The sequence below is a fragment of the Panthera leo genome, chromosome B2 (assembly GCF_018350215.1).
Source record: "Panthera leo isolate Ple1 chromosome B2, P.leo_Ple1_pat1.1, whole genome shotgun sequence".
Taxonomy (NCBI): Eukaryota; Metazoa; Chordata; class Mammalia; order Carnivora; family Felidae; genus Panthera; species Panthera leo.
In genome coordinates, this window is record NC_056683.1 from 51,912,724 (window position 1) to 52,056,902 (window position 144,179).

The 144,179-nt window shown below is 37.3% G+C and overlaps 1 protein-coding gene, 1 non-coding gene and 1 pseudogene across 2 annotated transcripts; 1 reads left to right on the forward strand and 2 right to left on the reverse strand.

The window, feature by feature from the left end:
* The first annotated feature begins 22,409 nt into the window (after positions 1-22,409).
* FAM83B (family with sequence similarity 83 member B) lies at positions 22,410-90,423 on the forward strand. Its single transcript, XM_042937324.1, has 4 exons — positions 22,410-22,890; positions 79,039-79,203; positions 79,979-80,103; positions 87,004-90,423. Exons 1-4 carry the CDS (start codon positions 22,447-22,449, stop codon positions 89,303-89,305), a joined length of 3,036 nt encoding a protein of 1,011 aa, XP_042793258.1. The 5' UTR covers positions 22,410-22,446; the 3' UTR covers positions 89,306-90,423.
* On the reverse strand, positions 76,263-76,376 carry LOC122220868. The gene has a single exon (XR_006203034.1). It is a non-coding gene; the product is annotated as a small nucleolar RNA SNORA51 (small nucleolar RNA).
* A 668-nt stretch (positions 90,424-91,091) lies between the features above and the next one.
* On the reverse strand, positions 91,092-94,823 carry LOC122220694 (annotated as a pseudogene).
* Positions 94,824-144,179: the final 49,356 nt, after the last annotated feature.

Below are 144,179 nucleotides of genomic sequence, written 5' to 3' on the forward strand. Positions count from 1 at the left end.
TTTTTATCCTCTGCCTAGTGCCTGGCACAATGACTTTCCTACAGAAAACGCTCTATGTGTTGAACTAGTAAAACTCACATAATACCTTATGTAACAATTTACATGTGGCAGATATATGAAATGATTATAAAGTCAATAGTTTTCACAGCAGTCTTAACATGAAATGTCTTAAGACTATGAAACTAATGTGATGATTCAGCCAGTAGTAGGTTTTGCCAACACTATTAGTAATTTTACTTCCTAACTTCCCTCAAAGTACATGGGGGAAATGTGTTTCTTCTTAAATGTCTATTTATTTTTGAGAGAGAGAGAGAGCATGAGCAGGGGAGGGGCATAGAGACAGGGAGAAAGACGGGCTTTCTCTGGGCTGCCCTCACGGAGCCTGACGGAGGAGGAGCTTGAACTCACTAACCATGAGATCATGACCTGAGCCTGAGTCTGACACTCAGCCGACTGAGCCATCCAGGTGCCCAGGAAAAATGTTTTTGATAAACACATCTAGTTTATTACTCTGTGTGTGTTTTTTTGGAAGAGAGAGAGAGAGGCAGAGAGACAGAGAGAGACAGATAGAGGGAGAGAATCCCAAGCAGGCCTGCACTGTCAGTGCGGGGCTCAAACTCACACACGGTCATGGGGCTCACACGGGGCTTTCAAGGGCTTCAAACTCACAAACTGTGAGATCACGATCTGGGCCAAAATTGAGTCTGATGACTAACCTACTGAGCCACCCAGGTTCCCCTAGTTAGTTATTGTTATAGGTGACATTCTTTCTGTTAGGGGTGGCTTTATCTGCCTTGAAGCCTTGTCTTAAACTGCATTAAAATACATATATTTTAAAAGTCTTGAAGTGGGGCGCCTGGGTGTCTCAGTCGGTTAAGCGTCCAACTTCGGCTCAGGTCATGATCTCACAGTTTGTGAGCTCGAGCCCCACATCGGGCTCTGTGCTGACAGCTCAGAGCCTGAAGCCTGCTTCGGATTCTGTGTCTCCCTCTCTCTTTCTGCCCCCTCCCCACTCACGCTCTGTCTCTCTCTCTCTCTCTCAAAAAGAAATAAACATTAAAAAAAAAATTAAAAAAAATAAAAGTCTTGAAGGGACACAAGCTTAGTCTATTGATACTCGCTTTTGTCATTATTCAGTTCAAATTCCAACAATTCTGTGAAGCCATCAGCAATCCTTAATGATATAAGCAGTTTATCATTTCTTCCTCTTACCTGTTAAATAAAGACCTACGTGCTTTCCACTTCTAGTTCCTCACACTGGGTTGTGCTATTATCTCTCTTTCCCTGAGCTGGTGTCCCCTCTTCACCTGGCTTAGGCTCCTTAAGGGTCAGGTCAATTTTACATCTTCCATCCCTCTAAGGGCAGAAAGCCTTTAGCACAGTATCTTTCATAGATTCTCCCTCTCCACTTACAGTTTCCTCTCTTTCATTAGCTATTTAATAATTAACACTCTAGTAGATATCCTTCTTTGAGATTTCACTTGATTTATGTATGAATGAGTATCTTAACAAAATTAGATTTCCTATGGGCCCATTGTAACTTATGTGGTCTAAATATTCTTGCTATTTTTAAGTAAGTGTATATTTATGAATGCAGTCCCAAATGCTCATAAGAAACATTCAGAATTATTTTTGCACATTGAGAAAGCAAACCAGTAAGTGAAATACCACACAGATAACATGAATTGAATGAGTCGGATGATTGTGTATCAGAAGTGAAGACCAGGGTTGCAAAAATATTGGGGTGCTTGGGTGGCTGAGTCAGTTAAGCATCTGACTTCAGCTCAGGTCATGTTCTTGCAGTTTGTGAGTTGGGGCCCAGAGTCGGGCTCTGTGCTGACAGCTCAGAGCCTGGAGCCTGCTTCAGATTCTGTGTCTCCCTCTCTCTTCTCCTGCCCTGCTTGCACTCTCTCTCTCAAAAATAAATAAACATTATAAAAATTAAAAAATATATATTAAAAGGTTAGACATGTAAATTACAGGAACAGAAGACAAAAGTCACATATATAAAAACCAAGATAATTCTCTAGATACTGTGGAAAAAAACAAACTATAAATCACAGATAACACAATCTGGAAGCCTACTTTTGTTCTGTCTTGGAACTTGCTTTTACTTTCTGACTTAGTCCTTTGCTCGCTGCTGCTTCAGCATCTAGAATATGTAAATCTCATCCTCCAGTCTAAGTCTACTTACTCATCAATCAAGACCTAACTCAAATCCCAATAGTTTCACATTTTCCCCAAGTGTTTTATTCAGGGCAAAATATCCATAAAAGTCATTTTTAAGGTCAATTCCATTTTATGATAATTTACATATCATGCCAAAAGCTTAAAATGTGCTTATTATGACCCTAAGTTTCATTTTTCCCGTACTAGGCTGCATTTTTAACGTTTGCTGCAAGTGGCTATACTTTGAAGACTATATGGTTATACAATCATCAGAAACATTCCTAACAGATTTACGGAGCTGTAGACAAATTTTTAAAATAAATTTTATTTAAATTATTAATAATTGCTGTAATTATTTTGTGTTGAAACCAAATTATAATGCCTCTATTCCCCTAACCTTGCTCCTAGAGTGACCTGCTTTTCACGCAGGTATTCCTATTTTAAAGAATATCTTTTCATCTCAAGTCAGCAACCACAACAGTCCAGAGTGGATGCCCAATCTTTGATGATGTTTAAAACTGCTCTTTCACACAAAAAGGTACCTGCACAAGTACCGTTCTACCGCCTTTCCACCTCCTGGTCTTTTCCAAGCCTGGAAACACTCAGGCGGTTGGGTAGGGGCCCGCATTGCTGGGCTGATTGGAATTATCTACTGCAGGTCCCTTCCGCCCCGCTCTCCCGAGGGCGGTGCAACCCTCCCCTCCCCCCCCCCCCCCCCCCCCCCGCATTCCAGAGCCTAGGACGCAGGGTGGGGGGGGGGGGTGGTGAGAGCTCAACCCGCTCTCCCGAGGCCCACCCTTCCCAGGTAAGCGCGGGGGTCCTCTGGGGTCTCCAGGTGTCGGGACTCGCCATCTCCCGAGAGCCCGGAGGGCGGAGGGGAAGGAAGACTTTATACTTGGCGGGTGGAGGCTTGGGTTTCTGAGTTCAGACAGGTTCCGAGGCGCTTTCTGGCAGCGCGGGGTTTGGCGTGACACGACTCGGGACTTGTTGCAACTGGTCCGCCCGCCCGCCTGCGCTCACTTAGCTGTGCACCCAGGCCGGGGAGGCGCGGTCGGGGCCGGATCCCGCTTCCCTCCGCCGACCTGACGCGCGGCAGGTAACTCCCCTCCCCTCCCCTCCCTCCGCCTCGCCGCTTCCTGGGAGGCAAACGTTCGGCGGCGGGCACGGCTGCGCGCGGCTCGGGGGCGCTCCTGGCCGTAAGTGGGGCTCCGGGCTGCCCTCCGCGGCCCGGGCGGGCGGGGGCGGCGGGGTCCCGAGGCTGCACCCACCGCGGGCCCGCCCGGCAGGGGGAGGGGAAGGGAGGGGAGCTCCCCTGGGGAGCCCGCGCGGATCGGCATTTCGGTCTCCTCTGTTGGGTGTACTTTCTCTCATTCGCGTGTAGGTGAGAGTGCGTCGGGAAGTTTGAAAAGTTGTCTCCGGCGGGGTGTGGGCTCGGGTTCCCCCGGGGACAGGCGCCGCCCCCCGTGGACGCGGGATCTGTTTCCCCCGCTGCTGTCCGAGCTGGCGGCGGACCCTGGGGAGGAAGCGGTGGCGAGGGTCTGGGAAGCGCCTCGTGGGAGGAAGTAAAGGGGGGAACGTGGTCGGGCCGGGGGCAGGGGTGCGGTGGGGGGCGTAGGCTGAAGAAGGGCCAGAGTGTTCTTTCGATCTCCCCTGGGGTTTGCAACTGGAAGGGAAGGTTACTCTTGACCGAATCTCGTTTCTTGTTTGTATCCAATCCGCCTCCTCCCCCGAATTAGTCCAGACCTGTGCTTTCCAACCTCGAGTCGGCCGGCCTGAGTGTGGGTCTGGGTCCTTGGTTCGCTGGCTAGGTGATTTTGGTACATACCGGATTTTGAGAACCACTGCTCTAGAGGGAAAGGAGTTTGTTTCTGGAAAGGTACTTGGAAAGGTACTCTTCTCTGTGACACGTTGGGGGAATTATCACCTATAAAATAAGGTGTGTGAGGAGGCATAGTGCCTGTGTGTTCAAGCTTCTGCGTTCGTGTGTAAAGAGACAGTGGTGCTTTGTAGGGAGGAGGGTGTGGGGACACAGGATACCATGCTGATCATGCATGGAGTGATGAGGTTCTTGGTTCTAGGGTCTCGACCCAGAAGTGGAGATGAGAACTCAGGAGTCCAGAACACTGAGAAAAAGCCATGCTGGCGACAGGAAGTCAAAGCTGTAGACCAAGATGGCCAGCAACTCATTTCCAGATTCCCACACATTTTGCCAGGTCACTGGCAGACACCTCCCCTCTTTCCCTTTCTCATCCCCAACCAATGCAAGAGCCCCAGGGAAATCCATGACTGAGTCTGAATCAGTCCCGACAAGAGATAGGACAAGGCTACAGCGATGAAAGGGAGGGCCTTAGAAGAGAAAGTTACTTAAAATTTTTTTTTTTTAATTTCGTCTTTCAAAATAATTAAATAAGAATGCTGTGAAACAGGATGGAGTCAGGGTTGGGGGTCGGTCTTTTTTTGTTATGTTTGTTTTTTTCCCTGTCTTCCTGCAATTCCCAGAATGGTGACAGTCCCCACACCTTCCAGTTTCAAATTCCACCCCCTGGCTTTTGGGTTTAGGGCACACGTGGTGGACACGCCTATTAAGGCTGCTGGCTGCGCCCTGCACAGCTTGCCTGAGGGGCTGGGTGGATCCTACCTTTAAAGCTGGCACATTCTAGACCACAGATGCTCAGAATTTATTGTGGGAAGCTGTACCTATTGAATAGTTGCTGAAAGGGATTGCATAGGAGACAAACCACACCTCTGGTGCTGACTCAGTGATGTGTTTTGTCATTACTCTTCAGAGATTATTACTGTAACTATAACTGACTAAACTCTTTTGGGATGGGTTAATTAATTTTATTATTCCTTCTGTTGTATCTCCTCCTGCTACCATATCCCCTGTTTATACATTGAGTGTTTTCTTGACCATGACTTCTCCTGCACCTACTTTATTTCTTATTCCATTCCATTATACAATAATAAGTTTCCAAGATGTAACATTGTAGCTTAAGTCTTGAGAATCTGGTGGCGAAAGTATGATCCCAGCAAAGCAGTCCTCTTCTCCATAATCAGGTTGGAGGAGAGCTTTTGAAAAGGCCACACTTAATCTTAATTTAACTAATTATTTGTCAAATTACAAGTTGTCCTTGTTTAGCTAGTTAGGTAAGTTTGCATATCTGTCCCTCTGTAACTTGTAAAATATGAGTGCTACAAGGATGTTTCACAATTCAGAGTCTGTTCCACACAATGTTACTGCTAATTTTGCAATGCACTTTTGTTTATTTAATTATTTCTAATCTGGAAGTGGCATGTATTTTATAATTTTGTTGGTGAGTTTATCATTTGAGAGTCAGAATACGTTCTCCCCACCACCCCCCAAATAGCGTTCTAACTGTGGATTTCAAGATATTGTGGGTTAAATTTTATGCAAGTAGCATCTAAGCTCCATCACAAATTAAATCCACTGACATTTCTCTGAGAAAACATGCTGGAGCCTTCAGATGGAGCTTCCTTATTACTGAGGTAGGCCAGTGGGCATTAGCATTGTTTTGTGGTGTCTGTCTCAGCTCACAAGGGGCATGGGTGGAGGTGGAGTGGGAGAAAGTTGGCTCCAGGTTTGGGAAGAAGGGTTTATCAAGGAGCCAGGAGGCTAACATATATAGGAAGTAGGGGTAGGGTGATCAGGGAGGCAAAAGATGTTTTCAGCAGCTATGATGCTATGAGGAAGATGAGACTGGATTGGAGAGATGATCCAAATATAAGGGTTATTTACCCATTGGGCACATCTATGTTGGAAAGTGTTTGAATCATGTGATCATGTCTGATATGAGGAACCTTTTCCTCTGGGGACATCTAATTACTACCCAGTTTGTAATTTCGTTTTATTTTCATACTGTCCTTAGGAGTGAGGCTAGATGTCCCCTAAAGGCACATGACTTTTATCTTTTGAGCTGTGTATGAAGTAATTTGTAGACAGCACCCATCTCTGGGAAAGGTAAGTTAGGGACGGTCAGCCTGTTGAGAACTGGCATAGGGTCAGGTGTAATCTCCATGTTACTGGCAGTGGCCTATTCTAAAGAGTTTACACAAAAATTATGCAGTCCTGATACCTAAAGGTTACGACTCTGTGCTCTTATACTCAATCCGTTCATTAAACTTGCATGTATTGACTATTTTGTGCCTAGCAGTGAGTTCCACTCTGGGTAGGAAGGTAACAGGATACTGTTCCTGGATCTCAGGAAGCTGATATTTAAGGGACTTAATAATTATAGTCCATTCACTTAGTGTTTCATTCCTATTCTCTGAAAGTTCCAGCCGGCACTGTGTATGTTCATTAATCCTCTGTGAAACTGAACACTAGCAGACCACTTCGTCATGATTTTGGACAAAGTGCCTAAATTCTCTTGGTGTCTCAGGTTTTCCACTAGCCTGTCCCATCCTGCTCTGAAATTCTCTGTGCTTCTTATTGAGGGTACCATAAAATAATGTTACCTAACATCTCCCCATTGTATCACTGGGAAGCTCATTGTTTTCACTTCTTTTGTCAGATTATCATTTCAAAGGGTTTTAGTTCTCTATCATCAAGTTGCTTCTCTGATTGTATAAGCATTACTCATTTGGGGAAGAAGAGGCAGTTTTCAAAGCCCTAAAAAGTGGCCTCTTCCACCTCAATGGCTGTAGTAGAGTCCTCAGCGGCATGTTCTGCTGTCCTTTATTTCCTGCACAAGCAAGCGAAGGCTTCCGTTCTTCACAGGACTTGGCTCTACTTAGCCTCCTTTGGCTCGTTCAGCAGCTGTTTACAGATGTTTTAAAAGGATCATCTTTTTCGATAAATGTAACTTCTGAATTGTTATAGAAGGGTGAAATAAAGCTAAGCTGTTCTTAGATTAAGGAGCTGTTGACCGTGTTCCCCACCGATTCCTGGCTTCAGGTGAATTTCTTCCGTTCCTTTCTCATCTCTTGTTGTCCCTCCAATCTTCTGTCTGCTCTTATGGTTTCTGGCCTCTTTCTTCCTTCTTTGTGCTTCTCTTCCTTTACTTTCTTTTCCTCTGTCTTCTCTTCCCTTCTTTCCTCGTCCCTTCTCATCCTTTGGCTCCTCTTCTTTCTCTGCGCCACATTTCATCTTTTCTTTTTCCATCTCCCCCATTTCTTACTTCTATTTATTTGTCTAATTCTCCATCTGTTCATCCATTTATTTGTCTTTATTTCTTGCTGTCACCTTTCAATAGCAGCACAGTTTTTTATTTAGGTACATTGTTTCTTTTTTTTTTTTTTTTTTAATGTTTATTTTTGAGAGACAGAAAACAGAGCATGAGCAGGGGAGGGGCAGAGAGAGAGGGAGACTCTCTCCCCTCTGAGCTGTAAGCACAGAGCCCAACACGGGGCTGGAACTCACAAACCACGAGATCATGACCTGAGCTGAAGTCACATACTCAGCTGACTGAACCACCCATGCGCCCCAATTTTGGTACATTGTTTATTTCTAAAAGTCTGTAAAATTCAAATAGTATTTAAGTCAAATAACATATTATGGAGGTAATTCTGTTCTCTAATAGTTAAAGTATATTCTAAATAAAATTGCCAGTTCTATTTTAAATGTTTGATACCCTTTTCAACAGTCATTTCTGGCATTTTATACATTAAAAAATATTTTCCTTCACAATGGAACATGTGTACAATGATCATCTGATTAAAACTAAATATTGGCCTTATTTGCTATGTTCAATAATTTCCATCTTTGCCTTTGTTATACTCAATTTATTAGATAAGCATTTTACGAAAATCGAGACTCTCATTTTTCTGTTTTCCAAAAACTAAAAAAAAAAAACTGAAGTTGCAATAAAGTATTCAAGTAAGAGTACAAATCAGACAGTAAAAAAGAAGGATAATGATGTTATTGAAACTGGATGTTGATATGCCCATACCCTCATTGTGCAGTAAGTTGAAATATTTGTTAATTGACGGATTGAAAAGTGGATTTATCACAGGAAAGTTACTTTCAGAGTTATTGTCTAGTGTAGAATGGTTCAAAGATCAAAAGTACTAAGTAGAGGGCTACAATACATATAAATGAACTTTAAAAAAAATCTCAGTAGGAAAATAATACTAATGAAAATTAAAATTACAGCATATGTCTACAATTTGTGTCTACTAACGTCAGGCAAAAAACATCAGTCCATATACAATGAAAGTAACATAAAATGTGCTTCAATGCAAAAGTTTATTTGTGCAATACTAAGCTAATTCTTGTATACTCATACCTGAAGGTATTCTCTGATAAGTCATTCATATCTTGTGTATACTCAAAGCCTTGATTCAATACCCTGTTATTAAGATAGGGTCTTCCCAATATGTTAAATTCTGTGTTCTGTTTGTAGACTAGATTTACTTCCATTTATCAGGTTAAATCTTACATGCAGAGGAGTTAAAACATGAAATATTAAAAGAAAAGACCATAAAATCTCTCTAAGGTTTGGATCTAAAATATGAGTCCACAAAAGTTTGGACAGGAGCCCATGAACATCCTAAGTAGATGTGTGCATGTATCACAAATAGAAGTGATTGATAAAAACATTAATTATTGGAGTGAAAGAAACTAATTATTATTTTTGGTTTTAAGATCCTAACATAGTGGTACCATTATTTGGAGTCTCTTCTCCCTTCTCCCTCACAGTTGCACTGACCTGGGCCTGAAGGACAAGTGGGAATAAAACAGAAGAGCTCCCAGGTGCAGTTTCTGGTTCAGGTCTAGAGCTTTATAAACACCCACCTTCACTCAGTCATTACAGTCATCCAGGGTAGAAACACTGTCAGAGGAATCAAGCACAGTTGTGAGGAGAGATTGCAGGGAACGCTGTTCACAAGTAATCCACAGGACCTAGAAATCCATCTATACAAATCGAGCAGCGAGCAGCATTTCACACACTTAAAAAAAAAAAAGTATTTATTTATACTTTTTTTGCTTAACTTCCATGTGTGTGAATGAGAGAAGCCAATGAAGAAGACAGTAAAAGGTCTGAACTAGAGTGGGCTAGTTTTCCAATCTGATTTTTGGGGGGAATTTCTGAGGGAAAATAAAAAAGAAGTACTTCATTTCAACTGTGATATAGCTATCTAAGCAGGCTTAATGAAAAGGGAATCCTGAAGGAAAAGACTAATAAAGGATTGTTAGACGTTGGGATTGCTTTGCGTGTTTTATATATCTATAGGGCTCTTTATACAAATTAAACTAAAATCTTACCAAGCTAGATATATTATGACATTTATTGGGGGGGGGGGCATTTTAACTAAATAAACTTGTGTCTACTTGAGCAGTTTCCACAATATTATTTCTGTTTTAAACCTCTACTTTTTAACGGTCCAAGATTTTTGTTATTGCTGCTAAATACTTAGAACCCTGACTTTTGGTAGCCATTCCCAACATACATAAGGAAAATACATTTTCTTAAGACATTTTGTTTGCGAACTTTCACTTTAGCATAGATGAAGCACACTGTTTTTGTTACACGTAGTTGGAAAGCCACTTTCATAGTTCATATTGGAGCACATGTTTCTGATGATTTCCTACAGCACCTGCCCCTCTGTAATGTTAGCGTGCACCAAGATTGGCTTTCTTGTTGTCTCAAGTAGACTCAAAAGGTGGGACAAGAGTGCGTATGACACCCATTGAGTATTTCACTCCTTGGGGCCCTTGTAACCTGCATTGTGTGCATGCTCACCTAAATGTATCAAGTCTTTGTTACATATTCTATAGAGGTTCAGAACTGAGGTCAAAAGATCCGAACCCACTTCCTATGGTAATAGGATTTGTGGATAGGTGTAAAGTGGGGAGGGTTATTGAGGCAAATGATGGAGGGAATAGATAGATCCCTAGTAATTTCACCTTTGTGATTGATTACAAGTGAGGGAAGAATGGATCATAGATCCCAGCATACTTAGAATGTAAGACAATAGGCCTTATCTATGACAGCAGTGATACTCCAAATGAGGAATACCCAATATGACTCAGGCACAGATAAATTAGAATAAACAGCTTGGTGGCCTTCCAGGAACTTCCATTTTGGTGAGGGGGATATGGGCAATGGCAAGTAAACAAACACCTTGATTATTTTACATGATGGTAAGTGCTAAAAGTTAAATAAAACCAGGTAATAGAATTAAGCATAGCTGAAAGGTAGGTCTTGAAAAAAAAAATTTTAAGTGTATTTATTTTGAGAGAGAGACAGCACACAGGCACTCACACATGCACAGGGCAGAGAGAGAGAGAGAGAGAGAGAGAGAGAGAGAGAGAGAAGAGAGACTTCCAAGCAGGCTCCATGTACACCATCAGTGTGGAGCCCAGTGTGGGGCTTGAACTCAGGAAGTATGAGATCCTCACAAGAGCTGAAATCAAGAGTTGAATGCTCAACCAACTGAGCCAGCCAGGAGCCCTGGTTAGATCCTTTTTTTTTTTTTTTTTTAATTAAATTTTTTAATGTTCATTTTTGAGGGAGAGGGAGAGAGATGGAGCATGAGAGGGGTAGGGGCAGAGAGGGAGGGAGACACAGAACCTGAAGCAGGCTCTAGGTTCAAGCTGTCAGCACAGAGCCCATCGCTGGGCTCTCAGGAACTGTGAGATCATGACCTGAGCTGAAGTCAGACACTTAACTGACTGAGCCACCTAGCACCCCTCCCCTGCCCACCCCGGGTAGGTCCTTTTTAAAATGGGTAGTCTGGAATGCCTCTCTAAGGAGGTACCACATGAGTAAGACAGGAATGAAAAGAAAGAGAATTCTAGGCTGTTGGAATAACTAGTGCAAAGATCCTGAAATGGGAATTAACTTGGCATGTTTAATATAAAAAAGTGAGCCTATTAAATAGCGGGGAAAGTGTCCAGAAACCAGTGGAATATATGAGTCTGGAGCCTAGGAGAGCAGTCCTATCTGGAGATTTTCGAGAGTCATCAAAAATTGATATAGAATATTTCCTACTGTAAGACTGGATGACATTATCCTGGGGAGAATATTGACAGAGAACAGTGAAGGTACAGATAAGTAAAGTTCTGAAGTCTAAGCCCAGATAGTAGGAACACATTTGAAAGATACTCTTCGCCTCCTATCCTAGAACCCAACATTGAGGCTATCTCAGCAATGATTTTCAGATACCTTTGGCAGTGACAGTAGTCGGTATTAAAAACCATTTTCCCTGGTACTATAGCATTGTCAAGGGAGAAACAAACAAAACAAAAGAAAACTAAAACAACAGACACTTACCTGTTGTAAGTTTTGCCTACCTTTACAGTAGAGAGATGGATAGGCTTCTTGAAACGAGAATCTGGGTTTTCATGTGGATGATGTGTTGGATAAACTTAAGCATCACAGTGTTCTGTTTTACCATGTTGGAAAATACGGACTTTTAAACTTCTCAGCATTGCTCTGGAATGTATAGTTTAATTGCACCTTAATGATATACCAAACATCTATAATCATAACCTGTTTAAACACCCAGTGAATCCTTTCTTTCTGCTGAAATAAGTTCATATAATAACAGAACTGATATCAAAAACAGAGGAGAAATGAGTCCCACTTTATAACTAATTTGTATCATGTTGAAAAACAAGACTTAGAACTTTATTTCATGAAGATTAATTTAAATATGTAGAAACTATTTTCATAATGACTTAACATAATTAAACATCTCAAAATACAGTTCTTAGGGAGAATTCCCAATTGACACTTGATACCATTTCTATCCTTCTGACAAAGTGCTCATTTGAAATTAGTATTTATGTTTATTTTTAATAGAGATCTATGGATTTATCTATTTACTTTTACGGTGCTCATTAGGTTTCTAATTATTCTTTTAAAAGCCCATTTCAACAGGTAATATTTTGTATTATCAAAAAATTAACCTCCATTTAATTGAAACAAATATGTGCTTCAGTGTTAAAAAGTTCTGCATGGATATTATCATTTTTTTTTTTCTTTTTTACTCTCAAGTTAGTTAACCTATAAATGTAGTTTTGGCTTCAGTAGAATCCAGTGATACATTTCTTACATATGATGCCCAGTGTTCAACCCAACCAGTGCCCTCCTTAATGCCTGTCACCCATTTAACCCACTCCCTGACACTTACTGCCATCAACCTTCAGTTTGCTGTCTGTATTTAAGAGTCTTTTATGGTTTGCCTCCCTCTGTGTTTGTATCTTATTTTTTCTTCCCTTCCCCTATGTTTGTTAGTTTCTCAAATTCCACATGTGAGTGAACTCATATCTGTCTTTCTCTGACTGACTTATTTCACTTAGCATAATTCTCTCCATTTCTGTCCACATTGTTGCAGATGGCAAGATTTCATTCTTCTTCATCACCGAGTAGTATTCCATTGTGTGTATGTACGTATCCATACATACATGTGTATACATACATACACACACACCACATCATCTTTATCCATTCATCAGCTGATGGACATTTAGGCTTTTTCCATACTTCGGCTATTGTTGATAGTGCTGCTGTAAACATTGGGGTGCCTGTGTCCCATTCAAATCAGCATTTTTGTATCCCTTGGATAAATTCCTAGTAGTGCAATTGCTGGGTCATAGGGTAGTTCTATTTTTAATTTTTTGAGGAACCTCCACACTGTTTTCTCACAGTGGCCGAGCCAGTTTGCATTCCCACCAACAGAGCAATAAGGTTCCCCTTTCTCATAAAACAAATAATCCAGTGAAGAGATGGGCAGAAGACATGAATAGACACTTTTCCAAAGAAGACATCCAGATAGCAAACAGACACACGAAAAGATGCTCAACATCGCTCATTATCAGGGAAATACAAATCAAAACTATAGTGAGATACCACCTCACACCTGTCAGAATGGCTAAAATTAACAACTCAGGAAACAACAGATGTTGGCGAGGATGTGGGTATGATCATTGAAAAGAATTTATACTTCAGGATTTTTTTGCCGTATCCTGTTTAGTCAACTCCTTCTGTAATGCTGAGTTATTAAAGCAGTATATCATTAGCTTGCTATGTGGCACTTATGTAGTGAGCATTGATAATTGTGCTCACCACACATAATCTCAACCATCACAGAGCTTACAGTCTAGTGAAGAAGACAGAATAATGCATTTAAATAATGCATGGAAAGTGATAATATGTGCAGAAATTACTATGGGAGCTCCTTGCCGTAGCTCTGTTCCTAGCTGCTGGGAGCTGGGGACGACAGGGCACATCAGTGAGCTACTTACTCAGACCTCATTAAGTGTATGAGTTATTTTTATTTAAGTTTTTTCCTTTTTGATCCCTGAACCCATATGGCTTTAGTTTCTCATATTCTGTACTTGTTCATGTGTTGTGCTGTAAGACTTACTAAACTGTTTTATATGCAGGGTTTTGAATTACATCTGACAGTAAACTTAGAAAGTGAATGGAAACAGAGGAGGGTATTCTAAAGTAAAAAATAACTATTGGAGTAATTCCCTTAAAAAATTCCTTTTTTTTTCCTGTAGCAAAACTATAGATAGATAGATAGATAGATAGATAGATAAACATTTGATAGGAACAGAAAAGTATAAAGAAGTTTTTAAAAAATCACCCATAAAACCACCAAGGCAGCCATTATCATTTGTATGTATGTGTTTTTATTTTTGCTTTTGGATTAATTTTCTTAATTATAATTCTGTTCTTATATGGTTTGATAGCCTGCTTATCATCCATATAGCATCATAATATAAGCATTTTTGCTTGCTATCAAAACTGCTATGGCAGCTTTTGACTTTCTTGGCTTTTTGTTTGTTTGACATTTGAAAATGGATATGTACAATATTATTCATTTAACTTCGAAAAAATGAAGCTGAAATGTGAAGGCTGACTTAGGAGAAACTGAGGACAGCAGGCAGTTCCTTGTCACACTAGAGTAAGAAACTTTCTTTCTTTCTTTCTTTCTTTCTTTCTTTCTTTCTTTCTCTCTCTCTCTCCCTCTCTCTCTCTCACTCTTTCTTTTCTTTCTTTCTTTCTTTCTCTCTCTCTCCCTCTCTCTCTCTCACTCTTTCTTTTCTTTCTTTTTTTCTTTCTTCTTTCTTTCTTTCTTTCTTTCTTTCTTTCTTTCTTTCGTTCTTTCTTCTGTTTAGAGAGAGAGTGGAGAGAGAGAGGGAGAGCATGAGTGGGGGAGGGGCAGGGAGAGAGAGACTCCCAAGCAGGTCTGTGCTATCAGCGTAGAGACAGATGCAGGACTCCAACTCAATAATCAGCTGATGCCCAACAAACTGAGCCACCCAGGCACCTCAAGAAACACTTTCTTAACCACCTCCCTCTTCCAAACAACATTAGCAAGTTTGTGGGTATATCAGATCTTTTCAGCAGGCAAAGTAAGTTATCATCTTAGAATTTTGAAGCCAAAGGTGCCTGGAGCACAACTTGTTAAACATGATAGGACTCTTTAAAAAAAAAAAAAATGTCCTCTGCTTGATTACATACAGAAAGAGGATACTCACTAAGAAAGTAAGAGAAATATAGATCCTTATTATTAAGTACAATTCTCTCTTATATTGCTGTGACCAGGGTGTGGGGCTGCAAGATCACCTGTCTCGGGGTTCGCAAACAGACCAAATTCGGCCACTCGCCACTGACAATGTCCAGAGCAGAGGCCAACACTGGGAAGATAGAGGATTAGCCCGAAGACAGTGGACTGGGATCTTGAAGACTATCTCCAAAGGGCTAAAATTACTTCCTGGTTTATATAAAGCAAATGTGGGACAAAGGTTAGTGGATACTTGCTGGGAGGCATGAAAGTTCAGGCCCATCCTTGTCTTGGGGTCAGTCACGCGGGTCTTGCTGGCTCAGAGTAGGCCTTACTGTTTGAGAGCATAGTTTCATTTCCCCATCACAGGATGCTTTGCCTGCGGGGTCTTTTGCCTGAGTTAACAGATAAGCTGGAAAGAAGAATTTAGTCAATTAGAAAATGCACACTGAGGTCAAAATGGAAGTATTTGAAGTTGTGTTTCCTTACTATGTAACAATTTATTTTAGCGGATTTTAAGGCTGATACAGAATTGAGGGCCTCTATCTCATTAAACCCGACAGGAACCCTTTGCCGTCAGTACTGTTATTTTAACCATTTTTCTGATAAGGGACCTGAGGCTTAGAGCCCTGAAGTCACATGACCAGAATCTTAAACCTGTTTGTGGCAGAGCCAGAGACAAAACTTGGGCCATCTCACCCACTCTGAGTCACTGAGCCAACCAGTGATTTGTCACTCAGTCCTACTTTCCCACTTGACACAATTAAAGACTACTCTCTGTGTCTCTTTCAGTGTTCTCTGTAGATTAAACACTAATTTTTCAGCTGTTCTTCAAGATGTAATCTGTCTTAAAGTCTGCTCAATCCTGTAGTTGTATGGTACATTTTTCTTGTTTTTAAAGAGAGAACCCTAAGCAGGCTCCATGCCCGGTGTTGAACCTGATGTGGGGCTCGATCTCTAGACCATGAGATCATGACCTGAGTTGAAATCAAGAGTTGGACACTTAACTGAGCTACTCAGGTGCCCCGTCTGATTAATTTTTATTTTGTTCAATTTTTAAAAATTTTTTAATGTTTATTTTGAGAGAGAGTGAGAGAGAGCGAGTGGGGGAAAGACAGAGAGATGGAAAATTCCAAGTAGGTTCTGCACTGCCAGTGCAGGACCTGACGCAGGACTGGGGCCTTGAACCCATGAACCATGAGATTATGGCCTGAGCCGAAATCAAGAGGTAGATGCTTGACCAACTGAACCACCCAGGTGCCCCCTGTATAATTAATTTTTAATGTAAACTATTACTTTTACATTTGTTGTGTTGGATTTAATCTTGTTCATGTTGACTTATTATTTTACCACTTTAAGGTCATTTTGAATATTAATTGTGGCATCTGATGTTTATGCTATTTATTTCTGCAAAGTGTAGCAATGCTTTTCTATTTATTCATCTGAATGATTGATACATACATTGATCAGGATCAGGACAAGATGGAACACTTTACAGCACAAGATGCCACCCTATTAGGATTACCTTATCCTGTTCATTGGACCTTCTGGAGTACTAGTATCATAATATAATGCCATTTAGGAGTAGTTTAGGTGTTGGTAAAACAGTAATTTGTTTTAATTCCACTTGCATTTTAAGCCGTGCTTAGAGTATTCCTCTGCAGTTTGACTATCTAGTATATGATCTCTGAGAAAAGGTTTGTTTGTTTGTTTTTTTCCTCCTGTGGATTTCTCTGCAGGAATCACTCAGTGATTCTAAGTGTCAGTGAATGATGATGTTTTAATGTCATTAACATATTTGGGGACCTTTATAGTCTTATATCTGGACTAGAGTTTAAACTGGGGATTGAAAATATATTGAATAATGGGTATTTTTTTTTTTTTTTTTTTTTGGTCTTTATTTATTTTTGAGAGACAGAGACGGAGAGACAGAGCACAAGTGAGGGAGGGACAGAGAGAGAGGGAAACACAGAATCCAAAGCAGGCTCCGGGCTCCAGGCTCCAAGCTGTCAGCACAGAACCCCATGCGGGACTCCAACTCATGAACTGCAAGATCATGACCTGAGCTGAAATTGGACGCTTAACCGACTGAGCCACTCAGGCACCCCTTGAATAATGGGTGTTTTTTGAGTTAATCTGATAAAGCAATATTGTCAGACCATCACCCAGTGAAAAGAAATGAATAAATGTTTAGATATTGAGCAAATTGAATTTTTATTTGGGATTTATAAAGTGAATTAGAGATATTTAGTTTCCTTTTCATAAGTCTGATAACATAGGTGATTCTGTTTGTGATCTACACATGGAGATGTTTGCATCCAGACCCCTGTGACTGAGTGTGCTATATGTTTGTGTAGTCCTTGGCCTCCTGAAAAGCATACCCTGTGGAAGACTTAATCTGTACTAATGGACCATTTTGTTGTATGATTATAAAGCCAGCTGAGAAATTTTTAATAAGTTAGGATGCCACAATTTGATATCAAATTGCACTTGGCAGCTTGAATATTATAGTAAATTTTTAATTTAATAGTACCTTCTTTAATGTTTTAATTGTCATCTTAAATTTCTGGTAATCAAATTCAAAATCAAAGACAATCTTGACAGGTAAAAATTCAAAGGAAAAAGAGATCTATAATTTTCAACTATTGTGGACCATGGATTATGATTTTATAAGGCAGAGGTGTTCTGAAATACTCTTTAATGAAGCATTTTCTCATATTCTCTAGGTAGATATTTTGACATATAAAGTCAGTTATCCCCTCCCCAAAAAAAGGTTGATCGAGCTTTTTTGTCAATATTTGAAAGACTATCAAATGTTCTTTAATAAATTTGTTCAACCTTAAAGTGTGTCAGAGACCTAGTTTTATATCATAACATAAGCTAGAAAAAAAAGTGCTTGAAATCATTTCTGGATGGTAAATTATTTTTTAAAATTTCTTAAGTATCTCTATTTAAAATTTTTAAGGTTTAAAAATAAAGATGATTTTTATATGCATTTGTATTAGCTTCTTGGTGCCACTATAACAAAATATCACAAATTTTGGCTTAAAACAATGGAATTTATTTTCTCATCGTTCTGGAGGCTAGCAGTTCCAAATCAAGGTGTTACTAGGACAGTGTTCTCTCTAAAGGTTCTAGCGAAGAATCTGTTCCATGCCTTACTCTCAGCTCTAGTGTTGCCAGTAATCCTCAGCATTTCAGTCTCTGCTTCTGTAGTCACTTGGAATTCTCCCTGATTATTTGTTTGTGTCACTCTCCTTATAAGGACACCAGTCATATTGGGTTAGGCCCCACCCTAATTTAATATGATCTCATCTTAACTTGATTACATTTGCAAAGAAGACCCTATTTCCAAATTAGATCACATTCCACTGGGACCAAGGGCTTAGACTTCAACATACTTTGTTGGGGGACATATTTAACCCATAAAAGCATTCAGTAGTTGAATAGAAACAGCCTAAGACAGAAGTTGGAAAATGGACCTCAGAGACGACAGCAGCTGTGATCCTTTTTGTAGTTTTTTAAATTTGTTTATTTTGAGAGAGGGAGAGAGAGCACAGGAGCAAGAGAGGGGCAGAGAGAGAGGGAGAGGAAGAGGGAGAGGGAGAGAAAGAGAGAGAATCTCAAGCAGGCTATGCACTATCAGTGCGTAGCCCAACAGGAGGCATGCATCCACAAACCATGAGATCGAAACCTGAGCCAAAATCAAGAGTTGGGACACTTAACCAACTGAGCCCCTCAGGCACTCCCCTTTTTGTATGGGTTTCAAAGTCTTGACTTTGGGTCACCTGCTTGCACATTGCTAATCATAACCTTGGACTATTTGTGATCTAAGGAAGTTATAATTTCTCCTTGGAGCATTTTTCCATTGACCTGTTATTTCACAAGTCTTTCCCAATGAATCTTCTCAGATCAGAAACCATAAACAAGTATGCCATTTACATATTTAATTTTATAGTGAAACTACTGAAATGTTTTCCAGAGTAGCCCATGAATTGAAGTCTAGTGTTCACTATCTTGTTTTATGTCCTTTGTATTTACAGATTTAACATTGGGAATTTATACTTTCCATGAATGATACCAAAGATTCAGTATCAAATGAATTTGTAATGCTTTTGAGGCATGGTTTTGAATCCCATATTTTATAAGCCTGTTTTTTTTGGAATGAGTCACTTAACTAGCAGATGAGCCTACTGATCCGTTTAGCTTTTATATCATGGTGAAATTTTATTTTTCTCTACTCATTAACTCTATTACGTATGTTTATATAGTTTCTAGGAGTTTTAATGGTTATTAATAAAATAATACACCTTTGCCTGTTTAAAGGCATACCCAATTAATTTTGTCCTCAAATTAAACCCTTAAAATGTTCAGTGATTAAACTCCTGAGAGTGCCGTATTAAGTCTATAACTAAATACAAGTGCTATTTTATTGCAGTACCCATTTATGCAAGTGCCATTACCTTACTGTCTTCCCTTAAAATTTGTTTATAAATGGTTCCTCACAATTATCCCTTGTATACAGCTTTTGTGATAATTGTGTATCTCTAGACAGTGGTTAGAAAGCATAGCTTCTCTAGCAGGACAACATCAAGCATATTTTTATTTTATTTAAAAAAAAATTTCATGTTTATTTATTTTGAGAGAGAAAGAGAATGTGTGCCCATGTGCAAGCGGGAAAGGGGCAGAAAGAGAGAGAGGGAGAGAGAATCCTTAGCAGGCTCCACATTGTCAGCACAGAGCCAGACATGAGGCTCAATCTCACAAACTGTGAGGTTATGACCTGAGCTGAAATTTAAGAGTCAGACGCTTAACTGACTGAGCCACCCAGGTGCCCCAAGCATATTTATTTTTTTTATCTTAATTCTTTTACATAATAACTCAATTTCAGTGCTCATAGCTGTTGCATTTTTTCTATGATGTCTTTTTCTGCATTGTATCTGGCATTCCTATTTAATTAGTCCCACAATGTTTTCCCTTTTTTTTTAAATATTCATTTGTTTTTTTCCCCTCATAATTAACTTTTCATCTGTGTTTTATGGTTTTATTTTGCTTTCATGGTCCTTTTGATCTCTATGATTTCTCAGCTTACCCATAGCTGAAGAATGAATTTTTTACAGTTACAGAGTATATATTTATGTAGGTAAAGCTCAGAAATCAATACAGTGTTTTCAAGCATTGTCATGCGCTTTAACTTCCAAGTAGATAATTATAGTGTTTACCATCACATTACAGGAATTCAAAAGTTAAATTAAAAACTTTAGGAAATAAGTGCTAAGGAAATTTAAAATTGTCACAAACCAGTAGTTAACTACTATCTTAAACAATTACAAATAATAGATGTAATTTTCATGTGATCACTGGATGCCTGTCCCTTCATGGACTGGAATTGTCAAATGAAAACCACAACTCACTAAACCTTAGGGAAATACACTTTAATCAAATGGATTGATTCTATGAAGAAAATAAAAGCCTATTTTTTGTTAAAAATGAGTCTAGTATCATCTACAGAAAAGAACCTTAATGAACATCAGAAAGGTCATAAATTCGTAGTGTGATACCAGGCACATTAAGTGAGCAGCTTGATGAAGATTTCTCAACCTTGGCACCATTGACATTTTGGGCCACATAATCTTTTAATGCAGGTGGCCGTCCTGTGTATCCAAGAAGTATGTTTAACATTATCCCTGGCCTCTATGTACCACATGCCAATAGCGTAAACATGTTCTTTTTTTTTTTTTTCCTTGTATCAGATTTGACCTTTAGGTTTTCTATCCTTTTAGGCTTTGTTGGTAAAAATTTTGAGCCTAGGGGACAGGATTGTCTCCACTAAAAGAGCCAAGTGGACCCTATAATCTTCTTTCTTCTTTAGTTCTGCCTTTGTGTTGATTTTTTTCTGATCCCTCCACCCTTTAAGCAAAACTTGTGGCACTATTTTCCATTCCTTCACAACTGTCTCTCTGATTAGTGACTTGTTATATCTTTTGAGCTAAGGAGTTAATAAATGGTTATGGCTTTATGGGTTATCCTCCCAAATCAGATTTGAGTTTCGGTAGTCCTGAGTCTGAAAAGGCTGGGTTAAGTGGAGAATTTTAAATTAAGACAGGGCCCTTAACAAAGATGTTTTTGGTCAAATTAGCCCTTTAGTGCTTGTAGCACATCATAGAACTTTATTTTGTTTGAATCTGCACAATGGAGAGCATGGCTTCAAAAGATTGGAAAGGCCCTTATTTGAGATAAAGTCTAGTTAGGTATCTTATGCAGTGAATGAATGACAGTTTGTGAGCATTGAGAGGGCTGGGGTATGAGCTTGGTTAGGCAGATTTGGATTCCTAAGAGAAATCCCTGAATTATCTTTGATATCTTAAATTTCTTTATCACCTAAATGCTGTCAAAGCATCTAATCTCAGGAGTTCTTACTTTGAATCAGCTCAGAAATATTGTCACTTCTTCACTGGGTGTTTGAACACTGAAAGACCTAGATAGTTGTCTCTCAAGTCCCTAATACTGCCAGACTAATTGTTTTAAACACTGGTTTTATCGAATCGCAGAAATCTGTGTCCCTCCACCTGGCTGCATAGTGTCTATTCAAATTTATCTCCTACTTCTAGTGAAAGGAGCATACTTTCCAGCAGACCAACTTTTTTTTTTTTTTTTTTTTTTAACTAGCTCATGAATATACCAAGCTCATGCCTGTTCTGTGCTTTTGTTATGTTTTTCACTCTTGTGTGGGATTAAAATGCTCCTTCTTGCCGCCTGATCATATTCTTACTCATCACCCCAGGTTCACCTGAAGCCTGCGTCCTGCACAGGGCTATCCATAGCTTGTTTATTCCACATTGATATCTACTTGCTTTTATGTGAAAGCATTGACTACAAGCAGTACTCATTTTGGTCCTTAGCAATATATGGCTTTGTTCAAAGTGATAATAGATTTGTGTGTATGTTTCATTTTGCCTCTTCAGCTAATTCATACATTTCTGGAAGGCAAGTGTTTCATGCTTTTTATATTTTTAGTATGGGATTATATGCATAACAAGTACTTAGTAAAAGCTTCTGTTAATGGATAGACAGGTACTGATTGTATTCTATTAAAAAAAAAATTGTAAAACCAAAATCAAGAAAACTTATAGGAACAAACACCATATGTAGTCCCAGATTAAAGTTAAGAAGGGTGATCTTTCTGGATGTCATTGAAAAGGTGTATTTCCTTAGGTGAGAAATTGAAAGTAAAGGTACCTTGGAAAAGAGTAATCAACTAGTGGCCTATAAAAGGAAATCTGGGGACGCCTAGGTGGCCCAGTTGGTTAAGCGTCCAACTTCAGATCAGGTCATGATCTTGCAGTTCATGGGTTCGAGCCCTGCGTTGGGCTCTATGCTGACAGCTCAGAGCCTGGAGCCTGCTTCTGATTCTGTGTCTTCCACTCTTCTCTGCTTCTCCCCCACTCACACTCTGTCTCTCTCACTCTCAAAAATGAATAGATGTTAATAAATAAATAAATAAATAAATAAATAAATAAATAAATGGAAATCCGTTTAGCTCATTTGTAATACATCTGTGAATTATGGTGCAATTAATGCCACTTTGGTCGTGACATGTATGTCCTATTGAGCTACTGGTAGTGGAAATGAGTAAATGTAAAAATAGTGATTGATGTGGGTCAGAAAACATTTCGTTACAGAATTCTAACTGATCTTCATTTCTTTCTGTTTAAGCACCCAGATACCTCTCGTCACTGCACAAATGGACATTTGAAAGTGTTTGAAAGTGCTGGTTGTCAAACGCTCGCGAGCATGGAAACCTCGTCGATGTTGTCCTCACTGAATGATGAGTGTAAATCAGACAATTACATTGAGCCTCACTACAAGGAATGGTATCGAGTAGCCATCGATGCACTGATCGAACATGGGTTAGAAGCATACCAAGAATTTCTTGCCAAGGAACGAGTATCAGACTTTCTAGCTGAAGAAGAAATTAATTATATTTTGAAAAATGTCCAGAAAGTTGCACAAAGTACAGCATATGGTACTGATAACTCCTATGATGATACCTCATCTTCAGGGACTTACTGGCCCATTGAGTCTGATGTGGAAGCTCCAAATCTTGACTTAGGCTGGCCGTATGTGATGCCCGGACTCTTAGGCGGTACCCATATAGACCTCCTCTTTCATCCACCAAGAGCACACTTACTTACAATTAAGGAAACTATTCGGAAGATGATAAAAGAAGCAAGAAAGGTAATCTTTTCCGTTTCTAAATGAAATTGTTTTTCAGTGAAACTTTTTTAAATTGAAGTATAGTTGACATACAATGTTACATTGTTTCAGGTGTGCAACATAGTGATTCACCAAGTCTATACCTTATGTGGTGATCACCACTAGTGCAGTTACCGTCTGTCACCATACAACACTATTAAAATACCATTGACTGCTTTCCTATGTTGTACCTTTCATCCCTGTGACTTACTCATTCCACTCTAAATGAAAAATATGAAATGTGGAAAAGCATCAAAGTAGTATAACAAATATGTATGTTAAAGGAATCTCTATACGTGTGGACCATGCCTGTTATTCTCAGGAAATACACCTGTGAATACAAATACATGGGAGGATTGTACTTCCCATATCTTGTGTATATTTAACAGAGTGGTGTTAGGATCCTGTTCTAGGTGCAGATTTCCTTCTCTTCTTACTGTACATCCACCTTCTTCTGCCCGCGTGGACTGGGAATGGGATGGGACACATGGAGTTCAAGGCACTTCGATTTTCCTTAATGTGTTTTTGGTAAATCAGTTGAAATTTGTTTTGTACTCAAAAGGACTGAGCCCAATTCTTGCTGTAGATATAGTTTATACTCTTAAATAAACCATAGATGTACTTATTTATTTCCTCACTTTTGTGGAAACAGTATGAAGTCAGGCATGATAATGTAAAATTCTGAAGTTAGATCCTGAGGTGCTTTGCATTTTAGGGCTTCTGTGCTCTTTATTAAATATTTATATTGGCTTATAAATCTCAGAAATTCTATTTTAGAGCTTGAATTAAACTGTAGACATTCTCTTTTAATCAATCAAATAAAAGTTACTGAGTATTTTCTAGGTACTCAGTACAATCATAGACAATTTTGAGATTATAACAAAATTTCCTAAGCTGTTCATTAAACTCAGCCTAGAATTTTGAAATGAATGGATAAAGAATTAATATTTCTTGCTATAAAGTGTCTATTTCTTATTTACTGATACCATGTAACATAGAAATGTGACCTAAAAGGAACCCGAGGATCCACACATACATGACATGGCTTTATTTCATGTCAACAAGACCCAGAAATGCTTCAAAAGCTTGATTTTATGAAGTACAGAAATAGAAGACCCTTGAAATCCACAATGACATTGTAGTTTGCAAGACAGGCAACTAAAAGCCTTGCAATCATGTCAGGGAGACATGATGTTCTGAGGCTAATGTCAAATGTAGGCTTTGCAAAAGTAAGGGGATTTTTTCACCGCCACACCTTTTGAATTCAAACAATCTGACTTTTAGCCATGAACTTAGCAGTATTACATTAAAGAAAGTACTAATCTATCCCATTTGCTAAAAATTAGCTACAAAATCAGGTATGTGGTAGGGGTCCAAATTTATTGAATGAATTGGACTGTGAGTTCAATTTACTATGGGTGAGTATTTTTAAAACTGTACTATCCTATGCTCTGTGGACTCATTATACAATTGTGTTTTGTAAAACAGCAGAAGGAAAGTCAAGAATATAGAGGGGCGCCTGGGTGGCGCAGTCGGTTAAGCCTCTGACTTCAGCCAGGTCACGATCTCGCGGTCCGTGAGTTCGAGCCCCGCGTCGGGCTCTGGGCTGATGGCTCGGAGCCTGGAGCCTGTTTCCGATTCTGTGTCTCCCTCTCTCTCTGCCCCTCCCCCGTTCATGCTCTGTCTCTCTCTGTCCCAAAAATAAATAAAAAACATTGAAAAAAAAAATTTAAAAAAAAAAAAAAAAAAGAATATAGATGAATCCTTATAAATGTAAAATAACAAATATCTTGTACCATAGCATTTGCTAATTTCTGTTTAGGGAGACAGTGTATTTTTGAACTATAATAATAATTGAAAATTGATACATCAGTGAAGATTAATATTATTATGGTAAACTTAGTAGTTATGAATTCATCAGCCTACACCACAGCTGGTTTCCTTTGGAGCATTGCATTTCTGTGATGCAAAATGAGTCAGGAGATACCATGAGTTTTTGGGTTAGCATTCATTGGAAACTGAACGTAGTCATGACTGTTGTATTTTTCTTTCTAATGTGACAGCTATTTATTTAGTGAGCCTCTAAAAGTAATATCCTCTGCTTGCTCATTGTCTGCTGGGAATTCCCACTTGCAATGGCAAGATGAGGATCTTGAAGTCCATACTGTTAAATAGTGATCTAATGTTCTGCTTCTCTTCCACAAAGTCAAAATGTCATGATATAAGAAAGAATTGTGCCTGTATTTGATTTTGTGTATACATATCCAAGCTAAATTCAAAGAGAATTATTTAAACCTTGTAAATTGAGTATATAGCAATTGAATATAAATCATACCAGATAACTTAGAGTTTTGTTTTGTGTTATTTTGTTTTCCAAAAGCATTGGAGAACATTTTAATTTCAACTCAGATGCATTAAATATCGAGGTCAAGTGGTCTATGTATGTATGTAATGTATATTTCTCCAGTCTTTTGGAAATACCTTCATGTGCCACAATGTCTATTTAAGGATTTTTGAAGTACTCCAGAAAAGAGTTATTGACCCCATTTTTACAAAAGGTTACACTGTTTAGCCCATACCAGACAAGGTCTTGTGAAAAAATTGTTAAATAAGAACAAATATTATTTTAAAGTGAAAGCTTATCAGAACACATTGCTTTGTAGATTAATTGTGGTTTTTATGGCTTTTATGGCTATCATTTACTCAGCAGATATAAGTTAGTTTCTTATAATTTCAGAATGAATGGGAGCTCTTTAGATTTCAGGATCAACTTCCTGTTTTCAAACTATTTTCAGAAGATACATTCTCTTTATTAGATAACTCTCAATGAATTGTCATGGCATTATGAAGAGGATGTTTGTTTTTTTTTTTTTTTTCATTAAATGTTTGAGTAATGTATATTTTGATGAATAGAACAAATTTTCTTGCCTTCACATTTCTCAGGCAAATTCTTTAGGTAATCAACATTATACAACTGTTGAGATATGAGGCCAAACAAGTAGGGTTAGGAACCAGCAAAGCAGAACCGACGAAGTGATCTCAGAGAAGAATTTCAGTCCATTTTCATTGTTCTGTTTGCAGTTGACATAAGGTATTATGAAAATAAAGGTCATATTATGGGACAATCTGAAAATAATGTAAAGAATCCAAAAGCATTTTTCTTAGAGGTCCAGGCATTAGAAGTCTGACCACCAAATTAACTTTCTAGTCCCTTGAGAATGGAAATAAAAATGATACCATATCATATCCATCTTTACTGGCAATATCTTGGTTTTAAACTTCACTGATTTATGTGTTCTTGTTTCTATCTAAAGTAACATAGACTCTGAATCATTCTACTTTGATAAGCAGAATATACTCTTTATACTATTTTAAAAATCCATAGATTTGTTTTTATTCATTTTATTTTTGCCAGTTGTCAGAAGTTGTAAAGAGGTTTTTTTGTTTTGTTTTCTTGTTTTGTTTTTTTTTTTTCCTTTTGTTTGTTTTTTTCTTTGTATGTCTGCTTATTTTCTTATTAGAGAATCTTCCTCTGGGAAAATCTAGTTATAGGTAACTTCTTACTTGTGCCCTAAGGGGGCCATATTTTCATTTACTGGCTCTTTTCTCTAACTCCTTCTTAGTTTTCCCTGTGCGCTTGCCATAATTACATTTGGGTCGACTTTATAAAGTCTGATAGCGTCTAGCAAGACTTTTCCCAGGTAATTACTTGTCTCTCAAGAGGTGTTCCCAAGATGATATATGTATGTATTACTAATTACTGTGAACACCTCTTATGAAAGCATCCTCTCTAATTACTTTAAAAAGCTATCTTTCATAAAAGTCATTTTTCTTCTAGCCAACCCAGTGGTGGATATTCATAAAGTTATAATTCCTGATATGTGAATGCTTAACCAGAATGCTGTTTGCATCTGTTTTCTTATTCTAGGCTAGCTTCTTCTGTGACGTGTGAATCTTACTCTTGTGAAATAGGGACTCAGGAAGACACGTAAGCAAGAGTCTAGTGAGAATTGGGGCAGAGTAGTACCTGAGGTGTTCTGTACTGCCTCTCTTAAGTTTAAGTCTTGGTTCCTACATGACTCACTGTTGTTGGGTGTGGCTGTTATGGCCTGGGGAGCTATTAGTAATGCCTAGAAACTTTAACCACCAGTTGGCCCATGGCCACAAATGGAAAGGTGAACAGAGGATGGGGCTTTTCCTGGGATTTGCCTGGCATTATAAAAGCAGTACTAGACTAGAGGCTCTTTTATCAGGGGTAAGAGATTGAACAAGTCATTGCACCTCCTCAGGTAACTTCATTTATTTAGTGAAAGTCATGAAGCAAAGCCTTTTAGTGTTTTGTTGTTGTTTATTTAAATTCAAGTTAGTTAGCATACAGTGTAGTACTGGTTTCAGGAACAGAATTGCATGATTCATCACTTACATATAACATCCAGTGCTCATCCCAACAAGTGCCCTTGTTAATGCCCATCACCCATTTAGCCCATCCCCGTACCTCCCCTCCTGCAACCCTCCCTCTGTTCTCTGTATTCAACAGTCTCTTATGGTTTGCCACCCCTCTGTTTTTATCTTATTTTACTTTTCTTTAACTTCCCCTATGTTCATATGTTTTGTTTCTTAAATTCCACATATGAGTGAAATCACATATTTGTCTTTTTCTGACTTATTTCACTTAGCATAAAACACTAGTTCCATCCACAATTTTGTAAATGGCAAGATTTCATTCTAATATTCTTGTCCACATCTCTGATAGCGCTTACCAATTCAAGATTATTTCAATATGTTATACTCCTTGTTGAATTAGTTCATTATATGAATAATTTTAATTGTGTCATAGTGTGTCACTTCCATCTGTATGACTTTGTGATCATATCCTGCCCAGCTGAGTGATATGGATCTATTTATCAATGCCTTTATTAGGCTAGGATCATCACTCTCCTAATGTTCCCAATTTTTATTTAAGACTTTCCTCTTTGCCTTTCTTATTACAACTCTTACTGTGAATACTTTCATGCTTTGAATTTGAGTCAAAATTATTTCCAGGAAATGTGTTTTGCTTAGATTTAATGACATGTTTCGATCTTGTGACATTAATTTGAATACCTCTTCTCTAAATAAAATGCATTACATGTTTATATATGAATGATATATAATATATAATATAACAATATAACATTGTATGTGTATGTATATGTGTATGTATGTGTGGGAGAGAGAGATATCTTGTTAAAATTGCACAGACCTTGCTATACTAACCATTGCTATCTCTGAATAGGAATACTCTTTAAGCTCCTGGAGCTATACAGGAAGAAAAACTCCCCATTCTTCTCATTTCATTTACTCACTCCCTTCTCTTACTATTAGTAATAGCTCTGATGATATTAAGTATACAATTTTTAAGACGGTTACTTATTTTTTTTTAAGTTTTTTTTTATTTTTGAGAGAGAGAGAGCACAAGCAGGGGAGGGGCAGAGAGAGGGAGACACAGAATCTGAAGCAGGCTCCAGGCCTCATGAGCCATGAGGTCATGGCCTCAGCCCAAGTCAGATGCTTAATCTACTGAGTGACCCAGGCGCTCCTTAACACAGTTACTTAAGGGAGAGGAGAGAGGAAAGAAGACACTATATAGGGACTGTGACCTTATTGTAAGATCAAGTTTCGGGCTTCCTCAATTGACTTGAAAACTTTTATAGACATAGAGCTGCAGCTTCTCTCTCTCTCTCTCTCTCTGTCTCTCTCTGTTTCATTCCCCTCTTACTCTCTTTAAATTACCCAAATTCAAATAATTCTTTTTTTTAATTAAGTTAAACTAAGTTGATTTTAATAAAATTTATTGTCAAGTTGGCTAACATACAGTGTATACAGTGTGCTCTTGATTTTGAGGGTAGATTCCCATGTCTCATTGCTTACATACAACATGCAGTGCTCATCCCAACAGGTGCCCTCCTCAATGCCCATCACCCATTTTCCCCCCGCCCCCCCCCCCCAATCAACCCTCAGTTTGTTCTGTGTATTTAAGAGTCTCTTATGGTTTGCCTCCTTCCCTCTCTCTAATTTTTTTTTTCCCCTTCCCTTCCCCCATGGTCTTCTGTTAAGTTTCTCAAGTTCCACATATGAGTGAAAACATATGATGTCTTTCTCTGATTGACTTATTTCACTTAGCATAATACTCTCCAGTTCCATCCATGTTGCTAAAAATGGCAGGATTTCATTCTTTCACATTGTCAGGTAGTATTCCATTGTATTTATAAACCACATCTTCTTTATCCACTCATCAGATGGACATTTAGACTCTTTCCATAATTTGGCTGTTGTTGAAAATGCTGCTGTAAACAGTGGGGGTACATGTGCCCCTATATATCAGCACTCCTGTATCCTTCGGATAAATTCGTAGTAGTGCTATTTCTGGGTCATAGTGTAGTTCTATTTTTAATTTTTTGAGAAATCTCCACACTGTTTTCCAGAGCGGCTGCACTAGTTTGCATTCCCACCAACAGTGCAAGAGGATCCCCGTTTCTCCACATCCTCGCCAGCATCTGTTGTTTCCTGAGTTGTTAATTTTAGCCCTTCTGACGGGGGTGAGGTGGTGTCTCAGTATGGTTTTGATTTGTATTTCCCTGATGATGAGTGATGTTGAGCAATTTTTCTTGTGTCAGTTGGCCATCTTGATGTCTTCTTTGGAAAAGTGTCTATTCATGTCTTCTGCCCATTTCTTCACTGGATTATTTGATTTTGGATGTTGGGTTTGGTCAGTTCTTTATAGATTTTGGGTACTAACCCTTTATCTGATGTCACTTGCAAATATCTTCTCCCATTCCATCAGTTGCCTTTTAGTTTTATTGATTGTTTTCTTTAAATAATGCTCTTCTTTAAGAGGTTCATGGAATGGTATGAAGACTCTGAATCTTGGAGTCAGGGCTGGTTTGAATCTCAACTCAAACAGCTGTTTGTATTAGGTATTATACTATAACCTCTCTAAATTTTATTTTTCCCATCTGTGAAAGGGAGATGCTTATACTCCCTAGGATCCTTGTGAGGATGGAATGAAGTAGTTGACATGTCTAACATGACACATACCACACATGTAATACAGTATGTGTGCTGTTGATTCCTCCTCGTTTTCCATCACCTCCTCCTCCTCTTACTACATTATTCCAGGCCTTTATTTAAAAAAACTATATTTTATATACATATATAAAATATATATTATATATATTATATGTTATATATATTATATATATAACATATATATAATATATATTATATATGTAATATATATGTAATATATATTTTATGTATGATATATATTATATTTTATATATGTAATATATATTTTATATATTATATATAATATATTTACGCATATTTTATTTATATTTATTTATTTTATTTATATATTTATATATTATATATTATGCATATAATATATGCATAATATTTTTATAATTTTTAAATAATATACATATATTATATATTTATATATTATATGTATATATTTTATATATATATTATATGTATATAGTATATTTTATATATATATATTATATATATAATATATATAAATCAGTCTGTATTTTTGTATCATTGTGATTTGGCATTTGTTTTTTTTTTGGTTTTTTTTTTTTTTTTTTTTTTTTTTTTTTTTTTTTTTTTTTTTTTTTTTTTTTGGTTTTTTTTTTGGCATTTGTTCTTTAAAAGTGAGAGCAACATTTGACCAAGTTTGATATCCATTGAGATAGTGTGTTACTAGGAATGCCAGCTAGGATTATTAACTCTTCATGAAAAGGTTATTCCTAAAAAGACTTAAACCCATTTCTGAGGTATTAAAATGATTATAATGATTATAATGATTATGCATACCACATCAGCTGTAGAGCAATACAACATTTTCCCAATGTTTGCTTACTATTGATGAAGAGGTAATATTGACTCAATGTAAATATATTTGAAAATAAGACGTATATGAAGCCAGCTTCAGAATGTGCAAAGAAGGTATCCTTTTTTTATAGAAAGTTGTTGAAGAAAAAATTCTAAATTATCCTTTCTCACCTAAAATCTGAAACCTTGAAAAGAGCGCTCTGGTGAAAACCTAAGGAGGGGGAGTGAGAGGGGGACATATTACTATAGATCAAGGGGAAAAAAATCATTCCATTTTCATCTAGAATTTTAAAGTGATAATTTTATTAGATTTTTTTTTTTTTTTTAAGAGAGAGAGTGTGGGAGCGAGGGGGGAGGGGAAGAGAGAGAATCTTCAGCAGGCTCTACTCCCAACACCTAGCTGGGTGCAGGGCTCCACGCAAGGCTCAATCTCACGACCATTAGATTATGACCTGGCTGAAATTGAGTCAGATGCTTAGCTGACTGAGCCATTCAAGTACCCCAATTTTATTAGGTTTTTAAAGAAAGGCATTATACACTGGTTTAATATTTATGAACAAGAACAAGATTTTGTAACTTTTAAAGTGTATATTTATTATAGAACTGTCATTTGGTGTCAAAGTTGGTTTAAGTAACCGAGTTCATGAGATAGTATCACTTGTTGAATATTTCTGATATAATTCAAAATTGATAAGGAATATTATTTAAGGCTTACCATAATTAGTCTTTTTAGATGTTTTATCAGACACTGTGTTATCAGGTGAAATCTAAAGATCACCATGATTTTTTAACAGATTTTCATTTGAACATTGGCAACTTAAGAAAGAACTTAGCTTTTAATAAGAAAAATTAGAAAAACTTAACAGGGGGTAATAAATTTATCAGAAACTCTGTCTTGATATATTAACATATTATCTCCATTAATATTTGGAAGAGAACAATATAAAATTTGACTTATTTCAAAGTGCATTTGATTTCTCTGATTAGGGGAAAAAAATAAGTTTATTTATTTTGGAGAGAGAGAGTGAGAGTGAGGGTGAGCATGACCAGGGGAGGAGCAGAGAGAGAGAGGGAGATAGAGAATCCCAAGTAGGCTCTGCACTGTCACCATACAGCCCAATGAAGGGCTTGAACTCAGGAACCCTGAGATCGTGACCTGAGCTGAAACCAAGAGTCCGATGCTTAACCAACTGAGCCACCCAGGTGCCCCATGGGGAAGTATTTTTAAGACTGTTTTCTCTACTCAATTATTGCCCTTTGGTGCTCTGTTTTTGTTTGTTTGTTTGGGTTTTTTTTGTTTGTTTGTTTGCTGGTTGTTTTCCCCTTCAAAGTAATCCATGAGAAAGTTCCTGTATGGATTGCATGTGGTATGTACAATCTGTATTGAACTTTGAAGTACAATTATTAATATTTGGTTCTGTGTATTCTGGGATCTCTGAAGTAGATGCTTATTTTTTATGATGATTTCCGTTTAGTCATTTTCCTTCCTATCACAGGATTAAAATAAAAACCAAATACTTAGGTAGTTACTGAAACGTGTAATATTTTCCTGACAACACACTTTTAGTAGTTTGTTGGAGTGGCTAAGCTAATGGTCACCATAACATATTATGTCCCTAAGATACCAGTTTTCCTAATGTTTAAATAACACCTAAATTCCAAAAGGATAGAATTGTAGAATCTTACAAACTCAGATCCCTTTAGAACCAAGCTAGAAATGTAATGAGTGAAGTGTTGCTCATGGCTAAATGAGATAAACCTGGGACCTGAAGTGCACATTGAGGCATCTTATCAAAAGTTAACTTTCATAAGAATAAGAGGATATAACTGTCCTTTACTTATTTGTCCTTCTAATGAAATGTAAAATGTAATGGGGGTTTCCTGCAGGAGCCTTTGAGATGGTGAGGGCTGTAACACCAGATTAACATTTTGCACGTAAAGGATTCTGCCTGCTTTTTTATGGTTGCCACAGATTCATCATATAGTGTATACCTTTATATTAATTATTCTTTTTTTAAATTAGTTACTCTTCAAATTATCTCAAAAGAAATTGTTGGCTTTTATCATCAGGACTGAAACAAGGATCTGATTTTGAGTAATGGGTTTATGTTATGTAATCTAGTAACAGTAATAGCTATTATTTATTGAGCACTTACGTGTCAGGCACTGTGTTAAGCACTTTACATGCATTACCTTAAATTGATCTTCACAACCACCCTGTGAATTATGTACTTTTTATCGTCTATATTTTACTGATGGATAATCTGCTTTTTTGTGAGAGGTATCACTCTAGAGAGTGGTAATGATCCAAAGTGATCATAATTGGAAAGTAGTGGTGACAGGCCATTTCTAAATGGAGGTATCAGAAGATATGATTGAGAGGGTCTAGGATTAAGACCAATTGGTGGAGGTGTGGAAGCACTGGTTTCTAAATGAACCACATACAAAAGCCTTTCTGGGATTGCTACTAGAAGTCAAAATAACGTACCTGCCATTGACAGAAGGTTATGATAGCTTGATGAGATGTAGAATGCAGACTCCATCAGGAGGCACGAAAAAGAAATGGGTTCTCTTGAGTTCAAATGCAGGGGAAATGTGAAGAAGTGAGAGAAGGGCAGTGTGATAATGAAGTTCTCCTTTGGCCCCTTCAGGCTTCAACTATAAGGGGCCAGTCTTTGGCCAACCTTATAGGTAAAAAATATGGCAGGATGTTCATTCATTCATTCAAGCAAACATTTAATGCCTACTGCATGTCAGGTACTGTTCTAAATTCTATGGGTACATACATACGAGTGTAAAGTACATAAGAAATCCTGCCTTTGAATGGAGCTTACATACAAATGAGGTAGATAATAAGCATAAGAAATGAGTAGTGCTATGAAGAAAAAGAAAACAAAACACAAATATGGTTGGGTAAGAAGGATTTAGAGTGGTGGTGGCTGTTATTCTTCATTTTAAATAGGGTGTTCAGAGTAGGCCTCATCAAAAAGTGACTTTTGAGGAAAGAGGAAATGAGCCATCCATCTATTTAGGGCAGAGCAGGCTAGATACAGGGTAAGCTATAGGCCAGGAACATGGCTTCCTATTTGTTAGAGGATGCCAGTAAAGATGCCAACTGCTGGACCCAAGAAAACAAAGGGGAGATGAGTAGGTGAGTAGGTGAGTTTAGGGAAGTAACATGGAGGTACTCATGAGACATTATGAGGATCTTGGTTTATGCTTTATGTAAAATGGGGAACCACTGGAGAATTTTGAGCAAAAGAGACACAGTCGTTTTCAAAAATGCTCTATTTTAAAGAATACATCTGGCTGCATTAGTGAAAGTTGACTATAGGGCTTAAGAATAAGTATATCAGAGGCTTTTAAAATAATTCAACTGTGAGATGATACCTTAGTTGGTCAGATGGCAGCTGTGATGGTTAGATTTTTGGATATATTTTAAAGACAGGGGTGTGAAATAAGTTAAAGAATACAAAATTACTCCAAAGTTTTTGGCCTGAGCAATTAGAATGATGGCATCGTTATTTGAAGTTGGTGTAACTCATCAGAGAGTTGGAATCAGGAAGCACAGAGACCAAGTTACAGAGGCCTCCAAGTTACTGTTTTCACCACTTTCCCAGGATGGTTGACAAGTAACCTCACCACCAAGACCTACAGACATCTCTGAGTGGAGATTCCGGTTCACATTTGAATCTAAACACAGAGAGACTGGACTTGGAGATCAGTCCTGATCCAGAGGGCACAGTTGAGGGATGGAAAGTAACTTAGATAAGATTAGGATACAAAGAAGTAGATAAATAAGGAGCAAGAGATAAGCCTGGCTGGCTCCTGACCCTGACTTGGGAAAGCAGGAGCTTATATAACCTGCTGAGAAGTGGAACCTCCCAAAGGCAATGGTTTAGCCACTCTCTTATACTGGGTCAGGTGAGCGAAAGGGAGAGTTGCTGGGAAGATGTCCCTTGGGAAGTCACTTTTTTCATTGGTTGTTTAGGTGAATAAATTTGGCATTTTCAGACAGTAGGGAGTGTGGGGCCAGTAGAGTAGGTTTGAAAAAGGAAGTCAGGGGTTGGTGGGAGAGGTCCATTGACCTCAAATTGTGGAGATCTTTCAAACCAGTTCAGTGGATTTGCTGGTAGGAAGTCATGAAATGTTTTTGAGTGAGTCAGTGATGCCAGGAAACCTGGTTTCGGACATCATAACATTTAGTTGGTTAGTTAAAACAAAGGGGAAAATATAAAACAGCTTGTAATATATGTTGGGATAATGCTCACCAACAGGCTAACAATAACTTGAGGCAGACTAAAATTCAACATAAAACAAGATGTCTTTCTGAAGTGAAAATATATGTACTGTTCTCTTCTAGAATAGAAAAAAAGAACTACTTAATTCTGTATCTATAGGAAGGTGATTTTGAAATGTCTTTTTAAAAAAAATTTTTTTAATGTTTTATTTATTTTTGAGACCGAGAGAGACAGAGCATGAGCAGGGGAGGGGCAGAGAAAGAGGGAGGCACAAAATCCGAAGCAGGCTTCAGGCTCTGCGCTGTCAGCACAGAGCCTGACGCGGGGCTCGAACTCATGAATCGCGAGATCATGACCTGAGCCGAAGTCGGACGCTTAGCCGACTGAGCCACCCAGGTGCCCCAAAGTGTCTTAAAGCTACTATTTAAATGTCTTAATTACAGATTTTAAGTCAAAATGTATTTTTGACAAAAACTTTACCTGGGGGTGCCTGGGGGCTCAGACAGTTAAGTGTCAGACTTCAGCTCAGGTCATGATCTTGTGGTTTGTGGTTTGAGCCCCAAGTTCTATGCTGCCAGCTTGAAGCCTGGAGCCTGTTTTGGATTCTGTATGTCTCCCTCCCTCTCTGCCCCTCCCCCACTCACACTCTGTCTCTCTCTCTCAAAAATAAATAAAACGTTAAATTTTTTTTTAATTCAAAAAGTTTACTGTATATGCATAATTTAAATCTGTACGTACCTATTGAATCCCTGCTATATGTAAGACACTGTTATGTCATATAAATGGAAAAGGAAACACTTCAAGTGGTTTATAGTATTAATATTTGGAAGCTGTGCTAACAGATTCATAGAGATATATTGATAAAATGCTGTAGGTGTATGAACATTATGTGAGTGACCTATGTATTATAAAGGATCTGAATTTTTTCCCCCACCTTTTTACTTTTAGGTATTAGCAGATTATGGAGGCATTTCCTAAAGTTTCAAAGCAGAAAAATTTTGATATAAATAAAATACCTTCAAAATATTTATTGGCAAACACAGCTTACTAGATCAACAAATGTATTTAAAAATGGTATATTTTTTCTTATTATCAGAGTACAGGTATTCCTTATAGAAAACATAGAAGAATACAGGAAATCGTTAAGGAAATAAAATTTAGAAATTTTCTTCTCTGTAAGGTAAATAGATGGATAGAGAAATCCATGGGCACACAGGTGTGTGTGTGTGTGTGCGCGCGCGCGTGTGTGTGTGCATTTTAATGCTTATATATAATCTCTGAAATAGAATGTTCATAGGTAACATACTTGAAATCATGCTTGAAATTATGTATAAAAATTTGCCTCCTATTTTTTTTCACTTAGGATTTTTCCCATAATAAAATAATTGATTTCCTGTACTGATAAGCAATGGCTTAAGAAAACAGCAACAGTGGGAGTTGCCTGCCCTGGATGCAGGTAATAAGGAAGTTCATTATCTCCAGGGAATTTAAAAACAGGATTCACTGAAAGACAGTCTGCTTTTTATTACATGCTGGCAATTGTAAACAATGCCAGTGATAACATACTGCTCCTCATCAGAGCAGACCTTGCTGCAGGGAGACCAGATTCCCGCTACCCCCACCCACCCTCACCCCTTCTACCATTCCTTGATACACCAGTCCTGACATGATGAGAATCTCATGGTAATATTCCTTTAGGAAAGAACAAAGCTTCTTAACTGTTTCTGTCTAATCATTAGGCACTCAATAATTAGTTGATTCGTGAAGCTTTAAAAGCAGAAAACATCAGTAAGTATACATTTTCTTTCACAAACCAAAACTTTCCTTTGGTCTGTATTAATTTCTTACTAATAATCACCTTTCAATTTACCCCTTAAGAATTCAAACAACTATTTTAAACAAGTGAATAAATGTGAAAAGCAAATGTGATATTTAGCCATTTGGTTAAATACAATCCAGTAGGGGCTACCAGAAAATCCATAATCATGGGGAAAACAAAAGCATTGTCTGTGTCATAGTAGTCATATTGAAGCCTGCTGAAATTCTGGAACAGTTGGTGAAAAAAAAAAAGAGAACTGGGGTTTGTGGCTATGTACTCTTTTTGACAAATGGGCAGTTGGAAATTAAGAAAGTCTTAAAGTCCACAGTCACCCAACTGATTGGTAACTATTTGGGTAGATGGTATTCAGCTTCTAGATTTCCATTACCAGATTTTATTTTGTTGCTTCTCTGCTGGGGAGGAGAACTAAATTTCTTCACCACATTAATGACATCTAATGTTTATTGAGTGGTATATGCCAGGCAGTGTTGTAGGCTCTTTGTATGTATTAACATATTTCCAACAGCTCATTTCAGGGGTGAGGAACAAAGAGGTTAAATAATTTACACTAGGATTTAGAAGTAGGAAATGGCAATGCTGATATTTGAGCCCAGGCAGGGGGCCCAGGCAGGGCTCAAATTACCTCTAATAGACTCATCAGTATTACCTCTAGAAGACTATTTCATGTTGCTATCATGCAAACCAACTGAATATGCAACCACACTTGTGCAGGTACTGTTACAGTTGATTCCTGATGATCTACCGGATAGAGTCCAACTCAATAAGCATGGCATATATGAGACTTTTTATATATGAAAGAGGCTCTTCATGAATCCTTTGTGCTTTATGTCCTTCCTCCTTCCATTAGTCACGTTAAACTCTGGTGTTATTAAAAAAATATATATTTATTTTTATTTATGTTTTTACATTTTATTTATTTTTGATAGAGACACAGAGCACTAGTGGGGGAAGGGCAGAGAGAGACAACGGAGACAGAATCTGAAACAGGCTCCAGGCTCCAAGCTGTCAGCACAGAGCCCGATGCGGGGCTCGAACTCACAAACTGCAAGATCACGACCTGAGCTGAAGTCGGATGCTCAACCGACTGAGCCACCTGGGCATCCCTAAAAAAATTTTCTTTAATGTTTATTTATTTTGAGAGAGAGTGAGCAGGGAAGGGGCAGAGAAAGAGGGAGACATTATCCCAAGCAGTCTCTGCACCATCAAGCCCGATGAGGGGCTCGAACCCATGAACTGTGAGATCATGACCTGGGCTGAAATCAAGAGTTGGGCACTTAACTGACTGAACCACCCAGGTGCCACAAACTCTGGTGTTATTGAATTGCCATTTTCTGGTCTTTCCATGGTAGCTTATTCCTTCTTAATTTTGTAATTATTATTCCCCTAGTTGGAGCCCCCTTTTCTGTAGGTTTTTTTTTCTTTTTGCCTCCTATTCAATTTTTAAAAATCCATGTTAGATTTTACTTATTTGAGCCCTGATCATTTCTCTTGCCAGACTTTGATTAGTCACCTCCTATGATATTGTCACCTTTGTAATTGTCCTTTGATTTTAGATGAGATATAGTCTCCATTCTGTCATAGGGCTTGGGATTCTCATTCTTTTCTTTCTCCTTTTTTTAAACTAGTTTTCTTTTTAAGATTAGATTCACTTTTTAATTGAAATTTAATTAGCATACAGTGTTATTAGTTTCAAGTGTATAGCATATTGATTCAGTAGTTCTATGTTGCACAATACTCAGCATAAGTGTAGTCACCATCTGTCACAATACAGCATTACTTTTTTTAAATTGATTTGTAATAATTTTTTTTTTTCTTTTTTGGATATGAATTCTTGTTAGATACATGTATTGCAAATATCTTCTGTGGTTTACTTTTTTACCCTGGTAATGGTATTTTTTTGATAAACGAAAGTTCTTAATTTTAATGTAGCCTAATTTGTTAATCTTTTAAGATTAGCTATTTTGGTGTGTCTTGGGGGAAATATTTGCCTACCCTAAGATTTGTTGGCTGTTAGAAGTTTTATCTTTTATATTTGGGTGTACAGATCCTTCTAGTGTTGATTTATGTGTATGATATGAGGTTGGAGTCCAAGTTAATGTTTGTATGAAGATCTAGTTGACCCTGCAACTTTAATTGACAAATCATCCCTTCCATGTTTTACTGCAATGTCATTATTGCTATAAATCAAGTAACCACTTATACACTGGTATATTTCTGGGCTCTGCTCTGTTGATCTGTTTTCTCTCCTTGTGCCAAGACCACAGTATTTTAGTTATTACCGTACCTTTATAGCAAACACCTCTGTGTAGTAGTGTAAGTCCTCTGGTTTTGTTTTTCTTTATTATTGCCCTTGCTATTCTAAATCCTCTGTTCTTCTGTAGGAATTTAAAAACCATCTTGTCAATTAAAAAAAATCTATGATTTGCATTGACATTACATAGAACAGTTTGAACAGATTTGGGCTTTACAATATTGAATCTTCCTATCCATGAACAAGGTATGTTCTTCCATTTTTTACTTATTAGTTTCTCTCAGTGAGATTCTGTAGTTTTCTGTATATAACTCCCATGCATCATTTGTTTGTTTTTTTTTGTGGGTTATTTAGTATTTTTCATCCTATTGGAAATGATACCTTAAATTTTTTTGTTCTGGGGCACGTGGGTGACTCTGTTGGTTGAGTGTCTGACTCTTGTTTTTAGCTTAGGTCATGATCCCAGGGTTGTGGGATCGAGCCCCGCATCAGGCTCCACACTCAACATGGATTCTCTCTCTCTCTCTCTCTCTCTCTCTCTCTCTCCCTCCCTCTGCACCTTTCCCCCATTCATGCACTCATGCTCTGTTTCTCTCTCTAAAAATAATTGCTTTTGTTTTAATTTTTTATCTTCTTTGCTAATATATAGAAATACATTTTTTTTTTTGTATTTTGACTTGAGTCCATTTATTTGATAAATTCACATAGTCATCTAGTAGATTGGAAATTTTGTAGATATGCCATCATATCTGTAAATAATGTTAGTTTTATTTTCTCATATAATTTTCATAGTTTTTGATTACCTTATTTTATTTCTATGTCTTCCATTACAATGTTAAATATAACATGAAATATGAATAGTACTTACTGTGGATTTTTTTTTAAGTTTTATTTGAGGGAGGGAGAGAGAGAGAGAGGAGGGGCAGAAAGAGAGAGAGGGAGAGAGAGAATCTCAAGCATGCTCTGTACTGTCAGTGCAGAGCCCGTTGAGGGGCTCGATCTCATGAACCATGAGATCATGACATGAGCTGAAATCAAGAGTCTGGATGATTAACCAACTGAGGCACCCTAGGTTCCCCTTAACAGACTCATTTCAATTATAAAGTCAACTGACCTTTAATGTTATTTATTTAAAGATAATGTATTTTTTTCTGTGTCTGATTTTAAGATTTTCTTTTCCTCTCATTTTTAGTAGCTTTCATATGATGTAACTATATGAGTACTTATTTTTCAATTTTTTTCCCTCTTGGACATAGTAAAGCTTCTTTTTTTTTTTTTTTAATGCTTTTATTTATTTTTGAGAGAGAGAGAGAGAGAGAGAGAGAGAGAGAGTACAAGCAGGGGAGGCACAGAGAGAGAAGGGACAGAGGATCTGAAGCAGGGTCTATGCAGACACCCTATAGCAGAGAGCCCGATGCAGGGCTTGAACTCACAAACCATGAGATCATGACCTGAGCCAAAGTCAGACACTTAACTGACTGAGCCACCCAGGTGCCCCTGGACATATTAAAGCTTCTTAAGTCTTTATCTTAAAATATTCCTGCTCTTTTGGAAATATCTCAGCTAGCATCTCTTCAAATATTGCTTCTGTCTTACTCTATTTCTCCTCTTCTCTTAGGAATTCTAATTAGAAGTATAATATACATCTTTGTTCCTTTATTTAAAACATCCCATATAAATTTCATATTCATTTTTGTAATTTCTATAATTTTCTCTGCTTCATTCTGGATAATTTCTGTATAGCTAGCTTTAAGTCACTAATCCCACATTTAAGTATAATTTACTCTTAAACTTGTCTGTTGAGTTCTTAATTTTGGAATTGGTATTTTTCACTCATATGATTCTTGAATGCCTAAATAGGTTATTTTAAAGTATGTTTATGATAATACTAATATCTGGATCACCTGCAGGTCTACTTCTACATTTATTTTTCTCTTGGTGTTTGGTCATTTGGTTCTGTCCTCTCACATGCTTGGGAGTTTTTGATTGAATACTGGATATTTAGTATAAAAAATTGTAGAGATCATCTCCTTTAGAGAGGATTTAGTTTTCTTTGGATTGATAGCTAGAGCAAGGTTAGATTCCCTTCTTCCAGCTAGGGCTTGAAATATAATGAGGCTGAGATCTAGTCTTGTAGAATAGTGATCTATCTTTAGTTTTCACTTACCGCTAGGATAATACTTCTGGGAGCCTCTTTCCTAGAAGAATCCAAACTCCAATGTGATGTTCATAAAGTTTTTTTAAGACTTCTCCCCCTCTTATCAGTTTCTCTTTGGTTTCTCATCCTTTTATTCAGTGAAAAATTTAAGATGTGGCAAATGTCTTAAGGGCAGTACCATAAGGAATTTTGAGTTCAGTTTATTGTGATTCCCTTTGCTCCGTGATTAGAGGTTTGTCAAGTCCTTTTTACCTTTGTGATACTGGACTCCAGTTTTGTTTGTTTGTGTGTTTTCTCTGTCCCCATGAGATTGCTGAAAGGTCTTCACCATAAATTACTGTTTGGCATCAGTAGCTTGCTCTGAATTGGCAAATGTGAAAAAGTGTTAGATGAAAAACTGGAAGAAGAAATTTGTCTTACCTTGTTATTTCTCTTCCATCTATGATCTTGGCTCCACAAATCCTGGCTCCCTTATTATTTTTTCCCAGAGCTTATTATATCCAGTAGGAGAGTTGGTCCCATAAAACTACCATTGTCTTGTATTAAAGAAGTCCCTTTTATTATATTTTGAATGCATTAGTATGATTAAGTATCACAAAATCTGTATGTGAATATAAGAAAAAAATACACATAAAATATATTAAAGGAGCTTAAAATAAAAACAAATGATAAGCTATCACTATTTGAATGTTTAGAAAAAATATTTAAAATTTATATCTAGTACTAAACTACAGGTATTACTCATTCAGTTAAAGGCTAGTTTTATTTTATTCTTATTTTGAGCATTTCCAACATTTTTATAAAAGGAAACCATCCTGTATCTTATTTTTCCTTCTCATGCCTTACTTTTTCAACATTTTTCTGTGCAGTACAAGTCATGAAACTCATTATTTTAACCATTTTCCCAATGAAATTCTGTCTGTATAACCTACAAATGATAAATTATTTTGTTTAAAATATAACTCAAAAACAGGGTGCCTGAGTGGCTCAGTCAGTTAAGTGTTCGACTTCGGCTCAGGTCATGATCTTGTGGTTTGTGAATTTGAGCCCCACGTCCGGCTCTGTGCTGACAGCTCAGAGCCTGGAGCCTGCTTCGGATTCTGTCTCCCTCTCTCTCTGCCCCTGCCCCACTCCCACTCTCACTCTGTCTCTCAAAAAATGAATAAACGTTAGAAAAAATAAAAAAAATAAAATAAAATACTATTGAAAAATAATATACATGTGAGAATGTGTGCACATATATTCTATCTATGTAAGAATAGACATTCATGTGTACTTATGAAGGTATATGTACAGACTTCCAGTTTCCCATGTTTCAAATATTAGGGACCTGCAAGTCCTTGAAACACACACATGTTTAACTGTTGGGGAAGTTTCATAGGGTTTAAGTTCTCCTAGGTTTAAAGTCTTAAAAAAAATAACTCCATGTATCATAAATGTCATATACATATATAATTTAGTAATAAAGTTTATATATGTATAACTTTATATAAGTTTATATATAACTTTATATATATCATATACGTTTATATAAGTGTGTGTATATATATGTATATATACATATTTACGTGTTTTATATATATATATATATAACTTCTTTATTTTATATATATATATATATGTATATATATATTATAATATATTATATATATTATGTTCTTCCCAGTTGTATTCTAGGAAACATGAGTTTGGGAAAGTGCAATATTAATTTTTTTTCAAGTGTATGTTTATTTCCTCTTTTTTTTCAAAAACATTTGCCACATTCAAACAGTAAATGTATTCATTGAGCCAAGTATACTAACCTTTTCTCTTTGGAAGTTATATTCCAAATAGTTTATTTCAGTTAACAATCCAATTTAAAAAACCATGAGGCTCATTACTAAAATAAAAGATTGCCCTGTCAGCTGCCATTTCATGTTTTTGTACAAGTAGACCCATTCTGATTCAATCAGTGTAGCTTTTAGGATTTATTTACATAGTTTCACAGTAGCAAAATCCCTAGAGCTCAAAGTCACAGATTTGCCAGAACTTAGTTTCACATAAATGTGTACATCCACACTGTTTTATTTTTAAAGGTAAGATCAAAGAAATTGAGAGGCCAAACAATTATTTAAAAATAATATTTCGGGGCGCCTGGGTGGCGCAGTCGGTTAAGCGTCCGACTTCAGCCAGGTCACGATCTTGCGGTCCGTGAGTTCGAGCCCCGCGTCAGGCTCTGGGCTGATGGCTCGGAGCCTGGAGCCTGTTTCGGATTCTGTGTCTCCCTCTCTCTCTGCTCCTCCCCCGTTCATGCTGTCTCTCTCTGTCCCAAAAATAAATAAAAAACGTTGAAAAAAAAAAATTAAAAAAATAATATTTCAGGAAATGTGCCCCAAAGAATGCACTCATGTGTTACTCACGTGAAATTCTCCCAACTTCAGAAGTAAAAAAAGGTCCATTTTTCTCCTGGTTACTACTGAAGAAACTGCTACAGGTTGTTGTAATCTATGTAACAATATATTCAACTCATGTAGTCCTATTACTGAGAAGAAACTGTGATAGAACAACTTTTAAAAGCTACACGTTTATCCTGGGGCTTAACATTTAAAACTGGCCTGAACAACTTTGTTCTCCTCGAATGCCAAGGGCTGCTTTGATAAAATCCCCACAGCTTCCTTCCCAATTGGGCGTTTTCCAGGTGAATTCCTTTGCATTTTCAGTTTTTTTGCCTCAAATGCTACCCTCTCTTCTGATCTGTTTTCTTCAGAGGAAGAAGAAAAATCTGTGATCTTGACCCCCACCCCTGCAATTCTATTACTTTGATTTTTTGTTTGTTTGTTACTCTAGTTGATGTTAGATTAGTTTCAGGTGTACAACATGGTGATTCAACGACTTTATATGTTTTGCTATGCTCGCCCCAAGTGAGTTCCCATCTGACACCATACAACACTGTTGTGGTATCCTTGACTACATTCCCTATGCTGTGTGCCTTTTATTCCCGTGACTTATTCATTCCATAACCGGAAACTGTATCTCACACCCGTTATACCCATTTTGCCAATTCCCCACCCCAACCATCAGTTTGTTCTCTGTAGGTCTGATAGAAGTCTGATTCTGCTTTGTGTCTATTTGTTTTGTTGCTTAGATTCCACATAAAGGTAACTTCATATGGTATTTGTCTTTCTCTAATTTATTTCACTGGACATAATATCCTCTAGGTGCATCCATGTTGTCACAAATGGCAACATCTCAATTTTTTCTATGGGTCAGTAATTACCCCCCTTCTCTCTCTCTCTCTCTCTATATATATATATATAGATAGATATAGATATTATATATATATATAATATCTTTAATTATAGATATTATATACAATTATTATATAACATAATTTATATATTCTATATATTCTATATAATAATAGTATAGAATATATCTCTAATATATATAGAATAACATAGAATATATATAATATATATTTTATATATATAATTATTATACATATAATATATAATAATTATACATATATAATAATTATATAACATATATATATTATATCTCACATTTTCTTTATCCATTCACCTTATACATGGCTATTGTAAATAATGCTGCCAAAAATATAGGGGTGCATATATCTTTTCAAATTAGTGTTTCCATTTTCTTTGGATAAATACCCAGTATTGGAATGATTGGATCATATGGTATTTCTATTTTTATTTTTTTGAGGAACCTCCATACTGTTTTCCACAGTGATAATACCAATTTACATTTCCACCAAGAGTACACGAAGGTTCCTTTTTCTCCACATCCTTGCCAACACGTGTTATTTCTTGTCTTTTTGATTCTAGCCATTCTAACAGATGTGAGGTGATATCTCATTGTGGTTTTGGTTTGCATTTCCTTGATGGTGAGTGATATCGAACATCTTTTCATGTGTCACTTGGCTGTTTGCTTTTTGTTTTTTTTTTAAATTTTTTAAAATATTTGTATTTATTTTTGAGAAGAGAGAGACAGAGCATGAGTGGGAGAGGGGTAGAGAGAGAAGGAGACACAGAATCCTAAGCAGGCTCCAGGCTCTGAGCTGTCAGCACAGAGCCCAACGCGGGGCTCGAACTCTCAAGCCGTGAGATCATCACTTGAGCTGAAGTCTGATGCTCAACCGACTGAGCCACCTAGGCGCCCATTTTTTGGGTGGTTTTTTTTTTTCCAAAAAAAAAAACCCAAAAACAAAACAAAACTTGCCTCCATCCTGCTATCTTCTACCATTTTTTATCTCTTACTTTTTAAGCATTATACTTCCTTAAGAAATAGTTTCCATCAAGTGTATTTCCTTATTTTTCTTTCCTCCCATTTCTGCAGTCTGGATTTCTGTTTCATTCTTCTCCAAACCTGGTGCCTTATATGTCACTGTTGTCCCCTGAGACACACTGGCAACCTTTTAATAACCCTCAGTTTCTTCTGTTTTACTGTCAGTAGTGTCCACTTTTAATTCTCTTGCCATCAGTTTCTGAGATAATTCTTCATTCTTTTCCGGTACTTCTAACCATTGTTTCTTAATGTTTCCTGGAAGTGAATGTTGAAGAGGTTTTTGTGCTCGGGTCTGTCCTCTCTCTGCATTTTATTCCTTAGTGCTGCTTTCCACTTCCACACCTTCAGCCACCAGTGCTATTTACAAGTCTGATGTGGCCTGTCTTCTGAACGCTGGCCTTTCATTCTAGCTGACAGTTCAGCATCTTTACCTCCTTGGCCCACGGAACTTTCACACTCAATGTGTCCAAAATAGCAGCTAGAAGCTTCTGAGCGTCACTGTACTCTCCCTGCTATCTTCTCTCTGGGAAAGGTGTCATCGCGTTCTGACACCGAGGCCCAAATACTTTGGCATCGCATTTCATTCATCTCTCTCTCAGCTTACACCTCCAGTTCTGTGTAGACTGGACTTAGTGACTCCCTTGTGATGAAAAGAGCATAGCAGAAGTGATGGCTTGACCAGATTATAAGAGACATAATGCTTATTCCTTACTCTCTTTTAATTACTTTCTCTGGGGAAGCCAGCTTCTGTGACTTGAGGACACCATGGGGAAGCCCATGGGTGAGGAAATAAGACCTCATACCAACAGGCCTGTTTGTAAATAAAGCCTCTTGGGAGCAAGATACTACTTCCCAGTCAATTCCATACGACCACAACCTCGACTCTGAGTGAGAACTATCCAGTTACGCTTCTCTCAAATTTTTGTCTCACATAAAACTGTGCGATAATAAATGTTATTTTAAGCCACTGAATTTGGGGGGCAATTTGCTATGCAGGGATAGGTAACTAATACAGGAAGCCTGATCTCTACTGGTGAGATGAGATTACTCCTTAGAACTCTCTTCATTTATACCACTGACATGTTCCTTACCACTGTCTATTTGTATTGCAATTATTTGTCAATAAACTTTATACTTTGGTGTGTTAGGGCAAATTGCTTTACAAGTGTGAGCTGTCTAATAACTATGTGAATATAGGAGGCAAATTTCTTTATCACTTCAGTAACTTAACACTTTACGTCCTGGGAGATTCTAGATGTGAATGTTTACCATCACCTGGAAGTTCTTAAAAGATGGTCTCAGCATCTTAAGTTTTATATTTCCAGTTATGTTGTATGTCAACACCCATGAACCAATTAAAATGTTGTGATTCTAGTAAATCAAGTTACAAGTTACATAAAGAGCCAATTTCTAAATTAAATCTAAGATTGAATACTTGAACAAAGTGATATAGATGGGAAGTGATTCTTTTTTATAAAAAACCTTCAAAAGTTTAGCACCAAAAAGTCTCCTTTGATAACATTTATAAGCAGAGAAATGTAAAAAGGAATCTCAAAGAGTACTTTATAATGGACATTTTTATGTGTGACACCTCAATATTTTATGACTATAGTCTTCCTACTTCTCCATTTTAGAAGTGATTTGACAATCTAATCACTTGAAGTGTTACAAGTGCTGAAGTATAATTGGTTTTTTGTCATCTTATTTTAACCTGAATCAGTATGTTTTATGGTGGTCAGAGAACAGTACTCTTTAATTATTTCATGAAGAAAACTCTTCTTTTCAATTTGGACATTTATATTTGTAGAGGGTTAGTTTAAGGGTGAGGGAGAAGAGTTCTTTCTAGGCTCATATTTAACAGTGTGTCTTTTGCTCCCTAATCACATTAATTCTATAGTACATGCAGCCAGTGGCTTTCCATGACTGTGGTGTCCATTGCTTTAAATGGCTGTCCCGAACATTCCATATCTAAACTCAGGAAGCAATGGATCTACCAACAGCTTGCAAACTCCCAAGTCCTAGCACCATTTTTTTTTTTTTCCTCATAGAATAGTGGTCAGATGGTACACATAGTCTATTGGTTTCTGATGATTCTCTTGATTTTGTTTAGGATGACGGTCTCCTAGGTAAATTGGGGAAATACAAGCTACTTTGTGCAACTTAACATATGTGTGTGATGTCTGCCAATAAAAAACACATATCTCACGGAAATGGACAGATATAATCTGGTTTATGCAGGTGTCTTATATTTGAGAGAACATACTTGAAGTGCTTTTAATTAAGAATATGTGTCATCTTAGGGAACCTAACACACAGAACTCTACAGGGGTTTGTCCTCAACCATCTGTTATTAGAATTAACATTTTTGTTTTTGACTGGAATATAACACAAAGCTTCTTCCTGAAGTTTTAGTAGATGACATATTGGCAAGGATACAGCCCTTGGAATTTAGGATTCTAGTGGAGAGTGGCTTTGTTTGGCCAGAAAAGGCTTAGAAATCAGCAGGGACAAATCTGGTATTATACCTTTCAGAGAAAAGCTTCCAAATATACAAGTATATGTGGCAGCTCAAGGCAATGGTTTTGAGCATGGGCTCTGGATCCAGGCTGCCTGACTTTGAATCTGCCAACTTAACTTTTACTATGTGCTAGGTATGGTGCTGCGTGCCTAAAAGAGTATTTCATTTAATCCTTGAAAACACTGTAGGGGTGTTTTATGTTCCCATTTTTCAGAAAAAGAAACTGAGATTTCAGGAAGTTAAGTAATTTGACCAGGATTAATAGCTGATACACCTAGGAGATCGAAGACTGGAACCTGTCTCTGACGTATTGCCAGAGGGTTTACAAATACTGTATGGTTGTAGACTTTCTAACTCAGAAGGGATGTGGGAAAAACAGTAACGACAATAATATCCAGGTACTGGAGCAATGAGAATGAGCATTACAAGGAGCTATTGAAGAAAGGACCACTCTTGAGCTGGAGAGAACAAGTTTTGGTTTGACTGGAACAAGCGTATTATTGGGATGGTAAAGAGATGTCAAGGCCCCTTCAGTCCTTCTCATTTTAGCCTTGCATAAAATTCTATTATACGTCTTTGTACTTCTTTTAGACTTGCATGTTTCATTTTATATTTGTGTATCTTTTCTATCCTCAGGTACATCTGCCAGTTTGCGGTTCTGGCTTTTACTTTCACAAGCAGTATGTGTTCGAACATAGTTGTTTCACCCGAGAGTTTTAATACACACATACCAAGGCAACACATATTCTGAAAGTAAGCATGTAAGGTTCATGTTCACAGTTTTTACTTTGTGTGGGTTGTATGGATTGTGTATAATGGTTGTTTCTATTGAGAGACACTTTAACTAAATTAGGAAAACGTGTTTTTTGTTTTTTTTTTTAATGTTTCTTTATTTTGAGAGAGAGAGAGAGCCCCTGCATGAGCAGGGGAGGGGCAGAGAGAGAGGGAGAGAGAGAATCCCAAGCAGACTCCGTGTTGTCAGCGCAGAGCCTAACACAAGGGCGGAGTCTCATGAACTGTGAGATCGTGACCTGAGCTGAAATCAAGAGTTCGATACCTAACTGACTGAGGCACCCAGATGCCCCAGGAAAAATGGGTTTTAAAACCCATATAACCAATAATATAGCACAGATTTTTAAAAATCATTGTTTAAAACACTTTATTGATTGCCTAAACTGAAAGTATACACCTAATTGCTACCTTTCCAGACTTGGAAACAGACTGCCTGTTTATGCTAGAACGATGCAAGGAAGCAAGAAATCAGTGTCAGTCCTGAAACAGCCAATATAGGACAAAAAACAACGTTTTGGTGCAGCATGCCTCTGGGTCCTCCTCCAGACCTATTTACCTTTATTTTCCACACAAACTCCCTAATCTTTCCCAGCCTCTATCAGATTACAACTATTAAATTAGAATACAAGGAGCCATACTAATAAGAAAAGGAAAGGTTAGTTTGACACCTTGATAGCAAGAGAAAAACTGTTCAAAGCGTACAAAAGATGACCATGGGCATAGCAGTTAAGGCTCTAGAATACAGTGATTGGCACCATCAACAAGTTTTTAAACTGTCATTGTCTTAGGGTACCTTTAAATAATTCCGGATTTGAACCAATTTCAGTCTACTACGTTTGACAAGTCAGGGAAGATTATTCTATATATAAGAATGTTTTTCACTTAAAAACAACGAAATTCTTTTGGTACTTAGAGTCACATTTCTACAACTATCAGGAAAACGTACCTGGTTTGAGTGTATATATGTTAGCCAAAATCCTTAGAAGGAACTCCTTTGATAAAAATCAATCATATTTGTTAAAAATTAAACATAATGGAGTATTATGGTCAAACCTAGATTCTTAGAGGTCAGATGGAAAAAATAGGAATGCAAAATAATATAAAAATACATTTGACACCGTCCTAGTATTTAAGTAAAAGTTGTCTGTGGATTTTTTTCACGTGAGTCTTCTGTGTTGTTGTTAATACTTCATATATTTTTCTACTTAACACTGCATCCATTCCTTCCCATGTCCTCTCCCTGAGACCCTTTAGACTACTTCCTTCCTTCCAACAGACCTGGAACAGCCTTACCTGCTAATTCTCCTGCTGCACTGGTGTGGCAATAACCCACCATGAGGCCCAGCGGAAAACAACAATGACATCTGGAAAGTAGGGAAACCACAGATGGGATACAGCTCTGGGTACCATGGTTAATCTAAAATAATATTTATAATCTTGCTAATAGTGAAAGTCTTGATTATATCACTGTGTATTCTCAGTAGTTTAGATATTATAAATAGAAAGCTGCTTAAATAAAGTTAAAATTTTTGACATTTACTTACATAATATTGTATTCTCCCTGAATAGAATATAGGGGCAGAGGGTTAAGGAAATTTTCTTAGAACTTTTGGCAGAAATCCTAATAATTTCCATCTGAAATGTTCTGCAGATGTCTGGAAAAATGCAAAAGAACACAAAACCTAACTGCTAAGTTAGGTGTCAAATTCAGGTCAGAGTGTTTAAGCTTCTGTATGGTAGATTTATATTCTGGAACTTCTTAGCAACTCTTTTTTTCTGGACTAGGAAGATAATGTGAGAATAAAGACATGGAAGTAACATGAAGCTATCTAACAGAAGAATTGAACAGCTCCCTTCACAGTCAGCAATGCTTTTGGCCAGCAGATAGGGGTTAGGCATCTATAAAATAGAAATAATGCCTGTATTATTTTCCAAATCAGCCAACCTTAAAGTTTCAGGGATTTCAGTGTTACAGCACAGTCAAGTTAAACAATCAATTATTTGTACCAAAGAGAAGACCTGAATAAGAAAAAAATATCTGAATTACTATATATTTTTACCAAGTGTTGAGAGACATATCCAAAATCAGGGTATCACCTACATACTTTTCCTTATTCTACTCAGGTTGGCCTTTCTTAGAGTGGCTAAAGTTACCATCTTCCTACCCCTTTGGATGTTCAGCTACGTTTGTTTTTTTCTTAAGTAGCGTTTCCAAGGAACCAACATAACTTTCTCTGTATATCCCCTGGGAGTTAATGCCTGAGATGATCAAGAAGCTTCTGGAACATTCAAACTGGCCTCTTGGTGCCCTCAGTTGCTCTTCTCCTCCCACGATGCCTCTAGTTCAGAAAAGAATTCTCTGCCAACTCCCAAGACTGTGTGGGAATAATAGGAATCCTCTGGAGACTCATCACTAGCTGTGTTCAGGTGTGAAGCAGGTTTGGGTTCTCATTATACTTTGTGAAAACTCAGACATGGAGATGGCTGGCCTTGTAGGTCATTTGTTACTTGTTGAGAATTGGGACCAAAGCAGAAAGAACAAATTGCTGCCGATCACTAGTTCCCAATCACTGTCTTCTGGACATCTCCTGAGTGCCTCATGTACCCCAGACTTATTATTTCCTGAACTCTTTATCTTTACCCTTCTTTCAAATCAGATACTGTATTTATATGTTCTGAGTAGGGTAATGCTATCGCGATCTTACTGTGCATTCAAAATAGTAAACTTGCAATCAGTTTTTAACTCCTCCGTCTCCCTTATACCTTCCTTTCCTCCCATTTAAAATCTTTACCAAGACCTGTGGATTCTCTCACCAACACATGCCAAATTGGTTTTATCTGCTCTGTCCCCAGTGCCGTCTGCTCTACTTTGGGCTTGTGTGGTCTCTTGCCTACATCGTTTTGGGAACCTCTTATCTGTTCTCCTGCAGTGTTCCTTCCTGCTGATTTCTCCTTAACCTTCAAGTTTTAATTAAATGTCTCCTCTACTAAGCATTTCCTGAACTTCCCACCTTAGTCCAGTATTATCTTCCATGCTCCCATGCACGTCTTACTCATGCTGTGATTCACATCTTTGTTTATGCCTCTGTTTCTCCAACTCGACTTTGAAGTCCTTGAGAAAGGACCTTTGTCTTGTATACTTTAAAATTCCTAGCCCATGGTAAATACCTAGCATGTTTCTTAAATAAAGTTGATAGAAAAAGTTGTGATTTGTTATGAAATCCAAAATTAGTGGTATAAGTTGAGAAAGCAGCAGTTAGGAAGGCCTTATTATTAGATTTTAAGCAGACGTTATTATGTACAGCATTTATGTTAGTGGAAGAAGAAGTGGCAGGTTTTCCCTGACATCTCTCTTTTAGGTATTTTAAAAATCACAAGCAAAGAGGGGCACCTGGGTGGCACAGTAGGTTGAGTGTCCGACTTCAGCTCAGGTCATGATCTCACGGTTTGTGGGTTCAAACCCTGTGTCAGGCTCTGTCCTGACAGCTCAGAGCCTGCAGCCTACTTCAGATTCTGTGTCCCCCTCTCTCTCTGCCCCTCCCCTACTCATGCTCTGTCTCTCTCTCTCAAAAGTAAACATTAAAAAAAAAATCACAAGCAAAGATTATTTTACACTGTGATTTTAGGATATAGTAGTAAATGCAGCAACTCTGTGCCTGAATCAAAATACACATTTTGTCTTTTGTCATACCTAATACTTCAGCACTCTACTTTGTTCTGTCCGTGTCCACTTAGTTTCACAGCTAAGGGAAATTGTTCAACTGAATGCTTTTCAAGTGTTCATTCTCGGATATTGGTGACTGAAGATAAGTTGAGCTCCAGGGACCAAGTGACCCAGAGCACACTTTTTAATCCTAATAAAATGAAATCATTCAGGTAAAAAATAAGCAAAAATAAAACCTGTATATGAAACAGGTTTTTTTAATTTTATACCGTGATGTCATTTATTCCATGATAAATAGTTTACAGATGATTATACAATGCAGTTTCACATTTAAAATTGGCTAAAATTTTGTGAACAGTTACATTTATGTGCAAAATGTAATTATGTACATAAAGTTATTAATGCAATAATTATTACAGCATACTTCAGCTTAATGGGCTTTGCAGCTTTTAGTATCCTCATGCAAATTATTACAAGGCATGACTTGAAAGCAAGAGCATAGAATTTATCTTTTTTTTTAAGGTTTATTTGAGAGAGACTGAGAAAGCACAAGTGGGGGTGGGGGGCACAGAGGGGCGTAGAGAGGGAGAGAGAAAATCCCAATCCCAGGCAGACTCTGCATTGTCAGCACAGAGCCCATGAGAGGCTCAAACTCACACAACTGTGAGATCACGACCTGAGCCAAAACCAAGAGCTGGAAGGTCAACCTACTGAACCACCCAGGTGCCCCGAATTTCTCTGTCTTTAGATCATTGCCTTTCAGTGGGGTGGAGGGATTGGAAGACAGTGAGGCATTTCCAGCCTCATCCCACTGTGACAGCATATCAGAATCTGTGGGGGCCTCTTCAAACTGCTCATTCTTCCTGTACCCAGTAGGAATCGCCATGTGTGATGACAGCTTTTACTTGACAGAAGTGTAGTATTCAGAAAATAATTTCAGTGTCACAGATTCTTTTCTCTTACTCAAGTAAATGTTGGTGACTGAGGGGAGCAAAAGGGACATATCAGTGATATGTAACATATCACTCTAACATATACATAGCAAATAAATTGCTTGACAAATTAAGGCTTCCTCTGTGCTTGTAGCTAAATGGTGGCATGCCTCAAATATGTTCTTTAATAAGGAAGTGAAGGGGCACCTGGGTGGCTCAGTCAGTTAAGCTTCCAACTTAGGCTCAGGTCATGATCTCATAGTTCATGAGTTCAAGCCTCACGTCGGGCTGGCTGCTGTCAGCACAGAGCCCACTTCAGATACTCTGTCCCCCTCCCCTCTGCCCCTCCCTCACTCACACGTGCTCTCTCTTTCTCAAAAAGTAAATAAATAAATAAATACATAATAAGTAAAAATAAATATTAGTAAAGAAGTGAGAGATACCAAAACTGAAGGGCATGATAGACTACCCATTCTACTCAGTAGGAATGGCTGGGAAATGTGGGTGCAAGACCATAAGAACTCTGTCTACATGTGTAATTGCTAAGTAATGTCACGTACTGGTATACTCAACATTCAAAACAACATTAATTGTGTATGCAGACATTAAAGGGCAGTCATAGGTCAGAATATAAATTTTTTCAATAGAAGATGATTGTTCTGTGACACTAGTCAATTTTGCCAAGTTGCTGGCAACAAAAGCTATCATTGACACGTGTAGAAAAAACCAGGAATCTGTCTATATATCTAGCCAAACCAGGATTCTTGAATGGTCTGAAAACAAAAAGCCTGAAGGCTAAAGATGATAAATGTCTCAGAATATGATCTATATTGCTCCTGCTTTTATTTTGAGTCTATTATCCTTGAAATCTGTTGCCCTCCTCTCAGTACATTTACCCCATTTCCTAGATTGGAAACACCAACTGGGACTAGGGGATTTGGTAAACACCTAGCTGAATATAGTATGTCAATAAGCAAAATGTATCAGGTTTACAGGGTTGCTCACCTTTATGAGAAATTTTGTATTCTTCTCCTCTTGAAGCAAATGTGGTAAAAGCCTGTTATGATAAGGCAAAGAGGTGATGATCTTATTTCCTGAAACCATTATGTTAAAGAATTTCCTGTCCTATGAAGGAATATGTAACACATCACATACCCACTGAAAGAAGCTTTTAAAAATATTTTGGTGACGCAGCATTGCCATGATAAAGGTAGTTAATAAAATAACATGTAGGTTCTTATTAAAAATATAGCATTGCTTCCTTTATCGGTTCCTTCAGATTGAAACAGAGAAAAGGCAACATTTGCTGGCTGAAGTCATGCTGTTGAGGTAGTACCAAGTTCTACCTTGGAATGACTTTGAAGGGAAGTCAGTATTTTACATTCACATCATTTTTATTAACCAGTTTTATAAAGAAATAATTTGAGGTAATTAAGCACTTTGACAGGTCGATGTTGTTTAGTGACAGGTGTGCCATTTGTATGGCAAGTCGCTAATATGACAGACTGCATTTTCTTTCAGGAGTCCCTCTCCTGCTTCCTTTCCAAATCTGTAGAGGTCAGCTGTCTTCCCATCCTTGGGTCTTTCTTATTTAGGGAGGATAAGACTGACTTTATTTGCATTCAGAATATGTGAATGTTGCCACCATTTGCTTGAACCACTTTCAGGATAGTGGCTTATTTCATCTAATTTCATGGCAAAGGGATTGCCTTTTTGGGTCAAACATTGTTTCCCGTATCTCTCTGTTTTGTTTCTGACACTGAAATCAAACTGCATGTTTTGAGATAGCAGAGTAATTGTGTTTCATGATGTTGACTCCAAAATTGGAAGACAGTGTCCCCAAATGCCCCTAGGTATCTATTTCAGAGGCATATGCGAATCTAAAAATCCTGAATTCACTTTCAGTAATTTTGGACCATATTTCCATTGTTTTTGACTGTGCTGACTTCCAGAAGTAGAAATTTTATAAGTCTAATCCCCATATGGAATGTGTCTAAGGACACATTAGTAGTAATTGTCCAGGTCTCTCATGAGATTCTTTATAACCATGTTGTGATAATATCTTTCTGAGAATTCTAACCAGTTTGTCTTGGTTATTGGAGAGACTATACATGCCCTTCTTAATTATAGTTCTCTTGTTTTTGACAATTTCTAATACTTTCAGGTTTGTCCTAAGATAAAAGGACTGCAGAATTCCAGGCAGAACTCCCTTACTTTGTGTAAGAGTGAGATTGTTCTCTTCATTTTATTTCTACTACTCCACTAGTGATGTCCAAAATCTTTTATACATGTCACCCATGGTTCACTCAGGCAGAAATAAGTCTCATTAAGACAGATTTTTTCTAGGGCCCCTGGGTGCCTGAGTCAGTTGAGCATCTGACTCTTAATTTCGCTCAGGTCAGGATCTCACAGTCCATGGGATCTGGTCGAGCCCTGCATCAGGCTCTGTGCCTGCTTGGGATTTTCGCTTGCACTCTCTCTCTCTCTCTCTCTCTCTCTCTCTCTCTCTCTCTCTGCCCCTCCCCTGCTCATGCATGAGTGCCTCTCTCTCTCAAAATAAATAAAGATAAACTTAAAAAAATTTAAAAAAACAATTTTCAAGAGTGTTTTTTCAAACATTCAAGTACATAAATCTCTCCATCGGAGTTATGTGTCCCCTTAGGCTAAGCCCAGAGAGTTGGTCAGGTGTGATAAAAGGGTATAGTTTGTTCACCTACTAACTGTAAGGAATATTGTCAGATTGTCATCTAGGAAAATTGTTCCAGTTTGTACTCCTGCTGAGATTTCATTTGAGTACCAAACTTTTTTTCTCATTACCTGCCAACATTGAGTGTTGTCAATCATTTCAGTTTTTTGACATGATGATAGGTAAAACACGACAACTAGTTTAATTTGCACTCCTGTCTGTTGTTGAGGTCTTGTACATCTTCTCCTATGTTTATTGGCCATGTATATTGGCTTTAATTATTAGAAGTATTAGTCTTTGTTTTCTTATTTCCTAGCTCTATTAATGTAATACATCATTCTTTTTCAAGTGTTCTATAATCGTCTTTATCAAAAAGCACCTCGAATGGGTTTTTTACTCGTTCTTCTTTCCTGTATTTTTTCTCCATCCCTTTCTACTATTTTTATATTGTTAGTATCACACTGTTTAATTTTAACGAAATATTATATATCACAGTTACTCAGATTTCTGTGAATTTTTCTATATATTCAAGTCTTATTTTCTAGGCAAATATTAGAATCGTGATCCACATGTTTATAGATCATATACATATAGAGTAGGTTCTAACAGCACTACCCACTTCTTCCTCCCTAAGGAATTAGTGTCAACTCTTATTCACTAGGGGAAGACTTCTTTGTTATACTGAAAATTACCTCATGCACCCTAGATTGTTATTGTCCCACCCCATTTAGCCAAGATATTTGCTTTTTATTTTAAGGCTCCTGTGACTAATCACAAATAGCTTAAAGTCTTTGTTTACATATTGTTTGTTGAATGTTCAGTTATTAAGTAATGAGTCAATTTTTTTTTTTTAAGTTCAATTATTTTGAGAGAGAGGGACTGAGCACAAGCAGGGGAGGGGGAGGGAGAGAGGGAGAGACACTCTCAAGCAGGCTCTGCTCTGTCAGCGCAGAACCTGACATAACACTCTGTCTCACACACAGGGAGATCATGACCCTAGTGCAATTCAAGAGTCAGATGCTTAACTGACTGGGCCACCCAGGTGCCCCAAATGAGTCAATGTTTTTAAAAATTATAATTGAAAGACTCTTTTTCTTATAAAAGGCTCTAAAAAGTAGTTGTTCTTCTCAGATATTTAATCATGTTAAGGAGTAATGATCAGTAAATATGTTGATAGGAAGGCACATAACAACAACTTCACCGGAACAAACAAAATTTGTTCAAAAGCGGTGAGTAGCATTATCTTCCAAAAGTCCTAAGGCACCCCGTCAAGTGAATTTATAGATATTACCTTTCTATCTAGAAGTAGTATTGCCCCAAAATTAAGTATTGTTGTTATCTAGATTATTGCCTCCCCACTTTTAAGTAATTTAAGATAAACAGTCATCCACAGAACCCTGCCCACCTTCCTGCACCAATAATACCTCTCACAGTGTCTGACAGAGAATGAAAGCTCAGTACACAGTTTTTTCTTTTTTCTTTTAGAGAGCAAGAGAGAAAGAGAGAGAGTGTGTGTGTGAATGGGAGAGGGGGCAGAGGGAGGGAGAGAGAGAGAGAAAAAGGGAAGCAGGTGGAGAGAGAGAGAGAGAGAGAGAGAGAGAGAGAGAGAGAGAGAGAGAGAGAATCCCAACCAGACTCCATACCTAGTACAGAGCCCGACGTGGGGCTAGATTGTAGGACCCTGGGATCATGACCCCAGCCAAAATCAAGACCCAGATGCTCAACCGACTGGCTACCCAGACACCCCCACAAGTTTTTTTAAATAAAAAATAAACAGATGGACATAACCCCACCTCTGCCCATTAGTGTTTGTTTCATGGATGGGCTTAAGAGATTCTGACTGCTATGACATTAAGAGATTCAGAGACTGAACCTATAGACGACATTTGCACTAGAGCTGTGAAGCCATGAATACTAAGACTCCAAGTCTAGCTTGGGCTACATGAACCTGACACAAGCCAGAGTTGCCAAGTGGCAGTGGGAGGCAAAAACTAACTTTGTGGAGAAGCCAATGGGGTCAAGAGAAGCAAAGAAAAAAATATATCCCGAGGGACAGAGAAAAAGGGGAAAAGAGAAAATGAGAGAGGAGGAAGAGACAAGAGGAGAAGGGAGGGGACAGGAGGGAAGACTGACTCCTGTAAGGAAAAAGAAGGATGTTCTGGCAAGGCCTGGGGACGGTCCCCAGAGGTAGGAGCCAATGTGGAAGGCAGGGATAGAGTAGGTGGAAATCGGGAGGAGCTGCACCTGCCCATGTCTTGCTGCTTCCTCATTGTGAAGTCTCTTCTGTTTCCCCTGAGGGTAAGAGGGAGGGGGTAGGAAAGGACTCAGGGTAAGCAAAGATCGAAGGCTTTGGAGCAGTTTGAGGTCACTGTGGGCTTCAGCTATGCCTCTCAGAGCTGCTCTCATCATGACCACGTGCCAGGGATCAATCTACTCCTCAGGAAACAGGTCCCCCCATTGTTCCAATATGAAGCCATCCATGTATGTGTGATTGTGCTGACAGAACTCAAGGAAGAATCTGAATCTTGCTTCAACTAACCATCCTCTTCCATCACTACAGAGAATCTAAATTCCACTTAAGTGGAACTTTAAAAGGACCACAACTTACAGAATGTCTAGTTAAGTTTAGAAATAAACTAGGTCATTTATACTATTAACAGATAAAAGCACCAGAGCCTGTGACAATGATCCTATATAGGTAATACATGGGCCTAACTGAGCTGCCACTTTATCTGTTTTCTCTGATTATATCATCTAAATTTAAAGTTAAAAAATCAGTGTTTCCTACACTTAGAACTCAATCTAACTCTACTATAGACTGTATGGTCGAAACCAGTTATTAACTATTCTCACAGTTGCTATAGATTTTCTTTAATGGAAATTTGATATAACGTTGTTAAGAATTATCTTTAATTTTTGGTAAACTATTATGACTGAATAACAACGTGGTAAAATATCCATCCACAGGTACAGCAGGGATTATGCAATCTCTTTCATCCTATATATATTCATGAATGCTTTTGGTTAGATGTCCTTTTCTGGTTATATTAAAATTCATTCTGTTTTATGAAGTACCCATTTCCATTATATTTTATTATTGCTATGTATTTAGAGTAAACAATACCATCAAATATTAGCCTCATTACAGTTATATGGAAAAAGCCTACTTTTTAATATGTGCCTTGCATCCATTTTTAGCCTGTGCCTTTTCTTGAATGCTGGTTAAACATAAAAAACACAAGTGTTGGAAACATATTCCGGCCTTGTTTGTTTTTGTTTCTTTAGTGCTGTATAGTCATTATCTAAAGAAGTCATTATACTTTTAATTAGACTAAAGAAGATTATTCGTATCATTGTTTTATTCAGTGAAATAATATTTACGAATGTGTTATTTTTCTTAGTGTAATTGTATTTACTGATCTCAATTGTTTGGAAATGTTACCATGGAGAACAATCAAACTCCAAAGCATTGTTAAAATGTTGCTAAAATATAGAAGTAAAAAGTTTCATTCACTGTGGCTAACATTTTTGAGTAATGTCAGCCATTCTCATAAAGGAAATGCTGTATCTCTTCAGTTCCTTACTCTCTTTGCTCTCATTTGATCTTTATGTTCAGCTTCTGTACCTAACATCTCATTAGCTTGTAACATAAGGAGCCTACTGATAGCATGAGACCAAGGAAATAGAAGTCTTGGTGATCCTTTCATGGGGAATGTGTTTTATAAAGTTGTCTTTTGTTTTGTTTTGTTTGGGTTTGTGTGTGTGTGTGTGTGTGTGTGTGTGTGTGTGTGTGTGTGTGTTTAATAGAAGCATGGAGTCTCAGAGTTTGAAAGAATTTCAGAGGTCAGAATTGACCTAATTTATTCCTTTGATCAATGAATGAATTTCTTCTATTCTATGGAGGGCTCCAGTTAAACATTGTAGGGTGACCAAATTTCAGAGAATGTATTAAAATTTGAAGGACTCTCACCCGAAACCAAGTTTTACTATATATATTAACTAGCTAGAATTTAAATAAACACTTGAAATAAAAATTTTAAAGGAATCTCAATTTCTAAAGCTAACATTTCTGTATAATGACTTGGAAAGAGACCAAATATCATAAATATTATGATAATATATTTTATTTGAGTCACCATATGATTTTTTAGGCTTATTTATTTACTTTGAGAGAGACAGAGATAGCACGAGTGGGGGAGGGACAGAGAGAGTGAGAGACACACACACACAGTCCCAAGCAGGTTCCACACTACTGGTGCAGAGCCCACCTTGGGGGCCCAAACTCATGAAACCACAAGATCTCGACCTGAGCCAATGTCAAGAATTGGGCACTTTACTGACTGAGCCGCTCAGGCTCCCCAGAGTCACGTGTTTGTTTGTTTGTCAAAAGAATGGCATTAAACAGATATGATACTGAACCTATTATGAAAGAAAATCCACTACAGGACTTAAAAAAATTACCATTACTTATTTAAGGTTCTCCTTTACCAAAATTTAGAGGAAGAAAAAAAAAAAAATAAGTGGACTTGACACTTGCTACCTCGTTTGTTGACCAAATAGAGATCTTTGCCTTCTTGGGATTTCATGGAAAAAAAAAAAAAAATGCCTAGCAAATGCTGGCAAAGATGTTGGGAAAAGATATTCTACTAATAGAAGTTGTAGTCAGTGATTTCATTCACTTTCATATTCCTTATTCCCTCGTTCCGTTTTTCCCCCTCCATTTCTTTATTAGAAATGAAGCAGTTTCTTTCATGTGCCATTCTATTTATACTTTTGCAGTACTGACTCTTTAAATAGGTGAGGTTCTTCCATTTTTAGAAATATTTATAACTTATGGTCCTACCACCAAAGAGAAGAGGTCCTTTAAGCATTCCGAAACCTGTCTTACTAAAATAGCCTGTGAATGTTAGCATGGACCAGCATATCATTCATTCTGATTCCTTGACTTTTTTTTTTTTTTAATTTTTTTTTTACATTTATTTATTTTTGAGAAATAGAGTGAGACAAAGCGTGAGCGGGGGAGGGGCAAAGAGAGAAGGAGACACAGAATCTGAAGCAGGCTCCAGGCTCTGAGCAAGCAGTCAGCACAGAGCCTGATGCGGGGCTCGAACCCACGAACCGTGAGATCATGACCTGAGCCGAAGTCAGACGCTCAACTGACTGAGCCACCCAGGCACCCCCTGATTCCTTGACTTTTAATTTTTAAATTAATGAGATAGATTTTTCAAATATCCACTTTTCAAGCTATACTTTTTAAGAAAAAAAAAATCTAGCCATAATTTTCATATCTCATGTAACTTAGGCATATATGGGAAATCATTCATAATGGGTTTATATACATCTGGAATGGAGCCTCTCAGACTAGGCTTCTGCCCCATGGTGGCTTTAGATATGGCTCTACATAAACTGTAGAGATAAAGTAGAATTAAATAATAGTTAATTCTGTGATAATAACATGGAGATTGTCAGAAGTTTTTAAACAAAATTCAGAACATACAGTACAGTTTTATTCCAAGAATGCAACTCTGCATCAAATTATACTTTCCCTCTTATTATCAATGAAGCATTTAATCACACAATTGGGATCAAGTTGGATTCTACCAAAAGAGATGGCCGTGATGTCCTGGAGCCCCCTCAAGGATGCACACTTGCCCCTGATTCAGTCAGGACTGGGGTCATACGGCATAATATTAGAGTGCTGAACTAGAAGAAAATTAGTTCTTGTCATAACTTCATCACTGTGTGATATTAAGTAGATCTCTTAGTTTCTGTGGTCTTTACCTTTATGTCATGGGTGTCATTGGTGTGTGATACTGCTTGTCCAGTCCAACTCATAGGGTTGTTTTGAGAAATATGATTCTTATTAACACCTTCCACAGTGCAAATGTTATTATTCCCAATTTACTAAGACCCACATTTTTTTACATGCTTACCTGTGGCAATTACAATATACTTCAGGACATACTGTATTTGCAAAGCAGGCAGATAACCTTTAGAAAGCTTCTAGCTTTTTCATACAGGTGCACATACATAAAATATTGCCTACAAACCAAAGAGCAGTAAACATAGTAACAACAGCAGTCAACAGGCTCCACCCATATCCTTCCCAGAACTCCCTCAGTTTTAAATGAAAAGCACCATGAGTTGTTTCTGAGACAGTGCTTTATTTGGAAAATCACAAGAATTTTGAGGAGTTCAAAAGAAGAAACGTAAATATTCATTTAAAATATTTGCTTGTTTACTATTTCAGAATAACTAGATGCTTTGGAGAAATGGTAGAAATTTAATAAATTTTATTGAGTTCTATTGGTAAATTGATGGGGACACAAAAATTATTGAAGTTTACCTCCCACCCTCTGGTGGCTTATTACTTCCTTGAAAGTAATAAGTAATCGACAGGGCTGAATGAAATAAATGTTATGCTAAAAGTATAAATAGCTTGTAGATGGAATATATGGAATTAGGATGTGGTTAATTTAGGCTCAGGGAATTGGCCAAGGCTTTGTGAAAGGGGCCTGCAAGTAGACTAAAGTTTGAAAGATAGGATTTTCATAGAGAAAAGGGGAGATGGGGATTTTAGACAAGAGAAACTGTACAAGTGTAATATGAAAGATGGGGTGAGAAAATGGTCACAGAGGGGCACCTGGGTGGCTCAGTTGGTTAAGCATCTGACTTCGGCTCAGGTCCTGATCTCCTAGTTTGTAAGTTCAAGCCCCACGTTGGGCTCTGTGCTGACAGCTCAGAGTTTGGAACCTGCTTCGGTTTCTGTGTCTCCCTCTCTCTTCACCCCCCCCCCCCCCCCCACTTGTGCTCTGTCTCTCTCTGTCTCTCAAAAATGAATAAACATTAAAAAAAAAAGAGCATGGTCATCAGAGGGGGATGCATGGAATACGCAGTGACGTATGAAACTAAGAAGAAAGTTAGATGGTGAATGCCATTGTAAAGAATTCACATTTGATTCTGTAAGTTATTTTCAAATAGTCTGAAATGCAGAATGGAATTTATGAAACTGGAAGCTTTCTCCTGAATCCCAGACCCCAAAAACCAGTAGCCTATCAGGGTTTGCACCTACTGTGTCATATTGCTGAAACTCGACGGACCTGAAACCAAGCTCGTTCTTTTCCAGCCTCCCATCTGCCTGTGTCTGTCATTGACAATAACAACTACTCAGTCACCCAATCCAGAAATCTGGAAGTTTTCCACAAATATTGTCTCCTCATGTACCCTGCCATCCAGTTGACTGTCATATGTTGTTTTTGTCACCTACTTCCTTAATATCTCTGAAATCTGGCTTCTGTTCTACATCTGTGAGCCTGTTCGCCTCTTGCTCCATGCTTGTCAGATCTGTTTTCCACCTTTCTCTGCCCTTTGGTTTTCAAAGGCTGTTGGAGTAGGCCACATCACCTGGGTCCTTGCTGCCTGCCTTCCTCTTGGGGGTTGGGTGCCCACTGGGAGATGCCAGCAGGAGAGTAAACACAGGACAGAGAAAAGTTCATTTTCTGTTTTGTTTTGTTTTGTTTTGTTTTTTGCCTGGCGCACTCCCTGCTTAAGTGCCAGGCTTCCGTCTCCCTTCTTGGTACCCTTAATTATGCCCACATTTCTGTAGTCTTTTTATAAATTTTTCAACATTAAAACTCTGAAGGAAATCTGTTTTTCTGCCAGAACTCTGAAGATACAATCCTCTTTGCCAATTACTTTTCTGGACTTTTGCAGTGAAATTCTAACTGGTCCTTCTGTGTCCAGACTACATTCTTCACACTGCTTTGGAGAACTATCTTTTCTGAACATGTGATGTTATGACAGTTTGTATAATAGGAGAATATTCTATAATGACCAATATACAGCATATGGCATTATGTGAATAACACGATCTCAATTTTGTAAAAAATGTGCATATTCCAGTATGAAAGGGAAATGCCATTGTCCCTGGAATAATTGCGAAAATATTGTTATTTTTCTTTATTTATTCTGTTTTTGGTTCATTTTGTTTTGTTTTGTAATATTTTTACTCTGTGGATAGAATTAGACAAACTGTATTTGTATAATAGACAAATATTGTATAACTTTTTTGATATTATAAAAATGTCGCTAACTGCTGGTGGTATGTTTACTTTCTGATCCAGGTGCTAGAATTGAAAGAGATGCCCCTAAATTTTACTTAGAAGGCTTGAGTTCAATTAAAAAAGGGCAAATCTAACATTAAGTCTAAAAAAACTGCGAGATGATCTTTTAACTGGATATATGAAGTAAAGTTGGGAGTCTTTTCTAGATCCTCATGAATTGTACTTTAACTCAAAACTAAATATGTTACTTAAAATGAAGGGAAAACCAAAGGGAGAGATCTCGAGATTGGGAAGCAAACCATAAGATACTTTTAATGATGGAGAACAAACTGAGGGTTGCAGGAAGGTGGGTGGGGAGATAGGCTAAATGGGTGATGGGTATTAAGGAGGGCAGTTGTTGTGATGAGCACTGGGTGTATGTGATAATTCACTAAATTCTACTTCTGGAAACAATATTACACTATATATTTACTAAATAGAATTTAATTAAAGATTTGAAATTAAATAAATGAATAAATGAATGAATTAATGAATTAATTAAATGATGCATTCTTTCAGATATTTAAATCCCCAAGAGTATTTTGCATAACCCTTTTCTACACTCTTCTCAGAGGACAAAGTACTTTGGGTCCCTTATCAGTTGGCAGTCTTACTGCTGCATTTCATTAGCTTAACAATAAAAGCTTCAGGTTGGATTTCTTATTGAATTGCTCTACATTTTAATGATTTGGATAATTTTTTTCTTCTGCTCTGATTATCTGAATGTTTTAATGCCTATCTGGTGTAAGTTTCTTTTGCCGTTTGATCTATTTCCAACAGTGAAGCCTCTCAAGAAACCTAAATTACAGGCATATTTAAATTAAAAAAAAAAAAAATTATTTGCCCAAATTGAAACTCCAGTCTGATTTTTGTTAGAATGGAAGTACAAATTTGATGTATTATTCCAAGAGATATTTTGTATAGTTTCTCTGTTTTTTGTCCTTATCTCATTTTGTTCCTCTTTAATCATTGACTTTCCTTTTTCCTCTATTTACAGCTTGACTGACTGCTTGAGGATGTATTATATGGAACACATTTTATTTTTTAAATGACATTTATATAGGATATCAATCAAAGGTGATATATAAAGGCATGGAACTTTCTTAATTTTACAGATGAAAAACATTTGGGCTTAATGTAATGAAAATGGTTGGAATAAGTGTGATTATTTCTGCTTCTGATGGCAATCTCATTTTGATAAAACCTCAACTTTCAGATGCAAAATAATAAAACAGAAATGGATTTTATGTAGATATCTGACCAGTCTCTTCTAATGAACTACTTTAGGAAAACAAACAGATTATAATTTATAATTTTCTTAGCAGAGAAAGTGAAGATATTCACAATGGGATTTTAATAATGTTGAAAACTTAAAAATAAAATAGCTGCTAATAAAATACAAAATCTGTGTCTTCTTACTAGAGCCCAACTAAAAAACATTTGCTGTTTTGTGTCTCTGTATCATTTGTTTGTATAGAATGACTGTCATTAGGTGTTCAAAATGCTTAAGAAACGTGAAGTTTGTGGGAGAGGGATTACACAAGAAATGGTCCAAGTAATGTGGCTGAAGTTTTTCAAATTAGCTTGATGGTCTGCTGAAAATTATTGTCCATATCTGCTAGCTTTTAGAAACCCTGTTACCTATACCATAGGTATGCTATCTTGTAACTTTCAAGCTCAGTGAAAAATATTACACAACTCACAGAAGTCAGTATTGTGAAAATTACCCAATAGAGAAAAGAGGAGTAGTCGAATTAAATTATCAGGGGATGAAATATAATTTGACTGTAGGGTAGAGACACTGGAATGATGAATTGTATTAAATACAAAAGCCATCACAATTATTTCATGCCTTTAGTGGAACTCCTTGATATTTAAGTTCTTATTCAAATAGAAATTACTAGAATAAATAGGATTTGTGGTATTTTTGCCATGAAGTAGGTTTGATTTTTTGTGTCCTGTTAATTAGTTGTTTGTAGTTGACATTAAAGGGAAATAATTATTGCCCAAATTAAGAATGTAGCCTTTTAAAGCAGGAATAGAAAGTTTTGTGGTAGTTGTTTTAATTATTCAGGAATAATTTGGTTAAGGCCAATATTATTAATTAAGAGAACAATGAATTGAGAAATGTGAAACACTCTACTCATCTTCTTGTTAAATTAGGAACTATGAAGTTCTGCTCAAATACAATAAAAATGTCTATTCTTCAAGCTGTGTTATCACCAACATTTTTTCTTAATAATAGAACTATTTAATGATCCTTTGCCATGTGCGTATGATGCTTACCATCCTTTATCATGGGCCACTGACCAACAACTTGATATACATCATCTTAATTTCCCCAACAATCCCTACAGGATAGGAGTTATTTATTTGATTTGATAGATGAGAAATTTGAGGCTTACATTAACTTTTCTCTCTGGAGTTTACCCCACTAGAAAGTGGCTGATTCCAGATTCAAATAGATATGTAGGGACAGACATTTGTAGAAGAAAAGGAAAACTCTAAAAGTGACTTAGGAAGAATGAGTACAAAAGTAAATGGAAAATTTAGCATGGATGACATGAGCTAAGAAGATAAACATAGAAAACAAAAAAGAGAGAGAGAGAAAGAGGTGATAAGATGGATCCAGTCAAAGTCTAGATAGTTTCATGATTGCTTATCTTGTTAGGGCAGTTTTCAAACATACATGAAAGAGAAAACAATATAATGTAACTTCTTGTGCCCACCACTCTGTTTCAGTAATTACCAACTTGCTGTCAATTTTGCCTCTTCCATATTTGCCACTGCTGCTGAATTAAGTTAAAAATAAATTCACATACAATGTCTATAATTGTTTAGTTTCATTCTCTAAAACATAAGGGCTTTTTAAAAAACTACATTATCAAACCTAAAAAAATCATTAATTTTATTAAATTTCCATTGCGTATTGGGACGCCTGGGTGGCTCAGTTGGTTAAGCATCCGACTTCAGCTCATGTCATGATCTCACGGTCTGTGGGTTTGAGCCCCACATCAGGCTCTATGCTGATTGTGCAGAGCCTGGAACCTGCTTCGGATTCTGTGTCTCCCTCTCTGTCTCTGTCTCTGCCCCTCCCCCACTTTCTCTCCCTCTCTCTCTCTCAAAAAGTAAATAGACATTAAAAAGTTTTTTTTAAATATCCAGTCAATATTAAAATTTCCCTGTTCATTACATAAATGTCTTTGATAGTTGTTGAAAATTGCTGGGAAATTTCTCAACTTGGTAAAATGTCAATGAGAAGTGTATTTTTTTTTTTTTTTTTTTTTTTTTATCACAGTTGGTCTCTCACTTTACACTGCGGACTCTTTTCATGTCCCTTTAACTTCTTATGGGATTCCTGACACCAGCTCTTTTTCATTCCTGTGCAAGCCCATGGTCTAAGCTCTTCCTGGCCACACCTAAAGGAACACTTTATCTGCAACCGAGAAGTATTTGTTGTTTCTTTCAGTTACCACCCGTTTTCTGTTCCCTGTGGTCTTAGCACTTTCATATAACCTAATTCAAAGGCAGACTTTTCCTCCTGTGCTGACCTCATGCCATTCTAACACCACTGAGATCTTACACCATCAGCCAAGTAACCTCTTTCCTATTTTGTTCTTTTGGTGTCCACCCAGCTTTTCAAGTTGCCTAATGCTGAAGTTTCAATGGTTAAAAAAATAAATAAATAAAAAAAGAACAAAGCATGGATGAGTGGGTGGGTGGATGGAAGGATAGACGGACAGATTGGTGAATGGATCGATAGGTAGGTAGAAAAGTCAAAGAATACAACTTTTTAGCACATTGTCACACTGTATGGGCTTTCCTTACATACAAAAATGAAACACTACTTTTGAATTTTAAGTTTTCTTATAATGGTGCAATAATTATGCATTTAATTTAGGTCTCTTATCCCTAGTGATCCCTGGCTAGCTGCCCTGTGTTGTGTTTCTGAAGCCCTCAGCCACTGAGTCTTTTGAAAACATCCTTCGCAAATTTACCTCCACCCCTAATTTTTATTCCTGCTTCACCATCCACATTGGGATCCTATACGTTTATGCTGCATTAGGATTGAAACCCCCCTAACTCCTCTACCTGCAGGTGGGTGTTCCAGTTTCTAACTCGTCCCATATATACCAACATATTAATCTTCTCAAGTATTGTTTTGATCACATCATTCTTTGGCTATAAAGCTTTAACTGTTAACCCTTTGTGCCTTATGGAATCTGTGATTGGATGGGCTTTCAAGGACTTCCCCTGCATTCTGGCCCAAATTGGCCATTCTAGTCTTGCTAGCCTTATGGCTAACTCCTCAGCAGATTTCCGTGTCTCAGCAGAATTGGATCACTAGCTGTTCCCACTCTAGTGCTGCCTTGCCTCTGAGCCTCCCTTATGATTCAGCTCCCATTACCGAAACCCTTCCTCCTCTTGAGGCACAGTTCTTTAAAGTTCCTAACACACCTTGATTTTTACTGTTTCTTCCCTCTTTCTCTTTCTGACTGCAGTGCCCTTCACTCCTTTCTTCATAACAGACACCGCTTTATATTGCAGAAATTCACATACACACCATTTCAAGCACATGGATGATTCTGTTTCAGAACAAAAAAGACCTCTCAGGAGTCTCAGGAAAAAAGTTAACTTTAGTCAACTTAACAAGACCTAAATTCTGGACCTTAGACTTAAGAGCCTCATCCATTTCTTTAAAGTAACATTCTTTTGCGGGGGGGGGGGGGCTGGGTGGCTCAATTGGTTGAGCATCTGACTCTTGAGTTCTGCTCAGGTCATGATCTCGGGTTCATGGAATCAAGTCCCACACCAGGCTCCACACTGAGCATGGAGCCTGCTTAAGATTCTCTGTCCTTCTGCCCCTCTCCCCTGCTCATGCACTCTCTCCCTATAATAAAATGAAATAAATAAATTTATTTTAACCTAAGTTTTGAATAATGATGTCTGACATCAGATTGCCATTTTAACAATACCAGTTCTAAGGGCTCACTGTCCTAACAGATTTTAGTTATCTAGTTGTCTCATTTTCCCCCTGGGGCATTATGCATAGTAAGCCCTCATATACTTGAAGGTCACAAAATTGGAATAAGAGGAACTTGTCACATGATATTTAAAATGCATCTGGCTCAGATGCCATTATTAAACTAACTCTACTTGGCCAATAGTACAGAAAGGTCAAGTTCATGCCTTCGGTCATTCCCCTGTCCTTCTGGACAATACTTAAATGAACGTGGGCAGTATTTATCTCTGCGACTCTGATTCCACAATTTACCAACCAACTGCCATTTTCTTCTGTTGAAGCATCTACTCTTGTTTATGTTACTGTCATTTATCTAGATTCATTTTGCTGTAGTCATAGTGTTCAGACCTCAGTCTCTCTGCTAACAGATGCTGGAGTGGTGCTTTGATCCACTCTTTAATGACATTTAATTCTTAGAAGGTAGTCTCATTCCCTTATTTAACAAGATCTAAGGAGGCACCTCCCTCATCTAGGCTCCAGGTACTGATGACATACAATTCTTAGTTAGAAGGAATTTTTCCCTTATAGTAGTTTGCTCATAATTTTATTACGGCAGATAACACATTGATAGTTCTACAAATGAATCTCTTATAAAATGGTGCCCTTCTTGAGAGCAGATACCATGTAGCTACTTCATCCCCACAAAAATTAATTAAACACCTGATCTGTTTCAGTTATACCTACCTTGGGAGCTAGTTAACAAAGTAAATACACTCAAGTTTTTGGAGTTAGTTACAGAAAGACCTAGCTAACCCAATAATTATAGAATACTTAGAATAATTAAATATATTTTAGTCTAAATAGAGGTTTTAATTAAAATTACAGTTTTTATAAGACTATAAGTTAACTTTTTAAGAATTTTCCACTCCTGGGGCACCTGGGTGGCTCAGTCGGTTCGGCGTTTGACTCTTGGTTTCGGCTCCGGTCATGATCTCATGGCTTCGTGGGTTCGAGCCCTGCATTGGGCTCTGCGCTGACAGGGTGGAACCTGCTTGGGATTCTGTCTTCCTCTCTCTCTGTCTCCCTCTGTCTGTCTGTCTCTCTCTCTCTCTCTGCCCATACCTGACTCATTCTCTCTTTCTTTCTCTCTGTCAAGAGTAAACATTAAAAAAAATAAATAAATAAACATTAAAAAAAAAATCCTTTTGACAGATGGAGTTGGGTTTTGCACCAAGTCGGGGGGATTATAACTTGCTGGTTGAATGGAACCAGCTTTGGGGCTGTCTCCCCCTTGTCTCAGCTCCCAGTGTCATTACTGGGGGGAGCTTCTGCTTAGGCTTTGTCAAGCGGACTGTTATTGTGGTCATATAGGCTTGGAAGCCCTGGGCTCTTTTTTCCCCACCATCACCAACTCTCCAACACCTCAGCTGTGGGAGCTCATGCGAGGAGACCCTTGCCAGGCCAGATTTCAGGAAGAATCATTTTAGGGAAAGTACTAGGAAAATGAGAACATGTAAGAGGACTTAACTGAAATCAGAGAAAGGAGTATGGCTCTTCTTTGTACTTGCTTTCAGGCTGGTTAGGCCTGCTTCTAATTCTTTTTTTTCTTTCTGATTTCTTGAGGTATTAGGGTAAAAGCTATTTTAAAAAGCAAAGATGCCTATGGGGCGCCTGGGTGGCTCAGTCAGTTAAACATCCAACTTTGGCTCAGGTCATGATCTCACGGTTTGTGTGTTCGAGCCCCACATCGGGCATTGTGCTGACAGCTCAGAGCCTGGAGCCTGCTTTGGATTCTGTCTCCCCTCTCTCTGCCCCTCCCCCACTCATGCTCTGTCTCTCTCTGTCTCAAAAATAAATAAACGTTTAAAAAAAAAACAAAAACAAAGATGCCTACTTGCACAGAGCTGATAGAAGGCTTTGCTAAAATTATTCATTTCTGTAGCTGTCTCAGTGCATCCTGACTACATAAAAATACCCCAGACCGGGTAGGTTAAGTAGCAGATGTGTATTTCTCACAGTTCTGGAGTCCAAGATTGAAATGCTGGCCAATTCAGTGTCTGCTGGGGTCTCCCTTCTTGGTTTATAGCAACTGTCTTCCCACTGTCCTGACATGGTTGTAGGTACAAGGAGCTCTCTGGGGTCTTTGTGATAAAGTCACCCTACCCATTCACAAGGGCTCTGCCCTCGTGACCCAATTACCTCCCAATGTCTCTATCTCCAAATGCCATCACACAGGAAATTAGGATTTCAACAAACGAATTTTGGGAGAACACAGGCACATTCTTTAACGGTGTAGAAGTATTTTCAATCGTATAATACAACGTAAAAAATGTAGGAAATAATTTTTGCAATGTCTGTTTGGAGTTGTCACACATGTATACTAGTTCTATAAATTTATGTTGCAGCCACAATATGACCCAAACATTCCCCAGATGTTGAGTAATTGGGAGTAAATCAACAGTTGTTAAAATATAGAATTTTAGAACTTAGTAAAATGCAAGATCTTCTCTGGTGTATTTAATGTATGATAGACATCAGTGAGATTCAGAATCATTTCAGTGACTTCTCTAAGGTAATTTAAGATAGACCAAGCAAATGATATATTAATAACAGTTATTAGTATAGATACTTAAATACCTGCATTCATAATGTAGGCATTCATAATGTAAAGCTGTAACTTACTAAACAATAGTATACTGTGCACCATATATGAAATTTTACACAAAATGAACATTTTTACTTAGGCTGCAGAGGATAAGGGCCAAAAGCACTTATTCTTAATATCAGCCTCTCTTTCCTCTGAAATCCACTTAGCTCATTGCTTTTGATATTACAGACTCAAAAAATATATATTCCCTAAGTGATCATTACTCTTGATTTCTATTACTCAATTCAAAGTTTTCTAATTGTGTTGAATTTTATTAAAAATATAGCTATTATAGAACTCCATTAATTTATTTTTTTTTTAATTTGAACTCCTTATTAGCTTTTCTTCTGTTAGAAAAAAATAAATTCTCCTGTATCTATGCAGGCAATTACCAAGGAAGTCCGAACCCTTTCAAATGGTGCTTAGTATTTTGAAGCATGAAAGGCATGATATTCAGTTTTTCAATTTTGAGGATGATAATAACAGTTCTGTGACTACAGAACATTAACTCAAGGTATACTTACATTTCATGAAGTATCTAGGTCATATTAGAACATATTGCTAATAGCTTTCTTTCCTAATGGTTTACAATGAAAAAAATAAGATGGGGCTCAAAATTAACATTTAAAGATTGTGAAACACGTTTCTAGGGAAGTGCAAGTATTGAACATTAACATTGTGATAAACATTCTCTATCAAATCTGTCTAGAATTTTCAGTTCTTTTCATCCTATCGCTAAGTTCTGCCTTACCTTTATTTTTTGGCATTTTAGTGCATTTATAGATATGAGCATTACACTAAGAATAATGACTTCATAATCTCCAGTCAATATCACTCAGTAGAATTTAGATATTTTCAATATGAATATTGCTATCAGACTCATTTTCTCAAGACGGTATTTTGGCCAGATATTTAATTTTTCAGGATTTAAATTGCACTCCATATCAAATCTAAACAGTGTCAGATTTACAAGACCTTTCATAACCTATATAAATCCTAACTAAATTTATTCCATATCCATAAATAATGACCTTTGTGTTTAACTTTAGGCTAATTCAATAAACATTTAAAAAAATATTACTATCATTTTCATTCTAATCTTTGCCTCTTTGTCTTTGCAATGCTGGTTTTCCAGGTTGGATGGCTAAAAATAATCTTTACCTTTTTTTAATTGATTGATTGAGACTTGGGGAGGGGTTGAGGGACTGGGAGAGAGAATCTTAAGCAGGCTCCACACTCAGCAAAGACCCCAAGGCAGGCCTTGATCTCACGGTGGAACTGTGGGATTACTACCTGAGCTGAAATCGGGTCAGATGCTCAACCGACTAAGCCACCTAGGCACCCCTTTACTCATATGTAAGGCTTATCCATGAAGCTCTGTTAGTCTGTTTCCTTCTGCCCTGTACCCACCCCTAACAACCATGTACATATGGAGCATTTGTTTTTCTTCCTCTGAATTACTCTTACAGTGTATTACTTAATTGATTATATAATCTCCTGAGTGGCCTTAAATTGTGTCGTGATTATGAACTTATGAGAAATTTAGTGTCAGTGTTTATGTTAAGTTCATTCAGTGTGACCTCCAGTGTCTGGGTCACTTTGAGAGAATTTGCTACTGTGAGAAAGGTGAAGTGCAAACCAACATTCTTGAGTCAGGTTCTCAAGCTACTAAAAGATGTGAAGTTTCACTCATTTTTTTTTTTAACTTTTACTCATTTTTGAGAGACAGAGACAGAGTGCATGTGGGGGAGGGGCAGAGAAAGAGGGAGACACAGAATCTGAAGCAGGCTCCAGGCTCCAAACTGTCAGTACAGACCCGAATGCATGGTTCTAACCCATGAACTGCAATGCGAGATCATGACCTGAGCTGAATGAAGTCAGACGCTTAACCAGCTGAGCCACCCGGGTGCCCCCTTCACTCAAATCTTAACAATGACCCAGGATTTCTTTCTAAAAATGTTCTAAGTCTCATGTGGCTGATGAATGCATTTATTTGTTTACTTTTTCAGTAAGAATAAAACAGGAAATAGTGAAGAAGCAAAAGGAGAATTTAAATAGTATATAATATCACAGTGGTTTAATAAATACCATTAATGTGACTGACTGGTTTCTTTATTGACTTAAAAAGTCAATTGATGTACCTTTTGAAAAGCCTTATACTAATCGGGTATATAATATTTCTTTCATTGTATATAGTCATTTCTACAACATGATGTGATTTAGGTAACTAACTGGGAATTTAATACTTTCAGATCAGGTTTGGCATACTTCCTTTGTAATTATTATCCCTTTCCAGGAATATACCCACCATAAAAAAAAAAAAAAATGAGCTACATTTTATTTTGCCTTTCTTGGCACAGCTGAAATTTTCTGTAGACTTTTTATAATTTTCCATCTAGTGAGGGTGCAGGAAACCAGAAGTCCTGATAAGCTACCTGACTCAGTTGACATCAGATAAGCTTGTCAAAGATGTGTAATCTAGTTTCTTGGATCCTGATCCAGTGTAATATCTGTCACACAAGAGAGACTATAATTTGTTCTACATTTAGTATGCTAGAATCATCCATTGGCTGACTGACTTCAATTACTTTTTGCAAACAGAAACCTTTATTTATCGTGGTGATGTGTTTTGTTCATTTCCAAAGTCTTAATTAATTTGTTACATGAGACTCTATCAAATAAAAGATAAATTCTTTAGATGTGCTGATTAATTTCATAAACAATACCATGTTGCATAATAGTATTTCCTTATTTAAGAAAAATTCCTCTCTAAAAAAAGACTGTTCTATACATACGTTTTTAGAATTTATTATGTAAAATAAGTTTATAATATGGACATTTTATTTTCCTTATGTCAATGTTCTACATCATCATACCACTTGTTATTGCATAATAAATGCATTAATTAATTTGATGTGATTTAAAGGTTTTTCACATATTTAATTTTATAAAGAATATGCACAAGACATGAATGAGGTTGTTATCACTATCTGTTTCCTTCTTCTGGCACCTCCTACCATTCATAAATAAGAAAGGGGGTCATGTGAGGCTACTTAAATGATTGAAATTGTTCTTCCTAGAAAAATATCTGATTGAAGTATGTTTCACAGGTAGTTTGAAGAATATCACCAACTTGTGTTATTTGGGTGTGGTCCAGTATTTCGTTATAACACTGTATTAGAGTAAATAAAAAGTTTACATATTATCCGTGGCTTTCTTCATCTTCTAACATATTCACAATGGTCCATGACATTATTCCGACTCTTGTTGCCATGTGTGTCTTCCATTCCTTCTCATTTCTTGACATGTTTTGTTCCTTGGTCTCCATCACTCTTTTCAATACTGTTCCTGTGTCAACTGTATATTAAGAGATCCTTCTAAAGACCAGTTCCTTGCCTCCCATGATCTTGTCCTACCTATACGTCAGCCATTGACTTCCAGCCATATCCTTGATAATAGCATAGCCTTAATTGAAGCGCCTTTATAACCTAATTCAGGTATCCCCATCTGACTATCACTTCTATATATATTTCTGCCTTATTCCCTCTGGTACCTACTAGTATCTAATATTCCTTTATTTATTTCTTTTTCTAAACTGTATGCTGTGGAAGCTTCCAAAAATAGAAAGTTGTATATAGAACCCTCATGTACTAGCAGCCACTTTCAACAATTATCAATTCATTGCCAATTTTGTCTCATCTACTGTAATGTGAAGTAAATAAAGGTAACATTTCATGTTTATATTAATAACTATATTTTAGATAATACATGTTTATATTTTTTATTATATTACTATCAACATAAAAAAATTAACAATAATTTTTTAATAGTTAACTGGTCTTTTTTTAATTTAAAAAAAAATTTTACGTTTATTTATTATTCAGAGACGGAGTAAGACACAGCATGAGCATGGGAGGGGCAGAGAGAGGACGAGACACAGAATTTGAAGGAGGCTTCAGGCTCTGAGCTGTCAGCACAGAGCCTGACGCAGGTCTCGAACCCACCAACTGCAAGATCATGACCTGAGCTGAAGTCGGACATCCAACCGACTGAGCCACCCAGGCGCCCCAATAGTTTTTAACCCCAGCCAGACTTCATATTCATTGATCCCACCGCCATTTTACTGCCTGTCACATCCATGACATCCTTTTTCCTCTCTTTGTCTAGTTTATTTATTTTTTTATTTTTATTTTGAGAGAGAACAAGCAGGGACAGAGAGAGAGGGAGAGGGAGAGTCCCATTATAATCTAATCTCCTTATACTCTCATGGCCACAACTACATCCAAGGTTACATCAAACTTTTAGCCTGCTCCATGTTTGTATCCCTGCAGCTGACTAAAGTTGGAGAGTAACTGACAGCTACATTGACTATTCTCATTTTATTTACTTATTCTTCCATGCCCTCCCATTCGTAGTACAGACCAGGCAAAGGGCCTGTCTGATGGTTGGATTTACTCCTTTCTGTGCAGTCAGTATAAGAATACAGCCTGGGGTAAGCACCATGAGGTTGACTGTTCTCGTTTTAAATTTATGGTGAGTCCTTATTACTGCCCTGTAATTAAACTGTATTTCTATGGTCTACGCTCTTTCCTACCATCCTATTTAATACCCCTTTCTTGATCTTTTAACATGTCTTCCATAATCTAGGGTGTTCTTAGTTGCAGATCTTGCTTCCCAGTTCACGGGAAAAATTGAAGCATTCACAAGAGATCTTTCATAGCACCATTACCACACCTGCTTTTCCACCAGCATCTGCACCCTCATAGTTGGTTTTCTGTCTTGATGTTATGGATGATCTTTTACTGGTCTTTATTCTCTGTGCTCTGATTACTTTATGTTTACATTAGATTCTTTTATTACCTACTCAAAGACATTGTTCCAGCAATTCTTTCCGTCCCCACCCACCTCCCACCATCTCTTGCATCATGAATTTTCAGTCTTCACTGGAGCATTTCATTAGCATACAGACATGCTATTATTTCTCTCACCCTAAAACAAAACAAAAAATTACAACTCCTCTTGACCCAGCTTTACCCATGGCTACCTCTTCATTTCTATGCTTCTTATTACAGCCAAATTACTCAAAAAGAGTTGCCCATACCTGCTATTTTCAGTATCTGTCTTCCCATTCCCTCTTAAATCCCTTACAGTGAGGCTTTTGCTCTTACCATTCCACAAAAACTGAAGTGACCGTTGCTGTTTCCTTCCCTTGTCTTAGGACTCAGTCCTTGGTCTCCCTTTCTATTTATCCAGTCTCCCTTGGTGACTTGGATTTAACTGTCATCTCTACACAACTGACATCCCATTGACATGTCTGGCCTAGACTTCTCCAATTAGCATTCCACTTGGCTCCTCATACTTAGCTAAAATTTAGTATAGCTGGATTCTTCCTTCTCTCAGTTGATGACAACTTGGTCCTTTAGGTGGATGAGGCTAAACATTTTAGAGTCTCCCCTTTTCCCCCCTTTCCTCTCCCATTCTATGCTCAATCCATTCAGAAATCCTGTTGCTCAAAGGCCAGCATTAGGCCATTTGATGGTGATGTCACTGACGGTGACTAGGACAAGGACCATCCTTCTCCTAGCTAACATCACCCCTCACTTAAATTGCTCCTTTAGTTCTAACTGGTCTGCCTGTTTCCACCCTAGTTCCTACCCTTAGGATCAACACAGTAGCCAGAAGAATCCTTTCAAACATAAATCAGATATATTACTACCTCCACTTAAAAGCTTCTAATAGCTTACAGTCTTATTCAGGACAGAATGCTGAAGGCTTTATAATACCTTCAAGGCATTGTGATTACTCTCCATTTTTCACTCCATTTCTGCTGTCTACTTGCTGTTTCTTGAATATGCCAGGCAAGCTCCTGATGTTGGGCCTTTGCACTGCTGGTACCCTCTGTCTGGAACACTGTTTCTCAAGATATCCACGTTGATGACTAACTCAATTCCTTTTTATGTCTCTGCTCAAAAGACACTTTCTCAAAGAGACTTACCCAGAAAGGCACAAACCCAACCTTCTCAATTTCCAGGGGTTCATGATCTCCCTTATTCTGTTTTTTTCCCCAATAAACTTACCATATGATAGCATATTACCGAATTTATCTATTATATTTATTGCTCCTGATTTCTTCCCCCACCTAAAATGTAATCTTCACCAAGGGCAGGGATTTTGTGTTCTTCTGTAGTGCGTAGAAGGTGGTCAGTCGAATGATTCCCCTTTTTTTCGGCATTATTTCACTCCCACTGCTTCTCAGAGTCAATAATGTTTCTCTTGCCAATAGTTAACTTGGACTGTCTCCATTTTAGGGGCCTGTTTTTAAAGAAATTTCTCTCTTTGTTCATCTTCTTAATCATACTGCCTTTGTGACCTTTTTTTTTTTTTTTTTTTTTTCACTTATTCTGTCTGTTAAGCTTATTTTAGGCAAGTGTATTTAATTTTCTAGTCTTCAAATCCTATACCTTTTCTCAGCTTTGGCCCCTTCCTACCTAGTTTCCATTTCTGTAAGATTTTTTTTTTATGTTTATTTATTTATTTTGAGAGAGAGAGCAAGCAGACAAAGGGCAGAGAGAGAGGGAGAAAGAGAATCCTAAGTAAGCTCCGTGCTGTCAGTGCAAAGCCCAGTGCAGGATTTAATCACATGAACCATGAGATCATGACCTGAGCCAAAATCAAGTGTAGGATGCTCAACTAACTGACTGAACCACCCAGGACCCCCTGTAAGATTTTCTTTCTCTGTCCCAGTACTGCCAAGACATTTATTATTGACAGCTAGTTTCAGAGAGCTTGCTTTTCCCTAGAAATGCTTCCCACAAAAACTTGTAACACTTGTTTCCACCTTCCATCTACCTGTCCCATCCCGCTACCCTACTTGCACCCTTGCAATCTGTAATTTGGATTCACCCTTTGCTCAGCATCTTACTAAACTGCAGATTTCCTTTTATTTAAAGCCAGTATGAAATTATTTTGTGCTACAAATCTGTATGTAGTCACTTGTTTATTTTCAATATATTTTTGTATCTTCTATTTTAGGAAGCTGCATACACATTTGTGTATACATTTATAAGTAATATGTGTTTCATTATTTTCTGTTTTATTGCTGGAAGAAAGCAATTTATAAACCTTTCCCTATTGGGTATCTAAAATTGTTTTGCCTTTTTATCTTTAATAGGTCATTGCTTTAGTGATGGATATATTCACAGATGTGGACATTTTCAAAGAAATAGTGGAGGCATCAACTCGAGGGATATCTGTATATATTCTGCTTGATGAGTCCAACTTTAATCATTTCCTAAATATGACTGAAAAACAGGGCTGTCAAGTTCAACGACTCAGGGTAAGAATTCCATGTTTGTTTTTTCTTCAATTATTTTGTGTACCATTTTTATCTCAGTTGAATTTAAGGCAGGTTAAGCTATATTATTCCAAATATATCTGTATATAATATGTATCTATGTCTACATATATGTAACACACACAGAAATATATTTAAGGTGGCATAATGATTAATCGCAGAAGGGTATGCTTGTACTTTTTGAAATGTGACTGAAACCACACATTCTCATGATGGTCTATAAGATGCTTTTCTTGATGATGGAGCACTTAAGTTTCTGAGTTAACTTTGCTCAGTCATAATGAGTGCTTCAGTTTCTCCATGCATATAACCTTGAAACCACTGACTCAAGTGATTCTTTCATTCAGATGTTACTTATCACAATCATTAGGCACAGTGTTTTCAGTTACATGTGGCTTCTTTAAAAAAAGTGTGGATTTTCATTGTAGTTATTGTGGAATCATGCCACTATAACCTGAAAGGCTGTCTTACAATAGGATCCTAGGTGGTTTATAAAACCGTTCTGTATAAATGTAACATAATGCCTCCTGTTTATGTTATGCTAAGATACATCTATATTTTTTAGTGACTTTTTCTTAGGTGTTTTTTGGGGGGGTGATGTTTAAAAATTTGCTTTTACTATTTTTTGTTATGTGTTTTTTACAAAAAAGATTATTTCAAGTATACTTTTTTGGTACTAAGATTTTATATTGACATATATTTCACATTCAAAATATCTCCTTTCTAGTTATAACTTTATATTTACATGTAATTCTAGAATATTCGAGTGCGGACAGTAAAAGGCCAAGATTATCTTTCAAAAACAGGAGCAAAATTTCATGGAAAATTAGAACAGAAGTTTTTGTTAATTGACTGCCAGAAAGTTATGTATGGTTCTTACAGGTAAGATCATTGTGTTTACCTCCAGTATCATTAAACATTTATAGAATTTATTAGTTTCAAATATTAATGTAATCTGTTTAGATATTTCTTAGAAATAAAAAAGAACCTTTGCATGGAAGCTTGGAGACTTGGGTTTCAGTTCTGGCTGTACCTCTAAAGAACATTAAGACATTGGGGAAGTCATACAACTTCCTCGTGCTCCAAGTTCTTCATCCCCAAATTGAGATGGGTAACAAACATTTCAGGTTCCCTATAGTTCTCTAATGCCAAAAGTTTTTGTTCCTTATGAAAATCGTTGCAGTATGAGCTTAATAACATTTATTCATAAAAATAGAAGCTCTTTATTGCTTTGAAGAACCTGTCAGACAGATTATTTTTATTTTAGTATTATTAAGAATCTGATAGTCAGTCATGTAGTCACTATGTATAGTACTACCCAAAATGCATTTCAGAGTCTGGCTGTTAAAAATGTCATAATAGACACTAGACAAGGTTACACAGGTTACTATTATCGGCATCATTCAAGGTCCCCATTGGGAGAATACCTCCTCCATTCCTCTGTTCCGGCTAGTCTCTTCTACTTATGTCATCCCCAGTCTTTACCACTTATCTACAAAGCAGTTGTTTGCATCTACATTTATCAGTGATGAAACTGAAGTTCCAGAAGGTTAAGTGACTTGTCAAAACCCCACAGCTAAAGGCCAACAGCAGTCCAGGGCTGGCAGCCCAGTCCAAGCTCTGCTTGTTCCAGAGTAAAAGTGCTGCCCTAATACTCTCACAAATTCTGGGCATCAGTCCTGAATGGGATATACAGTCAGATTGTATCAACAGGCAGATTGAAATACCAACAAGCACATGTGAACTTCTAGGTCACCAGGGCAGCACAGACTCCCAAGGAGCCAGGAGAACTATGGGGGTAAACAGGGCAGTGCGAGGGGAAACTTTTGCTTCTTCCCTTAATAATTTAAAAAGTCCACAAGAAGGAGCCAGTATGTTGATGTGATTGGCCATGGGCAAGTTGTTTAACTTGGTTCCACTTAGGTTTGCTCCGCTGTAAAGGATAATCCTCGAGCCTATCTCACCTTCTTGTCATGAGAATTAAATGAGTTAATGCATCCGTAACCCCTAAAGTCAGCTATTATTTTAGGTATATTTTAGCCACTACTACCTGGTAACTTTCCCTTTAAGCTCAGAGACCTTTTTTTGAAAGTGCTGTTTGTAGTTCTAAAGGAAAACTTGTTAAGAGCAGAAATTACAACCAGTGCTTGAAATTAATGAGTCCCTTTAAAGACTCATTATATGTGTATGTATTTGTTCAGACCCACTTGGTTTTACAGGGTTTTTAATTGAAATTTTAATTAAAATTAGGAGTTCGCTTGACTTCTAGAATGGTATTTATTAATCTCACCATAATGAATGCTTTCTGTTTTTATTATTTAACTTGACTTTTAAGATTACCTTGAACCATAAATTCACCTTAACTTTGTTTTGCTACCACTAGGCATTAATAGGTGCTGTATATTGAGATGACAATGGCTAAACTACTTTCGAATTGATATTGGGAAAAGCAAACAAACCACAGGAACAAAAACCCTTTATCTTTCTATGTACATCATAAGCCAGAGGCAGAATTTAAGTTACTATTTATGGAAGTGAGGATCGAATGCCTAGTACTGCAGATGATAAAAATTCACCCAAACTCTTATCTAACAACTCTACTTTCCTTATTAGTCCATGTTAATTTTAAATACACTTCTTGAAAAAAATATGGTTGTCAGCCCTTTTTTTTTTTTTTTTTCTTTTCTTCTTTCTACTAATTATCTCGGACCTTTCCTGTTAACAGTATTCTAACAGGATCTGGTGGAATAATTATGAACCAGTCTTCATAGAAACTGGTTAAAAATTTAATTATTTTTGGTGAAAACCAGTCTTTGTCTCATATTCCAATATCACCATCATTTTCCTTATAGCCCAAATCAAAATGCCACTGTCTTTAGTTCAAAATTCTTTGCCCTAAAACGTCTTCCTATTCTAAACTGCAAGCATTTATTTCCAGAGAGGCCTGATGTCAGCACTAACCACAGTCACACATTGTGTGACGGTTCAGTCATTGTGATGACAGTTTTATCGCAAAAACAGGACAAGTGTTTTGGTCTCTCATGATACTAACATTGATGAGATAAAACACATATACTTTTTATCAATGTGTGCAAATTGAATTGTGAATTGGATGCCCTTGTTTGAAATTGTCGTATGAAATCTGGAACATATTTAGTAAAGTAATGTCTACAAATTTGACTGGGAGAGAATTTTATAAGCATTTTTTTAAATCTTGCTGTCTCTATAAAAGCTACTTTCACAAGACAAGTTTCACTGAAGTTGTTGGCTTCCAGGTGCCATCTCTGGTCAGACTTGAAGATTGTCACGTTGAGAGATCCATGCTACAGCCAGCAGCATGTCACTGCTTTCACTCCGTAGACTTCCCTGTGTGATCCCCAGCCAGGAACTCAGAGTTTTTGAGCCTCTTTTTAATAAGTAAATTCATAATCACATTCCCAACTGCAGGAGTGTGACAGTGGGTCTGGGGGGAATGGGAGTAGTAAGTTCACTTTATTTTTTATCTAGGTAAATATGTGCACACTTTTTTAAAAATCAAATATTACTAAAAGATATGTTATACAAAAGTTTTTGTTCTCCATGTCTCTCCATTGCTGGATCCTGATCTCCAGGTGCAATTATTTAATTCTTTGAGCTGGTTCTTCCCATACTTACTCCATTCTCTTACATAATGTGATTATACCGTGAATGCTCAATCTATCACTTTTAGGTATTATGTCTTGACTCTATCGTATGATGATTGAAGGGTTATATTTCTATTCACCCATATCCACTTTCCCTCCTGCTTGCCATTCACCCCGTACAGTTTTATCAAAATTGTTTGCTAAGTAAGAAGTCTCAATTTACATTACTAAAGTTGTGTCAGAATTGATCGCTGATGAGTCATAGAGTCATTTGTGATATGCTTCCTTTTTTATAACAAAGTTAATAATGACCATTTGGTTTTGGTTTTATTCATTGTCTTTGCTTTCTGTTTATCTATTGCTATGTTTTTTCCAGTTGATTCTGAAGATTTCTTAGCACATGAACAACTTTTCCAAATGCTCAGTTACTGCCAAGTTTGTCGTGTCCAATCTGGACTGGCAGATCTTTAACCTGAAACACTGCTAGGGTTCTGCAATTTCCCGTATTCCTGGGCAGTTTGAGCCACAATTTCTTGTATCCCATCTTAATCCTATTTTTCCTTCTTTTTTGTTTCTAAGTCATAGTTTTTTCTCTCATTTGCTCAAGAATACTTTCCGTCAGCATGGAATTTTTTTTTAAGTCCAGAAATTTATAATTTTAGGTGGTTAATGACTTAACTAGAGATGGAACTCTAAGCTGAATCATTTTTCCTTCATATTTGAAAGACATTGACTGACAATCAAACATGCTGTTGAGAAGTCTCAAACAGTTATTATTCTTTTTATGTAACTTTTTTTTTTCTCCTTTCTAGAAACATCTAAGGTTTCTCTTTATTCCCTGCTATTCTCAAATTTGTTATGTTTCTAGATCTAGGTCTTTTTTATTTATTGTTCTAAGCAATCCAAGTACTCATGTCTTTCAATTCTGAAACAATTTCTCATATATTCTTTGCTCATTTCTTCTCCTCAGTTGTCTCTATTGTCTCTCTCTCTGGAATTCTTATGAACTGGATATCTGCTCCCATTGTTTTTTTATTTTTTTCCCCTATGATTTTCTATCTGGGAGTGGATAGAATTGTAACGTCTGGGGAATTTTCTCAATTGTTCATTCTAACACATCTATTATAACTTAATTTTTTTTTTTTTTTTTTTTTTTTTTTTTTTTTTTTTTTTTTTTTTTTTGCTATAGGGGCACTTGGGTGGCTCAGTCGGTTAAGTGTCCGACTTCGGCTCAGGTCATGATCTCATGGTCTATGGGTTCCAGCCCTGAATCAGGCTCCATGCTGACAGCTCAGAGCCTGGAGCCTGGTTTGGATTCTGTGTCTCCTCTCTCGGCTCCTCCCCTGCTTGTGCTCTCTCTCTCTCTCTCTCTCTCTCAAAAATAAATAAACATTAAAAAAAAATTTGCTATCAAATATTTTGAATATCTGCAAATTTCACCATTTTCAAAGTATCCTTTGTGTGTGTTTTTTTTTTTTTATAGATGCATGATCTTCTCTATTGCTTTGAAGACACTGATTATAGTTTTTATGTGTCTGTGTTTTTATACATATTCTTATTTGTGCATTTTCTGTTTTCTCCATTTGTCTTTCTCCTGTTTGTTTTGGTCTCTGTTTTGCATCTAAGTTTTTAAGCTTTATAAGGAATCTTCTAAACTTTCATTAAATGTCTGCTGATCTTTTGCTACGTATTGATAAGGGACTCAAATGCTTATTGGAAATCGCATGGGAAATCCTTATCAACTGTTGGGTTTACAGGAGGGTGATTGGCTGAGGTTCTCACATTTTATAGGAAGTTCCCTGAAGGTCAGTAAAACAATTCTTTTATTTGGGGCTATTCAGTGTTTCCAGAGAATAATCTTCAAATTGAATATATACCCTTGAGTGTCTTCCTTTTACATATCACAATATTGTTTTCTGATTTACCAAACCTGGAAAACTTTTCCAGTTGTAACATATTCCCCAGTACCATTACCTTGTCAGTTTCCTAAGCTCAACACGTGGAGGTTATTTTTATTTCAGAAACTATACACATCCTTTAGGACATGCAGATATTCTGGTTCTCTCTTCTTGTTACTGGCTCAACATTTTTACTCTTTATTCCAATTTCTGTACTGGCTTAGGCTCTTATCACCTTATGTCAATTCTTTTACTCATCACAGTAAATGCAGTCCCTCATCCTTCACATCTGTGTTACAAAGAGCTACCGGGAAAAAAATCAGTCCTCAAACATCATTTTATTTTAATTGATCCGAATTTGGAAATAAATCCTGTACAAACTCTCTGCTTTCCAGATTTTCCCCCTTTGCTCATCAGTCTGTAATAAAACTTCTTTACTTCAGCTAAACAGAATTTGTTTTCTCTGTTCAACCAAAAGAGGGCCATTCTTGCTTCCTTTCTTTTCCTGTATGTTTCTTCTTCCACACAAACTGTTCCATGCCTTTCATGCTTGAACTTCGGGGTTATCTGGCTTCTTTCAGAATACAGCCAAAACCCTGCTTGTCTCTGGGGCTTTTCTCATAGGTGATAGCTGACTATTCAATTCCTTTACTTGCTCTTTCGCACAAATTTTATATTCATATCTGCAGTGGAGTTGAAAATTCCTTTAATCATTCACATTGTGTCACTTATTTTAAGTCAGCCTGGTGGCCCGCACATCTGCACAAAAAGACCACCCGGTAAATGATTCTTCTCATACCATGCTTTCAATAAGCATACTAGACAAAACTGAGTATATCAGAATAGTAAGATTCTTAAGTTGTACACTCCTTATGATATTTTGTATATTTTAAATTCTTACTCTACACATTCTCTTAGTATTTTCATCTGCCTTTGCTATTGTGTCCCCTCTATAAACAGTAAGCTCGTTCATTGTAGAGAATGTCTCTGTCTCCTTTTTCCTTTATTAACCCCTGTTATGTCATGTACAGTATTTGATATATAGCATACTAGAGATTCCTTTTTTAGCTCAGTGACTCTGTGTTACATTATCTAAATTTTTACATGTCAGATTTATATTTTTATATGAAATTCCAACTGTCATTTTTAAATTGTAGAAATTCCACAAAGTATTATAAAGTAGTTACAAACATTAACTTCCTAGAAATTGTATTTTATATTAAAAGATCTCACTTGGCATCCCAAAGCCCTGGCTTCCCAAAGTATACTTACTAAGTAGGCCACAGAGATAAAATGCATGTATTAGCAAAGGCCTATCTTGCATTTTAACATTCTAGAACTATAAGGAATGGTAGGATTATGCTAGCAATTTGGACATGAGGAAACTGAGGCCCAAGCTCATGTGGGTGGATAGCTCAGCAGAAGCCAGGTCTCTCAACTTTCCTACTGATACTGGCTTGCCTGCATTCTGCCAGGATGCTCTATATAAAATACAATGTTTTTTATTCCATAACATCTTAGTAGGCAATGTGCAAAATGTACACCAGGTTTTTCTTTGGACTTGTAGAAAGTAATGTCAAAAATTATGGGTAGTTTCAAAGCCAGGACTTGAATTGCTTTGTTATTTAAAATATGAATGGGGGCTGGCACCTGGGTGGCTCATTTCGCACCTGACTTTGGCTCAGGTCATGATCTTGCAGTTTATGAGTTCTAGCCCCACATCGGGCTCTGTGCTGACAGCTCAGAGCCTGGAGCCTGCTTCGGATTCTGTGTCTCCCTCTCTCTTTGCCCTTCCCCTGCTCACACTCTGTCTCACTCTCTCAAAAATATACATTAAAAAATGTTTAGGGGCACCTGGGTGGCTCAGTTGGTTAGGCGTCTAACTTTGGCTCAGGTCATGATCTCATGGTTTGTGAGTTCAGGCCCTGCGCTGGACTCTGTGCTGACAGAGCCTGCTTTGGCTTCTGTGTCTTCTTCTCTCTCTGCCCCTCCCCACTCATGCTCTGTATCTCTCTCCTTCAGATATAAATAAACATTAAGAACATTTTTTAAAAATGTTAATTATGAAATGGGGGAGTAGGGAGTTCCAGGGACTGCAAGCAAGTAACGATTGAAGATGTTCTAAATTGTCGTAGCTGAGGAAAACAAGCAAAAAATACTCTTGTTGACATTAAATGACAAATTTTGCTTAGTGGATTTATATATTGTCCTTAATCTTTTAACAGCAAAATTAAAATTTTCCCATTTTGATTCTTTTCCAGCTACATGTGGTCGTTTGAGAAAGCTCACCTCAGCATGGTTCAGATAATCACAGGACAACTTGTTGAGTCTTTTGATGAAGAATTTAGAACTCTTTATGCCAGATCCTGTGTCCCCAGTCCATTCGCCCAGGAAGAATCAGCAAGGGTGAAGCATGGCAAATCACTCTGGGAGAATGGCACCTACCAGCGTTCAGTTTCTTCACTAGCTTCTGTTTCCAGCCAAAGAAACCTTTTTGGCAGACAGGACAAAATTCACAAACTAGACTCTAGTTACTTCAAAAACAGAGGGATATACACTCTAAATGAACATGACAAATATAGCATAAGAAATCATGGCTACAAGCCTCATTTTATTCCAAATTTTAATGGTCCAAATACAGTCCGTCAGTATCAATCCAGTCAAATAAATGAAAATTGGAAGAGGCATAGTTATGCTGGAGAACAGCCAGAAACAACACCATACCTGCTGCTTAACAGGGCTCTGAATCGAAACATCAATCCTCCAGGTAATTGGAAAAAGCCTTCGGATAGTCTGAGTGTGGCGTCCTCATCACGAGGCGGCTATGCAGGTCACCGTAATACACCTGCCCAGAGTTTTGCTGATCGGCTTGCCCAGAGAAAAACAACAAATCTCGCAGAAAGGAACTCAAATGTGCGGCGGTCTTTTAACGGGACAGATAATCATATTCGATTTTTGCAACAACGAATGCCAACCCTTGAACATACCACAAAGTCGTTCTTGCGTAACTGGAGAATCGAATCCTACTTAAATGATCATTCAGAAGCTGCACCTGATTCAAATGGATCGGCTCTAGGTGACCGGTTTGAGGGCTATGAAAGTTCTGAAAATTTGAAAGCCAACGCCCTTTATACTCATTCTCGGCTTCGTTCCTCTTTTGTGTTTAAACCCACTTTACCTGAGCAGCAGGAAGTTAACAGTTGTACAACCGGCTCCTCAAATTCAACTGTCGTCGGTTCCCAGGGAAGCGACACACCTAAGGAGGTCCTGGACACCCCTACGAGTGTACAGCATGTGACAGACAAGCCCTTGCCGGAATCAACTCCGAAGCTCCCATTGCAGTCGGAGGCACCCAAAATGCACACCTTGCAGGTTCCCGAAAACCACTCAGCTGTCTTACATCAAACTACAAATGGCCATCCAGAGTCAAACAACTATTTATATACATCCTTGTGTGTAAATAAGCAGACAGAAAATCCAAAGAATCAACAAAATGAGAATCTGCTCAAAAGGCGAAGTTTTCCATTCTTTGACCACTCAAAAGCCAATTTAGATCACGGACACAGTAAGCATTATGTATATAGTACACTCACCAGGAGTCGAGTTAGACAACCAGAAAAACCCAAAGAGGATTTGCTGAAAAGTTCTAAGAGCATGCACAATGTGACTCAGAGCGCGGAAGAGGACAGGGAGGTCATCAAGAGAGACCCTCCGAGTGGCACTACCACCAAGTCAATTTCCATTGCTGCTTTGCTTGAAATGAATAAAGATGAACCTAGCAAAGAACTGACTTCAAAAAAGGAAGTTAAAGGTTCGCCAAGTTTTTTGAAAAAGGGGTCTCAGAAGTTAAGGTCATTACTTAGCCTTACCCCAGAAAAGAAAGAAAATCTATCCAAAAATAAAGCACCTGCCTTTTATAGAATGTGTAGCAGTTCTGACACGTTAGTTTCTGAGGCTGAAGAGAATCAAAAACCAAAGAAGTCAGAGCCAAAAATTGATTCATCTCCCAGAAGAAAGCGTTCTTCCTCATCAAACTCTCAAGGCAGTATTCACAAGAGTAAGGAAGATGTAACAGTTAGCCCATCCCAGGGGATCAGTTCTCCATCCGAGGAAGGTAGTAAAACAATACCTTCTTCAGGTCCAGTTGAGAACAAGTTCTTGGAAAGGGCAGGTGATGCTTCTGCCCCTAGATTTAACACCGAACAGATCCAATACCGAGATTCAAAGGAGATTAATACAGTTCTTGCTCCTGAAAGAAAACCAGCTTCTTCTCCAAGACCAAAGCCCAATGAGCTTCTAAGATCTCACTCAACTGACAGGCGCGTTTACAGTCGTTTTGAGCCATTTTATAAGATTGAAAGCTCTATTCAGCCTGCAAGCAACCTGCCAAATACTGGTGTGCATCGCCCAGAAATAAAATCCACAACTGTGGGCAATAGTTATGGCAGGTCCAGCCCACTGCTTAATTACAATACTGGTGTATATCACTCATACCAGCCAAATGAAAACAAGTTCCGAGGATTTATGCAGAAGTTTGGAAACTTCATACACAAAAATAAGTGAAATACTGTAACTTCAAATAGTTTTAAAAATACAAATGACTGTAACTATAAATATTTGTCCAAAGAACCCTGTGGATGGTTTTTGTAACATGCCAATAGATTTCTATAGGGACAGAGTTTGGGGGTATGATGTAAATGTTTACCAGTGTACTAATGTATACAGTAAAGTTCTGTGTGATAAAGTTAGTTGTACTTAATTGCAGTGTAGATGGAATGTCTCTATACACATGACTTTTAAATGGTAGTGGTAAAAAAAAATGTAATTGTTTTCTTCGGACTGAAGATCTACTTAGGTCTCAAAATAGAAACTTTAGTGGAGAGATGGTGTATGGATTTTAAGCATTCATTCTAAAGCCTTTCCCTTGAAAAAAGGATCATTATACTCTCAATGGCCCTTTATAATATATCTTTATGGGTTCTCATATCTTCACATTATGAGAAAATAGGACAAAGCCTTTTTGGGTTTTAATTATCTTTAAATTCTACAGGGTAACTTGTTATATTTTATTAGTGTTTTATTAATTTTCCTGTGGAACATATGCAACTGGTTGGGCAGCAGCAGTACAATTTAAGTTATATAGCTCAGCACATCTTTCATTTTAACTGAGGTGTTTGCAGACTCTCAGCCTCATATAGTACATGGTAGGAATTTCTTTTCCTAATTTTTTGAAAACCATCCAGGTTGTCTTTCTTTCCACTCTGGACCAAGGGAGCCTATATTCCACTCACCAGTCAGCTGCTGAACTTTTGTAACCATTCCTTCTTTGAAACTTAGAGCAAGCAATAGATATTTGGGAAACTTGAATTGTAAACTTCTGCCTAAATTTTTATCTTGGATTAGTATGGCAATGCTTAGTGTTTTGCTTACAAAAATCCATGATCTTTTTTACGCTGTGCCAAATACAATATGACTGTGTACTGTTTTCATAAAAGTTCTGTGATGAAACTGAGAATTGGTATCTGGCCCATTTCTTCCATGACAGTCAAGCCTGGTTGAAAGTTTTAAATCCTTCGATATCTTAATCTGATGATGATATTTACATCAGAAGATACCCTTTGCCTTTCTTAGAGTAATGAAATTAAAGGCCCACATCCATTAAAGAGATTTAACTTGACTTTACTTCATCCACAAAGTACAGAATTCAAGAAACAATGGATCATTTGAGAAGTGTGAAGTGTTTCTGTAAGACTTTAAATATATTATTTAACAGCTTCTGAGCTGCAGTGTGGCCACTATATTGTTTTAAAAATTCAAGACTAAGTTAAATAATGTCTATGTCATTAAATTAAAAGAACAGCCTTAAAATGTCAGCCATTAAAATAATTGTCCATAGTATTAAAATACCATGATAAGAACATGACAAGAGAAAACATGACAGTAGGGAAAATAAAACCTAACATTTATTGAGCACTTTTATAGAACCTATAGTTCCCACAACAATTATTTTGCGGTACCTTTGTCCTCATTATTTGTAGGTGATGATTGAGGTGATAAATGAGAGGTAAGGCCCCTAACTCACACAGTTAAAAGGTAATGGTGCTAAAGTGTCTAACATGCAGTCATATCCCTCCCAAATGTGTTCAATATTGGCCTCACCTGAACTATTGAGAATCAAATGAGAGAATGTTTATATTTTCTGATTCAACAGTAATCCGCTAAGAAAGGTTTACTTGAATTCCACTGGACAACAAGGACACGCAGGGGCTTAAAATAATCATAGTAGGTGAGATAGGGAATGAAATCGACATTAATTTCCGATTGTAACTTAGCCGGCCAGGTTTAATTGCTAGGCCACCATTTTGATCTTGTGCTGGTTAACCTGTGACAACAAAAAGAAGGAAAAGGAACTATAAGTGAATTTAACCTGTGTTTGTGCTAGGGAAAGCAGTCCATTGGGTTAGGAAGCTGGGCAGAGAATGGAACTCAATGTTAAATATATGATCCCCTTAACTCTTGACAATGGCCCTGTGAAGTACGTACATCCTTTTTTGCAAATGAGAAAACTAGTCCTCAGAGAAGTTACAAAATCTTCCAAGAGTTGCATGGCTCTGAATTGGTATAACTGGGTTTAAACACAAAAGCCTGTAGTTTTAATACCTTTTTTTTTTTCTTTTTGAGAGAAAGTGACCAGGGGAGGGATACAAGGGGGAGTTGGCCAGAGGCCCGAAGCTGGGTCTATGCTGACAGCGGCAAGCCCGATGTGGGGCTCGAACTCATGAACTGCAAGATCATGAACTGAGCCAAAGTCAGACGCTCAACCAACTGAGCCACCTAGGTGCCCCCTGTAGGTTTGGTACTATACCTTACCATACCTTGTTGGCTTCTACTCCACCATGATTGAGGAACCTTTCCTGAAAGTTGTCTCTCTCCTTTGCTCTATCTTTACAAATTGTAGAAATATACCAGTAACTGTACAGCAATACCATTTTAGAAACACAAATCCAGAATATAAACTCAGTTTAACATTATTCATAAAAGTGGGTTTTAAGACTCATAATCTTATTGTTATAAGAGTCCCATTGTTTTGGAAAGCTGTGTAATAGATTGGAAATTTAGCACAGTTCCTAATAAATTAATATCATAAAAATAAAATTGAGAAGGAAAGTTATTTTTCTTTCTTGAAAAATAATAACAGGAAAAGTAGCCAGTTGTATTTACAAAAATACTGTTGTATTTACAAAAATTTTGCATTTTTTAAATGACCTTTGGAATGTGCATTTCCTTATAATCAGATAAATTCAGTTGCAATGAAAAAAACCTAATTGCTAGTGGGTTAGTTTTCAGAATCCTCTGGCAATTGTATAATCTTCATATATTAGTATAAAATTATTAAAAATCATTAGAATTGGAGTCCAGTGAATGAAAGAGATTTTTCATTTTGCTCTTAGAAAGTCATTTTTGTAATTATGAACCATGGTCCTTTACCCACTCACCAAAGGCAGAACCCATAGCTAACCAAACCAAATTGACTTTAATATTACCCATTCTTTGTCTCTTAGATGGGGCAAGGGGATAAAGGGCTAAGGGGATAATGGGCTAATTGTCTTTAGGCAGCTCTGAAATTGGAGTCCCTAAAATGTAGAGCAAGATAACTTTGAAGCTGAAATTGCATAGACTAGTTTTAATCATGTTTAATTACAAGCAAAAGCTTGTTGCTTTTTTGTACAGCCACTGCCATCATTTCTGGAAGCATAGATAGCTTTTAAATAGTCCCTGAATCGCTCCTTTCCCTAGTGGAATTGAGAAGTGCAGGGTGCTTTATTTCATCTACCTGTGACAAGTAGCTTGGGCTTTTGCACAGATTTATATTCTTCTACCTTTTTTTCCCCTTTTATTTATTTTTTCCTCCAGAAACATCTGTATTTCAGAATCTATACTTTCCAAAGTTTCTGTGGCTGAGAAATTCCTCAGGGTTAAGACTGAGTAAGCACGTAATACTTCAGATAATTTACTCAAGAGTTTAAGTTTTAAACAGACACTATCCAACTTTATGGATATAATCATTTCAAGCAAAATACTTTTTCTCCCCATATCAATATTGGTGGAAAGATAATGGCACTTAGATGTACTTTCATATTACAGTTTGGTAAGGCAGTTTTTACTCTCTACATCGTACATTCGTTTGTACGCAGAAACTCAAAAAGATAGGTACAATTTCAAGGTAGTTTTGGGCAGATGTCTTCAGAATAGTTGAAGTGCCTACATCCTGAACATGCTGGTATCTCTCTACTATTATGATTGGGATTAGCCACATTTCTAATGTGGTGTGTTGAGTGATGGGTATATGTTGGCAGTCTACTTTTTATGGAAGCAAATGACCTTGTTTAACCAAGACGACATCTAGTGTGATCTAGATAAGCAAGGAAGAAGTTGAACTCTGGCTACATTCAACTTTAACTTTACTCCAGATTATCCAGTTATTCAACTCTTATTCCACAGATACTTGTCTTTCGTGAATATCTGTTAACTCAATGTGACTGGCCAAGGGGTGTAAAGAAGAGTCTTTGTTTCACATTAACTACATGTGATACTGTTTGAAAAAAAGTTTGTCTTAATAGTCAGTTTGGTTCTAGAATACTTAAAATTAAAAGGATGAAATTATAAACCAAAGAGTCAATTTTTGTATACATAAATGTTATCAAAGAAGTATTCTTCCAAATTAGCCTGGTTTTAGATCTAATAAATAAATATTAACTAATTTTGTACAAACATCAATATACTGTATGTTGTTTGTTTTTTATCTTCAGATATATATGCATTTCTCCATTTAAGCATACGTTTTCACTTAGCTTTATATCATGAATTTAAATTTATGCACATTTTAATGTTTATGAATTTTGAAATAATATCTTAAACACTTTAGGTTTTATTTTTGATTAGCAATTATATTTCATACAATAATTTATCCATATTTGATATCCAGTGACAATACTCTCCCTTAAGCACAATATCATATACATTCATTCTCTATTTCTATTTCTACTGGAATATATAGTTATTTTAAATAACTTGGCACTTTGAAAAATAGAGGAAATTTTGTTAAAAAATTGATAGCTGACCTTTGTATAATGTTACAGCATTTAGCTTGTGTAAAATATTCTTAAGGTGCATTTGTACTAGATCAATTAGTGACATTAAATAATCTAGAGTCTGAAAGTTATTTAAAACTCAAAATGCATTTTTTTTCTAGAAAAAAATGCCCTTTATATCACAGATTAAGATGCAAATACTGTGTATTGGGAATTAAGTAGTGTTGTTTTAAAGGCAAATGTAAGTAAGTATAATTTAAGTAGGTAAGTATAATTTTAAGGAAAAATCTTGAATTTTTCTCCATTTACCATAAATATAGATGTTTAACAAAAACCTAGTTCAATGGAATGATAAGGAAAATAGATAAGGTTTTACTTTTGTGACCATACTAAGACCAACCTGAGGTAATTGGACTAAAGATGAAAGGGGACTGAAAGGAGTAAACGTGTGCCCTGCCTGTGGGAAAGAATTACATGAGGTGAAATTACCTGAGCTGAAAGCATTGAGAGACTGAAGCAAGAGATATAGAGATGAAAACTCCTCTGAGTTAACAAAATGCAACATGCCAAATGAGACATTTCTCCCATAATAATCTATTTCAACAATCTGCCTTTTTTGTTTGTTTTTTGATGGTCACACATATGCCTTTATTCTGAACAGCAAATAGGACACTTCCAGCAGTAGTAAAAAAAAAAAAAATAATAATTTACAAAAGTGAGAATTTGGTGAAGTCTTCTGGTTGGAACCCTTGGGAGCTCGTATGTAGATGACAACCCAGAGCAGCAAGAAGCAGGACTCCAAAGCCCATGAAAAGCGAGGCAAACTCGGAGATGAGGAGATCTTTGCTGATACCCCGACTGTACTTGGTACCTCATAAACAAAGAACTAAGCACGAAGAAATGCAAATGGCCAACAGCACCACAGTCAGATGGGGGAAGACAGCCAGCTTCACTGGGCTGGTTTATCTACTCACAGCCTCAAGATCCATTTTGCTAGGCACAGGGTAATCCACTCCTCTGCCACTGGAATCCAATCTGGCTCATTTTAACACACATACTGGGAACCTACTTTGTTCCAAGTATTCAGGTTGTAGTAGAACATTGATGTAAGGGAAAAAAAGAGAATGTCTGGATAATCAGATGCTGCTGCAAATTTTCATGAGTGTTTTAAGAATAGCCCAAACTAACAGCAAAAATGTGTATCTTACCCGAAGTCTGTCCTAATTTGTGCCTTGATGTACTCCTAGTGTCTAGCAAGTGCACAGAAGAGTTGCCTGATAAGTAGTCTGTGTATGCATTCTATCATTTCCTTAACTGTAGTTAGATAAATCCGTACATTAAAATGTACATATTATAGGTATCTAAATAGCCATTTGTACTAAAAAATATGGATGGATAAATGCAGCAGGAGTCCTAGCTTAAATTTCAGCCACATTTACCCTACAATCTGGACATCTTTACAGGTCCAACAGATCCGTTTTCTGAGGATACATATATTGGAAGAAAAGGAAACCCCTGATGAAGAATTCATTCTGAAGGAAAATGGAGTAGAGCTGCTCAAATTCAGCTCAGAGAAACTTGGCGCACAAGGGAAGGAAGTGGTGACCATATGTAAAGTCATTCAGATTGTCTAGCAATGTCAGTCATCTATGTGGGACTGCAACAGAAGAGTGACTTCCCTAAAATCTCCACAGATGATACATGGAGAGTCCAGTGTCAGGGTCGCCGCCATGGGTGCCTTCACCATGACCCTCAGCACACAGCCTCCCATTTTCAACAGCAGCGTCTCTGCTAACGCTAAGTTATAGCTACAACTGCAGACTCCACGCTGAACAACAATGAGGTATATCTACCAGTTTTGGTGTGAGCAGCGATTGGCCACGTTACCACAGGGGGCCAGAGCAGAAAAGAATAGGTACCATGAGGAAGCCAAGATAGTAAAACCTTCTAGGGAGTCCTAGAACATATACAGTGGGGAATTAGGAGGGGTGGAAATTCCACCAGAACATATTTAGATGGGAACTTACCATTCCCTTATTACTGAACTAGAATGGCTTGGCCAATACAAGTCATGTCTGTCACATATCCACAACAAACAAAGTGTTTATGACAAAATTCACAAAATGAATTTGATAGAATGGTCTCCACTGTTTTAATTAGAAAGAGGTAAATGGGAGGGGGGAAGCCAATCCCACCCCCCAAACAAAATAAAAAGAACCTTTTATCAGGGACTTAATTTAGAGAACAACTTTCAGGGTACATCCTGATATCAACACATTTTACCTTTACACTTTTTTTCTAGCTGTAGGAATAAAAATTTTTAACAATCTTTATGTGTCTCGATTACCAGGGACACTCAACTAGATTTAATAGACCATTTTTTTTTTAATTTTTACTTTTATTTATTTGTTTTTTGAGAGAGAGCATGAGCATGTACTCCAGCTAGGGAGAGAGGCAGAGAGAGAGAGGGAGAAAGAGAATCCTAAGCAGGCTGCATACCCAACATGGAGCCCAGTGCAGGGCTTTACCTCATGAAGTGTGAGATCATGACCTGAGCCCAAATCAAGAGTCTGTCACTTAAGTGACTGAATCAGCCAGGCTCCCCTAGTAGACCACATTTTTTAAAGAAAGTTCTTTTGGTGTGTGTGTGTGTGTGTGTGTGTAGCTTTACAAACTATCAAAATTTTATTTTGGTTCACTACTAAGACTAAATAAATTAGATACTCATTACATTAAAATAAGTGTTTTAGTTAATAAGGGTCTACGATAAAGCTCAGAACTGGATGTGTTTTTATAAATGGGATGTCAACTGAAAGAAAGCCAACCTCAAAATAGGTTAGTAAATGCTTTATTTGTTGTCTTACTGAGAACCAAAGCCCAGAAAACAGTTTTTTTCAAATTGCTTTGAGGAACTTCTCCCAAGCTTGTTAGCTTCAGGGGATGATATTTACAAAAAGGGGAAAGGGGTGTACATGCTTGTAAGCAGTTCTCCAAGTATGCGTGTGTCACAAGGTATAACTGGTTACATTTACAAAAATTAGGGTTTTCTGATTTCCACACAGACAGGAAAGCAAGACCCTTAGGTCCTCTTAATACATTGTTTTTTTGTTTTTGTTTTTGTTTTTTTTTTTAATCGTATCTGATTGTCCAAAAGTACTGCCTGCTTACCTCTACTTAACTAGTTTTCTGGTTCTTCCCGTTTTTGATATCTCATTGAGGTCACTTGACACATTCACAGAAGTGGACATCAGTTACCTACGGCAGTTTTCGTGCACATTTCCCCTCTTAGTCAAAATGCAGCTTATGGCAGACAATGGTGACCAAGTATCTCTTTGTCCCAGGGCACTAGGAAGGTTCATGCCTAGTCAGATAAATGAGACAAATATGTCTTAAAAAGGATAACCATCTGCAAACTTCTAAATTTGCTAAAGTTTAGGAATTTTATAGCCTGAGGTATTTCATTGTGTCTAGGTATAAACTGCCAAACCTTATACAGAACGGTATATATTATTTATAGTATCCAGACGTTTGACCATCATTAGCTCAGTGCAAGTCTGAGTAGAGCCGTGCACACAACAAGAAGTTAATTTGTATAGTAAATATGTTAACAGTAAAAAGGCTAATGTCTTAGCTAGAAACATTAAAATAAGTTTAAATCAAGAATATCAGAACTAAACCAGTTAGCTAACATTTCCCCAAGACTGGGTGTTGGGTCACTTAAACCTGATATTTGGTATGATTAGCTTATTCTGGCATGGTGGAGCCCCCTGACTTAATCTACCCTCATGGGGAGTCAGCCACACAAATATGTCCCATATCTGGAATCAATTTTCACCAAAAGTCCTTGTGGTGTGGTTACAAATTAACATTCTCCCCCCTTTTGATGATTTTTTTTTCCTTAGAATAACATCACAGATCAACACTGTTCCCTCTTAGCTGGAGTTTAACTGTACTGTTCTGGACCTGGTAAGAAGTCTGTTTCATAGCTCATGAACCAGTCTTAGTCTTGGGAACAGGTCAGTTCAGTTAAACAGTTGTCTCATTTCAAGAGGTGGTCCTACAGATGGGTTCTCAAAGTTAGCCCACTGTGCAAGCAGTTAGATTTACTAAGAACAGAAAAGAAAGAAAAGAAAAGCACAGGTTAATGGGGCAAATTATAAATCCAATGTCTGAGTCCTGAGTGCTATCAGTGAGATGATTTCTATGTTGGCTCGAAGCATCTTCAGATGGAGTGAGGGTGGGCAGTGCAGTCTGATAGATTTTCCTGATTCAGTTTGAATGTCTCTGGTGATCTTTCTGTGTGGCCCATACAGCAACAGCCATGAAGATTATCTAAAAATGGCCATTGTGAAAACTAAAGTACTAAGCAATTGTGAACTGTTTGTCATACCAGTATTTCTTAGATGAACGAATTTATGAATACACTTAATACATTTTAGAAAGATGCCTTCTTGTAGCAAATTTATCAGCATGGTACAAAATATGTTTCTTAATAGACCCAAGTATCTTTAGTTTCTCTATATTAGGAAGTCAAAGGTAGATAACTAACCTATGTTAGTAATTAATGTTTTAGTATCTTGTCTTATTTGAAAATGATGTAGGTATTTAGTGGCTATCCTTCATATAATTTAACTTAGTAAACTCGAAAGTTTTAAATTACCAAAACAAACAAACAAAATCAGGGGACATACTTTAAGCAGACACAAATATTGCTGAAAAATTTATAAACTTTTCTATCTACTTGTTATTAATAAAAAAATTGAGATGTTTATCAGGTTCATCAGCTATCATTTTTTAAATTATCTTTCTTGCTGATAAATTCTGTAACAGAGGTAAGATGAGCTTATTTGAGTTTTAGTAAACCGAGGTAGAATACAAGTATTGTATTCAATGTTGACAACTAAAAAAAATCCTATTTTAATTAAACCAACAAACCTCAATTAGCGTTTTTTTAAGTTTTTTTTATTTATTAATTTTTTTTCTAATGTTTATTTTTGAGAGAGAGACAGCACAAAGCAGTGAAGGGGCAGAGAGAGAGGGAGACACAGAATCCAAGCAGGCTCCAGAAAGCTTGCAGGGGTGGGGGTGGGGTGGAGGTTGGGATCAAACTCACAAACCTGGAAATCATGACCTGAGCTGAATCAGCTACTTAACCAACCAAGCGACCCAGGCACCCGTTTTGTTTTGTTTTGTTTTTTTAAGAGAGAGAACCCGCCCACCCCTGTGAGAACAGGAGAGGGACAGAGAGAGAGAGGGAGAGAGAGAATCTCAAGCAGAGATGGTATTTGTGTCCCAGTTTTCTTTCCAGTTAGCCTGGTGAAATCTGAAGTGCTCCGAATGCTCAGCAAGCAACTCTCTCGTGCATTCCTCGGCAGAGCAGCTAAATTATCTGTATTATGAGCGGGAATCCCCACCAGACCACTGCAGGGCACACACTTAATGTCTGCACTCTCCAATGAGATGAGCTCCTGGCCCTTGAGCCTGGATTTCAGAATCTCATGTATGTCATTGTAGCATCGAGTATTCAAATTGACAAAATTATGAAGAATCTTTGATTTCTGGGATGAAGATTTGTCTCTCCCACAGAACTGCAACCTGTGCTCCACACACAACAGCGCCCCCTTCTGAATGATGCAGGAGGAACGAGACAACGTGTGGGTCCAGGAACCTGTGTTAGGAACAAAATGGCACTCTTTCCTGACTGTAGGAGAAAGAAAGAACCGTTAAGACCCGAAACCCGTGTCACACACGGAATGGCATCTTTTCTTGACTTTGCAGAAGAAAGAAAAGAAACAACAGTGAATAAGCTCTGGACCATCTACCAAGTTGGGAGGTCCAGATCCCAGGAAGAACTTAGTCTATTTATTATACTCCATCTAAGGAGACTGTTGGGCACAGGAGGCCATGCCAGTACCAAGGCTCCATTTCCTGGTGGAGTGCAGCTGAGAAAGTGGTTGTCTCTTCTGGGGTCTTTGTGGTTGCCAAATTGTCAACGGAAAGAAAGCCAAGCTCAAAATAGGTTAGTAAATGCTTTATTTATTGTCTTACTGAGGACCATAGCCCAGGAAACAGTCTTTGAGATTGCTTTGAGGAACTCTTCCAAAGCTTGTTAGCTACAGGAGTTATATATACAAATCCCTAGAGAGAGGATTCATGCTTGCAAGCAATTCTCCAAATACTTGTGTCACAGGTAAAACAGGTTACAGTTGTAAAACTTAAGGTTTTCTGGTTTCCACATAGACAGGAGAAAGACCTTTAGGTCCTCTTCATACATTATGTTTTTGTCATATCTGGTTATTCAAAAATATTGCCTGCATGCCTCCACTTAACTGGTTTTCTGGTTCTTCCTGTTTTTGATATCTTGTTGAGATCACTTGCGACATTCACAGAAGGCTGACATCAGTCACCTACTGCAGTTTTAGTCCACAGGGGAGTCCACACTTGGTTCGAGTTTTGTGTTCTCCCCCAAGCAGAATATAATACTGCTTTTTTAAAGACAAAAGAAAATTCCGTTGTTTGTTTTGCTAATTTAAGTCTAACATAATGTGCATTGAGCTTTGCAAAGCATTTCTTAAAATGTGTTTTATGTGAATCAGAGTTAAACAACCTTTGTTCTATCAAGTGTTTTCCCAGTGCTTGGCACAGGGAAGGGACTGACTGTAAGTGCTAATCTCATTTGATTTCCAGAGGAAAAACTGAGAATATTTTGAATTCTAATCATGATAAGATGAAAGGCCTTGATTTAAAATAAAATTAGATAATCATAAAAGGAAGAGCAGAGGGAAGGTGAAAACCTGAATGTACTTCTATCTTCTGGCAAAACACTTTTTGACACTGAACTTCTTTGTACTTGATTTCCTTTATAATACATGAAAATAATTATTTGATACTTTGTAGAAGTAGTTGAATATTAAAGATGTTTACTTTGTAATTTGGGTTCCCTCGAAAAAAGGGCACAAGGTAAATATTAACATAGTAGGACTAGCATTTTTAAAGTGAGTTTATGTAGTTATCTCCAGTAAACTCAAAGTTTGAGAAAGAGGTTGATTTCCAGATGTTGCAAATTAAAACTTGAAACATGTGAAGGTAAAATACATGTTTAAATATCATCTAGCTTAAAATGTTTTTGAGTGAGTTCCAAAAAATCAGAAACCAGACGTTTGGGGCACCTGGGTGGCTCAGCCAGTTAAGTGTCCAACTTCAGCTCAGGTCATGATCTCATGGTTCCTGAGTTCAAGCCTCACGTTGGGCTCTGTGCTGACAGCTCAAAGCCTGGAGCCTGCATTGGATTCTGTGTCTCCCACTCTCTCTGCCCCTCCTCCGCTGATGCTCTGTCTCTCTCTTTCTCAAAAGTATAAACATTTAGAAAAAGAAAAGAAAAAAGAAAACCAGAGATTACCAGTTGGCTAGAATGGAATGATGGCGCGGGGTGGGGGGTGTGCGGGGCAGGCCCATGGGCAGCAGGTGCTGCTCTAGCTCCTCTCGCTGCCAAGGTTCTGCTCGGGCTGTCACTTGCAGGGAGTTATAGCTCTTCCATTTGTAAAAAGGACAGCATCCCATTTCCTCTTATTGGACTCCTAAATGCAGTGGTTTTAGCGATTGTGAGATTTCTGAATGTATAATGAACATGAGAGGCCAGTTTTAAGTTATCTTTATCTCAAATCAGGGAATCCTAAAAACGTTTGGGATTCTGACTGACTACTACCATAGCAATACACCTCAGTTTGGCTAGTGGCAAAACATGTGTTTAAAGTGTGGCAACCAGGAGTGATCCTTATCCACAGTAAATTGTGGATTTTAGACTAGTTGCATACTTTTCTACATCTGGCTCCATATTGACTTCTCCAAATTCAAGTCAGTCTTTCTTTCTTTCTTTCTTTCTCCCTCTCTTTCTTTTTGTTTCTTCTTTCTGTCTCTCTCTCCCTTTCTTTCTCTCTCCCTTTCTTTCTTCTTTCTTTCTTTCTTTCTTTCTTTCTTTCTTTCTTTCTTTTTCAAATCATTTTAGTAACCTGGCAGTGGTTCAAAATGTGGAAAGAAGATTCAAACTGGTTCCCTTAAAGGGGATGCTACCATGATTGCCTCATACAAACATGATCAAAGGCAACAATGAAACTGGATTCCAAAGAACATAGGTGGTAAGAAGGCTTGGTTGCTGGGTCAAGAGCATCTTGAAATGTTTCTTGATGGTGATTTGGTGTTGAGAGTATTAGTCATTTGAAGATAACCAAACAGGATGAGCCGAACAGCTTTGTTGTCCCAAAGGGTCAAGCTTCTTCAGTGTTGAGGTAATCCTGGAGAAAAAGGATCACACCGAAGCCAGAGTTGTAATTTCACCTTCTCATGAAAAGTAACTTCTTTTTTTAATTAACTTTTTATTTTTTTATATTTATTTATTTATTTATTTATTTTGAGAGAGAGAGAGCAGAGGAGGGGCAGAGAAAGAGGGAGAAAGAGAATCCCAAGTAGGCTCCACACTGTCAGCATAGAGCCCAGTGCGGGGCTCGAACTCACAAACTGTGAGATCATGACTTGAGCTGAAATCAAGAGTTGGATGCTCAAACAAGTGAGTCACTGGGCACCCCTTGTCAGCAGCAACTTCTAACTCAAGTTTTCTTACTTTTTTCAGGTTTTTTTTTCTAAACATTAGTCAATATATAATCACCAAAAACCATTTGTAGGTGCATTTTTTAAAGTACTTAACAAATTATTTTTTCTGTGCCTGGAAGTTATTTGTCTTTATATCTTCCTATGTCAGAATACTAAAGAAATAAGATGAGTTGGCTTTTAATTCATTATGCATGGTATTAAATTACATCATCATACATCAAATACCATCTTTCACATTAGGGATAACAGGCCTCAAGGATTATGACATATATTTGTGGAAATTATGTGAACACGTAAGAACAATTATAGAAGGTGAGACGATAAGATAATGTGTAAGCTTATTTATTAATTTTTACCAAGGCTTATGGTTCTTAAATATAGTACTGTAGATGAATGCCTATTACGTCTTCCCCAAACTGTTACATTTGTCACTTTTTAGATAATCTATATGGTTTACTCTCAAGAACTTAGTTTTACTCAGCTGTTCATTATTTATTACATTTATTTGATCAGTTGAAATAGGTTTGAGGCTTGAAATAAAGTGTCACTATGTTGAGGAGACAGTAAAAAAGGTGGTTCAGTGGGACCACATAGTATTCAACTTTATCATCCTGTGGAATTCTGCCATGTAAAAAGTATGTATATTTTTGTAGATGGCACCATCCCAGGAAGCCTAGCTTGTGCCGTAGAAAATAAGATTGAAAATGACCTTGGTAAATGGAAAAGTATTTAAAACTACAGAATGACATTCAGTTTTTAAAAATCTGAAAAACAGGCCATCTAAACATAAGTCAGGGAACAACTTGGATGCCTGGAGAGTCTATGAATCTGGACATTTATTTATGGTTGTAGAGCTAAGGAATAATCAGAACATAAGGCTGGAAAAGCCAAGAAAACAAGGAGAGTGCAGATGCTGGCACGCAGGGTGGAATGTAGGGAAGGGTGGGTGTTCAGGACTCTCCTTTTACACCAGGGTCAAGTCTGAATAAAGGACAGTTTCTTCGCCTGGAACAACACTGTTTTGGTCCAAGTAATGTTTCTGTTCAAAGATATAGTCAGGGACATAATTTTAAGATGTCACATTTTTTTTTTTTTTAAGATGCCATATTTTGCCATGTGACAAAATTAGAGTGACATCAGGGAGATGAGGTACTTCAAAGTCTGGAGCCTTAGCAGAAGGTTGATATTTAATAAGAGAAAACTAAAGTGAGCACTGGAAGGAGGGAGATGAACACATGAAGAACTATTCCACTATACAAAACAGTGTTTTCCATTACCCATTAGCAAAAACAAATAAATTTAGTGGGTCAGTATTATGTATTTTTTAATTTTTCATGTTTATTTATTTTTGAGAGAGAGAGAGAGAATGCAAGCAGGGGAAGAGCAGAGAGAGAGGGAGACACAGAATCTGAATCTTTGTATCAGCACAGAACCCGACACAGGGCTTGAACCCACGAACTACGAGATCACGACCTGAGCCAAAGTCGGATACTTCACCAACTGAGCCACCTAGACTCCCCACATTATGTTTTTTTTTTAAATCATTATGTTTTTTTTAATAGAATAAGGGAGAATAAAAATAGAAAGTTCCAGAGTGCATCACAAGTAGCAATACCAAGTATTTAATGTCACTTTAATCGTTCACAATTGGGTAGGCATTGCTCATGATGGAAAATCATTTTTAAATACATTGAAAGAATTTCAAACACATACAAAAGTGGACAGATATTTTAATAAATGCTCATTATCCATCATCTGTCCTAAACATGCATCCACACCAGCTAAAGCTACCATAAGCACACTCTTAACTACCTCACCATTTCATATTATTTGGGAAGCAGTCTTTGTTGTCACACCTGTGTTTTCACTCTGTATCACTAAAATTTAAGGATTCTTTTCTAATGTAAACACAATACCATTATCAGTTATTTCTTAATATCATCAAAGACCTAAACATGTGTTTCTGTGTGGCATTCATGGTCACCATCTATCTCTCACTTAGGAGAAGTATGGGGCGCTTGGGTGGCTCAATCAGTTGAGCATCCAACATTAAAAAAAATTAAAAAAAAAAAGAAGTGTGCCTGACATTACTCATGGGAGATTGAGTAGGTGTTATATGTGGGAAATCTATGACATAATTTCTTTGATAGGAATGTGAAGTAGCATTCTCTGGGCTGCTTTCCATGTGGAATCAAGATTGTCCTCATTCTGCAAGGAAAAGAGGAGTAAAAATGGTATCTTTCCAGATTTTTCATCCTTTCTTAAATGTATGCATCTCTTGAACAATTTACTACTCACTGATTTATCAACTTTATTCTAAAATCACAAAAATCCTTATTTATAGATGTAATTACTACGCATTTGCCTTGGATTCATTTATGTAGTCAATGAAATTAAATGTCTATTGTTTGCTAGATGCCTATAGTTTACTTATATTCCCTTCCCTCCGGGAACACATTTTAGTGAGCAAAGAGTCACAAAAAACAGAATTGCATGTGAGAAGCCATTCTCACATTCAGAAAATACTGAATGTCAGTAAAATGAAGTAGAGGATATACTCTAGACACAAGAGAAAGCATATACCAAGAAACGTATACAAGGCATGCCATTTTTCTAAAACAATGAAGAGGTTTGTGTAGTTTGATCTGAATGTTTATGGGGGTGCAAGGAAGGAAGAGTAAATGTCAGAAAAGAAAGTTCAGAGCCAAATTATATATCCTGTGTGTAAACTAAAGCTTAGACTTCATCTTGGAAGCAGTGAGAAATCTTTGAAATCTCTGAAGTATGGGGGACCTGCCTTTACTATGGTTGTGACTGATTGGTGATGATGATGATTTTGCAAAAAAGAAGTCCAGGAAGTGATGCTGAGAATTGGTTGGGAGGAAGAGTGGAGACATGGGGTTCAACGAGGTGGCTATTGCAGTAAATCCAAGGAACTGTTAGTGGGGGAAGAATTAATGCAGAGGCACTCAAGGATGAATAAGAGGGAACCAAATGGCTAAATAATTTGGAAGCAGAAAAAAAAACATGGTAACCAAATATATGATTCATATTGAAAGAAAGGGTGAGTGTTGGATATGTCTGAGGTTTTAGCTTGGAAGACCTCATGGTCTTCTTACCTGAGATAAGGCATAAAGAAGGAGTAGCGGGCTTGGTGTATGTTGCACTTGGGGTGACAAGGATGAGTCATGTGCAGTTGTTTTATGTTTCAGATGTCCATGAGATGCTCAGCTGTATGTAGCCATTAATGGTGTGTATGTGGAGGTCAGGAGGGGACAATGAGACAGATATGAAAGTAATCCCCATTGTGGGTGCCTGGGTGGTTCAGTCGGTTGTGCATCCGACTTCGGCTGAGGGCGTGATCTCACGGTTTGTGAGTTTGAGCCCTGTGTTGGGCTCTGTGCTGACAGCTCAGAGCCTGGAGCTTGCTTGGGGTTCTGCATCTCCCTCTCTCTCTGCCCCTCCCCCACTCATGCGCGCGCGCGCGCGCGCGCGCTCTCTCTCTGTCTCAGAGATAAATAAACACTAAAAAAAATTAAAAAAAAAAAAAAAAAGAAAGTAATCTCCATTGAACTGGATAATTACACTGGGTACGATTGCCCAGGGAGAGAGGGAAAAGAAATAAAAAGAAAGAGAGAAGAGAAAATGCAGTTTTTAGCCTTATTTTTTTTTGTACTAGTGAACACAAAATAAATGACTCTCCCCTGCTGAAAATATATTTATTTTGCTATTTGCTGTATATTTTATTTTTTAAATTAACTTTTTAATTATTTATTTTTTGAAAGAGATAGAGGGACAGAGCGTGAGTGGGGGAGAGGCAGAGAGAGAGGGAGACACAGAATCCAAAGCCGGCTCCAGGCTCTGAGCTGTCAGCACAGAGCCCGACACCAGGCTCAAACTCATGGACCATGAAATCATGATCTGAGCTGAAGCTGGACGCTTAAATGACTGAGCTGGACAGGCACCCCTTTATTGTATATTTTAAATAGCCAATGAGACTTTTCCTGAGATCTTTCTTTGAATACCTCTGATTCAAATCCAAGATGCTATGTTTTCTTTTTTTCTTTTCTTTTCTTTTCTTTTCTTTTCTTTTCTTTTCTTTTCTTTTCTTTCTTCTTTCTTTCTTTCTTTCTTTCTTTCTTTCTTTTTTTAATATTTTATTTTTTGGGGCGCCTGGGTGGCTCATTCAGTTAAGTGTCCCACCGGCTCGGGGCATGATCTCACAGTTTATGGGTTCAAGCCCTGTGTTGGGCTCTGAGCTGACAGCTCAGACCCTGGGGCCTGCTTTGGATTCTGTATCTCCCTCTCTCTGCCCCTACCCCACTCACACTCTGTCTCCCTCTCTCAAAAATAAATAAATATTAAACACTTTTTTAAAAATTAAAAATAAAGATTTTTATTTTTTAAGTTATGTCCATACCCAACATGGGGCTCAAACTCACAACCCTGAGATCAAGACTTGTGTGCTCCATTGACTGAGCCAATCAGGTGCCCCACTGAGGGATGCTGGCTGTGTTTCTTAAATACTTCTTCACATTCATGATGTGGATAAAAATGTGTATAATACCTACCAAAATTTCTCAAGATGGTAGCAACTGCAAAACTGCATTAGGCTAAATGCAACAACCAAAGACACTTTTGATAAAGTCTTTAAGTGTTTTATCTCTTGAGCTCTTCTTATCCAGATGGCCTTTCATGATAGAAACACAAACTCAAGGATGAGGCATTCTCACAAAGTCATTTGCCAAAGTTACCGTATTTCAAAATAAGATCGGACATGGACCAAATAACTACAGCACAATTGTAAAGAGAGATCTAAGGCCTAGAGCTAGAACTATAATCACTTCTAATGACACATGGGGAGAGTTTGACTACTCTAGTTGGAAGGATGAGAGGAGTGAAAAACTTAGAACATTGGAATTATAACAAGAGACCACAGTAGATAGTCTAAAACATAATCCAACATTTGGAAGTACTAACAAGGAGTAAGATGTCCCAAAGGCAGGTAAGTAGAGCTTTTATACTGCTAATTCATCTGAGAGTGGTTGGCGTAGAAAGTTATGGTTGGCCACAGGGACCTGCTCATGACAGGGTTTCTAGCACATATTCTAGTTAATCTGGGTGTTTATCAGAGCAGAAGCAGTCCTTCAAGACTGGACATATTTGGTTATCCAGGATGAAATCTGGATTCAGAGAACAAAACAGGGACTAGATCTGCAAATTAGGGTTTCAGGGAGTGCAATTTAGTGTTTGAATTCTGTGCTTTATTCCTCTGCCTTCTCTGATAAGGAAGCACCTGATACCATGGCAGCCATTCCTCACCACATTCAGGGTTTGGCTGAAAAGTAGTGCTGAAGCTTAGATGTAAGTATCTGTTGGGTGCTTCCTGCAGTACCTCTGTTCCTCTCCACCCACCTTTCCTGCCCACCCCCATTATTCATCCTCTTACCAATACACACAGTATTTTTGCATGGTAGTGAAAAGTGGCCATTCAATGACTTCCTTTCTGATTAATCTTACTAATCAATCCATTCTCTCAGAGTAGCTAATAAGTTGAGTGGTCAGAGGCACATGCTTGGCTAGACATTCTATCCTCAGTGGGAAGGGGTGGGAATATGAAAAGAGGGGCATTTATGTTTTACTCTTTTCTAGAAATAGGAACTCAATTTGCTAACTACACAAAGTAGAACTAGCCTGTTTGGCGAGTCAGATTGTCAATGAGCGTCATGACACTGAACTTCAAATTACTGATCTAGAGTTTACTTGAATATCCTGGACTATGATCAAGATCCATCTTAAAGACCAAAATGAGGTTGGGCTTAAGGTTGTTAACACAGAGAAAGGAACAGGTATGGAGAAAGGAGCAGGCATTGTTCTCTAATTAGGCAAAGTAGTAAAATAGCTAGACAGGACCTGAAAGGATCTGGAAAAAGCATCAATGACATACACATCACTTAAATTAATGATTTGTGTTTGGTCCTATACTTTTTGGCAAGTCCTATACTTTTCCCAAGGAATTGGATGAGACCAGAGGTCCTCAAACTTTAGTGTTCATCTAAATCTCTTGGAGAGCTCATGAAAACACAGATTTCTGGATTTTACCCCTACAGTTTCTGAGTCAGTAGTTCTGGGGTGGGGCCTAAAAGCATGCATTTCTACTAAGTCCCCAGGTAATGTGCATGCTGCTGGCTTAGGGATCACATTTTGAGAACCACTGAATGCTAAATTTCTCAGTACTTCTAAGAAAATTCCTAAAGCTTAATAATTTCAGGAAAGATGACACTACCAAAATTTAATGTTGAAATCACAATGTATAACAATCATATATTATACCAAAATAAAATATTAAAATTTGTTTCTTTAGGAATGATTTACCTCCTTCATTATCTCCTACAAAACCTTCACCCACCCCCCACACACATCATGTACTTCCTAGGATCAGTATTTTCAAAATGACATATTTATTAGTGAGAAATCATGCTTCTTCCATCTCTAAGCTTAGAATAGTTTTGCACTAGAAGATTCCTTCTTCAACTTACGCAAAGGTAGTTAATTTACCTACCCAATCCAAACTTGTAGATTTGCTTACTCAGCTGTGAAAGCTGTGTGTATCAGAAGTGGAGAAGGGTTGCATGTATGCTAGTTTGCCATATTGGGACAAATGTTATTTGCCTCTAGGCTAATGTAGTTTATTTTTTAATAAATGATATCTGAGGGGCGCCTGGGTGGCTCAGTTGGTTAAGGTTCAGACTTTGGCTCAGGTCATGATCTCGTGGTCTGTGGGTTCGAGCCCCAAGTCAGGCTCTGTGCTGACAGCTCGGAGCCTGGAGTCTGCTTTGGATTCTTTGTCTCTCTCTCTCTCTCTCTCTCTCTGCCCTTCCCCAACTCATGCTCTATCTCTCTCTGTCTCAAAAATTAATAAACATTAAAAAAATTAGATAAATGATATTTGAAATTAGATACTCTATATCATTTATAGATCATAAAAAAAATTTAATTTGCCATCTGAGAATGGAATTTCTCTCTCTTTTTTTTCCTAAATGTTTTGCTATATTCACTGACAAGGGAGCTACTTCGCTTTTGCTCCTGAGTCTTGTGGTTGCAATCATTTTCATCTAGCTACCCGTGTGGCAGGAAAGACATTATTAAATAACCTGGACATCAAATGTGAATTCTGAACTTCTTTTTAGCTATTCCTAACATCAATGATAATTTTAATAAGCTTGAGTAGAAGCCAATAAGGTGCTCCTCACAGAAACCTCATTTTTAGAAATAATAGTAAGATTAACCATTTTAGTTGATTAAACTAGCCTACCCCTCACTTCTTCAATCAGTATCATATGTTCACAGTGAAGAGATTGTGAGTAACTCTGTTGACATACTTAGAAGACTTAACATTCCAGAACTACATTTTAAAAACACTCTTTTGGTTTATATATTGTATTCAGATTAAATACCTAATGAACTATAAGATATACTTGAACACATCATATTATTTATAGCTGACTTAAAAATGAAGATAAAGATGGAAAGATCATCAAGATTAGGGATTCTGTGATCTGTTAAGTATGGAGAGAGTTTGCTATATTGTCCTTGGTATGTCCTTGGTACCAAGGACTCACAGGCCTGGGACAGTTCTATTTATATAAAGGACTCACAGGCCTGGGACAGTTCTATTTATATAAAACATTCTGAATGGACAAATAACAGCTTATTAAAGTGCAGTTAATAAATTCAAATTGTATCAGCATTAACTATCCACTCAAAAATGTCTGCCCCAGAGGTCAAGGAATCCATAATAGGAACAATTGTAGAATAGATCAACACTAATTACACTAGTATTAATTGTATTTATTGAGTACAAATAATATGCAGGGTATTTTAAATGCATTATTTCCATTGATCCTCACAGAAATGTTATTGGCTAAGTTCTGCTAGTATCCCTGTGTACCCAACAAGGAAACTGAAGCTTATAGAACTTCCTTAATGATCTCAAAGTACAAGCAGCTAATAAATGGAAGAATCAGAATTTGAGCTAAGACAATTAGCTTTCAAAGCCTGTAAAAGAACAAAATATTATGTTTTACAATTGGCTCATCTTTCATTGGATTGCCTATAGTCCAAAACACATGGCATGGCCGCTAGTCTTAACCACCAAGTCTGTTCAGATCAGATTCATTATCATGAATTAGAATAAACAATCATTTATCTATCCATCTCAGCAAAATTAACTTAAGGTGCTTAGAATACAAAATATGATGGCTCCTAATACACAGTGTTCTGCATATACTAAATGTTTAATAAGTATTAGAGACAGGGTAAAAGAGAAGCATGCTTGGATGCTGTGACTGTACCTGGAAGGAAGATCATGCTGTAAACTATGTTCAGATTGGTTACTCCGATGCTTCCAATATGACATCTTGTGCATTTCTCACCTTGGGGATGGCAAGTTCTTTTCAGGTAATCTAACCTCTTTCTGAAGTTCCCCTCCCCTTTTCTACTTTCTCCTAAAAAAATAAATTCTGCTCTCTACTTCACATTTTTTCTAATTTTTCTCTTTGCAAAAGATCAAAGCAAATCAGACATTAAAAGTGGACAGGTGTCTATTAGTTTAATACAAGAAACTGTGGCACACAATAGTTTCCCTGTGTCTATCGAACAAAAGCACAGATCTTTTATCATAATGTGCATTTCCACAATTAAATGTTTCATCCAATTTAAGCCAATGATTTTTCATTAAACCCCTATAGGAGAAAATAAATATTACTTTTTTAAGCTTAAGTACCTGCCCTCAAAGAGTTAACAATAAATATATGGAGCTTGGGAGAATGAGTCAAGTAAATAAACAGCAATAATAAGAAACAAAAGCACAAGAAGAGTCATTCAGACAAAATCCTAAGAGGACCAGGAAGAAGGAAGAAACATAACCAGGCAAAGATTCCTAGCGCTTATTTACTATATGAAAGGAAATTAATTTTGAAGCAAGTTTCGTCCAGAAAATGAGCCAAAGACACTAAAGATAAGAAGACAGTTTAGGGATATCTTATTGGTTTTAACATTTCTTATTTAAAAACTTTAAGAGCAGTTGTAGGTTTAACAAGGTTGGGAGGTGAGTACAGAGTATAGAATAGTACAGAGATTTCTCATATGCTCCCTGTCCCCCCTCCCCTGCACATACTTATCCTCCCCTGTTAGCAACAACATTGATCAGGGAAGTGTGGTGAATCTACGTTGACACATCACAATCACCCAAAATCCACAGTTTACCTTAGGATTGACTCTCGGTGTCTTACACTCCATGAGTTTAGACAAAAGTCTAATGATGTATATCGATCCTTATAATAGCAGATGGAGTATTTCCTCACCTTAAGTATCCTCTGTGCCTTGCCTATTCATCTCTACTCTCCTACCCTCACCCTCTATAACCACTGATCTTTTTATTGTCTCCATAGTTTTGCCTTTTCCAAAATGCCATATAGTTGGAATTGTACAGTATGCAGGATTTTTCAGACTGGCTTCTTTCACTTAATAATATGCAGTTAAGTTTCCTCTGTGTCTTTCAATGGCTTGATAGCTCATTTGTTTTTAGTGCTAAATAATATTCCGTTGTCTGGATGTACCACAGCTTATTTATCCACTCACCTCCTGAAGGACATCTTGGTTGCCTCCAAGTTTTGGCAGTTAAGAATAAAGCTACTATAAACATTCATGTGCAAGTTTTTGTATGAACATAACTTTTCAGCTCCTTTTGGTAAATACCAAGAAGTGCAAAGGGTAGATTGTATGGAAATAACGTGTTTAGTTTTGTAAGAAATGTAAACTGTCTTCCAAGTGACTACCGTTTTTGCATTCTGGTCAATGAGGAATGAGAGTTCCTGTTGTCCGACATCTTCACCTGTATTTGGTTTATCCATTGTTCTTGATTTTGGCCATTTTAATAGAGTGTAGTGGTATTTCATTGCTCTTTTACTATGCTTATCAATTTACTGATCTTTTCAAAAAAAACAGCTCTTGCTTTTATTGAGTTTCTCTGTTGATTTCCTATTTTCACTTTCATTAATTTCTGCTCTAATCCTCATTATTTCTTGTCTTCTGCTTACTTGGAGTTTATTTTTTCTTCTTTTTCTAGTTTTCTAAAGTAGAAAATTAGATGATTAATTTTGGATCTTTTTTCTTTTCTAATATATACATTTCAATGCTCTAACCTTCCTTCTAAGCACTGCTTTTATTGAATCTTAGGAATTTTGGTAAGTTGTGATTTCATTTTCATTTAGTTCAAAATATTTGTAAGTTTCTCTTGAGATTTCCTCTCTGACCCATGTGTTACTTAGAAGTGTCCTTTTTAATGTTGAAATATTGGAATTTTCCAGTTATCTTTCTGTTAATGACTTCTAGTTTAGTTCCATTGTGGTCTGGGAGAGTAGACATTGTATAATTTCTATTCCTTAAATTTGTAAATGTGTGTATTATGGACCAGAATGTGGTTTCTATTGGTGAATGTTCCATGTGGGCTTCAGAAAAAAAAAATGCATATTGTTGCTGGATTAAATGATCTATAGATGTTCATTACATCCAGTCGATAGATAATGTTGTTGAGTTTATTTATATCCTTACTGATTTTCTGCTTTCTGGATCTATCCATTTCTGAGAGAGGGATTGTAAAGTCTCAAACTATGGTAGTGGATTCATCTATTTTTCCTTGAAATTCCATCAGGTTTTGCCTCACGGAACACGATGCTCTCTTGTCAGGCACATTAAGACAATGTATTTTTGGACAATTAATCCCTTTATCATTTTGTACTGTCCTTCTTTCTCTCTGATGACTTTCCTTAATTGACATCTGTTCTGTCTGAAATTAATTTGGCTACTCCTGCTATCTTTGGATGAATGCTAGCATGGTATTTTTTTCCCCATACATTTATGTTTAAGCTATATGTGTCTTTTTATTTAAAGGAGATTTCCTGTAGGTAACACATAATGGTGTCACGTTTTTTGGTTCACTCTGATAATGTTTTTAATTGGTTCATTTAGACCATTAACATTCCTAGGGGTTATTGATATAATTGGATTAATGTCTACTATGTTACTATTTTCTGCTTGTTCCCCTTATTCTTTGTTTCTGTTTTGGTCTTTCACTCCTTTTCTCACTTTTGTGGTTTTAAATTAGCATTTTATATGATTTTATATGCTTCCATTTTCCTCTCATTTCTTATCAGTTATACTTTTTGTGGTTGTCCTAGAGTTTGTAAAATACATTTACAAGTAGTCCAAATCCACTTTCAAATAACACCATACCACTGCATGTGTAGTGTGAACACCTTTTAATAAAATAATTCTAATACCTCTCCCATTCTTTGTATCATTGCTATAATTCATTTAACTTATATATTGAAATATATATACATATGTATTAAATACATAATTTTTATTATTTTGAACAAACTGTTATCTGTTAGAACAATTGAGAAAACAAACAAAAATGTTTATTGTATCCTTACGCTTCTTTGCTGATCTTCCTTTATTGATATAAATTTGAGTTTTTGACTATAATATTTTCTTTCTCTCTAAAGAATTTCTTTTAACATTTGTTTAAAGACAGAGAATAGGTCTGCTGGCAACAATTTCACTATTAGCAACTATTTCCCTCCAGTTTTCTTTGTCTGATAAAGTCTTTATTTCTCCTTCATTTTTGAGGGATAATTTCATAGGGTACAGAATTCTGGGTTTGTGGGGGGTTTTCTCTCAACACTAAATATTTCCCTCCATTCTCTTCCTATTTGCATGATTTCTGAGTTGAAGTCAGATATAATTCTTATCTCTGTTCCTCTGTAGATAAGGTCTGTTTTTCTTTACTGTACTTTTTTTTTTTTTCCTCCTGGCTCTTCCCCCTGCCCCCCAGGATTTTTTTTTTTACCTGATTTTCTCTAATTTGAAACTGTTATTTTGTGGTATAGTTTTATTGATGTTTATCCTGCTTGGTGTTTTTCTGAGCTTCCCACTGATTATTGTTTCAGATCTTTTTTCTCTTCTTTCTCTCATTCTTCTTCTGGTATTCCCGTTATGCATATTTTAAACGTTTGTAATTGTCCCACAGTCTTTGGATATTCTGTTCTGGTAATTTTCTGTCTTGTGTGTGTGTGTGTGTGTGTGTGCGTGTGTGTATGTGTGTGTGTGTATTCTTTACAGTTTTTTTTAGGATTCTATTGATATACCTTCTAGCGCACCAATTCCTGCCTCAGGTGTATCTAGTCTCCTAATAAGCCCATCCACCAAAGGTATTCTTCATTTCTGTTACAGTGGTTTGTACCACAGCATTTCTTTTTGGTTCTTTCTTAGGATTTCCATCTCCTGTTTATATCACCCATCTGTTCTTGTATGCTGCATACTTTATTCATTAAAGCCCTTAGCATATTAATCCTAGTTGTTTTAAAGACTCACTGATAATTCCATCACCCCTGCTATGTCTGGTTATGAGGTTTGCTCAATCTTTTCAAACTGTGTTCTTTGCCATTTGGTGTACCTTGCAAATTTTTCTTGATAGAGGGAGTGATGTGCTGGGTAAAACAAACTGCTCTCAATAGGTTTTTTAGCAAGGTGGTACTGAAGTGGGGGGGCACAAAGCATTCTTTGTCCTATGATGAGGTGTCAGTCTTTTAGTGAGCCTACATCTCTGGACTGTGAACTACACAAGTATGTGTTGGTTTTTTCCTCCCCTCTCAGGTTGGACAGGAAGGCTAGAATGAGCTAAATTTGGTAGTTTCTCTTACCAAAGTTTTTTAGGTTCCAGTTAATTAGTTTTACATGAGGGCAGGTTAGGCTCCAGTTAATTAGTTTCACATGAGGGCAGGTTAGGCTGGAGTTAACTCGTTTCACATGAGGGCAGGTTAGGCTGCAGTTAAATCGTTTCACATGAGGGCAGGCCCTGTTAAGAACAGAGTGTTGTGGAGTATTTCAAAATGGGTCCTTTCCCACTCACCCCCTAAGAATCTGACCGACCTCCTCTAGGTAAATCTCCTGATTCTATGGGGGCCCTCCCATTCCTGTGCCCCCCTGGAGTTTTCAACTCTCAGAGATGTTCACACTGAAACTCCAGCAATTCTTCACTTTCTGTTCAGGCTTCCGCACTCTGGCCCTGGATCCCATGGTGATTTCTGCTCGTGAGTCTCTGCTCTGGTGAGTCATGACCTGTGTGTCTTTTCGGTCTTTGGGGGCAGCCATTTTCCCAGTGCCTTTCACTCTCTTATGGATTCAAAAGAGTTGCTATTTTCTATCTGTATGCCTTTTTACGTGTTGTTAGGATTCAATGGCAACTTCTAAGCACCTTACAAATGGACCTGGAAATACTAAGTGCAGCTTTAATTTTTAGCAAGTTACTTTACCCTTTATAATATTCTGATACGTATGTTCTTTCTTCTTACCTAGAAGTTGTTTTTTTTTTTTTGTTTTTAATTAAAAAACACAAAAGCTTTATCTCTTTTACTTCTTTACTAGTGTAACAAAAGCAGGGCTCATCTGAGATGTGCCATTTTCCTTTACTACCAAGTCACAAAGGCAAATATCCTGAGATCCAACATAGCAATGGTTGAAGGATGAAGCTTTTCAGAATGGGCAGCCATGACACAAAATAAGTAGATTGTTTTTCAGTCCACAGGTCTTAATACCATTGGCAGTGAGGATAGCATGTGATACCAATTGCAAATTGGTTAATTGTAAGTCAGTGTATCACCACGATGCTAATTATTAGTTTGTCACTGTGCTCCGGTCTATGCAGGGATGCAGTCTACAGTTGTCCCTTAATCCTTCATGCCCCTCATTTTATGCTCTAACGTGTGCAAATAGAATTCTTGAAAATCAGCACTATGTGCCACTGTGGTGAAAAAGAACAAAAACACACCGTACAATTATTTTCAATCATTGTCTCTAAAACTTAACAGCTGTTAAGGTGCAAATAAAATAATATAATAAATGTATTTAAAAGTTAATCTTAAAATGAATATTGGATATTAAAATGTCACTCTGAGATAATGACTATGATGATGTAATTTTTTTCCAGTTATTTAATGGATTGAATCCTTTGCCGCTATTTCTGGCTCCTGAAATGAGGAAGGGATTACATTTTTTCTCTTTACTGGCAATTAGCTGAATGTATAATTTTGAATAATCATTTGTAATTATTTCTTGGGAATGGTCCCATACCTTTCATCCAATTCCAAAAGCCTAACATATGTGCTGAGCTTTTGAAGTTAGCTTAGAAGTGGAAGGGTTATAATATGGGGGTTGGCAATCATTTTACTTGAAGTAGGACCAAAACTGCACTGTGCCATGCAGATGTCAGCAAAGCAAAATGCTGTCCTTAATAAATTCAGCACACCATTTTACAGAAGTGGTAGTGGTCCCCTTGTGCCAAACTTACCTGCTATGGTCAGGATAGAAAATATGACCACAGAGTAATTCACTGTGATTGACATTTTGTGGGTGAGATTCACTGAATTTCATAACAACCAGAACTACAGTAAGAGTGTCCAGTTGTTAAGGGATGATCTTATCGATTGATCAGACCCAGATTTTATTTTTTGGGGGGTGGCCTTTGGTAAGATACTGAATTCTCTGATCTTTAGTGTCATTGTCTGTAAATGGGGCCAGCAAAGGTGTCTACAAGGGACCAGGTAGATGTGTTATGCCTTGCCAGCTATAGGGTTTTGTTGCAACTATTCTGCTCTCCCTGGTAGAGCAAAAGCACCCATAGACAAGGGTAAACAAATGGATGGGACTGTCTTGTATTCTGATAGAACTTTATTTATATAGAATTTGAAGTTCAAATAATTTTCACATGTCACAAAATATTCTTCCTTTGATTATGTTTCAACCACTTAAAAATTTAAAAATCATCCTTAGTTCATTGGGTCACACAAAAACAGCGGACCAGACCCCAAGGCCGTACATATTTTGCCAAATTCCGATCTATAAAATGGGCATAATTTTAGTAGCTCCCTTAAAGAGTTCTGATGAAGAGTAAGAGAGATAACGAAGGCAAAGTTCTTAGGATTATTTTGGCCTTCACAATTTTTATTCAAGTAAGTGTGGTTTTTATAGACTAGTCATCCTAGGAGTTAATATATATTTTTCAACCATGTTATTTGGAATGGTTTTGTGTACCTCTTTGGGAAGTGGCTTAAAAGACTGCATTAGACCATCCTACTTGCTGAGTACTTGGAGGCATAAGCCAGCAGGGAAGAGAAGCATGAATGCACCAGATGAAATAAAATGAAAGCTTTGTAGCCAGCTCCTCAGTGCCACAGGGCTTGAATAATTCCAAGTTCTAGCCAGGCCAGCAATGATGCTGAAGGCAATGCAGTTTAGCGGGTTGAACAAGGTAGCGGGGGTCACTCATATCACGAAGTGTTGAAAGTCCATAAACCAGTAAGCCATTTATGCAAAGGATCCTCATTAAGAATGCATTCAGAATTCGTTCAGTGAGCAGAGATTTCCGGCAAGGTTGGGGACATGGCATGTTAAACTCACAAATGTGGTAGTAGACAAAAAGTGCAGAGATGGACATCAACTGTGACTTGATGCATATTTGAGTTTCCAATGTGCAGCAAGGTTCCATGCCTGCCAAGTTTACAGCAGTAAAACTTCTATCACTGGTGGAGCATATTGGTCTTGATGGGTTCAGGGGAGATGGTTGGGATTTAACAGTAAACACATATAAGCCAAGCAGGGCACTCTCCTTTGTATATATAATATCTCATTTAATCTCTACCCAACAGTCCATAGTATGTATTGCTTTCATTTAATAGAAATACTAAGTGGTAGAACCAGACATAATCTATCTGGATCCAAAGCCCATTATCTTTTATAGCCTTGAGGAGAGTTTACTTTTTCTCCTAAATGCTCCTGTTGGCTCTCTCTCTCTCTCTTAAAGTTTTGATAAAGAATGTTGGCTAGCAGGACAGAGCTTGCTTAATGGAAGAACCCAAGTCCTCTAGGCTAAAGACAGTGCTAATATTCAGACTCACCTGGATTTTCTTTTTCTAAAGAGTGCTTTCCCTAGTTAGGAAACTTCCACTGTTGCATAATCCACGGGGTGTTATTTGCCGCCTCCTACTTCTCTATAAATATGTAAAATATTGTAATCAGATAGAGCTTTATCAATAAGCTAATAAAGCATCTATGGGGGATGTGCAGAGGTGCTGGGAATGGTATGCTGCCCAGCTTGGGTACCACCCTCTATCCCATGATGGTGGTTTCCCAAAGAGGTACACATTTATCCCATGATGGTGGCTTGGGGCTTAGGACAAACCAATAGACTACAACTTTTACCTTGAATAGTTAGATCTGTGCCTGGTAGATTATCTAGATTATCTATCTGGATCCCATCTTTGACTTAAAAAAGATTTCATTCAGAAAATGCTCCACTGCTTCCTACACAGAGGTTACCATGACCAGGCTTCACGGCTGCATCACACACTGTTCATCAATGGCCTGGTAAAGGCTGGCATGGGAAGAGGTGATGGTACAGGGAGGACGTAGCCGAATTGGACTGGCAGCTTTCATTGCAGCCCTCTGATGACGTGCCTCCACACAGGGAGCCCTTTCTGAGCAGACATGGCATTATCAGTAAAGAAATGTGACACAAAGAAACTTTTGAGTCAACGGTTTTTAAAAATGCAGCCAGCTTTCCATCAGTCATGCCAGAGGAGCAACGGAATATTACCATTCTATTTTCTTTTTAGAAAATTGCACCATAAAATTATTGTCACGTGGAGAGGCAAAGAATATGCACTGAAAATTGTTGGAAGTAAAGTATTAGACAGTGTATCAGTTTGTTAATAGTTCCGATATGTTCTTTTCCTGCCTTGTGTGATATTTGTGGCGCTTGGTGGTTTTCTTTATTTTTATTTGTCGGGATTTCTTATTCCCAATAAATATACACCTTCATCCCTTAGTTTTATTCATACTTTTATAATCTTTTCTTAAAGAGAGGGTCATACAATTGAGTATGTTTCAGGCACTGCAAAATCTGAATCAGCCCAAGTCCACGGGTAAAGTCTCTCTTTTGGCATGCAATGGTACCAGTTCAAGACTGCGTCTCGGGTAGAGATCTTGTCTCCTCTGTTGCAGATTCTTTACACCACAAATCCTTCTTTCTCACTTTGTGTATTGTGAGTAGTGTGTTTGTCAGTTGCCTGGTATTCTTTGCCTTGGTCATAAATGACTTGGAAATGGACAATGTTGAACTTGCATATGGGAAGGGTTTTACTAGCTATAGCCTTAGCCAACTTATGTGATCTCTCAATATCTCATTAAAAAAATCATTTATATGAGTTGTGTTCAGCGTTAAATGAAATGATGCAGATAGAGGGCCGAGAATAGTTTCTGGCTCTCAGGAAATTTTCAGTCAGTGTTGGCTAATAGTATGTTTATCAACATCATTTTTATTGTACATATCTATGAAAGACAAGGACTAGTTGTGTCATTCTTTGGATATTTACACTGGTTACAAAATCTTCATTGTGGGGGGGTAATTTGGTAGATACAAACAGTAAGAAAAATAATATAAATTGGAGCTGCGTTTGGTGAAAATGAATGTGTTCATACAGTAATGTGGGGCACAAAAGTGATCCACCAACTGGCTCTGGAGGCAACACCACCCTTTACCCAGAGAGTACTAAATATATTTGATACAGTAGCAAATTCGTGGAATGTTTATCCTTCTGCTGTGACTACTCTGATAGGGTTCCCACAAACAATCCCATATATAGATGTATGAGGTCTCATGTCTAAAAGTAAATCAGACTCACAGCCCATATAGATCTGCTTAGTTCTGCTCAACTCCCTTGATTAGAAGGTAGGAGGAGTTGGTATTTGTTCTGCCAGAGATATCTTAGCACATACTAGAACACAATAAAGACTGGCAAACTGACAAGCGTCTTGTAAGAATAATGCAAGTAATTTTGAGTTCCTGGGAAGAAAACTATTTTATAAATTCAAGGCAGCCTTATATCTAGCTTCCTTCCTGATGCTTTGTTAAAATTGAGCTTGAAATATAAAAGAAGAAGGCCAGCCCTTACTATATACAGAGGAAGTCCTATTCAATTATGTGTTCTCTTAATTACAGGTCTCAAGTCATAGTTAATGAAAAAAAAAAAGTCTTTTTCAAATTGTTGAATTAAACTCCCACATTTGTATTTATACAAAACAAACAAATATCTTAGTATTAGTGATGATGTACATACCATTGTTCCAATGCTTTTTTCTGCAGTGGATAACTAGTTGTTAAAAATATACTTCAGGAGATCAAATTAATGTATCCATCTCTTTTAGAAACTACATATCTTCTAGCAGTTAAACATTTTGCCACATATTTTCTCCAGTAAATTAAGAAATGTATACAGAAATGGTTTTCATATTTTTAATAATATTTCAGTATTCCATTACTGATGAACACTAAAAATATTTGACTCATTGGATATTTTCACACTTTTTTTAATATTTTTTTAATTTTTTTTTTTTTAATTTTTGAGAGAGAATGTGACTGGGGGAGGGGAAAAGAGAGAAGGGGCAGAGCATTGGAAGCTGGCTCCGCGCTGACAACAGACAGCCCAATGCAGGGCTAGAACTAAGGAATCAGGAGATCTTGACCTGAGCTAAAGCCGGATGCTTAACTGATGAACCATCCAAGAGCCTCTCACATTCATTAAAAAAAAAAAAAAAATAATAAGTCAGTTTGCAGACAGAGATCATTGTTTCTTTGAAATATGGAATAATTAAAATTATAATACATCATTTAAAATAATCTTTATACTTTTTTTCTGCCTGTACATAGTTTACATTTAACATTCATAATTAGGTCTCTAAGAATCAATCAGGGAAACTATTCACTTAAGGTAATTTTAATAACGCTGTGATTCACAAACTGTAGGATGACTCAAAAGGGAGAGATCTCTAGGTGATTCTCCCACAAACATTTGTTCTGAACTATGGTAACTGCCAGATTTGAGCAGCTCCTCACCATGATTTCTTCTTTTCTCACTTTTGTTTTCAACTTTATTGAGGTATAATTGGCAAATGAAATTGTAAGATGAAGTATACAGCATAATGACTTCATACACATACATGTTGTAAGGATTCCTCCCATTGAGTTAATTCACACACCCAGCACTTCAGATATTTACCGTTGTGTGGGTGTGCACTTGTGTGTGTGTGTGTGAGAGAGAGAACACATTTAAGTTTTGTTGTCTTAGCAAATTTCAGCCATACAATATGGTGTTATCAACTATAGTCACCATGTTATACATTAGATCCTCAGACATTACTTATTTTATACCTGGATGTTTGTACCCTTTTACTAACTTCTTATTGTCTCTCTCACCCGTCAGCCCCTGGAAGCCACTTTTCTATTCGTTTCTATTCTCTGTTTCTTTGAGTTTGACTTTTTTTTTTTTTTTTTCCAGATTCCACATATAAGTTAACCATGTGGTATTTGACTTTTTTCTGTCTGGCTTATTTCATTTAGCATAATGTTCTCCAGTTTGATTCATGCTGTTGAAAATGACAAGAGCTCCTTTTTTTCTTTTTTAATGCTGAATAACAGTTCATCATTCATACATATATATGTATATGTACATAAATCATTCATACATATATATGTACATATACATATATATGTATATATATGTGTACATGTATATGTACATATATATGATGAACTGTTATTCAGCATTAAAAAAGGAATATATATATGTATATGTATACACACATATACATATACATAGGGCACATTTTCCTTATCCATTCATCTGTAGGACAATTAGATTGTTTCCATACCTTTGGCTATTATGAATAAGGCTGCTAAGAACATGGGAATACGGATACCTCTTCAAGATATTGATTTAATTTCTTTTGATATACTTTGAAGTGGTATTGCTAGATCATATAGTAGTCCTACTTACAATTTTTTGAGAAGCCTTCATACTGTTTTCCATAATAGCTATACCACTTTACATTCCTACCAAGAGTATATAGGTGTTCCCTTTTCTCCATATCCTCACTAGCATTTTCTCTTACCTTCTTTGTAATAGTTATCCTAACAGATGTGAGTTGATATTTCAGTGTGGTTTTGATTTGCATTTTCCTGATGATTAGTGATCTTGGGCACCTTTTCATATATGCATTGGCCATTTGATTGCTTTCTTTGGAAGCCTATCTCTTAGGATCCTTTGCCCCTTTTTATTGACTTATTTATGTTTTTGATATTGAATGATATGAGTTCTTTGTATATTTTGGATATTAATACTTCATCTGGTATGTGGGGGTTTGCACATATTTTTCTTCCATACTGTCTGACTTTTCGTTTTGTCGATTGCTTCCTTTGCTGTGCAGAAGCTTTTTAGTTTGATGTAGCCCCACCTATTTACTTCTGTTTTTGTTGCCTTTGCTTTTGGTATAAAATCCCAAAACTAATTCCTTAGACCAATATCAAGGAGCTTATCCTTATGTTTTCTTCTAGCAGCTTAAGGCTTCAGGTCTCACCTTGAAGTCTTTAATCTGTTTTGAGTTAATTTTTGTTAGTGGTATAATAGAGGGATCCAGTTTGACCCTTTTGTCTGTGTATATCCAGTCTTGCCAACACCATTTCTTAAGAGATTTTTCTTCTCTCATTGTGTGTTCTTGACACCCTTGTCAAGTTCACCTTATGTTGTGTGGATTTATCTGTGGGCTCCTCATTCTGTCTCCTTTATCTACATTTCTGCTTTTATGTCAGTACCATACTAGATTGATTAGTATAGCTTTATAGTACGGTCTGAAATCAGGAAGTGTAATGCCTTTAGCCTTTTTTTTCCTTTCTCAATATTGTTTTGGCTATTTTGGGTCTTTAGTTGTTTTATACCAATATTAGGGTTTTTTTTTTCTATTTTTGTGAAAAATACCCTTAGAATTTTGTTAGGAATTGCATTAAATCTGTAGATTGCTTGGGTGGTATGGACATTTTAGCAATATTAATTCCTTCAATACTTGAACACAAAATACCTTTCCATTGAATTGTGTCTTTAATTTTTTTCATAAATGCCCTATAGATTTCAGTGTACGGATCTTTAACTTTCTTGGTCAAATTTATTCCAAAAAAATAATGAAATTTTAAAAAGTAAAAAACAAACAAAATTATTCCAAAGTATTTAATTATTTCTGATGCCACTGTAAATGAATTTTCTTCCTTTCTTGGACAGTTTGTTGTTGCTGTATAGAAACACAACTGATAGTTAACTATTGATTGCAGATTAGAAATTGGATTGTCAGGCAGCACCTTGGAAAGAAAGCATGTGGTAAGTCCCTTCCACAGACAAAGCAGGAGCTTGGTGTTTTTGACTATTCCTCTGTTCTGGGCCCAGGTGTATGGGGTGAATGGGTGGATGTATGGGCAGGAAGTCTGGAGTCCCATCTTTCAGGTGGCAGCCACAAAAGATGGGGTGCCAGATGTGTGGACAAGTTTCTTCCAGGGAGGTACTGGTGACTTAGTTTTATTATTAGAGCAGGCTGGAGGGACAAGGTAGGAGAGGTGTCTTTTCTTTAGTTCCTGGGGAGGCTGGTGGCCAGCACCTTGATGGCTGCTAAATTAGAAACATGGCCCTCAGGCAGCAGATTTTAAAGTCTGCAGATAAACCCGTTTCAGGGAAAGACTGGAAGGTGGGCATTTTAACTTGCTCCCTGTGCGATGAGCCATAGGAGGTTGGCTGTGGAGAGCTTTCTGTGTACCTGGTAAGTACTCCTTTGTGTGCTATAGTCGTGGGATTTAAGAATAAAGCCCTGCTGGCTGACAGCCAGGTGATCTGGGGACCTGTCCTTCAGGCCAAAAAAGCTGGAGTCAAGTTTATGTGTATAAGTTCCTTTCAGGGAGATGTTGGGAGCTTGCTGGAAGGAGAGAAACTGGGAGAGGTATCTACTGGCTTCTCAGGTCTCTGAGCGGGGGATCACAGCCAGCCCCATATGCCTGCTAAATAAGAAGCCTGGGCTCAGGAGCTGTTTATTTTAAATATGTAGATAAAACTCTTTCCAGAGAGAACTGGCAGGTTGATGAATTTGCCTGTTCCCTGAGTTCTGACCCCCAAAGAGGTAGCTGTTGCAAATGCTTGTGTACCCATTAAGAATGACTTCTTGGGGCGCCTGGGTGGCTTGGTCGGTTAAGTGTCCTACTTCAGCTCAGGTCATGATCTCACAGTCTGTGAGTTCGAGCCCCGCATCGGGCTCTGTGCTGACAGCTCAGAGCCAGGAGCCTGTTTCAGATTCTGTGTCTCCCTCTCTCTCTGCTCCTCCCCTGTTCATGCTCTGTCTCTCTCTGTCTCAAAAATAAATAAACGTTAAAAAAAAATTATATAAAAAAAAAAAAGAATGACTTCTTTACTGGGGCACCTGGATGGCTCAGTAAGTTGAGCATGTGACTCCAGCTCAGGTCATGATCTCAAGGCTCATGAGTTCGAGCCCTGTTTCAGGAATGCTACTGTCAGCACAGAGCCTGCTTCGGATCTTCTGTCTCCTCCTCTCTGCCCCTTCCCTGCTTGTGCTCTCTATCAAAAATACATTTAAAAAAATTACTTCTTTATTATTGTAGTCTTATGGGCCTCGTGGACACAAGCCTCACTGGCTTTCAAAGCTAAGTGTTTGGGGAGCCCTCCCCTCCAGTGTGAGTCCTGAAAGTCGGGGCATTAGACGTGGAATCCAAACCCTTTGCTCTTCAGGGAGAATCTGGGAGTTGGAGGTTCCCTGTCAACTGTGCGGTGTTGGAGGGCGGGGCAGGGAGCAGTTATGGTAGGAGAATGCTCAGCGTTTCCTACCCATTTCAATATGGGTATTTTCTCATTTGTCTCATGTGTAGGAATTGTTTGGCTAATTTCTGGATTTCTTTCAGAGGGAATTGTTCTGTGTGTAGCTCTACATTCAGTGTGTCCATGGGAGAAGGGGAGCTCAGGAACCTTCTCTGTCACCTTCCTGGTTCACTCCCTTCTCTCATATTTTATTTGATAATAAAGTATATCTACTTTTCCCATGTAGAGTAACATCCACATTGCCATCACTTATTTTATTGGCGTTGTTCCAACAGTGCTGGAAACGAATTACAAAGTAGACACAATCTTCTAAGAAACAGATACATGAAAGTTATTTCAACAAATATGCTAAAAGCTCTTTCACATAAAATGTGTTCCATGACACCTGGCAATTTCTCATATTGGATCTGTTGACTGTCAACTGCTCTCTTTGAAACCATACTTATGAACGAATAAGAAATCAAAGTGATTTTGGTGAGGGTAGTTATATACAGGCACGGGTAGGAGATGTTGTACTGAGCAACATGAACTAGGTAAGCGTAATGTTTGTTTGAACCGATTCTGCTCCCATAGGTAAGAGTGAAGATCCTGTCAAAACAGTCATGCCAAGGTTAGGTCTGTGAGGGTTGCATTCTATGGTCAGCTCAGAAAAGCATATATTCTCTCCATGTTGCTAACATGCTGCACTCAGAGCATTCAGACTGACCTCTGGAACCCAAGGTAGGATACCCAACCCTGAACCTGGCTAGCGGGAGGCACGGGACTAGCGGGAGATAAGGCGAACTGTGCTGAACTGGTCTTGGGGACGGGGTCTTTAGTGTAACCTGATTTGGTGTGCTGAGCTCATGAAACTGCAGACGTGTCCTACTCTACCTTGCCAGGCTTTCCCAGTTTCTGTGACTCCCTTTTAATCTCAATTTCTACTTCACAACCTGTTTGCCTGTTAGGCTCAGCCTAACTGACCCTTAATGCTGCCCAAACACCATGGCCTGTCTCCTACATAAAAACAACAACAAAACAGATCAACTAGATGCCCAGTGACGTCATGTGCGTAGACTGAAGTAATTTTCTGCATTGGGGTTTGACTTGCTAGGCTGTAGTTGCCAATCAGGCCCCTGGAGAGCAGTCCCCCTTGCCCTATGCATACTGCAACTGTATTCTTAAGCCCCGGCTAAGCCAGAATCAGCTGCCGGCCTTATATTAGAGCTGGTAAAGCTCTTGGGCTTTGCTTTGTACTGATTCTAGCAAGCCTGAACCAGAGCCACCTGAGTTAAACACGTGGCCCACACTGACCAAAAGATTATCAGTGATTATGGCTAATACCTGGCCCTCCCACAGATTGATCTGAAAACTCTTGGGGAGCCTGATAGAGCCTTAGAGTTCTTCTTAACTACCACCAATACATCAGAAGAGGAAAAAATCTTAAATCTCAATCTATTTTCCACGTGAAGAACATTTTTATCCAAAGAACTCTTTAAGGAGCCTTCTTTTCTGGTCTTCAAAAATGCCATAGGAATTAGAGAAGATGGGCAAAGACAGAGACACATACTTCTAATAAAGGTGATGTAATGTAAGTCAATTCAGTGCTTAAAAGGCCCTCAGTATGAACCAGAATATTAATTCTCTTTTAAGATCTGCCAAAATTAAGGGTGATTCCATTCTCTGAACCTGAGCTTTATCTAATTGTTTTAAGAGCTCAATGAAGGAGAAATGTCTGGAAAATCAGAGGTTGGGCAAAAGGGGTAGACTTCCCTTTTAAGTTCCTATTAAAGGTGGTGCTAAGCAATATGATTCTATCGTAGCATTGCTTTCACCTTTAGCTTGACTTTGGACTTGTTATCTATTCAGTTATTTCTGAACCGGAGGCTCATGGCACTCCTGCAGTACAATAATTGGGGACAGAAACACCAGGACCTTGCAGCTGTTGCCAGGTGTGACCTGTGGGGCCAGGGGATTTCTTTCTCAAGTGTGAATTCATCCTAACTACTTCCATTACCTTCACCTGGCAGATTTTGTGGATCCTTGGTGATTTTTCTATCATAACTCCCTTGATTTGTATCACCGGAGAGCAAGTTACTGTCTGTTTTCTAAAGATATAATAAGCCAAGCAAACACAGTGTATTTTTAAAAACAGATACTGTGAGAGTAAAACCGTAGACTTACATAATTCTTTTCCTGGTTATATATGCTACCTGTGATCTGAAAGGGATCTTAAGTGGCTTTTTATTTGTTTAAAAGCAAAATTCAGGGGCGCCTGGGTGTCTCAATCGGTTAAGCATCCGACTTCAGCTCAGGTCACGATCTCGCAGTCAGTGAGTTCGAGCCCCGCGTCGGGCTCTGGGCTGATGGCTGGGAGCCTGGAGCCTGCTTCCTATTCTGTGTCTCCCTCTCTCTCTGCCCCTCCCCCGTTCATGCTCTGTCTCTCTCTGTCTCAAAAATAAACGTTTTTTTATCACATCATGTTTTTTAGCACATCATGAACCATAAAGTCACACAAAAGTATTATTTAATAAAAAGAATCGTGTTACTGTACACATAAATTATTACAGTTAATGATACTATCATAAAACACAAAAACATACAGAAGATATGGTGCTTATTCTCAGGGAGATACTAACCCATTTGAAGAATTATACTACTATGTGGATGGCATCTACAAATATGCAAAAAATGTTGTTTCTAGTACAGTTAGTGTGCTTTATTTATCCACCCAGGTAGAAAACAAATGATAACTCATTTTAATGTTGAAGCTTTTGTCATTTGAATAAGAAACACTTCTGGCTTCAGGCCTAGGCTCAGTTCATATACAGCAATGCTTTTATTTCTTTCGGTGGCCTCTTATGCTAAGACCCATCCAATCATGCTGTGTAACTGGTTTGGAAGGAGGGACCCCAGTATCCGGCATGCAGTGGAGAGCTAGGCCCCCTTAATGGTATGCGTCAGATCCCCCATCTTAAAATAACTTCCTTTAGGTCTCCTTTCGTGGGAGCTACCTCTAGTCCATCCAACTTGTTTCTGAGATCCAGACTTCAGGGAGAAGGAGTGTATGTTCTCCTCCTGATCCTTTCTGATTTCTCCTTTATCCCTAAGCAAATGTCTGGATGCAAAGATGTACAGTGTGGAAGACACTGCATTAATAATCTACCATCACCCCACACCCACTCCTAAGCCAAAGATGTTTACAAAGACGAGACATGCATTATGATTTACTTTATTTTGAGGTGATAACTGGGGAGTGCATTGTGGCAACATTTTTAAAGTTTAGGATTTGGTATCTGTACAAGAAAGAAACTGCCAGCGACTTTAAAGTAGTTCTCTTATATAAAAATAAAATGAAATTCTGCATTCTAATTTTTTAAGTTTGTCTATTTATTTTGAGAGAGAGAGAGCAAGAGAGAGAAAAAGAATGAACAAGCAGGGGTGGGGGAGAAAACGAGGGGGGTTGAGAGAATCCCAAGTAGGCTCCACGCTGTCAGCACAGAGCCCAGCAAAGGGCTCGAACTCCCAAAGTGTGAGATCGTGACCTGAGCCAAAGTCAAGAGTCAGACACCTAACCAACTGAGCCACCCGGGTGCCCTGAAATTCTGCATTCTGATTTATCCCAATAAGGGCCAAGTACTGAACAAATTCAAGATAGGAATATACACCAGAAAAATAGTTTGAGAGGAAGTTGGGCCTATAGACCTAGCTGCTTTGCTAAGAAACAATTTAGGCATAATGAGGAAGTCATGCATGAGAATCCAGTGTTTGGAAGCTTACAGCATTTCCCTGAATTCAGTATCATAAAGACTAAAGCATATATGGAAAAGAAAGTAAAAAAAAAAAATCTTTTGAGAGTCATGCAGCCCTGATGTTTGCCTGATAGCTTTAATGATTGCCTGCTTGGGAATTTCAGAGACCATCTATTTGAAATGCCAGTTTTACCTGAATTGTACTTGAACCTAAGATTTTTTTTTTGTTAAATCTTCATTTGACTCAGAATAACAACAACAAAAAATGACATTCTAATACAATCCTGGCTTGAATATAACAATAGTAGTTAAATGTGTATGTAGAAGATTTCAAATGCAGGTGTTCTATTCGGATGATCCTGTTTTTACAGATACAGGATGGACACAAATCTGTAATTTAGGCTCGGCCTCAAATAATCATCACTAGGTCAAAGCCACTCATTCTGCTATAGTGAGCCTGCATGGACAGGGCCAGAGAAATCATTGTCCTGACCAGAAATGGCATTTCTCCCAGTGTGATGCCACGAAGCCCTGCTGAGGTAATAGTTTAGGACTGATTCTGCCAGAGAGTTGCCTCTGGAAGTAATTCCTATAAGTCGGTGTGTAGATGCAACACCACGCAGCAAATACATTTTAAATGCAGGAATGAACTAGAATAAATTGCCATGTAATTTAGTATATAGATCTAAATAGTATATACTGACCCTGAATCCAAAGTACCTTTAAAATTAAAAAAAAAAAAAACCCTCCCATTTATAGTTTGTTCATAATTTGTCCCAGAAAGCTATTCGTTATATGGTCTGCCAAAGGAATAGGGGTTGGCAGAGGGGGAGGATGAAAAAATATTAATAGTTCATTGTTCCCACATTTGCCATTTACTGTCTTCAAAATTAAAGATTTACTCTGGGGATTAAATCTGTAACCCATTCAGTGAGTAAGTAATGCCTAGTATCTCCTGAATACTTAATTCTTTTTTGAATGTTTTTTTACTGTGAATTACCAAGACTACCTAAATTACCACACTTCTTATGTATTTCCCCTTCTTATATTTTGAGTGCAGACTTAAAGAGAAAGCAAGGAAACCGGCCCTAGGTTCATGCTATTATTTTCTCCTTTGAAACTGTTACCTGTTTCCAAGAGAGGTATCTCTAAGCAAAATAGCACCTTATTAAGCAGTTCAAGGGTAGCTCAACATATTATCCAACATGACATTTCTGCCCCTGCTCAATGATCCTCAATCTTGTCCTCCTTAGTTGTCTCCAGCGAACCAGGGTCCTGACAGCTGCTTCATTCTGCTTCTCCTGAATTAGGTGAAGCACTTTGTCACTCTTCTTATGTGATAGGATTGGAGAGGTGGTGAAAAATATCTTCCAGTCCATCCCTAGTGCCTGACCCCAAGAGCCATTAATGAGCATTACCCCTGCCCTTAACCACGCCCTTTCCGATGAGTAAATATTCAACTGAGAAGCCTCTAAGCCATGGCATAGACTCAGTACATGTTGACAAGAGTTGAGAGAGATGTTCAGCATTAAGAGATAATCTCTTTGAAGATAGAAGTTGGTAGGGCATCATAACTTTGCAAGCAGAAATTTATGAGTTGAAATTGTCTCCCTCACCTTCCCCGCAAAAAACATGTTGAAATACCACAGAATGTGACCTTGTTTAGAAGCAGAGTCTTTATGGACATGATCAAGTTAAAATGAAGTAATTACAGTGAGCCCTAATCCAATATGACCGGTGTCCTCATAAAAAGGAGAAATTTAAGCACAGAGGCAGACATGCACAGGAGGAAAATGATATGAGAGCAAGCAGAAACAGCATGTGATGATAGATGAGAAGGTTGGCATAGTATTATCATCAGCTGAGGAACACCAAAGACTGACCAGAGCCCATCAACTGCTACAAAGAGAGCAGGAGAGAATTCTCCCCTGCAGGCTTGGGAGGGTGCATGAACTTGCTGACACCTTGATTTGGACGTCTAGCCTCCAGAACTGTGATAAGATACATTGCTGTTATTTTAAACCATCCGTGATGGGCACCTTGTTACAACAACCATAGCACACTCATACAAAAGGAAGAAATTAAAAGGAAGGATGCTGAGAAAGAAGGTATTTTTAGGTGATTAATTTTTTAAAATAGTTTCTCTTCCTATTAGACTATTATTTCGTGCTACAGAAGCTGTAGAAAATACAGTGAAAATACTCAAAAAATAAGTTCATCAACTATATGAAAGCTTTTTTGACATTTTCATGAATTTCCCCTTAGTTTCTGGTTTATTCACATGGATTATCATTTCTTTTAAGTCAAAAGCAAACTATATACATAATTAGGCTGCGTTTTTAAAACTTCTTATAAGCTTGTCCCCATAAAATAAGTTATCATAAACATCAATTTTAATGCTTACGTAATAATCTATAATATGTTTGAACTATAATGCAGTTAAATATCCTCCTAGTATTAGACATTTATTTTTCCTTCCATTATAAATTTTGTATAAAACATCCCCATTTAAATATATTTTATTTAAAAATTTTTCTTTTAACATTTATTTATTTTTGAGACAGAGAGCATGAACAGGGGAGGGTCAGATAAAGAGGGAGACACAGAATCCGAAACAGGCTCCAGGCTCTGAGCTGTCAGCACAGAGCCCCACGCGGGGCTTCAACTCACGAACCGCGAGATCATGACCTGAGCCGAAGTCGGCCGCTTAACCGACTGAGTCACCCAGGCGCCCCTAAATATATTTTATGTATTAATTTTATATATATATATACATATATATACATATATATATATATGCACATATATATGTATATATATGTATATATATTTTATATATATGTATATATATGTATAGATATATTTTAAAGATCTAGTCACAAATTCAGATCGAATGAGTAAAAGTTTGAAATGTATTGGCAAATAGTTCAATTTCAATAATCAGTACAGGATATAAAAGTGTTTATTTTAGGGGCACCTGGAGGGCTCAGCCGGTTAAGTGCCTGACTCTTGGTTTCAGCTCAGGTCATGATCTCAGAGTTCGTGGGTTTGAGTCCCTCATAGGGCTCTGTGCTGGCAGTGCAGAGCCTACTTGGGACCCTCTCTCTTTCCTTCTCTCTGCCACTCCCTGCCCATGCTCGCTCGTGCGCGCTCTCTCTCTCTCTCTCAAAAGAAAACATTAGGGGCACCTGGGTGGCTCAGTTGGTTAAGCGTCAGACTTCACCTCAGGTCATGATCTTGCAGTCTGTGGATTCGAGCCCTGCTTTGGGCTCTAAGCTGACAGCTCAGAGCCTGAAGCCTGCTTTGGTTCTCTATCTCCCTCTCTCTCTGCCCTTCCCCTGCTCATGTTCTGTCACTGGCTTGCGCTCTCCTCTCTCTCTCAAAAATAAATAAAAAAACACTTCAAAAAAATAAATAAAAATAAAAAAAGTTGAAGATACTGTTTATTTCACAACATACTTGCTAGCATTAACCATTCTCATTTAAATTCACTTTTCTATGAATTTAGCAAATGTAAAATAGTTTGTTTTTAAATTCATGTTTTATTTACTATTGAAGTTGTGTTTTTATGTTTCTTCATGTTTATTTTGATCATTTAAGTTCTCAGGTGTTTTTTTTTTTTTCTATTTATACCTTAGCCCCTTTCTTATAGATTAGTATGATTCTTTTTGTCATCTTTATTTCAAATGTCTCCCTTCTATTTCTTTGTTTAATTTTATTCAGGTATTTATTTTTTTATGTAGAGCAGATTTATGTTTTTCCCCCCTGGTTAAAATTCTTTTTTTGGGAGGGGAGGGATTTTTACTTATTTTTTAAATTTACATCCAAATTAGTTAGCATATAGTGCAACAATGATTTCAGGAGTGGATTCCTTACTGCCCCTTACCAGGTTAGCCCATCCCTCCTCCCACAACCCCTCCAGTAACCCTCAACCCTCTGTTTGTTCTCCATATTTAAGAGTCTCTTATGTTTTGTCCCTCCCTGTTTTTATATTATTTTTGCTTCCCTTCCCTTATGTTCATCTGTTTTGTATCTTAAAGTCCTCATATGAATGAAGTCATACGATATATGTCTTTCTCTGACTAATTTCGTTTAGCATAATGCCCTCCAGTTCCATCTACATAGTTGCAAATATCAAGATTTCCTTCTTTTTGATTGCTGAGTAATACTCCATTGTATATATATACCACATTTTCTTTATCCATTCATCCATCGATGGACATTTGGGCTCTTTCCATACTTTGGCTATTGTGGATAGTGCTGCTGTAAACATTGGGGTGCATGTGTCCCTTTGAAACAGCATACCTGTGTCCCTTGGATAAATACCTAGTAGTGCAATTGCTGGGTCATAGGGTAGTTCTATTTTTAATTTTTTTGAGGAACCTCCATACTGTTTTCCAGAGCAGCTGCATCAGTTTGCATTCCCACCAGCAGTGCAAAAGAGATCGTCTTTCTCTGCATCCTTGCCAACATGTGTTGTTGCCTGAGTTGTTAATGTTAGCCATTCTGACAGGTGTGAGGTGGTATCTCATTGAGGTTTTGATTTATATTTCCCTGATGATGAATGATGTTGAGCATTTTTTCATGTGTCGGTTGGCCATCTGGATGTATTCTTTGGAGAAGTGTCTATTCATGTCTTCTGCCCATTTCTTCACTGGATTATTTGTTTTTTGGGTGTTGAGTTTGGTAACTTCTTTGTAGGTCTTGGATACTAACCCTTTATCTGATATGTCATTTGCAAATACCTTCTCCTATTCCATTGGTTGTCTTTTAGTTTTGCTGATTGTTTACTTCACTGTGCAGAAGACTTTTATTTTGATGAGGTCCCAATAGTTCATTTTTGCTTTTGTTATTCTATTTTTTAAAACACTTAATTATTTACATTAGTTTTAGGTTTATTACAAAATTGAGGAGATGGTGCAGATTTTTCCCATATACTCCATGACCCACAGATACATACCCTCCCCAATTACCAATATTACTCACTAGAATGGTACATTTGGCACCAACAATGCACCTACATTTACACATCATCATTACATAGTTTAGGGTTCATTTTTTAAATGGTAGGGTTAACTCTTGTTGTTCTATATCCTTTGGGTTTAGACAAATGTATAATAACATATATTCATCATTAAAAGGTCATTCATAACTTTTCTTTTTGACCTAAAAATTCTCTGTGCTCTGCCTGTTCATCCTTCTCTCTTCAACCTATCACTAGCAACCACTGATTTTTAAAAACTGCTTCCAGTTTTACCTTTGCCAGGATGTTGTATACTTAGACTCCTTATCAAATTGGCTTCTTTGACTTACAAATATGCCTTTAAATTTTCTTCATGTCTTTTCATGGCTCATTAACTTATTTCTTTTTAGTATTGAATAATATCCTATTGTCTGGGTGTATTGCAGATTATCTGAAGGATATCTTGGTTGCTGCCAAGTTTTGGCAATTTTAAATAAAGTTGCTGTAAACATTCATCTACAGATTTTTGCATGGACATAGGTTTTCAACAAGTTTGAGTAAATACCAAGAATCATGATTGTTGGGTCATATGGTGGGACTTTGTTTAGTTTTGTAAAAAATCATCTAATTTCTCATATTTATCATTTTCCTTCTCTATTAGAAACTTCTTTCAATTTTTCCTGCATGGCAATTCTACTGGCAACAAATTCCCTCACATTTTGTTTGAGAAAATATTTATTTATCCTTTCATTCTGGATGATAATTCTATAAGGTTACAGAATTCTAGGTTGGGGTGTTGTTTTATTTTGTTTTTATCTCTCAACACTTTAAATATTTGACTCCACTCTCTTCTTGCTTGCATGGTTTCTGAGGAGATATTGGATGTAATTCTTATCTTTATTTCTCTGTAGATAAGCTATTTTTTTCCCTTCTGGCTTCTTTGAGGATTTTTTTTTCTTGGTAATCTTTGATTTTCTCTAATTTAAAAATGATATGCCTAGGTGTGGTTTTATTGGCATCTACCCTGCTTAGTATTCTCTTTGCTGCCCAGATCTTTGGTTTGGTTTCTGGCATTAATTTGGCAAATTCTCAGTATTTATTGTTTCAAATATTTCTTTTGTTTCTTTTTCTTCTCCTTTTGTGTTCCTATTTTTCTTACTTTACACTATTGTAGTTGACCCGCAGTGCTGGGATATTCTCTTGTATTTTATTTTCTGTCTTGGTTTTCTTTGCTTTTCAGTTTTTTTGGATTCTATTCATATAACTTCTAGCTCAGAGGTTTATTTCTTAGCCCTGTTCAGTCTACTAATAAGCCCATTGAAGGCACTCTTCACTTCGGTTACAGTGATTTTTCCACCACTTCTTTTTGATTCTTAGGAATTCTATCTCCCTGTTTGCATTGCCCATCTTTTGTTGCATGCTATCTGCTTTATCCATGAGAGTTCTAAGCATATTAATCAGAGTTGGGGGAGAGGTTGGCTAGGGTGTGTTGGAGTTCGGTGTTTCTCTTACCCAGGTCAGTTATGCCTTGATCATACCCCAGATACTTAGGCTCTTGTTAACTAGCTTCTCCTGAAAGTAGGTCTTGTTAAGAAGATCCTGATTACTTTGGGATGTTTCAAAGTGAATCCTTTTCCCCTCCCACACTAGAAGCCTGAGGGGACTTTTCTTGATACTTGCTCTGGGAATTTCTCTAAGCTATTAGAGGTAAATCTCACAGTATTGTAGGGGCTCTCTGATGCCTGGGACCCCCTTGAGGTTTTAACTCATAATTATCCACACTGAGCCTCCAGCAATTCAATTATAGCTCACGTTTTCCTACTCCAGCTCTGGTTCCCAGGGCTTTTTTCTGCTCCTGAATCCCTGCTCTGGCCAGCCATGACTCTCTGTGTTTCCTGGTCTCTCTAATTTTAGGGGCGTTGATTTGCCCTGTGTCCTCCCTTCTCTTAAGGATACAAGAGGTACTGTTGATGTTTCACTCTGCTTTATTTGTTGTCAGGATGGAGTGGTTACTTCTGATCTCCTTACATGAGGAATCAAAAACCAATTATGGTTATTGTATATGTATATTTATATATATTATATATAATGTATATTTATACATACACATTATATATATATAAATTATATAAATATATATATATATTATATATGTATATTTAATTTTTAGGCTAGAGTTGAAATGATTTAGGCACCACCATGACAATGTTTTTACCTTGTTAATTTCCTTTCATTTCCATTTAAAGAACTTTCTTTAGCATTTCTTGAAAGGCAGATGTAATGGTGACACACTTCCTCAGCTTTGGTTTGTTTGGGAAAGTCTTTCTATCTTTCCTTTCTGAAGAACAACTTTGGCAAGTTGTATTACGAGTGATTAACGTTCTGCCTTTGATCCAGTGTCTTTATAGTGTATTTTTAGTTGCTAGCAGTAAACAAACTGGTTTGTAGTGAGTGTGTTCTATAGCAACATATATAATTATAATGTGTATATATATAATATATACACACATTTTATACATACATAGTTGATTCTGGCTATTCATCATAATGATGTCCTATAAGGTCATGTAAATGCTGCGTCAGCAATTCCTGAGCTATTGCTCCAAGGGAAATACTGGGTAAGGTTCTTGCAAGACTTTAGTCACATTTTTGTCAGCTAAAGTGCCATTTGCATTATGTAGGCTAGTTTATCAATGTTCTTGTGAAATAGGCTAGTCTTATGACTATTGGAAATCTGTTCTTCCATAATAACCTTTTTCCTATTAAACACTTATCAAGTACTTTTTTAGTTGCCTAGCTTGCCAGTTTAACATGTTCCATGTAGTTACCACCTTTGGAAATGTGTGAGCCAGCCAGTACTGAGGAAGGTTTTACATTTTCCTGACTCCAGATAATGTGACGACAAATTTCTTTGGCTTTCAGCCTCACATATGCTGACCACTATGCCTCTTTTATTTTTCTTAATCCATAATCGTCTCATGGACCCCAAATTTAACCACTTTTCCATCTTTTCCATAGTTTCATCATGCACTGTAGATGTTACTTTAGCACATTCTGGACTAAAGAATGTTCATGTATAGAACATTCTTCCTTTTTTTCAGTGTACTATCTCACTGCATTAACATGCACTCATGGCCAACTGCACTATAACTTATGCCTGAACAAAACTTATCTAACACAGGCATTTTCTCCATAAGGCACATCACAGGCTTTTTGCACTTAGGAACTCTAGACAGCACTTCAGCCTAATGGCTGGAAGCGATTTTAAACCAAAATCACTCCAATAAGCACAAAAATGCAAAAACATAACACATAGTCTTTGAAAAGAATACTTGTTTACAGTGTGAGAGCTAAAATAAGGAGGCAGAATGGTTGACCTCACCTGGGAATGTGTTTGTTGGGCTGCTCACAGTTTTCAGCACTCTGCACATGTGTGTAAATGACCACAAATTGGGGGAGTATTGATTTTGGGGTTACATACACATTTTAGTGGGTAGGAAGTTCACAAAAATAGAATCAACAAATAGTGAGGATTGACCCTTTGGGTGTTTGGGTATGTGGGTAGGTAGATATATGGGAAGGATGTGAGTTTGCACTTATGAAATCAAACAATACAGAAGAATGTCTTTCTTCAGGAAAGGCCAAGGCCTTTTTTAAAAAAAAGGACTCACCTGGGGGCACCTGGGTGGCTCGGTCGGTTGGGCATATGACTTCAGCTCCAGTCATGATTTTGCGGTTCGTGAGTTCTAGCCCTGCATTGGGCTGTGTGCTGACAGCTCGCTCAGAGCCTGGAGCCTGCTTTGGATTCTGTCTCCTTCTCTCTGCCCCTCCCCCGCTCGTGCTCTGTCTCTCTCTCTCTCAAACATAAATAAATGTAAAAAAAAAAATTAAAAAAGGACTCACCTGATCACATCATGGCCACCTAGGATAATATCCCTTTTGATGAACTCAAAAGATCTTTATTTTATTTTTAAGTTTATTCATTTATTTTAAGAGAGAGAGAGAGAGAGAGAGAGAGAGAGAGATCTTTATTTTATTTTTAAGTTTATTCATTTATTTTAAGAGAGAGAGAGAGAGAGAGAGAGAGAGAATGTGTATGTGTGTGTGTGTGTGTGTACGCGTGTGTGCATGTGCGAAGGGTGGGCGGGAAGGGCAAAGATAGAGAGAGGGAGAGAGAGAGAATCCCAAGTAACCTCCATGCTGTCAGCACAGAGCCTGAGCCGTGCTCAGTCTCAGGAACTGTGAGATCCTGACCTAAGATGAAATCAAGAGTCTGACACTCAACCAACTGAGTCACCCAGGTGCCACAAAACATTGCAATTGTATCTGTACAATACTCCTACCTTGTTACATAAAGTAACATAATTATGAGAGTGGCATCCCATTTCCTTTGCATATTTTATTGATGAAACTCTGTCCATACTCCATTGCGGAAGACAGTATAGGACACAACACTAAGGGCTAGAGATGATGGAGGGCATCTTACAATTCTGTCTACCATTTGGGAGCATATTTAATTCTTTGAAAAATGTTCAATATGTAACTTAGGAAGATTCAAAGCAGCTTATAGAGTGTTAAAATAGGATAAATGTTAAAGGGTAGTACAAAAATAAACTAAATATAACTGGTTTTCCGTGAGTCATATGAATAATTTATATTTTCGATTCTCAATTTATTTATACACTCCGTATTTTATACAGTAAGCAAGCAATGCTTTTACAATGAGAAAATTAGTATCTTGGTTAAGAGCATGGGTGCTGGAAGGAACGGCGCCTAGGTTTTAGTCCCAGATCTGCAGTTTATTCCCATAGATAAACTCTCTGACCAGGGTAAGCTATCTACACTGAACACTTAAAAACCTTTCTGTTTGTAATAAATCAGACTCCATTTCTGTTGACTGCTGTTAGTTGCCAGGCCCTACCATGCCCTATTCCCCTTCTTCCCTGTGGCTAGGAAATCTCATAGTAAAGCCTGAAGGATTCCTCCTTTTGCACTCAAACCATGGGAGGCTCAAACCATGTTCAGGAACCTGCACCTCACTCCTACTGTCTAACCATCGCAAACGTCTAGTCAGTTTCTTTTCTCTTCTCTCTCAAGCCATTCTTGTATCTACTTGGGAGTCTACCTTCTTCCTAAAAAATGTTATCATGTGTTACAAACATTTTCATAATCTCTATGTATGTGTGGTGTCAACTCTCTCGACATCTAAACCAAAATTTGGGGAAGATCCATCTTGCCTCTTCATGGTAACTGAAAAGTTTTATTGGTGAAGTCAAGTTTAAAATGGTATCAACACATTGCATAATTGTAAGGAGTAAATTTATTAATGTATATAAAAACATTTAAAACAGAACCTATACATAGTAAACACCATATAAATGTTAGCTGTGATATTTATAAAAATTGTTAGTGATCTCATAATTTGCCTTATCTTCCTTCCTCTGTAAGCTATCATTGTTTCATAGTTTGAATTTTTTTTATTTTTTAATATATATTTATATTTTATAATTTTTTATATATTTTTATATTTTTAATATATTTTATGTATAGTTTTTAATATATTTTATAAATATAATTTATATAGTAAATTGTGTTTTGAGTAGTTTTCTAAATTAAGTAAAATGGACTGTGTTTATTATTATTTGAATTGTTTTGACTATTTTCAGTCTTTAAACAAGATTTTATAATTATATATTTAAATACCCACTTGTCTGGAATTTCAAGTTACAGAATGCTTTTATAATGCTTTTTCTTCAATCTAATGAGAGAGAAATAAAGTATTTTAAAATGGGTTACCACCAAGAGTTCTTTTTAGCCAGCTTCTAGGGCTTATTTATTCATGGAAATAAGTCTTGGGCTTCCTATATGTGTGTCTACTGAACTGTAGAATTAAAAAAAATTACAGTGATAATTTATGGAATTAGGAATATTTATGGAAACTTTATTCATACTTGCCAAAACTTGGAAGAAATCAAGATGTCCTTTGATGGATGAATGGATGATCAAACTGTGGTATATCTATTTAATGGATATTATTTAACAATAGAAATAAATGGGCTATTAAGACATGAGGGGGAAAAAGATATGGGAGAACTTTAAATTTATATGGTTAAATGAAAGAAGCCAATATGAAAAGGCTACATAATATATGATTCCAAAAATAAAACATTATGGGAAAGGCAAAAACTGCAGAAACAGTGAAAAGATCTGTAGCTCCCTGTAGGGATTCTATAGGGGTGCTGGGGGCAGGAGGTAACAGCAAAAACTACAACACTGGGGTACTTTAGGGCAGTAAAACTATTCTGTATGATACTCTAATGATGGATACATGCCATTATACATTTGTTAAAACCCATAGAGTCTACACAGAAAAAGCATACCTTAAGGTAAATTATCAATTTTAGCTAATAACCACATGTCAGTATTGGCTCACCATTTGTAACAAATAGACCACACTAATGGAAAACCTTGATAATAGGGAAAATTAGGAAAGGAGAGTAGTGGGGATGCATGATAACTTATGCTTAATTTTCTGTAAACTTAAAACTGTCCAATAATTAGTATATTAATTTTTTTCATCTTAATTTTTCTATTTAAATTTTGGTTAACATACAGTGTGATATTGGTTTCAGAAGTAGAATTCAGTGATTCATCACTTACATACAACACCTAGTGCTCATCACAACAAGTACTCTCCTTAGTTGCCATCACCCATCTAACCCATCTCCTACCCACCTCCCGCTGTCAACTAACAGTTTTCTCTGTATCACTAAGAGTCTCTTTTGGTTTCTTTCCCTCTCTCCTCCCTTTTCCTCCTTCCCGTATGTTCATCTGTTTTGTTTCCTTAATTCCACGTATGAGTGAAATCATATGATATTCGTCTATGATTGACTTTTTCACTTAGTGAAATACATTAATACATTCTAGGGGGCGCCTGGGTGGCTTAGTCGGTTAAGTGTCCAACTCTTGACTTTGGCTCAGGTCATGACCTCACAGTTTGTGGGATTGAGCTCTGTGTTGCTTCTCACTGACAGTGTGGAGCCTGTTTAGGATTATCTCTCTCCCTCTCTCTGCCCCTCCCCCACTCATGCTCTTGCTGTGTCTCCCTATCTAGATAAATAAATAAATATTAAAAAAATAATATATTCTACCTCCATCCACATCATTGCAAATGACAAGATTCCATTCTTTTTGATGACTAATATTCCATTACATACCACACCTTCTTTATCTATTCACCAGTCATTGGACATTTGGGCTCTCTCCATAGTTTGACTATTGTTGATAATGCTGCTATAAGCATTGGAGTGCATGTACCCCCTTTGACTCTGTATTTTTGTATCCTTTGAGTAAATACCTAATAGTGCAATTACTGGATTCTAGGATAGTTCTATTTTTAGTATCTTGAGGACCTCCATACTGTTCGGCAGGGTGGCTGCACCAGTTTGCATTTCCACCAATGGTATAAGAGGGTTCCCCACTCTCTGCATTCTTTCTAATAACTGTTGTTTCTTGTGTTATTAATTTTAGCCATTCCAACAGGTATGAGGTAATATCTCATCATGGTTTTGATTTGTATTTGCCTAATGATGAGTGATGTTGAGCATGTTTTCATGTGTCTATTAGTCATCTGGATATTTCCTTTGGAAAAATGTCTATTCATGTCTTCTGTCCATTTCTTAACTGGGTTATTTGTTTTTTTGGGTGTTGAGTTTGAGAAGTTTTTATAGATTATGGATACTAATCCTTTATTGGATATGATATTTGCAAATATATTCTATTCTGTAGGCTGCCTTTTAGTTTTATTGATTGTTTCCTTCACTGTGAAAAAGCTTTTTATCTTTATGAGATCCCAGTAACTTACATTTGCTTTTGTTTCTGTTGTCTTAAGTGATGTGTCTAGTAAGAATTTGTTCCAGCAAGGTCAAAGAGGTTTCTGCCTGTTTTCTTCTGTATGATTTTGATGGTTTCCTGTCTCACATTTAGGTCTTTCATCCATTTTTAATTTACTTTTGTGTATGGTGTAAGAAAGCAGTTCAATTTCATTCTTCTGCATGTAATCATCCAATTTTCCCAACACTTGTTGGGAGACTGTCTGTTGAAGAGACTGTCTTTCTTCCATTGGATAGTCTTTCCTGCTTTGTCAGTGATTAGTTGGCCATATAGTGAGGGGGGTTGGGGGTTCATTTCTGGGTTTTCTATTCTGTTTCATTGATCTATGTGTCTGCCTTTGTGCCAGTACCATACTGTCCGGATGACTACAGCTTTCTAATATAGCTAGAAATCCAGAATTAAGATTCCTCCAGTTTTGTTTTTCTTTTCCAGTATTGCTTCGGATATTCAGTATTGTCTTTGGTGGTTCCATACAAATTTTAGGATTGTTTGTTATAGTTCTGTGAAAAATGCTGGTGGTAATTTGATGGGGATTGCATTAAATGTGTAGATTGCTTTGGGTAGTATAGACATTTTAACAGTGTTCTTCCAATCCATAAACATGGAATACTTTTCCATCTCTTTTTGTCCTCTTCAGTATCTTTCATAAGTTCTGTAGTATTCAGAGTACAGATCTTTTACCCCTTTAATTAGGTTATTCCTTGGTATCTTATTGTTTTTGCAAATGGGATTGATTCCTTGATTTTGTTTTCTGCTGCTTCATTATTGGTATATAGAAATGCAACAAGTTGCTACACGTTGATTTTATATAGTTTAACTTTGTTGAATTCATGTATTCTAGCAACTTTTCTTGGTAGTCTTTTGGGTTTTCTACATAGAGTATTGTGTCATCTGCAAATAGCAAAAGCTTGACTTCTTCATTGCCAATTTGGATGCCTTTAATTTCTTTTTGTTGTCTGATGGCTGAGGCTAAGGCTTCTAGTGCAATGTTAAATGCTAATGGTAAGAGTAGATATCTTTGTCTTGTTCCTGACTATAGAGGAAAGACTCTCAATTTTTCCCCATTGAGGATGATATTAGCTGTGGGTCTTTAATATATGGCCTTTATGATGTGATGTATGTTCCATCTATCCCTACTGTGTTGAGGGTTTTTTATCAAGAATAGATGCTGTATTTTATCAAATGCTTTTTCTGAATCTCTTGACAAAATCATATAGTTATTATCCTTTCTTTTATTAATGTGTTATATCATGTTGATTGATTTACAGATATTGAACCATCCCTGCAGCCAGGAAAAAAATCCCGCTTGATCACAGTGAATAATTCTTTTATGGGACTGTTGAATTAGTATTTTATTGAGAATTTTTGCATCTAAATTCATCAGGGATAATGGCCTGTAATTCTCCTTTTTAGTGAGGTCTTTGTCTGGTTTTGGAATCTAATGCTGGCTTTATAGATATTGAGTTTGTAAGTTTTACTTCTATTTCTCTTTTGTTGTTGTTTTGTTTTGTTTTGTTTTTTGTTTTGTTTTTCCGAACAATTTGAGAAGAATAGATATTAACCTTTGAATTCCCCCTGGCAAGCCATCTGGCCCATGACTCTTGTTTTTGGGAGATTTTTTATTACAAATTCAACTTATTTGCTGGTTATGGGTGTTCAAATTTTCTATTTCTTCCTGTTTCAGTTTTGGTAATTTGTGAGTTTCTAGGAATTTGTCCATTTCTTCCAGATTGCCTAGTTTGTTGGTATATAATTTTTCACAGTATTCTCTTATAATTTTTTGTATTTCTGTGGTGTTGGTTGTGATGTCTCCTCTTTCATTCATGATTTTATCTATTTGGGTCCACCCTCTTTTCTTTTTGATAAGTTTGGCTATGGGTTTATCAATTTTGTTAATTCTTTCAAGTAACCAGCTCTTAGTTTTGTTGATCTGTTCTGCTTGTTTTCTCTTATTTGTTTGTTTCTATATCATTTATTTCTGCCCTAATCTTAATTATTTCCCTTATTCTGCTGGCTTTAGGCTTTATTTGCTGCTACTTTTCTAACCTTTTTAGGTATAAGATTAGATATTGTGTTTAGAACCTTTCTTCCTTCTTGAAATAGGCCTGAATTGCAATATACTTCTCTCTTAGGACTGCCTTTGCTACATCCTAAAGGTTTTGGACTCTTGTGTTTTCATTTTCATTTGCTTCCATGCAGTTTTTAATTTCTTTGTTAACCCATTCATTCTTTAGTTTAACTTCTTGTATTTGAGGGCTTTCCAAATTTTTTCTTGTGGTTGACTTCAAGTTTCACAGTGTTGTGATCTGAAAATATGCATGATAAGAT

Excerpts from the sequence above, each read along its gene's own strand:
- FAM83B (XM_042937324.1), top strand. The coding sequence starts at position 22,447 with ATGGAAACCTCGTCGATGTTGTCCTCACTGAATGATGAGTGTAAATCA. Across the intron at positions 22,891-79,038 it reads TGATAAAAGAAGCAAGAAAG|GTCATTGCTTTAGTGATGGA; the intron begins GTAATCTTTTCC and ends TATCTTTAATAG. Across the intron at positions 80,104-87,003 it reads GTTATGTATGGTTCTTACAG|CTACATGTGGTCGTTTGAGA; the intron begins GTAAGATCATTG and ends ATTCTTTTCCAG.